Genomic DNA, 121,896 nt, shown 5'->3' with positions numbered 1-121,896 from the left:
TCCCCATTTCTTTTGTTGAATCTCCGAAAAATGCCAAAGAAGGTGATTACCAAAGACAGATAAGCTGGAAATGTGGCAAATCTCAGTATGGTGTGCATATTGAGGAAACTGGACAGGGGAAGGACAACAGAAAAAGCAACCGGCTTAAAGAACTGTTTGCAGCTGATGAACAGTATCTGAAAATCATGTCCTTGAGAAATATGGGGGGAAATGCAGCAAAGATCTGACACAGAACACCTGAGATTTATCTGGTCCTTCAGAGATGCATTTGGTCTGCTGAGCCCTCACCAGAAATGGTCTCAGTTAAAGGGTGCCTGTCAAGAAGAGAAACAGGGAGAAAGGACTCATGTATCAAGAACTAGATGTAAACTAAGTGGCAACAGGTCTGATGGAATGATTAGTGTAAATTTGACATTTTTGGTTCAAATTGTCACGAATATGTACAGAGGAGGTCAGGAGAAAGGTACAACAGTGAGTATCTACAGCCATCTGTAAAACACGCTTGAGGCTCTGTTATGGTTTGAGACTGCATTTCCGCATTTCAGTGATGTTTGGGATCTTATGGAAATTCATGGAATTATGAATCCAGAAAAGTACCACAGTGATCCCAAACACATTTCCAATGCAGTTAAAGCATTGATGGATCCTCAGGTGTCAATATTATTGAAGCAGTGAGGGATCATCTTGAAAAAGAACAGAACAAAAGGCAGCCAACATCCAAAGAAGAGCTTTGACTGTGTTTCAAGAAGCCCGAAGAACTATTCTTGAAGACTACTTAAAGAAATTACAATAAAGTTTGTGTAAAGTTTGTGTCAGGCTGTGTTAAAGAATAAAGACAATCATACCAAATGCTCCCTCCCCCAAATCATTTATTGTTACATTTATTGTTATTTATTACAATTGTTTAGTGAATTGTATTATCCTGCCCCAAAATGAGTCGTTGGTGGGTGAGTACCCGTGCCATGAACAGAAGAGTCTGTTATCTCATTTGACAGTATCTATTTTTCTTGGTATTTCCGATTATTTGATAAAGTCTATATTATGTTAAAGTACATCAAATCTAATTAAATAAATAAAAATTTGAAAGCGAAGGAGAGTTTTTTTCACACTTGGATTTAGCTAAAGCTCATTGGGTGTGCAGGTAATATCTCTGTATAAGAAACATTTTTAACGAAGTCGTGGAAGTCTTATTTTTAGGGGTTACCTGATGGAATACTGCCACCTGGGGGGATAGTTTTTTTTTGGAAGGTAGGTGTCTAACAAATCATCTTAATTAATTAATTTTAGCACATTCTGATATTAATAAAGTGTGATGGTTGATTTTTTGTTTGCTTGTTTTTTGCTGGCATTTAACTTTTTAAATATAATAAAATTTCCTATAATGTGTAGATTTTTAAGTTGAGCTTAACTATATTTCCGCCAGGGGTAGTTCTGCAGTAGTTCAACTTCTTCCACTGTTAAGTAATCGGTAGTTTGCAATGCTGCTTATGGGACTTGAGTCCGCATTGAAAACTAGGTCCTTATAAGGACCCATTACAGTGTATCCAGTTCAAACGTATTTGATTGTAAAAAATAATTTGCTGTTTCAAAAATACAAAAAACAAATACATGTATTATACGCCGAAAATTACGTGGTGTGTGATAGATTAAAACGTGTAGCCTAACATATTGTTCGAATTTATTAATGTTGTCAATAATTTTGATCAGGCTTTCTGTTCGGACAGGCGTTATGTGTATTCCTCTGGCAAGACCCCTATGGGATTAGCAAAACAGTCCAGAGATGCGGATATCTTTTGGCCACCGCTGAATGCAGTCTCCGATAACTCCTGTCATCTGCTATGTGTTGTTGCTGTTCCATACGCGTTCTGATAGTTATCACGGTCTGCTGAGAATTTTAACATCCCTGGCTTTGACTGGAGCAGGAAAACCGACGCGACTCGGTTAGCTCGTTACCTAGCGTGTCAGAAGGCTCGACGACATAATAGATTGTCCTGCTGCTGAGAACGCGGTGTGCTCTTCTTGTCAGATCAACCCAGGTGTCACCCAGTGTACTATCGCTAATTTTCAGAGAGTATCTTCGTTCCGCCGTATCGTTCACTGTTGTCTTTGTTATGTAATCGACTGCTCTCACCGTGAAATGTAGCAGCATACAGCAGCTTGGCCAGTCTTCAGTGTCTCCGCAGCGTTAGCAGAGCACTGCTCTCACTGCGCTGGCTAAAAATACCACTGTAAGGCCCCCCTGCTCGCTGCGCCTCCAAAAGTGCTGGACTTGTCCCTGTTGGACTTCTCTTTTCTGGTCACCTTGCTCGCAGTTTGCCACTCTACATGGTCACTACAGTGAATTTGAGACGACTGGTAGAGCGAGTCGGGCCCCGAGGTTGTGAGCCGAGCTGGTCTGATCTAACGTTAAATCGTACCAGCTGCTGGGCTTCAGTTTTCCAAAGGAACGGCACTCGGCTTTGGTTGCTCTGTAGCCGAGTATCATTTTGCCCCGATGGCCTTTTCCTGTTATAACTAGTAGTATAGAAAGCCTTGGTGAAGCCCGGGGTACTTTATAAAGGTCAGACAAGACACAAACGCTTCGTTTCCACTGTGTTCAGTCTGAGTTTGGGGAGGCAGACTTCATCTGTCCGGAGCACAAAACCATGTCGGAGGATAACAATGCAGACAAATTCATCAAGGTAACCTAAAATGACACTTCTTCTGCTTGGTTACTTGGTTACAAGTGATGGAAATATTATCTTTTTAAAGCTGTTGCTCAATGCATGCTACATGAAGAGCGCAGTTTTATCTTGTTTCATGAGACAGTCATAAACTCATATTTATTGACAGCAGATGAGTTTTATGTGTGATTTGCATGGCAGAAATGTTGAACATGTTTTAAAAAACATAATATTCATTTCTTAGTTTAAACCCATTTAACAATGGTCATGATCATTAACCAGCCTTACTTCCCTGCAAACTGGATCTGGGGTTTGTTCCTGGCTGGCTCCCCTCAGTGTGTCATTGCCTGGCATCTATGTCAACAGTAAAATGTGATCTGGAGTTGCCCTGGCCCCTGCTTTCATGGTTGGGCAAGAGGTACTCTAGAACTGGAGCACACGTTCGCTGAGTAGCTTTTTGCTTAACCCCGACTCTGTTTTATCAATTTCCTGGCTCATTAAATCAAATGCTGGGAAATAATCTTGCATGTTTCCTTGCTCCAGAAAAAAAAAGTATTAAAGCATTACAAATCTGCGTAGTTTTTGATCACTCGTCCTTCAAGTTGTGTGATTAAAGAACCCTGGACTCCCTCTTAAAGTGATGAGATCTGTTGACTTTGTTAGGTTGTGGGGGTTTGCTGACATCATTTGGGTCCCCTTAGAATGAAAAGTCACTGAAAATCAATAGAGTTGTTCTGTTGACTGCGTTTATCTCTTAGTGAAACCATATGGAGGGGTGTTTTTCCAGAATGACAGTGCTTCTGTCTTTTGGTTCAGTGAGTCACCAGTGATTCACTAAACCTCACATTCATCAAACATAGGGTTTGATGAGTGTGAACATCATGTGAATCATATGCTATGGCTTTCACAATCAGCAAGTCTAGTCCCAATTAAACAGCTATGGGAGATTTTGGCCGAATACTCCACCTCGACCAAATAAGAGGATATCTTTTTTTGGATTACTTTAATAGTGTCTTGACACGAAATCGCACTTTCCTGGTTGTCAAGCTGTAGTAAAACATTGTCAAGTGTTGCAACAGTTATATTTTAATCAGCCAATGTTCACATGTCCCAGAAAATTATGTTATAAGGAAAAGGGACTAATGCCAAAAATTTCTGGCCTCAAGTTTGGGGGTTTGTCAAAGAGAACTTGATTTGTTTTATTTTGATTTTTTTAGTTGATTACTGAACTTGTGTGGGTGAACTTGTCTTTAAATAATTTATTTTGGCACCAGTAGTAGCAGCATGATTTTCCAGGTGCATTTGTGTTATAGCAGCCAAGCTGTCTTTTTTCTAAATCTTTTTTCTGTCAAGGAATGGTACTATTGTGAAACTAGAGCCCATAGATGTATAGCTATTACACCACCCAGTGTTAACACAGTAGGGTTAATGTGTTTCTTTCCATTTAGTATAATGTAACTAGTATCTGCAGTAGTCTTTTGAATATATGTTATGAATATAACATACAGTATGTATTATAATAAACATCATATTCTGTGTACTGGTATAATCACTGCCTGTGTATTGGCATTGATCAAATGTTTGGGGGGGTTTAGTTTTTTTATACAGTATTTTCTTTTCTTTCTCGTGAGCTAATGATCATAAAGCATGACATACCCCGTGCTGACTGTTGTGAAAGGCACAGATGATTCATAAACTTAAGCCTAGGTCTTTTTTTTAACATTCCTGTCTACCACGGTGGTCTGCCTTTTCTTCAATGTTCTGATATACTATATGGTATTATTTTGTCTTTTTAACAGGAGACCTCTATTTTGGACGAGTACAACATAAACTGGACACAGAAACTGGGAGCTGGCATCAGTGGCCCTGTCAGGTAAGTCTTTTTAAAAAGACTTTTCTTTATTCTTGACATTTTATCTTTTCTGCTGCAGTCTGTTGGTGCCAAAATGTGGAACGGGATTATTTTTCTTGAACTATGGCCAGTGTGAGGAGTATTACACAACCAGGAAACATTATCATGATATCTGTTTGTGATTGAGAAATCACCTTTTACCTGTGCTTCTGACGTCTATGGAAATGAGTTATTGTCATTTATTAGTGCTACAGAATCCCACAGGGAGAACTCTTAACACTTCTGGGTTAAACACAACTGTGAGAACGCAGTCAGCGTTAACTGAGGTTACAGTGTAGTTTTGTTTATCCTGAAAATAGATTATTGTGATTCAGAGTATTTTTAAGTAAAGTGATTTGATTGAAGAGGGTGGCAGAGATTGTTGTGTCCCCATGCAGTGCATGATTAAATCTATGTATACATCTGAGTCTCTGAATACACCGCAGAGTCGATGTCAGAGCTGATTTAGATTTATTTGTTAGCTGAGCTATTGACTAGACAAACACGTCTGTATGCATTTCTAGCGGTTCTCTTGCATTAAATTTGCTGTTGCACAGTCTGACCTTATCCTTGGCACGTTAACACATTAAAAATTATAAAAGGACCAGGTGCTTGTCACTTGCTTTAACTGACTGGACCTACTACTCGTGTGTAAGAACATTGCAGCTGGGAGCTTAAAATGTTTGGCACAGGCACGATTTCTGTTGTTTTTGGAGGTGGCTCAGTTGGCACAAGCACAGTCTATGTAATTGCAGCATGGTGGACTTGAATCCCACCCAATGCACGTATCCCTCAAAACCTCAGTGGAAGTCAGTTAAACTGGACTCATTATGTTTTCATTTTGTTATGTTCATGTACACCATATAATAATGGATTGGATTTATATAGCGCTTTTCAAGGCACCCAAAGCGCTTTACAATGCCACTATTCATTCACTCTCACATTCACACACTGGTGGAGGCAAGCTACGGTTGTAGCCACAGCTGCCCTGGGGCAGACTGACAGAAGCCAGGCTGCCATAGCGCGCCATCGGCCCCTCTGGCCCACACCAGACTGTTACTGTTACCATATGAGAAAAAGTATTAGGCTACCTAAACATTACACCTAAAGGCGATTTTCTGACATCATATTCTATTAATATGAGGCATTAATATGAAGTTGGTCCCCATTTGTGGCTATAATAGCTTCCACAATTTTGGAAAGGATTCCTGCAAGATTTTGGGATGTGTCTGTGGGAATTTTTCACCCCACTTGTTTAAAAGAGCATTTATCAGATCAGACACTGAAGAATCCTTTGGTTACTGGTGTAACCCCAGTTCTCTGAAAACCAAGTGAGGTATCTCACTATGGGGAATGACCTCTGAATGACCATTCAGGCTCCACTACCACAACGTCAGAGCAATGACTTCAAGGACATGGGGTTTCCTGACCCCCTTTGTAACAGTCTCTAGCCCCCCACGAGAACCTGGAGTTCTTCAACTCCTAAGAGAAGCATGGAGAAGACGAGGAGGAGGATGTTATCATGGATATCATCAGAGATGATAATAATGAGAATGAGGATGATGCTATGCTGCCCTGGCATCTTGACCTGACAGCTCCATTGGCAGGGAAGCTAAGCCCTCTCCATCTCTCCTGCGAAGTCACTCTAAGTGAGATATGCAAGCATACGTCAATCAAGTTGTCCATTAGCTGGTCTATAGCTTCTAGTTTATCCCAAAGGTGTCAGGGCAGACAAGTTCTTTCATAGCAGAGTCAAACATTAAAACTCGAAAAATGGAACTAAGAGGCCCAGGTAGACCCCAGAAAAAATAGTCCCATAGCATTATTCTTCTTCCACCAAACTTAACACCTTAACAGTGCAGTCAGGTCAGTAATGTTCTCCTGGCATTCTCCAAACCTAGACTTGTCCAGAGTCCAGTAGTGGTGTGCTTTACACCACTCCATCCAACACTTGGCATTGTGCCATAATGAGGTAAGTATGTGTGCAAGTAACCTCAGTTACTCAGTTCAGTTTCAGATGTTTTTGTCTCTACTCTTGCTTCTTTATGGCGTCAATGATAATATGGTCGTTTCAGGCATGCAGCTCTGGCTGTGAGCACAGCAGCTCCACACAGCTGCTCTGGAAGACAATCTGTTAGCAAGAGGCAGCCAGTCCAAAAGAAAGTTCCTTTAACAGGACGGTGGCCCTAAGCAGAGTTTGGGAGTTCAGCATTTGTGCCCATTTGTGCAGGTTCTTTTGGCATTGCAGAATGAAAGTTTAAAAATGCGTAGACATGCTGTAAAATACACAGCAGCGTGTGGGCATGGTAGGTTTCTTTCAAGCCTGTTGCACAAGCCTGTTGCGCCCATATTGATGGGAACAGTTGAGAGGGACAAGAAACATGAAGTGCGAGAAGCGAGTGGAATACAACAAATGGTCAGACTCGCTGGGATTCAGTTCACAGACTCACTGTTAAAAGCATTACTACCCATGTGTTGTGTAAACTAACAGCTTAAAATCGTAATCCTCTTGAAGAAAGTGAGTTTATTTCCAATTCCTTGGCTTTGTTGGGTTTAGTCTAGCGGTGGATACACAAGGGATCAATTATAAAACATAGCAGTTTGCTTAAGTCGTCCATTTCCCTTCTATATTCCTCTAATTGTCTTCACACTGTAAAATGGGGAGTAATCGATCACAGGAAAGCTTATACCGCATATGAATAAGTAGCAATCACTGTTATAAATGACTCCTTTTAATATTAAAAATTAGTAAACGCTGCATTGCCCTGCTTCACTGGGATATCTGTTCACAGGAATGACTTTTAGATTCATTCTGTTTCTGCTGAACTTTACAGAGAGGCAGCAGCTCTGCCAGCAGATTTAAGTCTGTTTATGCTATACGCAGTCTTTTTAGTGCAGGTCTGTCTTGCTGATTCTAGTTAGATGCCAGTGGTAATATATCAGTGTCTGCCACTGACTTCTTCTGCTCATTCTGCACTTTGAGGCTATCATTAGTCTGGATCAAGCGAGAGCAATCTGTTATTACCCAATGTGTATATTTTTGGCCTTGAGTGATGAGAATACAGTGAAATTGACTCATCAGGCCACCATGTAAACATGCTGGTATGATTCATGCTATTTTTTTTGAGCAACTTTTACTCACCTCGTGTTTTATATTTCTAACTCGGTTTTTTGCTCGGAACTCTTATTACTTCCTTCTTACCTGCCTCCGTCTGCTAGCACATTCATGTCTTTTACTGTATCCCCCACCACCGGACTAATTCTGTCATTCATTTGGGAAGGTATTGGTTTCTAGTGAAGTGAACTTTGGCCAGAGCTGAATGTTTCTCCCAGTAATACTTTAATAGTGTAATCTGAGTTCAAAGTAAGTGTTTAAAGTGAATATTTGAGCCCCTGTAGATTAGAGGAGAGGGAAAGGGAGTTATTAGATTCTTCCAAAAATGAATTATGTATCTGCACGTTTCATATTTAATGAGTGTGCAGTTCAAAATGTGGATTGAGGAAACCCATTTCCAGGAGTTATTTACTTCATTTTATCCTTGTGACGATGAAAAATATGCATCCACAGATGACTTTTCCTTTGGTTTACTCTACATACAAAGATGCAGAGCAGATTCACCATTCCCACAACAAACTTTGATATTTACAAAATAAAGTAAATCCAGCTAGTCAGCTGATGTCTTCTCTGTGCTTCTGTTTGGCCTTATTTAATTCAACATCAGATCATATCCAGGCGGTATGTAGGAGTGTAATAGTCTAAAACACCACGTTAGCACACAGAAACTACCTTTACAACTTTAAAGTCTTTTAAATAAAATAAGAGCGCCTATGCAAATATAAATTCAAGCTTTACAGATAAAGTATTTACACATCCACAGATTATAAATATAAGTCCTAAAGTGATTAGTCTATTAACAGAAGAATATTTATTTTAAATAACATGCAAATAATTAGTTGTCTGCAGACAAAATATATATCTGAAACTAGGTCTGTGCAATATGACCAAAATCTCATATCCCGATATCAGAATTCTATCGTCCCGATACCGATATAAATCACAAAAATGTAACATTTTCTGTAAATTCTGTGGATCTCGGGCAGCTCGACTTGCGGAAAGTGTTTCCAGCTGCGCGTCATGTAGCTGGAGTCGAGTGTTTTAACAGATGCATGAAACTATACATTTCTAGACATAAGTTGTAACGGCCGCCGTTTTCTTTGTATTTATTACACGGCGTGCTGCGGGGAAAAGCCTGTTCTAACGTTTGAGTCTAAGGTTTATTTTTTAGCACCTGGCGGCTCTTTTTTTACTTCTTATCCGTAAATAATCTGTTCTTTCACGTGATTCAGTTTATTTTGTAAAGTCTCAACAGGATCTTGAGCTTTATTGTGAAAGGTTTATGTGGAACATAAACAAGCGGACACGCGATGGTTTTAACGTCGTTGTTGCTAACGACAGCCACTACAGTGACCATCAAAATAATGAAAAAGTATTACCGTAAACAGTTTATTTTGCGACACCAAGGAACAAATGATAGCGTAAAATGAAACATAGACGTTTTTATATCGTCATCCGATATATATCGTTATATGAACAGCCCTATCTGAAACTGTAGATACTGTTGAATTATGTTTTTTATCTACTTTAAAGCTTTTTGTAAGGGTGAAATGGCATCTCAAGTTAAAAGAAAAAGAAGTGTCCAGACATTGTCAGCCTACACATTGTCTCTCATTGATATCAGCTGTTTTGTTTAAGTAAAGGACACTGGACACTGTCTGGCATTTTATTTGTTGTGGATTTGGGGAATGCAGTTTTATCTGACTGGACTTGATTGTAATCTTGTTTCTTAATCAGATAGGTAGATGGGAATGCTGTAAAATGCTTGGATGGTTGTTTTATGTGACATAGTGGTTTAATGATTTCACCTGTGACCTCATGTAGAGGAGCTGGTTGCAGGTATAAGAGAGACGCCTTTTAATGATTTAGTGTGTTTATCAGGATGTTGTGAAAAGCTGGCAAGGCTTAAATCGTTTTCAGGTGAAACTGTAAATAATTAAGCCAATTTGCTATAAAGTTATGTCAATAACGTGTTAAAGAGTTTGCACAGTTTTTAGGTTTTAATCTGAATATATTAGATCACGTAATACAGATGAGTGACAAGCAGAGCAACTGATTGTTAATAGAAACACCAGAAAATTAGAAAAGTCCTGTGAGTTTAGATATATTTAATTCCTGATTGTTAGCACAGGCACACATCTGACACATCTATCATGGTGCGTGGGGTGTTTGTCGATACTTGTTTTCTTTTTTTGCAGAGTTTGTGTGAAGAAGTCAACTCAGGAACGCCTGGCCCTGAAGATCCTTATTGATCGCCCCAAGGCCAGAAATGAGGTTAGAGGAAACACTGTCATGGCTGTGATTAATACCTGCTGTTTGTTGTCTGGGGCTGTGTCAGCATGCTTTGTTCTGCCTGCCTGTTATCAGTCTGTATTAATTCCGGTTTTGTTTGTTTTTTCTTCCTTGCTTCTCTTGTACTTCAGCCTGTTTGTATGAGCGCCTTTGTCTGCAACGCTGTCTCCCTGCAGTGAACAGTTTGTCTTAGCAGCCTCTCCGTGTCATTAGCAGCCCCGTGTTTTGATCAAGCAGCTTATGCAGCAGTTAAGCAGTGCAGTCAAAACAAGCTACACAGACTTGGTGTTGGCGTACTGTCTTTGTCTGTCTTGCAATCTGCTTTTTTCTGAGTCTGACACTGTATAATTTCCGATGGTCTAATTATTTAGAAGAATTCTTGGTATTTGCAGCTGCTTAATTTGCATTTACATTTGCAGAATTTGTCAATTTTTGGCATTCATTGGTAACGAATGTGCATTAGTTGACTCATCTGCTTAATAAAACCAGTAAAGCGGTGGAAACGTGTAATAAAATGATTTCTGTGTCAGCTTTGATGTAGTTTAAACATTTGAATACTAATAGATGTCATTGATCTCACATTAAATTTCTCTTTTTGCCTGGGAAGTGCCGACACTGCACATCAGAGTGACTGTACTGATGATATGATGCTATTCTCTGTTGCAATGACTTTAACCTGGCTTAAACATGGAGAATTTAAACTTAAGAGAGTTACTCTAAATTCACTTTGCTTGTTTTCTCTCCAGGTGCGTCTCCATATGATGTGTGCCAACCACCCAAACATAGTGCAAATCCTGGAAGTTTATGCCAACAGTGTTCAATTCCCCCATGAATCCAGCCCAAGGTGAGGCGCTCAGTCTGTTTTTGTAGGATTCAGTGAATCTCTTGTCATAAAAGAAAGAATTTAACATATCTCCATCTCCTGGTTTTCACGGTTTCCTCCAATCGTTCTTCACAGAGCGAGGCTCCTGATTGTTATGGAAATGATGGAGGGTGGCGAGCTGTTCCACAGAATCAGTCAGCACAGGCACTTTACTGAAAAGATGGCCAGTCAGGTCACCAAACAGGTAGGTGAACAGACCTAACTGTGGTCCACCTTTATCTTGTGTTTTATGACATCGTCTGTCTTTTCCTTTAAAGCTGCAGTAACATGTCACACAGCCTCGCCTTGTCATTACTACCTGCTGTTTGGATTAAGTGGCACACACCAGTTCAACCCTAGGCTGTTTTTAATAAATCTATAGATGGTGTCTCAGTTTTATGTCTCCCTCCCTGTAGATCAGCCAAGCGTTGGAGCATTGTCACTCTCTAAATATTGCACATCGTGACCTGAAGCCAGAGAACCTTCTCTTCAAAGATAACTCTCTGGTAAGCTCCTGATGCTGCGTTGTTGCACACACAGATGTAAATACTGCAGTTTTGAAGTAACGTTAAAGCTGCCACAGCCAATTACTTTTAGCTAATTAATTATTTATACAAAATACAGAATGAAATGCAAAAGAGTAGAAGCTTTGCTAGACTTTTCAACACAGTGGATCAAAGGGTTTTTTTGGGGGTTTTTTTTTCTCAGACTATATCTAGCAGAGTTTGGCAAAGATAATGTAGAATTAGAAAATCTGCAATGGCTGTGACAGACTTGGAAATCAATTCTGCTCTGGCAGCAATTTCAGTAATGTCCCAAAGGTGTTCCAGCTAAGAAATCCCATCAAGTGAAACTCCGTGAAGCCCCAGAGAAAATATCTTACATGAAGTTGCTAATAAAAAGTTTTTATGCTCAAAACATATTCGTATCTCTCATTCGGTGATTCTGTCTGTTCTGCAGGATGCACCTGTGAAGCTGTGTGACTTTGGCTTTGCCAAAATCGACCAAGGAGACTTGATGACCCCTCAGTTTACTCCTTACTACGTAGCACCTCAGGTTAAAAAAAAAAAAGATGCACTTGCTTTCTCATTCCACTGACGGCTGACACATCATTAACGACTGAATGCATAATATCTTAATGATGTATTCTGGCCCTGTTTTCTGTACAGGTACTTGAGGCTCAAAGAAGGCACCAGAAGGAAAAGTCTGGAATTATACCTACCTCACCCACTCCTTACACCTATAACAAGGCAAGACTCATATCTGGGATTCCTGCTGCAGGTGCGTCAGGCCTGGTTCACTGGTGAATTATTTTTTAAAAGGTTTCTTTTCTGTCTACAGAGCTGTGACTTGTGGTCTCTCGGTGTGATTATCTACGTAATGCTGTGTGGCTACCCTCCGTTCTACTCCAAGCATCACAGTCGCACCATCCCAAAGGACATGAGGAAGAAGATTATGACCGGCAGCTTTGACTTTCCCGAAGACGAGTGGAGCCAGATCTCTGAGATGGCCAAGGACATTGTACGCAAGTAAGTCTTCTTCCTATTTCTATTCTTTGTCTACCTACAGGATTTTTTTCTATAACCTAATAGATTATCACACGTCCTTCATTATGAAACGATTTCAGACCTCAGTCACCTTTTTCTTAAATATTAAGTTTGTATGTATCAGAGTTCAGATGAGCAGCTCCAACATGAGAAATAAATGGAAAATCGGGGTGCCAATTTAGCTCTCTGAGGGCACAGGGCTGGGTTTGTCTTCATATGATCTTATTTCCAGCTTCCTGTTGTTTCTCTACTCTCCTATCACAATAAAAACTAAAAAAAAGCCTTCAAATGATCTAAAATAAATAAATGACCAAAATAAAATTAGATTAAAATAGTCATTCACGCCAATAACACTCTGCACAAGTTTTGCTTTTTGCCATGAAAACTCTTTTAAATGTCCTTCATTGTCCTTTGTGACCTTTTCTTTATAATTGAAGAAAACTGAAGAATCACATGACCCCCATCAAGCCCCCCCCCCCCCTTTTTTTTTTTTTTTTTGTGAGTAGGCACAGAGCCTAATAACAACGAGACTTTGCAATCCCTACTGTCGTAACCATTATCTCTGATTTATGGTTTAGGTTTGTCAATCCAGTTGATGCAAAGAATACCTGACTTTGTCCAGCATATTTTGTAGTACACCCCTCAGCAGACTCATTAACTCTCCTGTCATCTTGTTTACCCCATATTGCCTTCCTTTTCTCCTCTGTCTTCCTTGTGTTTATTCGTCCCATCCCTCTGTTAGTCTCACTCATTCACTCTTTTTCTGACCCACATGTATTTTCTGTTGCCTCTTTGTTTCCTCCCTGCAGGCTGCTGAAGGTGAAGCCAGAGGAGAGGCTGACAATCGAGGGAGTCTTGGCTCATCCTTGGCTTAACTGCACCGAGGCTCTTGACAACGTGCTGCCCTCGGCACAGATGATGATGGATAAGGTGAGTGCATTGCGTCAGTGATCTGACTGGCAGAGGAAACTGCTAAATGAGTATTCTTAATTATTATAATATAACAGACGTATAGCCCTCCTTAGGCAGAAATTTAGATACCAGCTTTGACTGTCCTCTTTCTGCTTCCCAGGCGGTAGTTGCAGGGATTCAGCAGGCCCACGCAGAGCAGCTGGCCAACATGAGAATTCAGGATCTGAATGTCAGCCTGAAGCCCCTAAACTCTGTCAACAACCCAATCCTCAGGAAGCGGAAACTTCTAGGGTATAGTTGCTGTTTTGTTTTTTTTTCTTTGTGTGTGTGTGTATCCAAAGTTTTTTTTATTTATTTGGAAGTCCTTGTATTTAAAAAAAAAAAAAAAGAAAAAGAAAAAAAAAAGATCTGCTCTGAAATATGTTTTTCTGTCCATGTTGCAGCCCAAAGCCCAGTGACAGTTTCTTCATTCACGACCCAGAAAACGGAGGGGAAGACTCCAACGTAGCACTGGAAAAATTACGAGATGTCATTGCACAGTGTATACTACCACAAGCTGGTCAGTAAACCCACGCCGGTATACAACTAGCATTTTAATGAAGAAGTATGAAAAGTTGTGCTGGCTTGTTGAGTTTGGTGTCTGTTTTTCACTTCAATTCAACTAAGAAGCATTTTGGCAGTCTGTGATGAAAAGTAAACATAAGAACTGCCAAAGTACAGAGGAACAGATGATCAGCTAAGCTTTTTTTTTTTTTTCCAAACCTTTAATTGGTTGTAACGTAACTTGAAAATGCAGAGAAACTCACTGATTTTTGAACATTTATGACTAATAATTGCTGGAATTCTAATCAGGCTGTATAAGGTTATAGACACTCACTGACCACTTTATTAGGTACACCTTTCTAGTATTTTGTTGGACCTTGTTTTTTCCTCCAGAACTGCTTTAATTCTTCATTAATTCTTCAGCAAGGTGCTGGAAACATTCCTCAGAGATTTTGGTGCATTTTGACATGATGGCATCAAAGAGTTGCTGCAGATTTGGCATGATGGATGTGCAGGCAGCAATCTCTTGTTCCACCTCAAAGGTGCTTTATTGGACTGAGATCTGGAGACTGTGCAGGTCCTCTGAGTATAAAGAACTCATTGTCATGTTTAAGAAATCAGTTGGGGCTTTGTGACATTAAGCTGCTGGAAGCAGCCATTGGAAGATGGGTACACTGTAGCCATAAAATCATGGATATCATGAGCAGTAACACTGCCGTAGGCTGTGTTAAACTGATGCTCACTTGGTATTAAGGGAGCTAAAGTGTGCCAATAAAATATCCCCCACATCTTTACATTGTTCAATTTTGGTGAGCCTGTGTGACTTACAGCCTCTGTTTTCTGTTCTCAGCTGATGTGATTGGCTCCAGGTTTGGTTTTCTGCTGATGTAGCTCAACTGCTTCAACATTTGACATGTTGTGTATTCAGAGATGCTCTTCTGCATACCTTGGTTGTAACGAGTGGTTATTTGAATTACTGTTGCCTTCCTGTCAGCTCAAAGCTGTCCGTCTAGCATCAACAAGGCATTTTTTAGTCTCTGTAAACGCCAGAGATGTTAGTGTGCGAAATCACTTTCCTTCCCTGTGACTAATTTTTTTGCTTCCATGTGATTGGCTGATTAGATATTTGCATTAAGGAGGAGTTGAATAGGTGTACCTAACAAAGTGGCCATGGATAGTGTACATTAAAGTCTATATGGAGTCTGCTTGTGATTTTTTTCTGTTGACAATGTTGCACATCTCTCAGAGAGGGGAAAAAAACAACAACTTCTGAAGTTAAAAAAATAATAATTTTTGTGCAGGAGAGAACGAGGATGAGAAGCTGAATGAAGTGATGTATGATGCCTGGAGGTTCAACAGAGACTGTAAGCTGCTGAGGGATGGCCTGCAGGGGCTCAGTTGGGACGGTCAGTGTTGCTTGCTCTCTCTAAAGTCATCCATGTTTTTTTTCATTCACTTTTCAGGTGTGAGCTTATGTGTGGTGAATGAATAGCTTATTGCAAAGATCAGAAAAGACTGTATAAACAATATCGCTGCACCCCTAATTATTCAAATTGACAAAAATCTACAGAAACCAGATTAATTGTCTCTGTTATTATAAGATTAGGGGGAAAAGACTAAGCATGGCTCTCATTTAGAAGTGTAATTTTATTGTTACCAGTTACCAGATCCTTAACCAGCAGATTTTCATTGCAGGACGAGCCTTCTCCGATAAAGTCGACCGCTTGAAGTTGGCTGAAATAGTGAAACAGGCCATCGAAGAGAAGACAAATCTCCAAGAATCTCATTAGCAGCTGCTGTCTTTCTATCTTCTTTTTATATTGTTTGTTATTACCCTTTTTAACTCATATCTGTAAAAAAGCTTTTTTATGTATAAATTTTTTTTTCTTTTCGTAAATTTACTTGCAAGATTTATTGTCAAACTGTTGCAAGAGCTATTGTACAGCTGTAGATATATTTCAAAGATGACTCATTGGTACTATAAAAAATTTTTTTTATGGATACTTGCAAAGAACGTGGGGAGAAAAAAACCAACAACTATATTTTCATTTTTGCAAAAAAAAAAGAAAAAAAAAAGCAAGACCAAAAAAATGAAAATCTGTGAAAGAAATTATTTTCTGGGAGGAAATTTTTATTAGCTGTTTGTCCAGCTTATTCAAGATGTCATGTGTTTTATCCCAGTTATTTCATTTTATTCTATTTTATGTTATTTTATTTTAACCTTGCTAAGGAATGTATTTATTTAAACAAAATTCCATTATTTTATACCTTACTCGTAGGTTCGAGTCCGAAAGTTGACAGAAGCACTCTACAATGTGATTTTGTTCTTCCACACACCTTTAAAATCTCACGCTAGAGAGAAATGGTCTGAAGCTTTGGGTTTTCCGTCGTCTCGTGCGTCTTTCCCTCGACCTTTGTTGTTTAGAGGTTGGGGAGAAGCAGAAATGCGGGTAAAAGAAGGCATCATAAATCAGAAAAATGGAGGCAGATTTGCTCATTTTTTTTCACAGTACCTCTCTTCCAACTAAATTTATTAGTTATTAAATCGTTTGAGCCAAAAAAATAAAATCTGAATACCTTTTTTATGAGCTTTAGTTAAGACGTTCTCAGACTTTTTCAAAGCCCCCCAAAAATCCCCCTCCCCTTTCAAAAACATTAATAAAAGTAACAATGTGTTTTTCTGATTTCTGATGGTTTGGATGAGAGTCCACTGTTTTATTTCAAGTTGTTTATCTGTGAAACTGACACAATCTCTGCTGCTTTCACGTCACAGTTGTATCTGCTGGAATTTAGACCTGCATAGTTAATATTTGAACTCTTTCCTAGCAGGAGTGGTTGTTACTTGAGCTCAAAGAAACACACACACAAAAGAAACCCCCCTGGTGATTTTGGTCCAGTGTGGTCTTAGACCAGAGCAGATCAGGGGGGAAGGACTGGATTTCAGTGTTGTAACTTGATGTTCAACTGAATGTGCAATAGGGGCTATAATGTGATCATGCCCCCCCCCCCCCCCCCCCCCCCCCCCCATGCATGTACATACTGAGACCGTACTTATCTAATGTGTCAGTATTACTGTTTATCAGAGGCCTTCCATGTTTCATGTCATTTCATTTCAGAGGTTTGAATACCCAGAAATGTCCCCACATCCTCACCCTTAAGGTGTGATTAATGTCATATTGTTAGTTGACTGGTCAGAGTGAAATCTTCACTACACTGTTTGACTCTTGTGGTCTACTCATATCTAACAATAATATCCTTTAAAAGAGGCGTTTGGAGAAAGGGTTCCTCTTAAGGTGTTTGAATGAGGCCACACTGAGTTTGCTGAACAGCTGGAAATGTTTATTTTGTGTTTTGGAAAACCTCGTCTGTCCTGAGATAATTCTTTGATGAAGTCTTTTACAGAACTTTTTCTGTGAACATAAATTCTTGTCAAGATTACTGCATTAACTATGTGATCTTCATTAAAAAGAAGTGTTTCTTCTGAGTAATTTGCAAACACTGGTGCAATATATCATCACTGTCATCGCTGCTCTCTCTGACTTTTTCTCCCCTTTTTTGGGGGGACATGGTCAGATTTTAAACTCATTGCATTATCATAAAAAAAAGCATAGTTTCAGCCTAAATGTCTGCTTTTCTTAATATTTATTTCTTTGAGGCAGGAGATGGCAATCATGTTGAAAGCTGATATTTTTCACACTGTTTAAAACTGATACGAACAAAAAAGTGCAAGTCTTCCTTTTTATGTCTGTATTCAAATTTAGGTGGCGTCGACAATTGGGTGGGATCATTTTCACTTTCTTTCAGTTCGCCTTAAAGCTTAATGATAACCACAGCTTGTGTTTAAAAAGGCCTTATTCAAGTTTCACACTCAAATGTGCCTTGTTTGAAAGGGCGGCATCTCCATCCTTTACTTAGTTGGAAATAATTGACAGGAATTAGAAGCTTCTGGCTGTAATTTGCTGGGTTTTTTTAATATGAAAATATGAAGGTTATGGATTTGACAACACAAATTAAAGTAGCACCATATTAGCAGAAAAAAAGTGTCCTTTGGAAAAAGATTTTTTTTTTCTTCTAATACCTGAAAGATTAGATTAGTTTGTAAAATGCTCCACTGGGTATGTTTACACAGCAACAAGTTCTGCCCACAGATGCCTCTAAAAGTAAAAAAATAGGTCTCGAATCTGATGTGTTTTTGAAAAAAAAAAAAAGTTTAAAAACCTAGTTTCCCCTTCACACAGGGTGCTTTATGTGTTGTAGAGTCTACAATGTAGACCATTTATGTAACCAATGGGCTCAACTGGTCGCCTGTAACGGCCTGAACCGCAGTCTGACAGAAACGTCACGGAAAATGAGGAAATGTGGTTTTTGCATTTTCAGAACAAGGGTATCAGACTCATCTTTGCTCATAAGTGACTTACAGCTCAAGTGGGCCGCCTGCATCGCTGAAGCTTCTGACTAATTGTTCCCCTTTCTTTTTGTGAAGAGCAGTTTCAGTACATTCAGGTTATTGCTAATGATCTATTTATAAAACTGATGATGCGCAAACTGAAACATCTTTAAGAAAAATGGTTGTTTTTCCACATTCAGACTAATGATGATTCAGATGGACAATAACACTTTCATCATTGTTTATTCAGAACGTTTTGCTTACCGGTGCAAAAGAAAATGACAACCTAAAATTAATGTCTTCTTTGCAAATTTCACACTTGGAAAAGTTATGCAACAAGCCTGATTGGATCCTTTGGCAGGCTGGTTCTGGCCTGTGGACCATAAGTTTGACACCCTTGCTTTAAAAAGAGAGATGAAAAGTGTGTTTTAGTAAGTCTTACAAGTACTGCTACTTTAAATCCTGCAGAATTTCTAGAGCTTCTTGAAAAGAGTGGACATGATTTGGGGTTTTTTTTTATTTGACTGTGTGAACCTGTGTAATTAATTTATAAATATATACATATATGTATGCCTCTGTGTGTGGTTCACTATGAAGAACCTTCTTTGTATCTCTGGAGGTCAATCAGAGCTTCTTTAATGGCTTCCACAGATAATGTGGAATCCACAGATAGCATCATTTGTATCTTTTGCTACCTGACAGTGAGCCGTGTATTTATTACCAGTTTTTTACTGTGAAGTCAAGGCATGCATCTTTATATTGATAGTTCTAGGAGTGAAGCGCAGTCCTGCTGAGACACCATTTACATGCTGTTTGCTGCTCGGTGTTACTAAACATCCTGCTGGGTAGATTTTTTTCAAAGAGACTACATTCTTTTACCACTCAGCTGCAGAAATATTTTATTAAATATTAGGTAAAATCTAGTTTTCATCTGCTCTTCCTTGTCTGCTGAATGAAGATAAATTAGTTTCATAATTTTATATAAGGAAAAAGGACAACATTTCTTTAAAAAAAAGCAAAAACGTTGTCCCAGCAAAGAATAATCAAGTCCTAAAAGAATACAAAAAAGAACCAACTCATTCAAAAAAAGAAGAATTTTCTTTTTCAGCTCTTGATTAAATAAAAGCAGTTGCTTCCCTTTCTTCTGCTGTATAGGAAACATGTTCAGTAACTGTTTGGTTTATTTATTTATTTTTGCATTTGGCATTGAATGGATGTAGAAAAACAAAGTTCTTACTATATCAGGAGGAAACTGAGGAAGAACACGATGTCCTGGTTCTGCTCTACCTGTCCTCTTAGTTTCTCTGGTCCTGCAGTCATGTAGCATGAATCCCTCATCAAAGACTTGCTGTATTTTTGGGTTCTTGTATTTTTTGCCTTTGTGGAATGTCATCAACATGCCGACTTTGTAATAAAGGAAATCTTTAACTTTTATGAATTTATTTATGTTGGTCTGAGGAAACTTTTTGGAACATGTTCTTTATTGGATTATTATAATTATTAGAGTTTACAACCTTATTACATGTTTTCACATGTGCATTTAGTAATGAGAGGAATTTGTTTGGATGAGAGGCTATGAGTAGTTAATTACACTCACTGCTCACTTTGAGTATGCCTTAGTACCGTACATAGTTGGACACCCTTTTGCCTTCTGAGTTGCCCTAATTCATCATGTGGTTCATAAGTTGCCAGAAACATCCCTCGGAGATTTTGGTCCATTTTCAGATGATGATATCGTACAGCTGGTGCCGCAAATCCATAACGTGAATCTCCCGTTCCACTACATACTGTGTTGAGCAACCATCAGAAGACAGGTACACATAACGTTCAACAATTTATTAATAATAATACTTAGACAGGCTGTAGTGTTTAAATGATGCTCAGTTGGTCATGGGCTAATAAATTATCCCCCACACTTTTCCGAACTGCATGATTGAGCCACATTCAAAGTTTCTTCCCCGTTGTGATGCTCAGTGTGAATGCAGACCGTGTCTACATGCAGAGTTGCTGCCGTGTGACTGAAGGATTTGATACCTGTGTTAAAGCTGAACAAGTGTACCCAATAAAGTGGTCAGTAAGTACATAATCCCACTGCACTGCTTCTGTCAAGACACATTTCTCTATTTTCTTTCAAAAATATCCATTCAGTGTACATTATAAGTTAAAAAAAAAAATCTTTATTTGAGATTGAAGAAAGAGCAGACAGAAATCCTGAACAGTCCTCTTAAGAAATTCATAACCTCTGAAGACAAACATGTTCACACTGAAGAAGAGAAAAACAACCACAAACACTCGCACGAATTTACATTTAAGGCACTTTTCCCCCTCAATCTGTTGGAAAGCAGCAATAAAACCAGAAATATGCTCACAAGATGGAAATCAAAAGCTTGAAAGAGTTCAGAGTAATGTTTAGTTTACATGAGGAATATTATTTTTAATTACAGTGAGCTGAAAGCAGGCTCTTAACAGCGGTGGAAATGTTATAAAAACACAAGCAGTATAGAGTTCAACAAGTGAGTTTACTGCTAGATGAGATGCTTACACATACTCCGGCCACATTAAGCCCATTTATGCACATCGGTTGCATGCATAATTTAAGTGTTGAGAATATATGTGGGGAAATCTATTAGGGAGGAAATGTTGGAGCTAAATACATGTTTAATAGTCTTCCTAATGTACATAAAGGTTTGTAGTTGTGGTAATGTGTTTCCAATTCCTTCTGCTCATGTTTGTAGTTCAGCAATTTAAGTGGAGCTTGAAAAACTTAAGTAGAAACACACCAGATCAATGTTTAATCTGCATTGGCACTTTAATAGGTTAAACATAAGCTGTATGTTTGGAATGTGTTTCTAAGAGTTTTGGTCCCTTTTCTGCTACTACATATACTCTGCCCTTCAGCCCACAGTGCACAATCGATCCTCCAAGACAAATCCCCCACGTGTGGAAATCCACTCGGGGTAGAAAAAGCAGGACAACTGTAAAACACACTAATTCAAAGCTCAGAGACTCGCACTGAAGTGAGGCTGAGGGCAGAGGAGTGAGGTGTTTGAACAAAATAACTGAACTAAAATGAAGTTACAGTTACACAGCAATTCCACTTTAGGTCCTGTAATAAGACTCTGCAAGGAGCACGAGCCCCAAACCCAATGGAAGACAGAGGTAATGGTTTAATGGGGCCAGCTCAGTCAGAGTCCTCATCGTCCAAATACTCTTCAGCATTGCTGTGTATGCGGGTGGTTTCTGCAACACAGGAAATGGATAGTTAATGACAAACATACACATAATATGTAAAAATAGTGCAGTAACTGCATCATCTCTGTACACTTCATGTCTTTCCTCAACTGACGAATGGGGGGGGGGAGAAATAATAATAATAATATTATATCTATCTCTATATATATATATATATATATATATATATCTATCTATCTATCTATAATACTACTCTTGGTGTGCAGTGCATGTAACTACCATTTGTGTGTGTTATATATATATATATATATATATATATATATATATATTAGGGGTGCAACGATACACAAAATTCACGGTTCGGTTCGATACTTTGGTGTCACGGTTCGATATTTTTTCGATACAAAAAAATGTTCATGCCTTTTTAATTTGTCATTTATTAAAATTATAAATATATATTTTAACTCAAAAGTACAGTTTTTAAATTTAACCCTAACCCTTGTGCGCGTTTTTTATTTTGACAGCGAATGCGCACCTGCGGACCACTTATGTGCAGCCCTGGTTATTTAGCTCGTCATATTGCAGCCACAGAAATTCTTTTGTCCATGAAACCATAAAGCTGCACTTTCTTTTTGCCTTATAGTCTCATTTGTCATAACTTCTCCGTTTTGTGGTAAGCTTTTCTTTGGCTGTCACTTCTTCACCCTGACCTGTCTTATTTGGCTCAGCAGAACTAAAATATATATACTGCTACTTTTACACACGACTCACATAAGCTCAGCGATTCTCTGCGCGATCAACCTCTCACATGTTTAAGCTTGCTGCGGGAGATTTCACTTGTCATGTTTGCATAGTAAGCTAACGATTAATAAGATGATGTCAGAGGAATTGGTGCACAAATTATCATCACTCACAGATCAGTGCTGTCATTGCAAAGTGAAAGCAAAAAAACAAGCGCAAATTCAAACGTGATTTCAATATGTCACATATTGACAGTGGCTCACCGATGCCAATGACATAATTACCCAGCTACATTTCTGAAAGAATGCAAAAGCATTGACATATATTTTTCCTACAATAGCCCGACGGGCAGGGCAGAGAGATTTTTGTAGCCCGACTGGAAAGATCGCTAGCTCCGGGACGTCGGGCTAGCGATTTTGCAAGCCCTGTATCTGATTGAGGAATCACTCATCTTTGGAAAAGAGTTTATTACAGAGAAATGTCTCTTTCCAAAATAAAAGCTATACTATCCGCTTCTTCTGGGCTATATTCTCAGCAGCATAAGGAGAATCACGTGCTAACAGCTGTCTAAATGACTCAGCTAAAGTTAGTAGCATGCTTGTTGTTTTTGTCTTTGCACTAGGATGATGTCGGCGTAAATGTGCAGTCATATTCATTGTGTTCCCACTAGTGCTTTCAGGTTAATCTCGTTGAAATGACCTTAACGCCACAACACGGCAAATCTCCGTTAACGAGCTACCGCCGATCGCCCCGTGCATGGGGCTAGACGGCCAACACGTTAACGAGCTAACTGCGCTAACACACTAGTTCACACCAATGTAATTAAGCATTGCATGGCACATCCAACATACTGTTTTACTTTAGTCCATGACTCGCTTACCTTCAGGGTCATACGCCACATGAAAACCAAAATAATTCCAAACGCCAGATCTGAATGAGGGTGGGGGAGGTCCATCTTGCAAGGAGAGCTTAACTTCTGTCTCGCTAGCTTGCCCTGCGCTCTTCCTCCTGACTATGCTGTCTGTGTTGAGCGCTCAGTGGATCTGCGCTCGACAGTGCAGCCTAGGCGGAGTAGTCGAACGCAGATTCACTGAGCGCTCAACACAGACAGCATCGTCAGAAGGAAAGTTGATAAAATAAATTACAAATGTTGTATTGTTCATACATATGCGTACCGAACCGAAAGCACTGTATCGAACGGTTCAATATCGATACGAATATCGTTGCACCCCTAAAAAAAAAAAAATATCTATCTATCTATATATCTATATATCTATATATATTTCAGTTCAGTTTTCCTGTGATCAGCTCAGTAACTACAACAAGTGACTCTTGTGGTAGGTGCTGAACTTACACTAACTGAGCAGAGAGAGTTTCTGGGACTGTGTGAATGTGAGATTGTGTGAGTGTGTGTGGGTAATGCTGTGTGGCTGCTCCGTAACAGCAGCTTTACTTACGGCCTCCCTGCCTCCTTTTGATAAGTGACGCACACTGGGCATTCGTGGCCATGTCCACAGCCAACTTGTTCTCATTATTCCTGATGTCTATTCTCGCATCTGAAACAAACATAAGTAACATAAATTTTCACCTGACATCCAGACTGGTCTGCAGCTAGAATTTTTCTTTTAACTTGAAAGCCTATCTTGCCACCCACCTTTGCTTGGATTAAAAAGACGTTATTTGTTATACAAACTGAAGAATTATGAGTATGAGTAATCCAGATCCTCGGGGTAGATTTAACAGGAAATGCAGGCTTTTTCTTCAATAATACCCTCAAGTGGCAAGATCTACTTTTTTTTTTTTTTTTTAAATCAGCCCAACAGGATGTGTAATTTTAGTTATGTTTCTATAATGTCAGTACTTTGACGGCAGTTTCCTTGTCTTAAACTACCTATGTATATTTTAATGTCTGGCAGCATTTTTTTTTTTTACGTGTAATTTGTACATAGTACATACAACAGCCAATGAAAACTGATAAAGATGAAACCTGTTTTCATGAAAAACTTTGTTTTAATGTGTGGATCACAGTCACTTATTGTCTACTCAAACTGAAGCCACACGCTCCCATCTCAGAGTTTCATAAAATATTTCAGGAGATTTCTTTCCGTCCATCCCTGCAGAGTTTCTAGCAAAACAGCAAAGATGACCCTGCTGACCAATGTATTCTTTTAAACACAAAAAAGCAACATGGATGGATACTCACTCTTGTTAAGCAGCATTTCCACTATGTCAGAGTAACCCTTCCAGGAGGCAGCGTGCAGTGGGGTATCTCCGAGTTTATTCTGAAACACAAAACATGATTGTTACTGGCAAACACCCTGACAAGGATCTACTTTCACCCAAACCACACAAGGTTTATGAAATCATGACATCATCACACTGAACTTTTTGTTGATCAATTTTTTGTCCACAACAGTTTCTTCTGTTTTTCCTAGCATGATAAACTGGGTGTTGAATAACATCAGTTTCCTTACACACGTTAAACTGTTGACACTCCTTCCAAATCTTCTGAATTCTGATTTCTGAATGTGACTTTAAACCTGCCTCACCTGCTGGTTGAGCTCCACATTGGGCTGGGTGAGCAAAAGCTCCACCACATCTGGTACAGAAATACAAGAGAAGAGATTTCATGTTAAATGTTACCTAACAGTAATGGAGAAACAATGGAGGGCAAAGAACAAGTTCCTATTTTCTTGTACTTAACTTTTCATTGGAAACAGAGCTCCCTGTGTGTGTGTGTGTGTGTGTGTGTGTGTGTGTGTGTGTGTGCGCGTCTGTCAACATTTAAGATTTCTGAAATGTAATAAGTAGCTGATCCATAATCTCTGACATCAAAAAACTACTTTACTCTTACCTTTATGTCCCCCATGGCATCCCCAGTAGAGGGCAGTGTTTCCAGCCTTATCCAGCCCGTTTATTCCAACTTTATTGTCCAAACATTCTCTCAGCCAGCTCAGATTGCCTGTTTAAATAACCAGTATGTACGCAACGAACACACAGAGTCAAATGGAGAACTTTACTAATAATGTAAACAGTGGTACAGGTTTTCAGCAGGAACAGAAACACTGTCATAACAGTCACACAGACAGACAAAAGAGAACTGTCTTAGGATTAAAAAAAACCCTCCTGTATCTAAATGCAGCCACACCTCAACCAAGAATTAAGAGCAACAAATAAAGACTAGTAGAAATATTGCCATCTACCTCGTTTGGCTGCCTCATGCATCGGATTGTCGATAGACTCTGCCTGCTCAGCCACTGAAAAACAAAACAAGGGCATCAGTGCATTATGGAAAATTAACTTAAGGGACAGAACTATCGTTTTTGTACGAGCTACACCGCATAGTACTGTACTCATTAATATATCTGCTATTTAACTGTGAAATTGAGATGTGTACTCACCATAGTTACTTGGAATTAATCCTGTTCTTCCTCTACATGTCCCTTTCCACCAGTTAGTGTCACTCTGAGTAATAGAGAAGTATTTGTTAAGAAAGAAAAGACCAAAATAAACTAATAACTAAATGAAGAAATAAATTAATCTGCTTCAATACAACACTGAAGTGGGGGGAGGTGTAAAAATGGAAAAATAATAACACAAAAGGAAGGCAAAAAATGCAGAGAAAGCAAGATTATGATTCCACAGAAAGAGGAAGAAAAACTTAAGTTAAATTAAAACTCGATGGGAAACAAAACCGTGGAATAAATGATGGCTGTTACATGATGTAGCTTCTAGGGTTTCCACTTACTGTGTCAGAGATGTACAAGATGTCTCCTTCTTCGAAATATAACTCATCTGGCTAGAAAATAAAAAGACACTGTTACAAGTTGATAACCGGTGTGTGAATGTGTGTGTGAATGGGTGAATGACTGAATGTAGTGTGAAGCCTTTGGGGTTCTTAGGGACTAAGTAAAGCTCTATACAAGTACAGGCCATTTATAACCATCTGTGACCCAGGATGTGGCATTCACACTTTTCTGACCTCAACACTAATGTCAGATTTGTGTTGTATTTTAAGCAGCCTCCCCCTTTTTTTCTGCAACCAAATCTAGACCAACACATGAAAAACATGAAAGCAACTGGTCACTGGTGCAGAGTGGTGGGATGGTACTCCCTACTGAAATGTGACTGGCCCTTCCTGATGCCCACCCACCAGAGCCACTGGTTTGAAGTACTGTTAATATTGTTTTGGCCGACAGCCTAGACAGGACCAGTGGAGGAGTGTATTGATATATTAGTATAAATAAAATCTTCTAATATTTAAGTATAATTAAGATTTTATGATCAAATATTCCGATTTTGGGACTTTGTTTTGATTCCCCTGCCTTGTCATCATCACCATCTTCTAGCTGCCTCTTACGAACTAACTGGAAACTACTCTTAACCCTACACCACAGCCTTCCACACCATTCAAAGTCATTGCAGGCTGCGTTTACTCAAAGTGTAGTACCACTTCCTGGGAGGTGCATATCAGGTTATGGCATAGGGTTAAAAGGATTCTCTGGTTATGTCGTATATTTCCAGCTGAAACACAGTTCAGGCATTACCCCATCCCTAGCATCCTAACCTTGTGAGAAACGCTAAGATTAATTGATGATCAGAATAAAGTTATGAAAGTAAAAAGAAAAAGAATTAATCTCAACAAAGAAAAAACTCTTACTGTCCGTGGGTCGAAGGTGAACAAAGCTCTGAAAACCTTGACTTGGCCTAGCGAAGACAAAAACAGACTAGATGTTAGACACAATATGTGTGCGCACTCTGTGACAAACAAAAGTGAGGTGAAACCACTCCTGGTTAAGCCCCGCAGAACACCCAGCTAGTTTCAGTCCAGTGAGTATACAGGTGAGTGCGTGCAGAAGGCAGCTTCTAATGTGGTAAACTACTCTCTTTTCTCAAGTGCACAAATCAAAGGTGAGACGTTATCTATTATGTAAACAAAAAGACATTTCAACACGTACAACAGGCACAAAAAACAGCATCAACAGTGTGAGTGGTTGTTGTGTGTAGCTGCACTCGGGGCCACTGGTAGCTCAAACTTGAGGTTGAGCTCTGCTGCTGAGTTGCTACTATGCTGTGGCTTTAGTCAACTGCTAAACTACATCAAAAGCTTGAACAGCCATGGTCAAGCTTTCAAAACGTATTTAAATACTTGATATAAACATTTTATATTTCAACTAACTGCCCGTTTCTGGGCATTAACGTAAGGTTACATATAGTCTGCTGTGTTGTTTACAACATAGACACAAAGTTTACTAAACAGACTACTGAGCTGGTTACACTCAGCCCTCAAATAGCGACCCTGTTTTGGTTAACAAAACCAGGATAAATATGCTCTCCTGCAAAGTTAAAGAATTTCCTGTGATTTGCATCGACTGGTAGATAAGCGTAATTTGGACTTCCTTTTAAAATTTTGACACACCCGTTTTTTGTTTTAAATTGGAGACAGATGTTAATAATATGCTTTAAATAATAAACCCAGTGAAAAAAATATGCGTCCGCCCCACTATTGGTGCATATCTGATATCTTCAATCATGCCTTTATTTGGTTATTTTATCAATCCTTTCAGCTTTAACTTGAAAGATTATCACAGTGTCAACTGTCTAACAGTTATATGTTAAAGGTGTTCACCACAACTAAACACAAGGTGACTGATTCACTGTCTTATGTTTAAATGCAAAGGCCAGTTAGAGTCCATCGTTCCTGATCTCTTTACTTCACAGGCCTAACCGCTGGACTCTGTAAATCCCCTCTGCCTGTGCTGTTACTCAGGATTTCTGTTTAGTGAACACACTGCCTCGGTGTCTCAGATTGATGGGGGCTGAGCTGCCGCACAAGTCCAGCTCTGTTCAAACACAGTAAGCACGTCTGCTTTGCAGACCCATACTGAGGGCCTGTGCTGGCTCAATTAAATTCTTGCTACATTTTAAACCCTGGGCACACAATAAGATAAAAAGAAATCTAATGAATAAACAAAGAAGAAAATTTGTGCCTTAACATGAGCAAAGCAATGACAGTATATGTTTCATCTATTACTGTGTGAGCTTTTTAATGAATTCCAGTTATGTGTTTTTTTTGTACATTTTACTTTATTGCAGCAGCTCTTCTGAAAAAGCATGTCTGGTCATGGTGGTTATGTGATCCCTCAGTCATGTTCAGTGCTCAGTTTAACAACGTAATCTAAACTTCTAATCTGCTAAACCAGAGTTTGCACAGGGCTGCCTCTGTTAAACTGCACATACCTTAAAAACAGAATCATAACCTTCTTGTAAAAATGTGGCTAAGTGGGTGCAAAAAACAACCAACCAAAAAAACCAAAGAAAACATGCTAGCTCTTGTTCAAGCTGAACGCATACCTCGGGGTGCTATTTGGTCACACATGGCTACAAACACTTGCCAATGTTTGTTTTTTTTTCCCTCCAAAGCCAATTCATGCACAGACACTGAGCACATCCACCGAGCACATCCACCAAAGGGAAAGTTACAGAAAACCAATCCTGAATCTGGATAAAATAGCTTTAGCAGGATGGATCATTTACTCCTGCACGAGCCCCACCGGCCTGCCACCTGTCACTGACAGGCGATCTCACCTACAGCCAGGTGAGGCATCGTGACTGATTCGTCAAGGACTGTGAGGAGCGCAAAAGATTGTGTTTCATGCGGGTAAAGAGATGTGCCTGTGTTTGCTGTGTCAGCATGTTTGTAGACATAAACACCTTTAACTTCACACACGAGGAAGGTTATTTTATGCTTCTCTCCCCATCTGTGAGATGGAGATTTTTTTTTCTCCCAAACATCTGCATTTACCTGCGTCCACATTTAATTCATAAGATGAGAATAGTGTACTAGGTGCAATTAGCCAACACTACTGCAGAAACCATTGGCTAGAACAGGGGTGCCCAATCCCGGTCCTCGAGAGCTACCGTCCTGCAGCTTTTAGATGCATCCTTGTTCCCACACACCCGAATCAAATGAATGGCTTGTTATCAGGCCTTTGCCAAACATGATGGCATGCTGAAGAGGTAATCAAACCATTTGATTCAGCTGTGTTGGAGTAGGGATGCATCTAAAAGCTGCAGGATAGTAGCTCTCGAGGACTGGGATTGGGCAGCCCTGGGCTAGAAGATGTAAAGAAATTGACTTTTTCCTTTAGAAAGCTTTGATTTGACATTGTGGACATTTAAATGTTTTTCTGTACATCCCAAAGTTTTACAAATCATAGAAACATTAATAGTCACCCAATTTCAATATGGGTAGACCAGCGCAGTAGAGTGCAGCATGGGCACGAACGAAATGCTCAAAAATGATTACAACAATAAATCAAAAGTTGTTTTTTATCACATTAAAGTACAATTTTCTGCCTCCCTCTCATCACGCTGCCTTAAAATTTCATCACAGGTGCGCACATATGCTGTACTTACAACCATGATCGATGAAATTTTACACTTTATTTAGTAAATAGAAATTCAAAAAACACTTGCCACAGCATTACAAGTTTATTGAGGGAGAAGTCACAGTTTCACTTTTAGCCTCAAACATATGCACCAGGAGATCTGTGTAATTGCTTTGAACAAAGGATACCTATTAAGCTGAATATCGCCTCTCCTTCCTACACAGGCTGCTTGTGTACACCTGTTGCACTGACACAGTGCGTAGGTAAATGCAAACGCTATGACGTGCTCTAACGTTGGTAAGTAAGGTTTGGGAAGAGGTTACCAGAATAATCCGAGCAAGGAGGAAGTAGAGCTGATGTCACTGACCACGCAGACTTATCACCTATTCACCCAAAGCCACTGACTCGCGGTGCTCTCTTTGCATGAGTGATGGAAATAGGGAAGTGACAGAGGCCTGCTGGTAAGAGCTGGATGGCCCCGTCAGTGTATTGAATGGCCAGAAAGCGCTTTCAATAACTCCAACGCGGTCCTGGCAGGGCTAGCGATAAAGCGACACGGCTTCCAATTAAAGTTTAAGACCTGTCTTTCTATTAGCCAAACAAGGTTTCACAGACAAACAACAGAAATCAACCGAGCCCGTGGAGGAGTGTTGAGCGCCCGCCCATTAACTGTTTAACGCCAACAAGGTGCGTTGTCCTCGTATAAACACGTCACAAGTTTAGGTTAAGTTTAAACAACATGTCCTCGTAGTTTTGGTCTTACCTGGCTTGGCTGGTTTGGGAGGAGGCTTCGACATTTGTGAGGCTGGCGGATAAAGCGAAAAGAAACGCGCTGTGCTGTTTCAGTCACAATCGTCGCAAGACTGTCGAGTTCTCTGCTGTTAGCACGCTCAATGAGGAAGTTCGGCTCAGTACGCGGAAAAGTTATTCAGCGCATGCGCCAACCTGTGGCTCGCTCAATCGATTGCCTTTTGGATGTAATGCAGCGTTTTTTTTCCAAGTTTTCAACATTTCACAACAAACAAATTATAGATTATATTATAGATTATAATGATAGACTATATATTAAGTATAAATATATTTACATTTTCTTAAAATTCATTTTTGTTTTTTTATTGTTATTTCATAACTGTACATGTTTAGATTTAAGTTGTAACACTTTGAAACATTTTTTTTGCAAATAAATATTTGAGTACGAACATATCAGTATAAAATGTTATAAATGATTAAAGAAGAGAAAACAACATGAATAAAAAACAAAACAAATGTTTTTTTCCCTCAATGGGCAGGTCGTGAGTGACGTGGAGGCTCCAACGGCAAATCGTAAGCGTCCAGAATAGCACGTGGGAGGACTGTTGCGTTCGCAGGACTAGCTACCTGCGTGGTGTATACATTTGCACGTGACTTCTTAATTACGTTAGTATTACAAGTTCTATAAATCGGTAGCTTTGCAGCGAACAGACGCAGACAAGTGGAATGAAGACACTAATTGTAGGAATTGGTGGGTAAGTGATTAAACACACTAATAATTTTGAACCTTTTGCAAAACACCAATTTTACAGCCTACTTCTTTTTAGGTCATTTTGGGACATTTGAGGATATTTTCCATGCTCGAGTTTTATTTATTTATTTTAATTTTTAATGTGAAATCCTTTTTGGTAATTGCTCATATGAGTAGAAAGTACAGGCAGATAAGAAAGGCAACAAAATATATTAGTTTATTAAATGTTAAATTACTCACCAGTGCTGTTTAGCATGCATGTATCACAGAGTAGCAGAGGGCACACGTGTTAGTAAGCCACTGCATATGGCAGTGATGTCAAAACACTGATAAGAGTTGTTTACTCTTTAGACATGTGAGCCCCAATCTCCCTGGGTTTTTTACTTAAATATAACTTAAATACAACAGATAATTGCATTGAGTTTAATGATGATCAATGCAAACCTTGTCTGCAAATGCTTATTTTAAATATTCCAAAAAAAGGTTTGCGAACCATGCTTTGAATATCTGCCTCCACAGTAGAAGGTGCAGTTTTAAGATAACCCTTCCTCAGAAAATGGTACATAGGCTGATGGAAGGATGAAAGAAGGGGCACTGAACTTTGCACTGCCTATTTATTACCAACAGCATGCAGGAATTCTTTACTTATCTGCATTTTAAAGTTTTCTAGTTAAACCTCAGACCACACCCAAAACTGCGGATGGGTGTAGTTTGATATGGGGCAAATGCTGGCTGTACCCCTAACTACATCTATTTTTAGGCTGATATACAAATAGCTGAGAGTGTTATAAAAACATGTCAACTGGTACTATTTTAACAACTTTTTTCAAAATAAAAAAAAAGTTCCTTAAAGAATTTAAACCATTTATTTTGCATTTGACAACACATTTTGCAGATAAATAGCCTGTATTTATATAGTGCTTTACTAGTCCCTAAGGACCCCAAAGCACTTTACACAACCAGTCATCCACCCATTCACACAAAAAATAAACAGAACCAGCTAGGGCCTAACTGATGCTGATAGCACCATAATAATCAGTTATTCTTTTTTAATTTTACAATAAATAAAAATAATGAGCAACATTTGCAATGAGGATACCTTAACCCTTTAAAGTCTTTTACCATGAAATAATTGCTAGATAATTAAAAATGTATTGTGCAATTTTTCTGACGTCTGCTACAGCAGACGGTGTAGAGTGAAGAGAGTGTGGGCCCAAAAGCACACAATGGAGACGGAGCGAGGAGTTGAACAAAAAGTGAGCCTTTTCGTGGGGGCTGAACAAAACTACAAACAAAAGGCAGGAAGGGAAGTAACAAAACCTAAACTGGGAAAGCTAACCAATACATGAAAACAAGGAACCTGGAAACACAGAGGGAGAAAAGACAAACCAGTGACAGACAGTGGAAGACAGAGGACTAAATACACAAAAGAGTAACGAGGGAATGAGGACCAGGAGGAAAATACAGCTGGGACTAATCACACCCAAGAGACCGGGAGGAAGCAAAACAGAATACACTAACACAAGATGAGGAACTATCAAAATAAAACAGGAAACATGAGACACAGACAGAGACTCGATGCTGGAACTGGGGAAGAACAGAAATGAGAACATAATTTGACGAGATGTGACACCTGGAACACATGAGGAGGCTCAGTAACAAAAGCCTAAGAACTAGAAGTCACAAATATACAACCAGAAACTAACCCAGGACCATGGCATTTATTTAGGTTTCTTGAGGGGGGAAAATCTGAATGATGTTGATGTAGAAGTCTCAAAAACTCACAAAAAACTTATGTATGAAATATAGTACACTAGGCACTAAGGGGTTAAATTTGTTTTTTTAAATATTTGTGACCATGATATATATTGATTGGTGCATATTACAACTAGGAGTGATGGGAGTTACTGCTAGTTGGACATGGCTGCCCTTTCCTTATCCTGGTTCTCCTGGAGGTTGCTTCCTGTTAAAAGGGAGTTTTTCCTTCCCGCTGTCTCCAAGTGCTTCCTCGTCTGATTGTTTTCCTCTTTATTATTGCCAGTAGTTAATGCAATGCGGTATTAAGTAACGCGTTACAGTAACTACGTTATTATTGTGGTAACGAGCACGGTAACTAGTTTCTATGCCAAGATCAGGAATGCGTTAATCGTCACTGGGATTTAGATAGAGTCGTTATTCGTTACTTTGTGTGGTGGCTATGGCGGAGCTTCCACAGATTCAGTAACATTAGCAAGTGGTGGAGGCCAGCAGGTGGATGAGGGAAAGGGGAGGCAGGAGAAGAGACCCGAGGTGGCCACCGGCCCGAGTGTCAGGTGAACTGAACTTCAGGTAAGAAGTTATGACCTGCAGTCTATCTGGGTCAGATATAAGCCAAGTTTAGGTGGAGTTTATTTTCGTTGTGCTGACTTTTTCGTACTGCGTGCTAGCTAGCATGACGGAGTTTCTACAGCTGGGTGGGTGCTAGGATGTTACTGATACTGAACTTTATTTTATTCATAAGGTTAGTTAGTAGAGTTGCCAACCGTCCAGTAAAAAACGGAATCGTCCGGTATTCAGAGAAAATATTACGCGTTTTGTATTGAGCTGAACAGGAACACAGTTTGTCCCGTACTTCAGCTAGAATGAAAAAGACACAAAGCTGGAGTTATTCTGTGTCTTTGCTGCGCAGCTGCTTCTTCTTCTCTCATTCTCTCCCCCGCCCTCTCCTGTTGCTACTTTAATCATGAAACTGATCAATGATCAGCTGATCGTCTTTTCTCTCTTGTTTGTTAATCGCTCACTTTGCGCCCGAAAGCAGAAACCAGCGAACGCGGTCGCACTAAACAACAGCAGCACGTTTAAGCTTGATCAGCTGTTGTTAGAATTTATTTAATATTACTTTCTAGTATCAGCTGATGTTTGCTGGAGCCATAGCTGTAAAGCTGCTGGTCATGATATCGGTTTGGATATGTGGTGAGAGGGAAACGTGAAGATGAAACCAGGAGATGTCCTTACTGAATCATCATAGCTGAACAGGTGATGGAGAAACAGGTTTACCTTTTAGGTGACATGAATGAGTTGAAGGGAAGTTATGAACTGTTTCTGAGAGACAAATAGCACCAGGATCCTTTGTAGCCGACAGCTGGTAACTGTGCAGGGGCGGATCTAGCAAAGTTTTTGCCTGGGGGCCAGGTAGGGCATTAACAGGGAGAGGGGGGCACAAAGAAATACTTTTCTTTCTTATTCTCATTTAAAATATCTAGCGTTTATTTAATAATTATCAGAGTCTTACAACAAACGATTGATAGATTGATGCATATATACCATCAGAACAGTGTACATCACTGTCACAACAGCGTTTTTTGTTTTTTTTTTCATTTAAAGGGTTTATGATTTTTCCTATAATGGTGGGCTAGTCAAAATGCCCAGGGCCAATTTTTTGTCTCAGTCCAGCCCTGTATGCAGTCTGGTGTTACCTACAGCTTCCTATTCGGAAGGCAGAATTTCCGAGTTCTGAGTACAATCGAAAGCAACACGATTGCAGTTTTCCTGTTGGATGTAAAAAGCGCATGTGATGCTGTGACGTAGGGCTAGAATCATGGTGGAAGTCGACGATAGTCCAGGCCTGGGATTTCTCTCCTGGAAATATGCACATTATTTTTTGATAGGTGGCACACTGCACTTGTGGCAGGATAGTGCTAACATGTAAGCAAGCTAGAAGACTGGCATCCTTGCCAGGTATCCAAGTTAGGGAAGCAACACATTAACAAGAGAATTCTGAGTAAAGCCAAAGTTACTTACCTTAGTAACTAGTTACTTTGAAAGTAACGAGTAACTTGAGATAACTGAGTTACTTTTTATAGAAGTAACTAGTAATTTACTAATTTAAAGTAACTTACCCAACACTGATTATTGCAGAGTCTTTACCTTACAATATAAATCGACTTGAGGCGACTGTTGTTATGATTTGACTATGACTATGGACAAAAACCTGCTGCCAAAGGAGTGGGCAGGTCTTGAAATGAACTTTGAGGCAAGCCTGTGAAGCAACTATCAATGAAAGAGTGGGATGCTGTTCACTGGAATGACCTGGCAGTAAATACATTACAGCGTTACCGCCAGAAAGTTGATTCTGTTCATCTGGATGTAGCATTTTAACTTTTGCTAAAACGCTACGTTATGTCCAGAGGAACAGAATCAGATTTCTGGGATTTCGTCACATGGAGCGTGCATCAGGACATTACAAGCTTTCTGCCCTTTTCTGTTTCTTTCTGTGTGGTTAAAGGTAATTTAATTAAAAGAGGCCCAAAATATGAAAAATGTCATGAGGACATTTACACCTTAAATCATAAAATAAAGCAAGAGTTGACCTATATCGAATCAAATAAACAACACTTTAAAATAAGGCTATGAAGCACAGTTACTGTAGTTTTGTCAGCATTTATGATGTGACTCTCCCATTTCACCGTGACACATAGGTACTCTATTAGATTCAGATCCAGGGACTCTGGTGGCCACTACCAGCCTGAACAGTTCATGTTGTTTTCACCAAATTCTGACCGTACCGTCTGAATATTGCAACAGAAATTGAGACTCATCAGACCCAGCAACATTTTTGCAAACTTCTGTTGTCCAATTTTGGTGAGATTGTGTGAATTGTAGCTGATGTAGCCGATGTTGGTGACACCTGTTGTGGTCTTCTGCAGCTCTAAAACCCAGAAATCCCAGTAGATTAGCAGTTTTTGAACAACCTGGCTCAACAACCATGCCACATTAAAAAAAACTTAAATCATCTTTTTCCCCCAATCAAGGTTTAATTTCAGGTCATCTTCATCATGTCTACATGCATAAATGCAATGAGTTGCTGCCATGTGCCTCTGTCAGTGCGCCCCAGGCCAGCTGTGGCTACATTGTAGCTTGCCATCACCAGTGTGTGAATGTGTGTGTGAATGGGTGAATGACTGAATGTAGTGTAAAGCGCTTTGGGGTCCTTAGGGACTAAGTAAAGCGCTATACAAATACAGGCCATTTACCATTTACCATATGATCGGCCGATTAGATATTCACAAGCAGTTAAGGAGGTGTACCTAATAAAGTGACCAGTGAGTGTATATACACACAAGGCTGATTAGACAAAGGTGAAACTAGAAAGAGGGCAGGAAAACTGTCATATGTGATGACAAGGTGCAGGTGGAAAAAAAGATAGGAAAGGCAAATAAAACAGGAAGTGGAAAAGAAATTAAGAGATAAAACAAAGGGAGAGACAAAAAGGAGCATCAGAATAATTAAAAAACGTATTCAGTTATTTATTCATGAACATATGGATGGCAAGAAACCTCTTTGTCAGTTGCAGTAATTTCGATAATGGAAGGAAACACTGGCTGAGCAGGACATTTTACAGATAAACATTTCTGTATTGACTGTAATTTCAGAGAGTTTAGTTAAATGAAAGAGGCAAACATTAAAAAAAATATCAAGGCTATTTTTGTAGATTTACTGTTAAAAGTACATGTTCATTAGTTAATGTATGTTCTTTTTCCTTTAGGATGACCAATGGAGGAAAAACTACACTTGCCTCAAGTCTGCAAGAGCAAATACCCAACAGCTGCATCATTGCACAGGATTCATATTTTAAGGTAGACTGTGAGGCTGTGTTCAAGGTATACTGCTACTTTTCCAGCCTTGGTGCAAGCATCACATATGCTTCTTTCTTCAGGATGACTCTGAGGTGCCGATGGACAGCAATGGGTTCAAGCAATATGACAGTAAGGACAATTTGCTTTACACCGTATTACAACATATTAGATAAGACTTATCTAGGACAGATTATTGGAAAAACCTGTGGTGATAAAAGCTAGAAATAGGTTGTTTTTTCTCATAGACCTCTATGCAATTAGACTTCTTTGTGCAGCAAGAAAAACCGCCCCCTACTGGTCAGTAGAAAGGTTGCAGGTTTTATGGCATTTGTCCTTCAGCTTCACATTTCAGACTTGATGGCTACATTCATCTTTGATATCCAGACTTATGATCACTACAGAATTTGTAGTTCATCTGTCCATCTAAAAATATGACCTGTGGTATTTTTTTTTAATACACGAGTTCCCAAGTTTTAGCAAACTGGAGAAGTTTTTAAAGTCTGAAAATGTTAATATGCACCACTATTAGGGTCAATAACTGTGAAAAATAGTGTTTTAAAATTGCATAAAAATGTATGTAAAATATAGAAACGTGGTTGGTTGACTACAATAACATTTCTAAGCATTTTTAAAAAGAAATACAGGGTATTGTAATGTATTGTAATGTGGGGTATCACTGATTTTCTTCTCCATTCATTGCAATCAAATTAAAATTAAATGGTAAAAATGTTTCACAGAACTCAAGGTGACACCTTAAAAATCACTTTTTGTCAATCAACAGTCTGAAAGATATAAAAAAGCCACAATGGCAGAAAATAAAGGAGAAGTATCCAAACAATGGATGTAATATTCATTCAGTTATTAAATTTTTTTCATTTAAAATGTGAAAGAAAGTCATGCTCACTGGTCTATTTAAGTCCTCGAGGCTCTGCACATGCAGATGATGATGAGGGACGTTGACTCCTGGCGAAGAGATCCCGAGTCGTTCCTCAGACAGCAAGGCCTGGAGACCCAGCTTATAGAACCATCAGTCGATAACCAGGTGTTCGTGCTCATAGTGGAAGGCTTCCTCATTTTCAACTACAGGTACACAAATGAGGATTAAATAAAAGGACATCATGTGTGTTTCAGTTATAAATTTAGCAAATGAAAGCTTAAGATTTACAGGACTTTATATTTTGGAAAGTAACTAAATACTTTGTTTATAATACTGGAATTTGCTGTTCATGTCAGTTTTTATGAAATTCTTTTTTTTAAATCACTTGGGGCAATTATTGAGCCTTACGTTAAATGTTAGGCAAAGATACAGCACTGATTAATGTGTTGTTGTTTCTAGAAAAAACTGACAGATATAAATAGAAATAATAATTTATACTGAAGAATTTGTGAATTGTGTTTATCTGATGGAGATTTCTACTGGTTTATTATGTTTTACCCTTCCAGGCCTCTGGATGAACTGTTTGACAAAAAATATTTCATGGAAATACCTTATGATGCCTGCAAGAGGAGACGAAGGTATTTATTTAATTATCGAGTATTTATATGAAGTTTTTGACATTTTTTGTGCACTTTTATTCTGTTGTATCGCTTAATGCAAAAAAAAGAAAGTAACTGTGTCTACCTTCTTTGCTGTCTTCAACAGTTTAAGAGTGTACACACCTCCTGATCCTCCTGGCTACTTTGACGGATACGTGTGGCCAATGTACCTGAAAAACCGAGAAGAGATCGAGAGCGACACATCAGAATTTGGTAAAAATGCATGTGTGATGATTAGAACAAATGATTATTAAACAAAACAAAACAAACAAACTGCACTATCACTGAATGATAAAATAAATGACACTGATGTGGGGTTTTTTAATGTGGCATTTTCCCCCCAGTATTTCTGGATGGTTTGAAGCCAAAAGAAGAGCTGCTGGCAGCTGTGTGTAAAGATCTTTGTCAGGAAATACAAAGACTCAGAGGTAAGTCTGTCTGCTTGATATTGTTTTGCTATTTTGTTTGAAATATATTATCTACTTTAAAACTAGATTACTACGTTTTATGTATACAATAAGAAAATCATCTGATCACAAAAATCTGTGTCAGGTATGCATGATTGTTCCTTATTCTGAAAAACAAGTTTTCCAGACTTTTGTAGTTAAATAATTTTAGTTTTAAATCATTTCTAAGATTAAGAATCATATGAAGTGCTTTCTGTATAAGCCAGCAAAAACACGAGGACCTAACTGTGCCAATTCATAATTTGAATAATAAATAAATATTTATTATTTGAGTTTAAGTTTGTACCATTTTGTCTATTTTCTTTTCAGAGAAAAACTGAATTGACCAGCGTATTATTTATTTGCCATTTGAAGATGAAGATCACTGCTCCCATGGATGTTAGGACCACTCTCAATTAGACTAATGTGTGACTGAAAGGACCAAATTTAGCTGTGTGAATATCCTGGAATAAAAGAGCTGTAGCATCTGAAGTTATCTGCCTGGAGACTGAAGCAAATGTCTTTACCATAAATGTACAGTATTTTGAAAAGACAAACACTGTGGGACATATAAATGTGATGTTTGAGGACTTGCAGTTTACTAATCCAATAATCGTATCGGTATGTGTAAGCTTAAGTTTGGTTTTAACTCCATTTTCTTACTCGATCCCTGCATCCTGTGAGGAAATTTTTAAAGTTTGTTTTTTTCTAATATGTTCTGTAGAATAAATTGTTAAGTGTACATCCATTAAAACAGCTTAACAGAAACACTAAACGTTATCTGATGTCTGTGTATCATTTATCATAATTCGTTGTTATCTGACGACTGAACTGAATATACTGGAGACAGATTAATCTTCCTCTTGTGTAGGGGTCAGCACAGACTTGTTTTTAGGTTTTAAAAACATAAAACGGCCTTTTAAAAATTGTATTTAAATTTAGATTTTGCTCTGCTAAAGGCAGAGGACACAAAACAGAAATATGGATGAGCCGGTTTCTGAAGAGGACAATGATATGAGGTCTTATGAGGCGGTCATGGGGACTGAAGCTGCTCTTCCTGTAACACACAAATTCAAAAGCGGTACCATCTTTTGGAGTCCAGTACCTTGTGGCTTATATGGCAGGGCAACTGCTACAAATGTCATCAAAATGACCCCTGGGATTGCAAGGTTTTCTGTGACAAGAATAAGTGACACCAAAACATGTTTTGATCTGGTTATGCCAATGTCACTAAAGAGAGTTGTCATTGGTGTGACAAATCTTGAAAAAAATGTCTATGGTGACATTTGGAATGACACTGATGAGGAATACCTGGACTATCTGTTGATGGGATACATTAACAGGGAGAAATATTTTCCAGGCAACAACGTCCCTTCAGACCTTTTGAATGATATGAAGAGTCTTCAGATCTGACAACAGATACTAGAGCAAAATCTGACAAGCTTGCTTCCATCAGGGGTGACTCGTTGACATGACTACCAAGCAACACAATATCATGTTTCACAATTTCTTTGAGGAAAGTATTGCCTTACATATATACCTTACATTTAGTAACAGTAAGATAACTTGATAAGCTTTTATTTTTTAGAAACAAAAATCTCTTGATGTTCAGTTTACCTTTTGGGGTGGGGGTTTCAGTTTTTATTTACATTTTATAGCATCCTGATTTTGTCATGGTTTACTTCTATTTATTTATTTTTTATTATTTGTTAACCTCTGTTCTTAGCCTCAGGTGGAATAGCTTGGCTAGCACCTTCCCTCTGATCCGCCCCTGGGTGGAGCCTTCTGGCTCATGTTGTCGTTCCCCCAGCTGTTTTCTATGGCGTAATCAAGAGCTTGGCTGTTGGGTGCCACAGTTCTCAGATTGTCCTGACATGGTGACCGTCAGGCCTCCTTGGTTTTGAGTAATTTCCTGCACTTACCTTGTGTAACCTGTATTTTCTGCTCCTCCTCTAGCTGCCAGGAAACCTTTGAACTCCAAGTCAACACTCCTGTGGACTGTGAGCACCTCCAGGCAGTTTTTCTTATTTACTACCTGCAAGTGGAATGACTTACAAGGTCTCCGCCTGCGTCCTTTTGACCAAGTACTCCTTTTGAACTCCCCCATGCCATCTTTTTATGTTAGACTTTTATAATCAATTACAAATACAGCAATACTCATTCCTACTTACCTGGTACTCCACTAATAGTCACTCTCCTGTCTGACAGAGCTCCCAGTAGCATGGCTGTTAACTCAGTTAAGCAACTAGTCACTTACAAGAACCTGCTTTTCCGTTTTCTAATGAAGACATGCAAACATCTGCTTGACTCTGCTCACGGAGTCCAGTTTATACCAAACTATGCCTTTTTTGGAGTTGTTGTACTTTTGCCCATTTGGAAGAAAGCTCGGGATGCAAACAATCCTCCATGAGTGGAAAGGCTGGAGTGCTCAAATGGTGCACAGTTGTTTTGGTGACTCAAATCCTTCCTAGTGATTCAGGTTAGTCCTTTAACATATGAAAGTAAAGCATTAAGTGACATTTTACATAAACATTATGTATGGCATTTAAATGCATGTTAAGCTTCGGTGGTTACAATAACATCTTGTTGTTGCATAACGTGTGTTTGCCTAAACCGAATGTTGAATTTTTCCATTTACACAAGCAGCCTTCATGTCAGTGTTTCCTTATGCCCGCAAGAATTTGGGCGGGCTGTATTAGAAACCCTTGGAGCACCAATTGCTTTTTTTTTAAAAAAATTTTTATTAACCCTCTTCCTAAACCATAAGCCATCTGTCTGCATAATTTAAGGTAGGAATGTGTGTTCATCAGTGGTTGAAGTTACAAAAAACATGTGTTACACAATCTGTGAATCAACTGTATCGGTTACAAAATCAGTTGTTTTTGCCACTTTAACATAAAGCATTAGAAAAGTTGCGACAGTCATGCATGGGGATTGTTATTTTGGTCTCTTATGAGGAACTTGTATTTAAACAACACTATTGGAAAAATACGCCTGCAACACCTTTAAACTTTAACTTTGGAACAGAAACTTGTCTGACAGCAGTTTTTATCCATGCATGAACCTGCAGCTGGCTGCTATAGTGGTCACATGTCCTCTACTATAAACCTCAGCACAAACCAATGAGGCTACGTAATTTCCAATAAACTCAATGATCAAAAATGTTGCCAAAAACTCCGCGCTGTCAGCAAAACCTTTGTTTACCTCAGCAGTCATGTTGCTTGACCGGCATGTGCGGTACAGGAGTTGTCACATGTAAATCTGGGCATTCCTCACTTCCCTGAACTGACTATATCCTGTTCTAACACGACTTATACAAGTCGGCTGCTTTCATTATCCACAGCTCTGACAGCTTTGTAAAAGAAGACTGCTCTGCTGAACTAAGCTGGTGACCAAAAACATGTTTAACACAGGTGTTTCGACCTATCTGTGCTTGTTTTTTGCCTGCTGCTTCTGCTGCAGCAGAGCTATGCCGACTAAACGCAACAACGAGGCTGTGAATGACAGATCTGTGATAGGTGAGTAAAATACACCATCAGGACTTTATATTTGGTATTTCACTCACAGAGATGCACATCTTTAGAAAGCAGAGCGAATCACTTCTGTAGCTGTGTCCCTGTTGACTGTTCAATCAGAGCTGCTGTGATTTTTGTTCCACAGGTATTTTAACTCAGGTTGTTACAGATGAAATTATGAAACCATTTGGGAGGACTTACATACCTTCCTCTTACGTGAAATACATCGAGTCTGGGGGCAGCAGAGTGATGCCTATAAGGTGGGTTGAGTCATTTAAGAGTAAAGATGAGCTTTTAAAGAAGTCTGTTCTGTTGGCTCCAATGAAAAGGAAAGAACTGGGTGTATTTAGAGCTCATTATGCCTATTAAACCTCACTCAAAACAACAGTGTCTTTAAATCTGCATATTAAAAACAGAGAGAGGGGTTTTTTTTAAGTTTTTTTTTTTTAAGGAGACTCATTTTGAGTCATTGGAGCTTGGTGACTTTGCATCAGCGTTCAACATTAGGTGAATGTTAACTCGCCTAATTTTTACGTTGTTGCTGACATTTTGTGGAAGAAGAAGTTGACCCCCCTGTGTGAGCTCACCATTGTGTAGTCTGAACAATGGAAAATAGTACAACGCTCATTGTTTTTTGTTTCCCTGCACAGATTAACTCTGACTACATCTGAATATGAGAACATTTTCATGAAGATAAACGGGTGAGCTGCTGTATATTGATTTAAATGTGTTGGCAACTGAAATTTGTGTCTAAATAGATTACATTATTTGCCATGTGATGTCGGTTCAGGTTGATTTTCATTGGGGGAAATGCAGATTTGGAGACTTCAGACTTTGCCCGGGTGGCGAAGATTTTTTACAGGCTCGCTCTGGCGGTTAGTATAGAACATCATTCTCTGTTTATTGTTTTCTGCTTCAAAGCCTGTCTCGTTTGTGCAGAAATGAACTCCTCTTAGGGGAAGATCTTGTACCTGTCCTGAAGGTTTCCAGTGCTTAATAGCAAAGAAAAATAAGAGCTTCTTCTTTAACAACATTTGAACACTTACACTTGGCATTTTGAAATTCTGCTCTACAAAATTAACGTTAACTTCAATCAATTATTAATAGTTTGAGGTTAATCTTTGCACCGAGAACATTGTTTAAGATCAAGACTAGTTTGTTAATATGACGTACACTTGCCCTACATGTGCAGGACATTTAAGCTACTGTTGATTGCAAAAGGGAAAAAAAATTTAGCAACATTTTGTATGTTAGCGTAAATTTTCGTTTTGGTTTCCTGCTGTTGGTGCAGAAAAATTACATTTCCAACTTCCTGTGACTTTCAGGCTAATGATGCCGGGGACTACTTCCCTATTTGGGGCACATGCATGGGAATGCAGCTACTCACTGTGCTGGTGGCTGGTGAAAATCTCCTGACAAAAACCCCAGCTGAGAACTTAGCATTGCCCCTCAACTTAACCACAGGTTCGTGCTTGGTTGCTGTCTTTATGTGAATCTGTGTTATTTTTTTTACTCTTTGAATTAACTGGAGGAATGTGTTTTTGTATGTATGCATGCATGCAAGCAAGCTAGCTGGAACTTTTTTTTTTCTCAGTGGTTAGAAATTTTTTGCAGAAGAGTGCCTGAACAAAACAATTGGTGTCAGTAGAGGCAAGTTACAAATCTGGGGGATTTTTGGCCCCAACTTTAAATGCTCTTTCTGCATATATGTGATGTGCTCTTTGGATGAGGTTGCTGTTGTAATTCTTTGACCCCAACTTTACTCTTACCCTAAGAACCCCCTCTTGAGCCTCTGTTCTTGCCCGGATGGTGTGGAACCTTCAACGGGTCCTTCAGTATCTGAGCTGCTCTAGAGCAGCATCTCCTGGTATAGATGTCCTGAAGGGAGGGGAGAGCAGTCCTGCAGCAGCGTTCTGCTGTACGCTCTCTGAAGAGCTTTTTTGTCCTTGACACAGCTGTTCCCATACCAGTATGTGATGTTCTGTGTGAAGATGCTCTCCACAGCGCCTGCATAGAAAGTCCTGAGGATCCCTGAGAGACCCTGAACTTCCTCAGTTGTCGTAGGTGGTGCAGGCGCTGCCTAGCCTTTTAGGACTGGACCTGAATGTGGGCAGATCATGTCAGATCTGAGGAGATGTGGACACTGAGGTACTTGAAGGACTATATCGTCTCCACTGGAGCGCCGTTGATGGTAATGGGCTTGTAGTCTCTGTGCTTACTCCTTCTGAAGTCCACCACCAGCTCCTTGGTCTTGCAGACGTTCAGCTCCACTTGGTTGTTCCGGCACCACGATGCCAGATTCTTCACTTCATCCATGTAGGCCGCCTCATTGTTATTGGAGATGGCACCCAACACCACTGTGTCGTCAGCAAACTTCATAATTGTATTGGAGCCATGGGTGGCCACACAGTCTGAAGTGCAGAGGGAGTAGAGCAGTGGAGAGAGGACACAGCCCTGTAGCGCTCCTGTGTTGATGGTGATGCTGTCGGAGATGCACCTACCCACCCTCACCACCTGAGTTCTGCCAGTGAGGAAGTCCAACACCCATGCACACAGACGGCTGTTGTGTCCTAGATAGATCCCTCAGCTTTGTGAACAGTCTGCTGGGCACTATTGTGTTAAATGCTGAACTGTAATCAGCAAACAGCAGTCTCACATAGTTACCCTGTTTTTTGTCCACGTGGCTAAGGATGGTGTGCAGAACATGGGCGATGGTGTCCTCCGTGGATCTGTTGAGTCATTAGGCGAACTGGAGCGGATCTGTGGTGTTTGGGATGGAGGATGAATCAGTGCAACTGGCCAGTAGTTATTTAGGCATGAGGGCTTGTTGTTCTTGGGCACAGGGATGATGATGATGGATCTCTTGAAGCATTAAATTGTTAAATTATTAAATTGTTCTCAAAAGCTTTGTCAGTTAGAGAACAAATAAAATAATCAAACTGAGATGCATCAAAAAATATTCAAATTTATTCCCCCCAAAAGTCTATTTTTGCCTTTCTTCAGAGTGTGAGGTTAGACATATCAGCTATGATGACTTCTGAAGATCTCTGAACAGTTAAATTGCCTAGATTGTCTTATCCTAAACTGATATATCTATTCAGATGTCAAAGGAGCTTACAAAGAAAAGCGTCTGGACTTCTTTAAGTTGCTTGAAGACGTTTCACCTCTCATCCGAGAAGCTTCTTCAGTTCTGAGGTCAAATGGTGGAGAGTCCCAGATATAAACCTAGTGGGAGTAACCCCCCACAGAGGGACCACAGGACCCCTGATGATCCTCTAATCGCCTGAGCCAAGGTGTGAAACTGGGTGTGGGTCCCAATCAGCCAGAGTTTCGGGTGCGTTCATTGTGAAACCTGGCCCCACCTTATCATGCGAATTCCTGAGGTCAGATGGCCCAGGATGTGAGTGGGCGTTAAGGCGTCAGGGAAGGGATCTCAAAACTGGATTATAGATGGCAGAGAGTTGGTGTCGTAAACCACCGCCTCTGTTCAAAGATGGTCGCTCACAGTGGACATAGATGGCTTCTTTCACTCCTCTTTCAAACCATCTATCCTCTCTGTCCAAAATGTGAACATTGGCATCCTCGAAAGAGTGTCCTTTATCCTTAAGATGCAGATGGACTGCTGAGTCTTGTCCTGTGGAGGTGGCTCTTCTGTGTTGTGCCATGCGCTTGTGAAGTGGCTGTTTGGTCTCTCCAATGTAGAGGTCTGGGCATTCCTCGCTGCACTGTACAGCATACACCACATTGTTAAGTTTGTGTTTTGGCGTTTTGTCTTTCGGGTGAACCAGTTTTTGTCTGAGCGTGTTGCTGGGTCTGAAATACACTGGGATGTCGTGCTTGGAGAAAACCCTCCTGAGTTTTTCTGATACACCGGCTACATAGGGGATGACAATGTTGTTGCGTCTGTCTTTCTTATCCTCCCTCGCTGGTGTCTGATCTTCTTTTCTGTGCCTCTTTGCTGACTTTAAGAACGCCCATTTAGGATAGCCGCACGTTTTGAGTGCTTCCTTTACATGTGTGTGTGTTCCTTCTTTTTTCCTTCAGGCTTAGAGGGAACATGTTCTGCCCGGTGGTGTAGGGTCCTAATTACTCCAAGTTTGTGTTCCAGAGGGTGATGGGAGTCAAAGAGGAGGTACTGGTCCGTGTGTGTGGGCTTCCGGTAAACTTCGATGTTGAGTTTGCCGTTCTCTTCAATGTGCACAGCGCAGTCCAGGAAAGGCAAACAGTCGTCCTTTGTGTCTTCCCTGGTGAACTTGATGTTTTTATCCACAGCGTTAATGTGCGCAGTGAAGGATTCCACTTCTTGTGTCTTGATTTTGACCCAGGTGTCGTCTATATATCTGTACCAGTGGCTGGGTACTCTTCCTTTGAAAGAGCCAAGAGCCTTCCTTTCCACTTCCTCCATGTAAAGGTTGGCTACAATAGGTGACACGGGGGAGCCCATGGCACAGCCATGTTTTTGTCTGTAAAAGCCTTCGTTGTATTTGAAATATGTAGTGGTGAGGCAGAGGTCTAACAGTGTGCAAATCTGATCGGGTGTGAAGTTGGTCCTGTCCTCCAAGGAGCTGTCTTCTTGTAGTCGTTTTCTGACAGTCTCCACGGCCTCCGTGGTGGGTATGCAAGTGAAGAGAGAGACTACATCAAAGGACACCATGGTTTCATCTGGATCCAGGGTAAGTTTCTGGACCTTGTCGGTGAAGTCGGTGGAGTTCTTGATGTGGTGTGGGGTGTTCCCCATGAGAGGCGCAAGGATGGTAGCAAGGTGTTTAGCAATGTTATAAGTGGCTGAGTTTATGCTACTGACTATGGGTCTGAGTGGGACAGCTTCCTTGTGGATTTTAGGAAGTCCGTAAATGCAGGGTATGGCATCCCCTGGGTAAAGGCGGTGATATGTAAGGCGAAACTCTGGCTGATTGGGACCCACACCCAGTTTCACACCTTGGCTCAGGCGATTAGAGGATCATCAGGGGTCCTTTTGTCCCTCTGTGGGGGGTTACTCCCACTAGGTTTATATCTGGGACTCTCCACCATTTGACCTCAGAACTGAAGAAGCTTCTCGGATGAGAGGTGAAACGTCTTCAAGTAACTTAAAGAAGTCCAGATGCTTTTCTTTGTAAGCTCCTTTGACTACGATGACCTGGATGACTGAGAACCTTCAGACATATCTATTCAGATGTTTTTTTCTTCTTTTGTGTTAAATGTGTTCAATTTTATAAGTGGACTTAATCAAATACCCTTTTGTGTTGCGTGCAGAAGTGCAGTCCAGCCGGATGTTCAATACTTTCCCAGATGAGCTCATCAATGCTTTGACCCAGGAACCTCTGACTGGCAATTTTCACAACTATGGAATTACAATAAAGGTACAGCATGAGCCTTCTTCTGACCAGTGTCGCCAAACAGAAAGTTTTACTTCCTCTGTTAGGTTTTGAATAGTTATTGTTTGGAGAAATAAAATCCCAGCCAATGATCACAGTTAGGAGCGTTCGTTTCAGCAGGGGTTTAACAGATATACTTTACAGATATATCTTTTAATCTGCATTCAGAATGAATTTGTCTGCCATGAAAAGAGTTGTCGTCATTTGAGCGGACATTAAACAAAGCATTAGTAGAAATGAAGCCCAAAAGCGAATTCTTCTAATAAATCCAAACAGTTCTGAGTATTGCATACAAGAAGGAGAGTTAAAATAATAACAAATAGAGACACTTAAATGATAACTGCTAATATGACGAATGTTCTCACAGGACTTCCAGGAAAATGAGATGCTACAGAGTTTCTTCACCATCTTGTCAACAAACATCGCTAAGAACGGAGCTCACTTTGTGTCAACTTTCGAAGGTTACAAGGTTTATTTTTTTATTTGGGAAGCTGAAGGATTTCCATGCAACAGCACTGTACCAAGAGATATATTGTTTTGTTCTGACAGGTAAAAGATATCCTTTCTACGGAGTTCAGTGGCACCCGGAGGTGAATCGTTTTCAGTGGTACAGAAAGCTGAACTTCCCTCACTCCCGTCACGCTGTGCAGTTATCGTCGCTGCTAGCTGAATTTTTTGTCAATGAAGGTAACATGACAAGCATGCATTATCAAAAAACATACACTGTCACGGTCTGGCTGGCAGACTGTGGGGATGTGGGGAAGGAGGACCCAGGCGCGGAGCTCAAAGTTCAAGCAGTGCGTTTATTTACAGAGGGTGATATCAAACAACAATAAATCCCCGTGTTTTTCCCCAGACTCCCGTGTCGTGCCCTCCAAGTGCTCTCTGCTCCCGTGTCTGCACTCCCGGTGCTCGCTGCTCCTTAAGCCTTCCACGCTCCTCCTGCGGGAAACAATAGCGGCAGCAGTCAGGACACTGAACAATGGCAGGCATACACTACACGACCAAAACCTAAACTGGGTAACTAACGTGGAGTCCCAAGCAATGATCCCGCGTCGGTGGGAGCTCCAAGACTCTCTTAAGTAGCTCCCCCGATGAGGCCTGATCAGCAGCAGGTGTGTGGCTTCGGGTGTGGCCAGTCCCCTTGCAGGGCCACACCCTCCAGGCCTGACGCCGCCTATAAACAAGTGCTCAGCCACCCACACACACACATATACACAAGCACAGAGAAGGGGAAGCAACACCAAAATACACAACAATAGCACAGGTCCATGACTGCCCAGGGGTCCTGGGTCGCCCAGTCCCAGGACCCTGACATACACTGCTCAACAAAATTAAAGGAACACTTTTTAATCAGAGTATAGTATCAACCCAATTAAACTGGGATATTAATCTAGTCAAATAAGAAGCAGAGGGAGTTGTTAATCAGTTTTCAGTTGCATTGGTGTTACATGAACTCAACAGATGCATTCAGCTAGGGTCAATGTCACTACTGGTAGCATAAGGTGATACATGGACCCTACATAGGTTTCACAGGTAGTCCAACACCTCCAGGATAACACAGCAGCGTGTACAATGACCAAAAGGAGTTGGACAGAGCTATAGAAGGTCCTAACACATCACCAGGACTGGTATCTGCTCCTTTTTGAAACGAGGAACAGGATGAGCGCTGCTGGAGTCCTACAAAATCACTTCCAGTAGGCCACTAGTATGAATGTCTCTGACCTTTGTGGTGACCGCTATTTCCTGGTGAAACCAACTTAACTAATCAGCATCACTGATGCAAACCTTATATAAAACAGCGTGCTATCTTCTCATGAACTGCTTTCAGAACTGTGGGTATATTTATCGCCCTGTTTTGATCAGTTTCACTTGCAGACGTGAAAAAACAAAAAAAAAACAACTTCACAGGACTCCATGCAGTGCTGTGTAAACTAGTAGCTTGCAGAACCACTTTTAGTGGCAATAGCTTAAGTAATCCTTTTGTGTGACTTTATCGGTCTGTCACGTCACTGTGGAGGAATTTGGGCCCTCTGTTCTTTACAGCAGTGCTTCAGTTCATTAAAGATTGCAGACAATTGTTTATGCATGGCACCTTTAGGTTCCCGTGACAGGATTTCACTATGGTTGAGGTCTGGAATTTGGGCCGTTGCAACACCTTGATTCTTTCCTTTTGATTTCTTTTTTTTTTTTAGCCATTCTGTTGCAGGTTTGCTGCTGTGCTTGGGATCGTTGTCCCAACAATTTTGGATAAAGCACGTGAAGAGTACACTATGAATTTAGACGCTTTCGATTAAATTGGCTAAGTAGAAAGGCTACACAGGCCCCACTGTGCGCTGTAACAGGAACGGGAAGTGATACTACTTACCGCAGAGCGAGCTAACACCCAGTGAGATGCAGTGATGGAGCATCACTAGTATTTGAAGTTCATGGTTAACTTGGTGACTGCAAGGCATGCAGGTCCTGTGGCTGGAAAAAGAGCACAAATAATTACCCCCCACCATTGTGCTTGGCAGCTGGTGTGAGGGGTTAGTGCTCATTTGCATTTTCTTGGTTTTCTCCAAACATCTCTACTTTGGTCTTGGCTTTCCAAAGAACTTTGTTCCAGAAATCTTGCAGTTTGTTCAGATGCATCTTTGCAAACCTAAACTGTGCTGCCATGTTCTTTTTAGGAAAAATGTCGCTTTGTCTTGGCAGCCCTTCCAAACAAGCTATATTTGTATCCATCAGTATACTCTCATGCATTGTAGCATTTAACATGGTTACTAAAGCCCGAGTATGAGATGTCTTGTTTTGGCTCTTGTTTGTTTTGTTTCTTTAAATTTCTGAGTATTGCACTTGAAGTGAATTTGCTGGGATGTCCTCTTCTGGGAAAAACTATGGCACACACCTAAACGCTCCAAACTTGCAAACTGTCAAAATTTCTGCTTGTATAGAAGGGGTCTATAAAATTGTTACTTGCTGTCGATTATTTTATCAAGTGAGTTTGATTAATTGCTATTAAAGAAGTAAACATATACTTAGTTTTTCACAGGATTTTCACATGACCGCCATTAAGCTATTTTATTCTAACGTAACCTAACCACATGTATGTCTGCTCTGCTTTGTTTAGCAAGGAGAAGTTTACATCACTTTGACAGTCCTGCAGAAGAGGAATCCTCACTGATTTACAGCTACTCACCTGTCTATGTCGCAAACATCACAGCATATGAGCAGGCCTACTTCTTCTGAGCTACTCCTGCAGCTGAATGGATCTCTGCACATGTAAATGTTTATATGCTCTAGTGTCTGTAGTACGCTCGTAAAGTCTGCTGGTTTTAATCTCAGATAATCAAAAGTGCTGTTTAAACCTTTGTGCTGATTCAGAGTATATTTGTATTTCACTAAGGAAGTATTTTTGCTGGCAATTATGGCATTACCGACCCAGAACTATTACTTTAATGGCAAAAATAACACATTAATGTGGTCGTTTATCATAGTGAAGTGTGACTGTGTTTGAAGTAAACATCAGGATAGATTTTAGGAGAACTAGGTCCACGTCTTTTGTACTTGGTTGTCATTTAATAAACAATTTTTTTAATGTGTGTGGCGTTTTTTTTTTTTAATTTTAAGGCCAAGTGAAAAATATCTTCCAGTTCTACTTAATAATTAAGCGATCAATTTCTTATGACCAACATGGGAATCATAAATGTGTTACCTACTTTGCTCTTCAGCATAGGAGGTAACACATTTATGATGTGTTTAATGCAAAAAACTGGCAATAAAAGCTCTCAAACATCTTCAGCGCACAGAAAAACAAATTAATTAGCCTTGCTGTTCCAGTACCTTTGGGGGGCACTGTGAATCTATTAAAGACGTGACATTTAGAGGTGTGTGAGTGTGTGTGCTTTAATATACAGGTTATTATGCCACACTGGTGATTGGCTCATGAGCTACAATGAACCAGACCCCTTGCTGTAAAACATACATGCATCAGTAAGCTGCAGACGTTAATGAGCTACAGGAAACACACCAGCCCGTCACATCACAGCGCGGATCAACCGGCCTCGCCATTGGTCTCCCCGGACGTCAGTCTGCCGGAGAGGGGGCGGGAGCAGGGAAATCGAGCCTGTGCTCTAGTTTCTCTTCTCACACAGATGCTGCCGCTGGGTCAGTGTCATGCCGTCTTTTAATAATAACAGAGTCAAAACAGCGACAGCGAGGAGAAGCTGGGGAAACACTCACATCAGCATTTCTGCTTTTTGAGACGAGCCAACGTGGACAATGTGACATAACCCAGCTGCAACTTCCGATACAAAAAGATTAAACGCCCTTTATCCACCTTTTTATTCGTCTTTCACGACCTCTTCAGGGCTGCTATTGTCTCACTCACCTTTGACACAGCTGGCGGGCAGTCACCGGCTCTACTTGTGCACTTCATTGCGGTCATCCATCTGCGAGGAGGCCTGCGGTTTGTTGGTAAACACGAATCGGATCCCGACGGCAAGGACTCCATCTGGTGCATTGATGCACCCGTTTCAGTGGTGTAACGGTGAGGAGTCATTTTTGTTGTTGTTTTTTGTTTTGTTTTGCTAGTCTGTGACAATAATGAACAATACGTCCTATTATTTTAGTAGGATTAAAACAGAGATTTTAGAACAAGACTGACTCAGGCCAGTGCTTTCTAAATTTAGACATCCCCAGCGAGTGCAACGACAATGTGCAGGATCTTAACAAAGAGACACAAAATGAGTTGTCCTAAGCTGTGTGCTCGGTGCTTCATTTGTTCTTAAAAGTGTCTCTAATAATGCCACAGCGATGACATATAAACACCCTATAAACGTGCTAAATGTTAAACACACGAAATCTAGTTTCGTTAAATAGACTAATGTAAGCAGACAGCTGCATAGTAGTGGTATTAGTGATAAGTGATTTCTTGTCCACAAGCAGCTCTATACTTCGTCCTGTCCAATAAGTCAAAGTCCACGGAAAAGAAAAGTATTAACAGCAAAAGTTAGAAGTGCTGAGTGAATACTAGAAAAATAGAGAAGGACTGTTAGAGCTGCAGTAATTAGAAGATTAATCCGCAGCAGTATTAATAAAAAAATCTTTTTTTGAAGCTGCAATGTGCACATCACCCAGTTCTAGCTTCTCAAACGTGAAGATTTGAATTATTAATTTGAAGCTTGGATGCATTATTTTTTGGCTGTAAGGCTTTTGCCACGACTGTCTGATATTTTATAGACGCAACAATCAAAGAAAATGACCAATAAAGAAAGTTATCATAAGCTGCAGCCCTATAGATTACAACATGTTATAAACGTTGTAATCTACCTAAATTAATACACTATCCACCAAAAGGGCGATTAGGCAATCAGAAATTTGGTCAGTTTTTGTATTGATTTGTAGGTTAAGAGTCTACCTGATCAATAAAAACCTTTATTTTGGCCTAAACTCACTCCAGAGAGTTACCCAAGACCGGTCATTGTGCTCTTTGTATAATGTTTTGTCTCTCTAGGTAATCTTGTTTGCTCTGACCCTATCTACAGTCTCTCACTTACACTCTTCACAGCTTCAGCTGATTATCTTCCAACAGGCCAAAAGTGTGAACAAAAGCAGTCACACTTAAACAAAAATAAAACCCTTCATTCCAGTGAAATTGTCTTTCAGTGTTTCTTTGTCATGGTGAGACTGGGTGAAGATGATGGATTGGGGTCTTTTTCCTCTGACTTTGCCTGTTTGAATGCACAACTACAGCAGCCTCCTCAGTGGACTGTTGGTGTTCAGACAAGAACAATTACTCCCTTTGTGCAGCAACTCGGCTGCCATTCATATTGGAAATAATACACACACACACACACACACACACACACACACACACACACACACACACACACACACACACACAGTATCAAAGAGTAACATTCTGCTGGAAAAATGAAGCAGTAACAGGCAGCCGCAACTCTGTGTGTGTGTCAGTGTTTCTGTGATCGTGCCTATTCATTCTACTGTTTATATGTGACACATGTCATGCTTTCATGCATGTGATGGGGAGATTTGTGCCCCAACCTACTTTCGTCTTGAAAACAGCAGCAGCCATGCAGGCAGGCCTGAGTGATTCCCCCCTATGTGAACTGCTGAATATTTGATGGGAAGCTCAGTCTTTAGCAAAGGCAGCAGCAGCAACAGCAGCAGAAAGCAGTTTTGTTTGAACACGACATATATAGGACAAAACCCCAGCAGGCATCTCATAGGAGCTGTCAGGGAAACTGCAATAGTCGAGGTATTTTACAGCTCGATCAAATCTCAGAGGGAATTTCCTGCCTTTTTGAAGAATAACTCGAGAAGCTCTCGGATTCTCTTTGTCCTGAAATGAGAACTTTCATTAGCTAACCTTCAGCCGCTTTCTGCATCTACTACTCCATGGCAACGGCATGCCTCATAAGATTGTTGATATATAGGTCACTGGTCATGCAAGACTTCAACCAAATCAAAAAATCACTTAATATAGCTGCTCTCCCCGCATACAAAGGTGGAGGAGGGAAATGCGACGGGATGTGACATGGTGCGCACGCACAAAGGTTTGAATGCAAATGCCCTAGATTTGGATTGTGAGTCTGCTCAGGTGATTTGTCTCATCAGCAGGGCAGTGACATGAATACAGGAGCTGACATTTACACCATTCTCTCTCACTGTGTGTGTCTCTTTGTATGCTGATGATCTTTGTGAGGCAGATTGTTTGACATGTGTAAAGAGGATGAAGTAAATTCGATCGCCTTGCATCTTTCTGTGTCCTCGGTTATATTCAGGGAATGCAGCATCAGTCTGATCCATCCACCTAATTGCAGTGTAAAAAAAATAAAACTTAATTATGAAAGAGTAAACATCTGCAATTAAAAATAAAGGGTGTGCCTTCATTTCAAAATGTGAGAAACATAGTTATCTGACATTTTATGTAGTAGAAATTTCTCTGTGTCAGATCCAAATAGAGGTGTGACAATAGTGAGTTGAAATTGTGGAACAGAAAATATTAGTAATGCATGCTTTCAGCAGGACTGTTTGAATATTTGGATTTCTCCAGTGTGTTTTATTCTGGGCAACAATATGATGGAAAAGGGAACACACTGACTTGTAGAACAACCAAAATGTACCAAAAAAAAGGACTTAATGATTTATTCAACATGATCTGAAATGAGTGACCGAGGCCTTAAACTCAAGAGGAAAGTGTTTAGTCCAGTCAGAGCCCTGTTTTTCTTTGTGAAACCCTGGTTACCATAAGAAAGACACTTCAGTGTTGGTTTCACTTTTCAGACCCGAAAGTTACACCCCTTTTTTAATCTGTTTATAATTATGAATTGTATAGATGACCAAAGAGGACAATTTGTGCACAAAAGCATTTGCAAGTAGTCACTTGTCATAAAACTTGTCAGAGGACTAGTGGAGCTGTCTATCACCATCTCTACCCCTTTTCTAGTCATACAGGAAGTAGAGAGTGTGAAAAAGACAAGCAAACTAAATTGTGACAAAGTGTGAAAGCCAGTGAGCAATCAGTATAATTACTTTGCATGTCTTTGTAAGGAGACATAGCACATAAAAGGCTATCACCGGCAAGAATATGGGAAAAATATTTGGTAGGTGATTGGACAAACCTGCTGTTCTATCAGCTGTTGCTAAACCAAAGTAACTTTGACCTTTTATGTCAGTTGTTTCTCGTAGAATGATGTTAGCTGTGATCGCACAGACCTCACAAAAATCAAGCTCTGTAGTGAAGGCCTACCTTTAATAACTGGTAGCGGGGGATGACAATGACAGTAGCTGTATAGCACATTTCATTACACGATGAGAGGGATACTTATTGTTGGGTATTTAGTACAATGGTTTCAAATAGAGCTTAATAGGCCCTTATTAGTTAATTGCACATGTGTTGCATGGGCACATTTGATGAAAAAAGTGTTGTATGTGAAAGATATTTTTTGAAAAGGAAGGAGCATTATTAAAAATATTGTGGATTTTATTTCATCTCTTACATTTTTAAATCTCTCAAAATCTTTGTCAAATCCTGTCAGCTGTGCTACAGTTTACAACCCTGATGCAAGTTCTCGCCAGTCAGTCACATGAATAATCATAAGGCTGGCTGGTTTTGTCCCGTTTAGACTCTTTTCAGGCATTTGTGGCTTTTTGGTTAAAAATCTGGCTCAAACCTTAGTGTATCTACCATTGATTGCTTCTGGCTGAGTGAAGTGGTGGAACTTGATTTTGCAGCCATCAACGATCCTTGATTAATAGACACGCTCTGCTTGTTCAGCACGAGTGGAACCAAGAGGCGGATAGTATTGATCCCCTGATACTGCTGTTTCCACTGTGAGGCGGGAGAGGCGTCAGATAGAAATGTCAGTCTATTACTTTGGCTGCGGGAGTAACTGGAAATATCCTCATTGATTAAAAAGTGGTGCTGGAAGAAAATAATACCCACGAAAATGAAACTGGTGAAGATCTTCATCTATTCTGTTCATCCATCTCTTCAGTAAGTTGACCCATTCGGCTTTTCTTGAATTTCTGTTAAATAAACATATTTTTATAATGGTGGATGCTTAAATTAAAAATGCTCAGCCTCTCAAAGGTTGTGCTCCTTGTGAGCCAAAATCTCAGGTTTCAGGTGCTCTAATGCTCAGTTTTTGGGTGCTTTTTATTTATTTATTTATTTAAATCCTGGCTCTATGTGATGTAAATGAGAGCTAATATCATCTGTTGGTACAGAAGCCCAGCTCTTCTATGGAATAAATATTTTGTTTGTTACAGGCAGAAAATAATAGGAAGGTGGAAGGGGCTGTACCAAGGACCAGTACTGAAATTTTACAGTCACACTGCTAACCACATGACACAGTTTGGTCAAGTTAAAAAAGCCCCAGTTATGGAAAAACATGTAGTACCTAATTGGCTGTCGAAAATGTCCTTGTGACAGCTTTTGTCACTTGCAGATATCTGCAGTTTCTCTTAGTTTGTATCAACTTGTCTGCAAACGCTTCCTGCAACCACTCACCAACCAGTCACCAACCAGTCTGGGAGTACACATTTCCCTTGGGACCTGCGGTTGGGTCACAACACCACTTAAGAAGCCTCTTAAAGGTAAATATCAATCATTTGGTCCTCTGAGGCATACATAGCTCCTCTCATAGAGTCTAGAAGTTAAAATTAAATTAAAATATGGTGCTGAAAATCTGTCTTTCCTATGATGATGGAGGGCTTGTCAGTCCAGCACGGGATTAGTAAACACAGACAAATAACACACGAACATCCACAGACAGAGCAGAGCAGACGGAGTGGGTGTTAAATTTGTTTCAGGCTAAGTTTGTTGCAGTTTGTTTTTACATTACATTTGTTTCCATGCGTGTGCCCTGGAAGGCCAAAAGTGTCTCTGTGAAAGAGCACACGGGCTAAGTTCACTGATTAGCGCCTTGTCTCTGGGTGAATATGCTAATCAGTGAAATCAGCTGCTGCGGTGTCTGATGAAAATGAAAACCTGCAGACTCTCTCAGCTTTCTGCCTTGTTGCTGCTCTAATCTGGACATGAGAAGCCTGAGTGCGACGAGTACTGCGTGAGCTCCACTTCACTATCACTCCCTGGGTTAGCATGACCCTGATCTCACAAAGCTCCTTCTCACATGCTGACTTCTCATTACTCACTCAGATGCACAAAACACATAGTGTGCTCTCTGCGTCTCTGTTTATCTAACTTAAAAACAGCTTGTCAGTTCATGATTGTGTGGATTTAAGGTTATTTCCTGTTTATTATTTTATTAATGTATATAAAGGTCAGACTTTAGACTGATTTAGTTATTGGGATAGCACAACTGGATAGCACCTAATTCAAATACTGGGGGGTATTATCAGTCGATTATCGGTAGTTTATTTACACAAATTGTTCATTTTGAACTTAATGTCCTGTTTTTGAGCATAAGTCACTGTTTCCTGCTGCTTTAAGAGTCAGCTCAGAATTTTCTGTCTTTTTTTTTCTTTTTTACAGAACACAGCTATGTGCTCCGTTGCATGTTATTATTGAAAACAGCTTGTCAAGCAGAGATCTGGTTACATAGCGCTCCATTTGTGGAGATTTCACCACATCTTCCTCTGCAGCTATGCCCTGGAGTCACACTACCAGGCTTCACAATTGCTAATGAGTCCTCATTTGTTTGGGGATTTTGAATTATATGATATGCAATTACGCTGGGTGGTGCTGTTGGCGATTAACCAACTGTTTAATCCTTTAGGGTAGATGCAGATGAGCAAATAAACAGTTAAATTAACCAGTTACTTACAGCTATTTCAAACATTTCAACCAAGGAGACTACAGTGGCTTTGGTATAAAAATAATAAACACCCTGATCAAATACTGAAAACCGTGTGCGGGGTGCAGCATCAAAGTAGGAAGGATAAATAAAGCATGGCACGTTGCATAGGTTACCATCTCTTCTGATTGGTTCATGCTGCAGTATTCTTCAAAAAATGTTCAGTGCTGCATTTGTGCTATATTTGCACAAGTATCAGCAGATTATATGGACACTATTGTCAAGAACAGGAAAGGTTACAGATTCACTGATTCTTGGTGTGTGAGTCTCAGAGTCTGAAAACTGCTTGTTAACAGACAAAACATTTGTTACATATATATGAAAGTACATTAAAACCATCACATGTGCACAGTGGCAGTCTAACCCACCCGCCTGTTGCGTTTAAAGGCTCGGGATGTGGATTCTGGTTGAGGTTCACAATGCAGGTCTGAGCCTCAGAAAAGAGATGAGGTTACAGGTTGCATTCAGTTTTTGTTTTGCGGTATATTCGTGTGTGTGTGTGGGTGTTAGTGTTAGTGTCAGGCTTTCAGTGTTTAGCTGTTTCATGCTATATCCTTCCTGTAAATTTGCTTTTGTTGTTGTTTTAGGGTGCTTCTGTGGTCTCGGACTCGTTTACTCCAACAAGTCGTGCACCATGCCGCCCATCACCTTCCAGGACCTACCTCTCAACATCTACATGGTGATCTTCGGGACAGGCATCTTTGTCTTCATCCTGAGCCTCATCTTCTGCTGTTATTTCATTAGGTGAGAGGCAACAGAATCGTACAGCAAGACCAAAGTCTTAATCCACTTCAAATTAGGGCAGAGTTTGTAGGAATTGTTTTCTCCTTGTTTCAAATTCTAGATGTGTTAACAGTTCACAGCAAAACAACATTATATAAATGATATATGACTCCTCTTGCATGTGGTGCTATTTATCTTTCAGAACTGTTTTGGTGAGAATTGCCCAGTTAGACATCTGCTTTCCCTTGATTAGAATTAAATAAGAGGAGTAAGGATAAAATTGTGAATTACTGAGTTATTGAACGGAGGTGGTGACACCAGCTATGAGCCAGGCAGCCTTCATTTGTCAGAGTGTGGCAGTGTCTCACCAAGAATTCACTGAATGGCTGTTGTGACCATAATGACCCACTCCTGATTCATACCTGGGGCGATCGTGGCTCAAGAGTTGGGAGTTTGCCTTGTAATCGGAAGGTTGCCGGTTCGAGCCCCGGCTCGGACAGTCTCGGTTGTTGTGTCCTTGGGCAAGACACTTCACCCATTGCCTACTGGTGGTGGTCAGAGGGCCCGGTGGCGCCAGTGTCCGGCAGCCTCGCCTCTGTCAGTGCGCCCCAGGGTGGCTGTGGCTACAATGTAGCTTGCCATCACCAGTGTGTGAATGTGTGTGTGAATGGGTGGATGACTGGATATGTAAAGTGCTTTGGGGTTCTTAGGGACTAGTAAAGCGCTATATAAATACAGGCCATTTACCATTTTATTATATGAGGTGCATGTCAGGTTATGTAGGGTTTGAAAAGGAGTCTGAATCAGGCATAAGTTGCCCATGCAAACATTGGTAAACCTCTAAAACTTGTTGTGTATTTGTGTCTGGCTAAAGAAGTCATACGCAAAGGCTGTGTTGATGAACGTGGCGCCGTGATGTTTTTAAGTGCAAAAAGAAAATTCTTAAAAATCACTGCTCTGTACTGCGAGTAATGCATGAGTAATTCTACCTTGCTTAGGACCAGACGAGTTCTGTTTTTTGTAGGAACATGCTCAACTGGATCAAATGAAGTGCAGCATCAGGTTGGGGACCGCTGATGTAAAATATACCTGACTACAAGAATTTAGCTCACATTTTCAGAAAATGCTTCATAGTTTAATCAGATTCATAGTAAATGGACTTGTTCTCATAAATTGCTTAATCACCCATTCATACAAGCACTTTCTCCTAACTAAGTGCTTTCTATTGCACACAATCACACTCCGATGAATTGGAGCGCAATTTGGGCTTCAGTATCTTGCCCAAGGACATGCATGCAGACCAGGGCAGCCAGAAATTGAACCGCCAACCTTCCGATTAGTACATGATCTGCTTTCCCTCCTGAAATACAGCCAAACAATGAATACAGCCAACTCTCAATTCGAGTAACATAAATTACCCCCCACAAACAAAGACTTCATATTCAGCTCTGCTCAGACAAACTCTAAGTTCTACTAATTCAGTTATACACTTATAAACATGCCAGAGGGATAATATTGACCCTATTAAGCAATAGGAAACAATGCAATGGGAAATATAAATGCCTGTAAATTATTTGTATACATTTATTTTAGTTGGAAAACAAATAAACACATAAAAGGTTCTCATGATAAATCATCAGGAAAAGTTAAGCATCTGTGATTGTAGGCATTGAATTCCAGCCTAAACCAAACTACGCCACCGAGACCAACATCGTAATCCCTAAATATCTCCACTGTAGAGACATTGTATGTGTGTGGAGGCAAGAAACACACTGTAGGAGGGACTGAGGTTAAAAAAAGAGGAACAGGGTGACCTATCCTGCTGTTGACTGTGAACTCCCTGATGAGTTGAGGATGGGAGGACGGGATGTGAGGCAACAGGAAGCCTCCCGTCACAATGTGTGAAGACAGCAGTGAGGAAAGGAGAAACCGTGTTCAGAATAAACACGGCATAAATAGTGCACAGTTGGAAAACATAAAGCCATCATACACGAAGGTCCACAGTGAACAAAAAGGAAACGTCAGCACCTGCTGTAGGGATTGTGTTTCATCTTGAGCTCTCTCTCTGTTTTTGGAAAATTGCTTGATGTCTCATAATGCGGTGTGCTATTGTTGGACATTTAAATGAATTTGAAATGTTGTTCAAATTTTAGTGTTATCAAAATGCCAGAGAGTTTAAGACATTTTCTGTCTGGAAGACAGGCAGGACGAATGTGCTGTTCAGGAAATAAATCACAGAAAATAACGTTAGAATAAAGACGGACGTCAGCGAGAATCTTGATTCGCATTTGTGCAGATAACATCCCGCCTCTGTTCCTCAGTCGTTTTAATTCTTATAATTAAATATAATGGAAATCTAGTGAAATAAATTTCATCACTACACACCTAAATTAATCTAAACCTAAAGTTAATTTCCTTAAGACAAAATATTGTTATCCCAAAAGGCAATTCAGCAGAGGTGGCAAAAGTACACACATTTGTCACTTAAGTGGAAGAAAAGATTGTTGTTTTATAAAATTCTCTGGTAAAAGCTGAACCACAAGTGAAAAAGTACAGGCTCTGAAATATACTCAGTGTTCTTTGAGTATTTTAAGGTGTTTGCATCCACTCTTATGTCCAAACTACGACAATGTTTTTAAAAGAGGCCAAAAAACCCAATGAAATAACTAAAAAAATCATTGCATTTAAAAGCTGCTTTCAGCATCTCCCTTTTACACAAGGAGGTCACCACAGCAGATACCTCCGCATGTTTGACTTGGTAGATTTTCTTTTTTATATACACCAGATCCTCCTTTTAACACAACCCCAATAGTGTTACTGCATCCTTCCAGAATCAAACTGGGGATCTTCTGCTTGTCAGGAAAATATGTAAACTCCTACACCACAGGAGAAGCTATTAAATGACGAAAATGTTTCTTTAAATATGTGCTCATTTGAGTTTAATGCTGGCAACCTATTCCAGAAAGTTGGGAATAAGGGCGTATTTATGTCAGATTGTATCTACAAGCGTGCATCTCATTTCCTCCTCTGCTGCCTGAAAATAGTAACAAAGAAGTCCTGTTCTTTTGGTTATGTTCAAAAGGAAGTAGATTGTGTTTGATGCCTTTATTTCATCTTAATTTTTTCTTCTTTTAAAGAGATATACACTCACCACCCCTTTATAAACGTATAAGATACACCCTTTTGCCATCAGGAATGCCTTAATTCTTTGTGGAACGTATTGAACTAGTTGCTGGAAACATTTCTCAGAGATTTTGGTCTATATTAACATGACAGCGTCACACAGTCGCTTCACATTTGTCAGCTGCACATCCATGATGTGAATCTCCTGTTTCAACACATCCTAAAGATGCTCTGCTTTATTTGAAGTCACCATCATTTTAAAGAAACGCGTTTGAGATGACTTGAACTTTGTCGCGTATTATCCTACTGGAAGCAGCCAGAAAGTGGGCATAGATCAGCGTTTTCTGAAATAATCAGCCCGGACCAACCGGCACTAACAACCAAAACCATGTTCAAAGTCACTGAAGTCAATTTTGATGCTCTGTTTGAGCTTCAGCAGGTTGTCTTGACCATATCCACATGGCTAAATGCATGTGGTTGAAGGATTCAATATTTGTGCTCAGGGGCAGTTGAACAGGTGTACCTAACAAAGTGACCTAAAATGTACGCATACATTTAAAAAAAATTATTTAAAAAAAAGAAGAACTATCATTGAGTAATTCTTTTAAACTTAGTGTTTGCACCAAAAATGGAAGTGATATCAAAATCAGTAGCAATAGTGATAATTATGAAAATAATAACACTAATGATAGGCGCGCACACACACACACACACACACACACACACACACACACACACACACACACTGTAATACTGTGGCACCACAGAACAAGAAGGAAGGCCATTATTACAAGCTGTCCTAACAATGACAAGTATAGCCGATGTTAAAAACAACAACAACTATGCACTAATGGGTAAGAAAAAACAAAAAATAAAAAACAATCATAAAGCAGCATGAAAATGATCATTCATAAACCACCATCCTCTGAACAGATTCATTACAAACACTAATGGAAAGCGTTTGAGGCGTGCATTTTCCCTCTGCGTCTCTCGCTGATGTGCTTGCTCCCTAAAGCGAACCCTAGCTCTAAATGGACTTTGTGGCGAGATTAATCTTTCACTTTTTGTATTCAAGATCTGGAAAAACTTTGAGCCTCAACCATTAAGATCAGCAGCTATAATGATAAATTGTAAGTGGTAAATATTTGTTTCAGTTTGGACTGACTCATGTTCACATGCTGAAGACACGCTTCTTTGATTGAAAATGTTTTCTGTGACCTGGCTTCACCACTAAATTGAGCATCAACTCTGTCTGAAAAAGCTCAGATCCTTCCTGTTTCTCTTAAAGCCCTTTCTGAAGGATCGTAACCAGCGACTCACTTCCTTTGGCTCCATTAACATGCTGAAGGTACTCTTGGGTGGGAGTGTGATTGTGAATTCATTTATAGACCGGGTGATTCATAACATGAATACTGAGTGATGAAAGGCGCTCTGTGTTAGGGGGCAGGTCTCCTATTATCTCTTTCAGACAGGCTCTTTTCTTAATCCTGTGTGTCATCGTGTTTGTGATGTACAGCTGTAACATTAGATTGAGACCTAAATATCTATGCCCGCCCACCACTATTAAAACTGTTCAAATTTTTAAGATGTGGTGGTTAAAGTTTGCTAAGATTTAGCTTTCTTTAGCAAATACACGCCACTTCTTGCACAGAGTCGAGATCTTCGCAGCTGTACCTGTAAAGTACAAGGCCGAAAAGACACAAGTGTTCCACACCAAGGGCACGCCAAAAATATCACAACTTTAATTACGTCCCCATCTGGTCTTACAGTGCAGTACAGGGTTTGTACTCAGCAGCACAGCAGCTAGTCAGAGAGATATTTTAAGATCCACGAGGATCAAGAAGGAGGTGGTAATGTGTTTTTGTCCAGACAATAGAATGACTGAGGAGAGATATTAAGCTGTTAAGTGAATGGCTTTCTAAAATAAACTTTAATTTGCTGGGAGAGATCTTGGAGAAAACCCCAGAAAAACAACAAGAACAGCAACAGACAGTTAATTTGAAAACATGGAAATATAAATGGTTACTCGTCTACGCCAGCCTTTTACATCCAAACTGTGCATCTAACAACAGTTTAGTCTCAAACTGAGCTTCTTAAACCTCGTCTGTCATCATTAAACTGACGTCATCTCGCTTGCATACACTCTGAAGACAGATTGAGTTTAGCAAAAATAAAAGGATGATTATATCAGAAATGCTACAGCAGCAAGAAGGGCATGCTTGAGGTCATCTACTGTGAAAACAGAGATGCAGTCAGCGGTTTTTCTAGCTGTCCTTGGTGTCAGATGATGACGCTTGCACCGGGGGATGGCGGGGTTCAGCACCACGGCTGTGCTTGCTCACATGTGGTGCAAAAGAGCCCAGATACTGGGGTAATCCAGGTTTATCACGTCTTTCAGTCGTCTCAGTCTGTCCAGGTTGATCTGTTGAGTGCCAGATGTTCAAAATAGTTGGTACTTCCTGTGCAGTAGACTTTAGGTGTAGTCAAGCAAGTTGTTGGCAGCCTCGGGGTAGTTATTTTTTAACCTCTATTGAAATGAATGGGGAGAGATCCATAACCTTTATTTCAAAGGTCTCCAGGATATAAAAAAGGTTACTTATGGAATACATGGAAATGAAAACCTCTTCAAATGGTTTCTGACTTTGCCCCAAAAATAAGAGTTAAACTTTTTTTCTCTTCTGATACGCATGCAGAAAGTTACACGATACTACTGCTTCATTAGTCGAGAGTGCTGACCTCAACCTCTCTGGCTTCACTTTACTGATAAAAAGCCATGCTAATAATGTAATGTACATTTATTTATATGCCTACTACGATAGCAAGTAGATATGCCTGCTGTGCACACGTTTCCCAGTTTGAATGTTGACTGGCAATTATTAAATTCTCCTTTCCTTTTTGAGGAATCTGCTCTCTCTCTTTCTGTCTCTCTCTCTATAGCACCTCTTTTCCCTATCAGCAGCTTGTTTTCTGGGCTTGGAAGGGTAGATGTAGGTCAGTCATGTGGTTACCATGGCTTGTCTAGCAAACGCGGTTTTTGGCCACTGTTGCTTCCATGCAGATTAGTCTTGGAAAGGATCTCAGCCCGGGGGATCTGATCTTCCCAAGAGATCATCTTTTTAAGGCACAAGATGTTGGCAGTGCTTTGTTTTTTTAAATATACCTTTTGTATGGCGTCCATGTTTGTGCCCCATCGAGCATGGCGACGACAGATTACCACAGTGTATGCACCAGTCTTGGTGCCAACTTTCGTGTATTACAAGACTGTAGTTGGAGGAGCGTGCGAAGCCAAAATGGGTGAACTTTGGTTGGAACACCATTCGTTAAGAAGGGGGAAGGAAAAGAGACTGTTTGCCTTAGGAAGCCAAAGGCAAAAAAGTATTTAGTCAGCCACCGATTGTGCAAGTTCCCCCACTTAAAATGATGACAGAGGTCAGTAATTTGCACCAGAGGTACACTTCAACTGTGAGAGACAGAATGTGAAAAAAAAATCCATGAATTCTCATGGTAGGATTTGTAAAGAATTTATTCGTAAATTAGGGTGGAAAATAAGTATTTGGTCACCTCAAACAAGGAAAATCTCTGGCTCTCACAGACCTGTAACGTCGTCTGTAAAAAGCTTTTCTGTCCCCCACTCGTTACCTGTATGAATGGCACCTGTTTGAACTCATCATCTGTATAAAAGACACCTGTCCACAGCCTCAAACAGTCAGACTCCAAACTCCGCCATGGCCAAGACTAAAGAGCTTTCGAAGGACACCAGGAAAAGTATTGTAGACCTGCACCAGACTGGGAAGAGTGAATCTACAATAGGCAAGCAGCTTGGTGTGAAAAAATCAACTGTGGGAGCAATCATCAGAAAATGGAAGACATACAAGACCACTGATAATCTCCCTCGATCTGGGGCTCCACGCAAGATCTCATCCCGTGGGGTCAAAATGATCATGAGAACGGTGAGCAAAGATCCCAGAACCACACGGGGGGACCTGGTGAATGACCTGCAGAGAGCTGGGACCAAAGTAACAAAGGTCACCATCAGTAACACACTACAACGGCAGGGAATCAAATCCCGCAGTGCCAGACGTGTTCCGCTGCTGAAGCCAGTGCATGTCCAGGCCCGTCTGAAGTTTGCCAGAGAGCACATGGATGATACAGCAGAGGATTGGGAGAATGTCATGTGGTCAGATGAAACCAAAGTAGAACTTTTTGGTATAAACTCAACTCGTCGTGTTTGGAGGAAGAAGAATACTGAGTTGCATCCCAAGAACACCATACCTACTGTGAAGCATGGGGGTGGAAACATCATGCTATGGGGCTGTTTTTCTGCCAAGGGGACAGGACGACTGATCCGTGTTGAGGACAGAATGAATGGCGCCATGTATCGTGAGATTTTGAGCCAAAACCTCCTTCCATCAGTGAGAACTTTGAAGATGAAACGAGGCTGGGTCTTCCAACATGACAATGATCCAAAACACACCGCCCGGGCAACAAAGGAGTGGCTCCGTAAGAAGCATTTGAAAGTCCTGGAGTGGCCTAGCCAGTCTCCAGACCTCAACCCCATAGAAAATCTGTGGCGGGAGTTGAAAGTCCGTGTTGCTCGGCGACAGCCCCAAAACATCACTGCTCTCGAGAAGATCTGCATGGAGGAATGGGCCAAAATACCAGCTACTGTGTGTGCAAACCTGGTAAAGACCTATAGTAAACGTTTGACCTCTGTTATTGCCAACAAAGGTTATGTTACAAAGTATTGAGTTGTATTTTTGTTATTGACCAAATACTTATTTTCCACCCTGATTTACGAATAAATTCTTTACAAATCCTACCATGTGGATTCATGGATTTTTTTTTCACATTCTGTCTCTCACAGTTGAAGTGTACCTCTGGTGCAAATTACTGACCTCTGTCATCATTTTAGGTGGGGGAACTTGCACAATCGGTGGCTGACTAAATACTTTTTTGCCCCACTGTATTTATGTTTAGGGCATGCTGTATGGACTCTTGGCTTAGTGCAGTCTTGGAGTCATGGTGGAGCTCACAGATTTGGCAGCTTCTCATTTTTGTTTGGGCCTGTAACTGTTTTCTGTCATTGTTGCACTCCAGGTATACTTCATCTTTGAGTCCATGTCGAAGTATCTTAACATCGACCAGGAAGGACTCTAAGTTTCCTGTGATGACTCTTGGTTGGTAATACTTGCTTGGTCGGGACCTTTACAATTTTAACTTTGCTCGGATTGATGTATAAGTACTGATCCTTGTGCTACTCAGTTGCTTATGGTGGTGGTCTTTTCAGCTGTGTTAGTTTGAGTTTTATGTTCGCTGATGTTCTGCGCATAAGAGGGGCTCTTCATTTTCCCCAGGTTATACTGACAAAGGACTTTATGTCACAGAAGACGGCCTGTGCTCACTCGACCTTTTAAGACTCTCATGAGTATTTTTGGTATTTTTAGCTGGGGTTTTTTGAATGAAAGATTTGTGTCCAACTCCCTTTAATGAGGAATTCCACCTGATTGGTATGGATAGTATCTTTTTTTATTTACGTAAAAGTCTCTGTGTAGTAGGGTTGGAATTATTGATTAAGTTGTTTCTGGCTAATCAATTTATTGCTCTGTTTAAATCATATCAGGGAATAGTGACAGAAGGTAACTGTCATGGAACAACATGGAACAAAGTGGAATGCCAAGGAAACTAGCCAATTTATACAAACTCATTTAAAAAAGTGTTCAAATATCCAGCCAGAATTATGTCAGAAGCTTGTTCATGACTAGCAATTTAATTAAATTTAACATTTAATCAAATATTAGTGGGGGTGTATGTATATATTTGAGCCTGAATGTATACTTTTGATTGATTGGAGAAAATCCGAAATAAATTAAAATTTGAAATTGAAATGATCAAAAGTCCAAAATTATCATGGCATTCATGCCTTTTTCACCACTGCTGTATCCTTAAAATCTGAATGATATTCAGTATTAAAGACTAAGCTAAGTAACTTTTAAATTTTTGTCAGTTAAAGTTTATGAAAATGTTTCTGATGCGATTATTTTAATACAACTGTAGCAGATTAGCAGATCAATTTATTAACTAAGTAATCGGCTTGGAATTAACTGTAAAAAGTATTTCAAACATATATTTCAAAGGTGTAGCAACGCGAGCATTTAACCGTGTTTTGTAACACTGTAACGGGTCTCATATTTGAGCACACAATAAAGCAGGACATGAGCATGAGAGGCTTTGACGTTTGTCGAGAGGAATTTTAAGTCTTGCAGATGTTGCTGCACAATGGTTAGAGGGAAACACAGAAATCTCTGTCATGGCGCCCCTTTCACCCACTTCACATCATTATTCGAGCATGGGAAACCTCAACAAGAAAAACGTGTATCCTCACATTGTTCACGTGGAAAAATGTTAGGAGTAACTGTTCTAAACACTACAACCAAATTTCATTAACAATGAAAAAATTGTCAGTTCTTTACTGTAAGCGCTGAATCACTGCTTAGGGGGATATCATCATAGATAAACATTTAATTTGTTCTCAGATGTTGTCGCTGCACGTACTTTCAGGCCCAATTTATGGACAGCGACAGACATTTGGTCCATGTTCGGTTGGTTCAAAAACAAGAGGCCAAAAATAACCTCTTGAATAGACACTGCTCGCCAAGTGATAAAGATCTCTCCATTGTTGGTTTCAGGGGTGGTGCGGAGTTTCAAAGAGGCAACATACTCATTAGCTTGTTTGTGCATGTGTGTGCGCATAAGTGTGTGTTAGCATTTTTGAATGTAGTTGCATGATTACTTAAGTGAGTGAGCAATGTGTCTGTGTGTAATTATCCATAAACACTGTCCAAACTTTTTTTTAATCTGAGACCAACAACCTGATGACAAGACGTCAGTTAAAAATCGAGTTTTATGTGTAAATATTCTATTTTTGGTCTACTCTATTTACTTTAATCAAGTGGTTGATACATTTTTTATTAAAGTTTATTAGTACTGGGAATATATGCGAGTATATGGCATGAACTGATGCCATACACCTCAGTATTTTTAGCATAAGCTACAATTTGAAATCCCTGTAAGACTGAAAAATACATAAACCACAGCTACAGATACAGAAACTGATTAGGAAACTACAGGCAGAACAAATAAAGAGCACAAACAGTAAGAATGCATCAAGAAGCACCCATTCATGGCTAATTGCCTTTTTAAAACTGTTTAATTAATTTAAAATGAATCAGCATTCACTTTGGGTTCTGCATGTAAGAAATCCCAATGTTGGATTCACCTTACAGTTCCTTTTGGACATTCAGTGTCTTTCTGAGCCTGAAACTCTTAAGTGGAACCACAAGGGACAATTATGCAATCTTGCTCTCATAACTGTGTGACTAACTGTGTCATTAAGGGCCCGCCTGTTGTAGCTACTGACTATGACAAGAAGATTACACAATAAGTTAAATATGAAGAGATTGCAGGAAGATCATTAAGCTATTTTCAGCATGAAATTGTCTCTAATAAGTCTAAGCATCAGTAAGCTTGCTTTTTCAACCTTGTCCTACATTGACATGCTTCTCAAAAACCATTTGCACATTGTCTATTTTTTCTGGTTGCATACAGAAAATATGAGCAGTCAATATGATACCATATATTTGTGCAGACAGTACTTCACTAGCCCTTTAAAGCCAAGCGTATTGTATTTGATACATGTGTTTTTGTGAGTTTTTGAGACTTCTACATCATCAGCGTGACCTTTTTTGGCCCTCAAAAACTGATATAAATTGCATGACACATTTTTAATGACTAAATTCCAAAAATATGGCTAATGTAGCAAATGTGATACAAATTAAAAGTCATACATGCAGATTCAAATCTGATATATTTTTTTTTATATTTTTTTGTCTAAAAGGTACAACAAACACTCCATTATCAAAAAATTAAGGATTTCTGGCAGTTAGTTCATGGTTATATAGATATTTATAATCTTGATTATTTTTGGAGGCTTTTTGCTGTTATTTGATCTTACAGTGAAGATTAGATAGAAAAGTGGGGAAACAGACAAAGCCTCAAGTCAGAGTTGAACCCAGGCTACTAAATTTAACCTCAAGGTATGTGGTTGCTTAGTAACATCGGGGCTAAACCAGCAACCCTAGATATTTATTGAAAAAGTTAAGGATGTTAATAAAAGTCTTATGAAGAGGGAGCTTTTATCTGTTTCCTTATTTTCTGCCATATATACATCATTACAGTGAGCACATTAAGGGGTTTATCCCATCTTGGAGCTGCATGATGTCAGAGTCACACAGAGAGAGCACAGCAGCCCACCCAACTGCTTCTTAAACCTTTTGTTTGGGAGGGGGAGCCAATCAGAAGAAAATTAGGGTCCACTTTAAAGTAAACGAAGATTATTTTGATCAATGAATCGTGCAAATCTATTTAAAAATAAAAATTTGCCTCTAAAAAAGAATTTAGATTTTCTTACAGGTGTACTTTAAGACAGAAACCAAGAAATGCATGCACACTGTGGTTAAAGGAACATTCTTTAAGGAACAAATTGCCAAAGTTTATTTATGTGTTTCTCCGCTCATCCACAGCAAACTACGACACCAAGCACAGAGTGAGCGGTTTGGATACAGAGAGGTAAGACTGGTGTTGATAATTTAAGATATTTAGGCTGTTAATTTTTTAAAAAGCATTACTTTAAAAAAATATCTTGTGTTATTCCTACAGGTAGTTTTAAAAGGAGATCCAAAAAAGTTGAGTCTTCATGGGGTAAGAATGAAATTTACATTTCTACCTGTTTGCGTTCAGCTTTAAGCTGTTGAAGCAGGATAATTTAATCTAACGACTGTCCTCTCCCGCTTCCTTCCGTCTGTCACTCACGCAGCAGACGTGCGCTGTGTGTCTGGAGGACTTCAAAGTGAAAGACGAGCTGGGAGTGTTGCCATGCCAACATGCTTTCCACAGGAAGTGAGTAGAGCACAGTGGAGTCTTTCTTCACACTCGCTTGCCAGTTTGCACCTGCTAGGGCTTGGTAAAGTGAAAATGGTCACGTCTGATGTGAAGTCCATTGATCAAAAGTTAAATGGAAATTTTTGGTGGAGTACTCGTCATCATTCATTCATGTCTTGGTTCCTGCTGAGGATCCCAGCATGCACATCAGACAGAGCTAGTCTGAAGACCTTGCAGAGGAGGCAAAGCTATATCCTTGTGCTTTCAGTTGTCTAAAATTGAAATGCTTCTTAATGTGAGAAGGTTTTTTTTAAATTTTTTTTTTACTGGGTTCTGTGAGAAGAGTTTAAAAGAAAAGAGGCCTTATCAGAGGAGCAATTTGATATTCTGGGCTAGCAGCCTTGGGCTACAGTAGTTTTGGTATAAATTGCTAAACATTCTCTACTTCATGGTTTAACTACAATCAAAGGCAGCAGGACATTATTTTGGTTTCTTAAGACTCTCTTACAGAAAGATAGAACTGAAAAAGCTCTGTGAGTCAAATATTGCAAGTAAACAACCATATGTGGGTTGCTGCTATTGCCTAAAGACATTTGTGTCAAGCATTACTGAGATGACACTTGCATTAGGAGATAGATGTTGCAGAGGTGGCGCAAACAAACTTGTCTGTGTGGGGGTTTACCTCTCATATAGGACGTGGGTTTTTGTTGTTGTTGTTGTTGTTGTTGTTTGCTTGTTTTTTGTTTTTTTTTTACTTTTCCAGTGGTTTGTTGAGGTTTAGGCACCAAAACGGCTTTGTCAGAGTTATGTCACTTTTCTAGGTTTCAAGGATACCAAGTCCATTAGAGGGGACCCAGGATCATTAATATTCTTGAACACTTCTACACTTCATGCAAGTTTCCGAATAATCGGCTTCGGTGCAGCCTTTCATTTATTCCCCTCTCTAAAATGAGCCATAGCTCCTCCCCTTTTAATTCTTCCTTTTTCTGATTGGCTCCAACTCACAAACAGAAGGTCTGAACTGCAAACACGTGGAGCTGCTGTGCTCACAGCCAGAGCTGCATGTATCTGCCGATTTTTAGGATCATCTGAAGCCTGAGCTGTTGGCAGACAGGTATTATTTGTATATACTCTGATCCCATTATTTGAAACTCTGGTCTTGTTTAATATAAGCATCCTTCATTTATTGCACACAGTTTTAGTTGGATCAATTCAGATGGCCAAAGAGATTTCTTGGTTTTAAAACATGACTCTAGGAACAGCTTGCACAAGTGACCAGTCCAGCTGTTTTCTCAGTAAGGAGAGCTTCAGTAAGATGTAGCATACTTAAAAATCTATTACCATGACCACTGGGAAAACTGTGGGGAACCTGATTCCATCCAAAGGTAACAGAACCTTCATACCAGCACCAGCAAAGCTAAAGCACATTCTGCTTGTCCATCCCGTAAACTGTAAAACCGACACATTGGGGAGACTGTGCATACGTCTATTTTCGGTCCAACTTTCTGCAGTCTTGTCATCACTGTGAGACGACCAGCACAGGCTCCAGGAATTAACGGCCCCCAGCCTAGAAATAGTTTCTGCAAATGCTGCTTACGCATGAATGGCGGCAGCATCGCATTTTGATTGCTGGTGTAAGTGAGTTCTAAAGGGCTCTCACATACTCATGCATGGGTCATAAGCTTGCCACTCTGTGAAAAAATGACTAAGCTGTTAAACATTGAAGATTTTGTTGAAGTTAGTCCAGCTTTCTTTTTCCTCATTCCTGTCCTGTCTGTGTTCCTCTATGCAGGTGTTTGGTAAAGTGGCTGGAGGTGCGCTGCGTCTGCCCCATGTGCAACAAACCCATAGCCGGCCCGCCCGAGCCACAGCATAGTATAGGAACTCTGCTGGATGAACTGGTATAACCTCTCAGCCTCAACCAGCCTGGTTGGGACGCCGACGCCCGGCCAAACTAGCTGGTGTGAGTTACAGACCATCAGGAAGAGGGAGACCGCTTTGCTGTTTAAACACGGCAAAGCACAAAAATGAACTGAAGGATGCTGTTGCCTAGCAACAATCTCCATGATAGCAACACAACACCTTGTGGTTGAGATTATCTTCAGCCGCCCACACATCACTCCAGCCCTCTCCTTTCACGATCCCGTTCTACATGCCTTTTCTCCACGTCCCTCACATCCTCTCTTGTTGGTTCGACTGAGGTTAACAACAGCACTGAACGGAGGGCAGTTTTTTCTCACTGAAGTGGACAAATGAGTGTTGATGAACAGCAGTGCTCGCAAGAAGATGCTGATCCCCCCTGAGTGTGTATCAATGCTGCCTGTCATGTGCTACCTGGGGTTAAATATTATCCATATTGGCTGAGTTATTTAAAACTCAAATGGGAAAAATTATTCCAGTACGTGGCACTCCATGAATTTTTTTCAGTTGACAAGTTTTGAGACAAAATTATAGTTTGTGTTTGACATTCCCAGCAGTAGCTCAAGGTCAGTTTTTAAGATGCAGTAGAAAAGAAGAACAAACTGCAGCCGAGGAGAAAAAATATCACTGTAGCAAAGAGGGCTTAACCCTTCTTTGGCCCTGGGACCATTTTTGGTCCCCAGGGCTCTAAAGGGATGCATTTTTAAGGGTCAGCGAAGGGTTAATAAAACTAAGAAATACTTTTTTTATGATTAAATTGAGGTCATGCTGCTTAAAATTCAAGGAAACGGTTATTCATATTGCATTTATTCAGATGAACTCAGAACAGTGGTAGAAAAAGAGCGGGACATGAAGCTGCCCTTGCTCACATGTAGCACGCAAAAGGTGATGAATTTACTAGAAATGTTCTGAAAGGCTGAGCTGAGGCGTGGTGCCTAGGTTTAATGTGCAGAAGACCCGTTTGCTGTGAATCCTCCAGACAGTTGGCTGCTCTATATATAGAAAAAAGTCCAGGACTGCCGAACGTTTGTAAAAACAGCCTTCGAGATGCAGCTCCAGCTTTCGTCCATGTGTGGTAAACGTCTGCATCAAGTCTCTTACAAACCAGTTATTTCTGATATAACGTCTAAAATCCATACTGGTGCCAACCCCTACAGTACCACAGGCTCTAGCTGTTTTCTGTTGTTGTTGTTCAAGGGGATGTTTTATTGTCCTGTTGTGTTCTCATGTTAATATAGAAGGAACACATCCTGACGTTCACGCTAACAGTTTTGTTGAAATGTGTTGAAAGGTTTTTTATTTTTAGGTTTTGCACTTTGAATTCGGACACACACACACACACACACACACACACACACACACACACACACACACACACACACACACACACACAGACACACGAGTTTCCATGCCTTTGTTCTTATAAATGTTAGACTTCGGTTTGGTTACAGCACAGCTGTGTTTTGAGGTGTGGTGAATCTTTTATAAAAGTCTGTGAAGTACCAGAGCTGGGTGATAAAGGGAGCAGCAGTGCAAGCCCTCAATGAATTCACCTGGGAAGCAACTAAATCTCACTCTCATAAACCGTGTTTTCGTGGCATTATTGCAGGTGGTTTACATTCCTCAGTCGTAACTTATTTTTGTCTATTTTGTGATTTACAGATTCTGAAAGCAAAACACTGCCTAAATTGAGCACAAAACTCACAAAGCACATTGTCCAGATACAGCAGGCAGCTGCACTGTAATTAAAATGTGCCCTGTGCCAAAAAGAAAGAAAAGAAAACAACAAACAAACAAAAAAAGAGTTGATCATGTTTCATTTTCTGCACACGAGAAAAAGAAATGTTCGCTCTGATTCTGACCACATTCCACATTTTGTAATCCAACAGATGTAAATAAGTTAAACAATAAAAAATACAGTTCTCTGGTCATGCAGGCTCTTGCTTATTTCTTGAAAATCATGGTTATGGCACCACCATCAGGTGAAATCAAGTGTATGTGATGTACATTGTTTTAAGGTTGCTTATTTACTTGTCAAACAGTTGTCAAAAGTTTTAGAGTCTTGGTGGAAACCAGACTGTTTGCACTGAATTTCAGCAGGAAAAATGTAAGATTTTCAATTAAATACACTAATTAAATACTGTTCGAGTTCCTCTTTCCAGCACTACAGCCACTATTTGTTTTTAACTTGAGAAAACTCTTGATTGTTGTTTGTTTTGTTAATACTAGACTTATATTGCAGAAACAGTTGTTGTTATAATTTATTGAGACTTTTGAGTTTAATTGTCATATAGCACAAATAACAACCAATTTATGTTTCTCACCAGCTTGCAGTGACATCTAGCCATGCAGATAGTTTTTCCTGAATCTTTTTTAGACTTTGACTCTGTCTCCGAGACTCCAAGATGTTCAAAACTCAGTACAAAGCAAATTTCAGTTAATTCTAAGCAGTATGCACTGAAGCAGGCAACATATGTTTATATGGAATGATTTGCTTGATATTCCATGAGTATGCACCCATGAGACTGCTTTACGATAAAAGACAAAAACAAAAAAAAAACCCCGAAAAAGTATGAACAAAAGTGTGTTTAACAGTTTTTTTCAAGAGTTCAAAATCCAGAAAAGTGTGACTACAGCAGGTGAAGAGGTTTTTGGATCGGGTGAATTAAAAGCAGTGAATCAGACAATGTAACAAGACTAACTAAATCCCATCTATTCTGTGCCTGAGTTTAATTTTACTTACATTACAATAATGGAAATTTCAGAAACACTATTTAAAATATTGATGAAAAAAGAGAATACTTAAATATCAAATTGAAGTAACTGCACTTAGAAAGAAAATCTATGAGCAGTAAGGAGTCTGACCTCAGGAGTTGACGGCTGAATGAAAACAAGGACCATCTGTACAGTGTCTCATTAAATGTGCAAGACCCCATCCTAATGGTGGGACCGGATGGGTACCTAGCTGCTTCCCTCACAGCAGCTTGCAGGTGGCAGAGCATCGAAGTCTGAATGGCATTCTTTACTCTGTTTGCCTTCTAAGTAGTCTTAAGGGTGGAGCGGAGCCTGGGAAGAACTGAAAGGGAATTAAGGATGAAGGCAGATGGTGTGAGATCTTGTAGGGCAAGTAGAAGTATGAAAGGTAATAAAAGGGAAAAGGCAGGAAGAGAAAAAGAGAGAAGGAGGTGCTGGAAAAAGGTGGAGACTACGAGGAAAGAGGAACGGAGAGAGGACGTCCTCAGTTCAGTTGTGAAGGCACTTCAGTCCTCTTTTTTTGATAGGGCAGGGAGATGTTTTAATGTCTCCACACATTTTTAAAGTAAAGGAGACAAGCTGTTTAGGACAATGGATGCCCTATCATAACTTCCCTTCAGCAGAAGGTGAGTGCATTTCTTTCATCTTTTTCTTTGTCTTTAATTGCAGATTTGTAGTGAAAACTTTGCTTTGAGGTCACATTTCAATGTTTTAGTTATAAATGTGATGATTTATTTACTGCCGGAAAGTGGATGAAAGCTTTATGTGAAACAGATGAAAGACTTTAATAGGAGCATTAAGAGAGAGAGATTAAAGGCATGACTGTAATACTGATTTTAAATGGAAGTGAGATAGTAAACTTTTTAACTTGCAATCACTTATATTAATTATACACAGTTTCTAAAGGTCAACATATTATGATCTCATACCTACATGTATGTTAACACATAGCGCCTGGATGGACGTGCAAACATAAGTGTCTTTCATAAAATCAGCTTCTACCTGAGTTATAAAGAGCCGACTGTGCTGTGAATAAACTGATTATGGCAGCGCGCGCGCGCACACACACACACACACACACACACACACACACACACACACACACACACACACACACACACACACACACACACAGGGTGGAGAGAAACACAGAGAAATGCTTGTTTCTGTCACTTCCCACTTTCGGGGGTTGTGGCAGTCAGGTCAGAGTATTTCTCTTTCTGTGCGTTTTACAGCAACCAAACTAAATCTAACCAGCAGTCCAACAGCAATGAAACGAGGCCACGTGCTGTGGACTAGTAACAAAAACTCGCACTGAAGATAAAAGCATCAAGGTTTTCCTTCATGATTTTATCTCAGTTTCTTTTGGTGCTTTTTCTTTTTTTTTAATTTTTTTTTTTTATCTATCGACTTGTTTTTTGTCTACTTTATCTGCTGCTGGCACAGGTTTGTCCAGAGGTACACAATCTGCGTCCTTAGATCTGTGTTTGCTTTGATGTTTTACACGTACAGATTTTCTTTATACCTCTAACCAACTCTAGGCTAGGGGTATAAAATACATCATATTTACATAAAATACATCTTATTTTATAAGACACTTCAACCTTCAACAATCCCCTTAGACGTCAAAGGTCATTAGGAGGATTGTTTTTTCCAGCATTTTCTGATGGCAACTTTGTTTGAGGATTTGTTGCTGCATGTTTCAGGCTGCCGTTGGCCTTCGTATCCAGCTGCATTAACTTTGGTGAACTTCAGCTTATCTTAAAACTAGTATTTTCCCCTTCCCTAGCATTAGTTGTACTTTATATGGTGTTACACGTCAGTCAGCATGTTGGCCTTTGAATGTTAGTTAACTCCTAGCACTGCTTCACAGAACTGTGATTGCAGCTGTAGATGAAACTTGTACATGGCCATGTTACAGTGTTGTTTGGCCTTTTTGTGGTGCTGGCCATTAAATTAAGATGATAAGATGTTTTCATGAGTTGTAGGTGCATAAAGGTAAAAGACAGGTAATTTTATCCCATGGCTAGGTGGTTGCAAGGTAATATGATGGCATCATAACATTTCATATCGTTAAGGGCCGTCAGAGGGTTAAGATGTACTTGTGTGCCAACTTTAGCTGTTCAAGTTCTGATCAAGTAGATGGGACTAGATGAGTTAATGGCCAAAGAAGCAAACACACAGACAGATTTCTGTAGGAAGATACTGGAACCTTTGTACAACCACTAATGAAGGTTCATGTACCTCTTCTTCTTTTGACTGGCCCAATCAGAGGTCATCACAGCAGGTCATCTGCCTGTATCTAACCCCGTCTATAGCATCTTCCTCTGTCACACCAGCCATCTGCACGTCCTATTTCACTACATCTATGAAACTTTTCTGTGATCTTCCTTTTTTCCTCCGACCTGGCAGCTCCGTCTTCAACATCCTTTATCCAACATATCCCCTTTTCCTCCTCTGTACATATCCAGTCCATCTCAGCTTTGCTTCTCTAACTTCGCCTCCAAAACGCTCAACCTGAGCTGATCCTCTGATATGCTCATTTGTAATCCTGTCGATTCTGATCACTCCCAGTAAAAATCCTATCATTTTCAACTTTGCCATCTCTAGGTCTACCTCCTGTTACTCTAAATAGCCTAAGTGATTGAGAACAACAACTTAAAGTGGTATATTTTTCATTGTAGTGATTTTCAGCACTTCAAGACAAACAGATTTGTTGAAAACAAATGACCATCCAAACCACATGCCAAGATGCTATCTGAGGATATGAAAGAAGGGGACATCACAAGAAAAGCGGAGGACTAAAAGCCACATGTTTTAATTTATCTTTAGGAACAATGGGTCACTTGTCTTTTCCTAGATGCATCTTTAGCCTTAAGTGTTTAGGATTTCCTTAAAAGACAATCCACCATGTTCAAACGGTGGCTGATGGCCCTGGTGGCCCGTGTTGGCCTCATTGTGCTGACCCTCTGCTGTTGCGTGCTGCTGCTGTATCTCCTGGCCTGCAAACCTGTATCTCACGGCAGCCAGCAGTCTTTGCCATGGGCTGGAAGTGCCACCAGTAAGGAGAGGTACATGGCTTTACTGCAGGAGAGGGAAGACTCTCACAGACATTATATCAACAGCCTGACAAAGCAAATAGCCCAGCTGAAGGAAGCTCTGCAGGAGAGGACGCAGCAGCTTCAGGAGTCCCTGGATAAAGCTAAAACCAAAGGGATCCTACCTCAGGGTTTGGAGAGCCTGCACAAAACCCCAACGCAGTCTGATCTGAAGGTAGGACAAGAAAATAAATACATTTTGTGTGACATTATAGCTGTAGTAGTAAATGCTACATGATGTCCTCCAGGAGTTCTTCCGCTCCCAACTGAACCAGGCAGAGGTGAACTCAGGTGTGAAGCTGCCCAGCGAATATGCACTAATTCCTTTTGACACTTTCACCCTGCAGAGGTAAGTGGGACAGCGGCGCAGTAGGAGCCCCCCAGGAGCGCTGTGTAGCACTTAAATTTTACCTTATGTTGGCTGTTAAGTGGGGTTTTGTTTTTTCATCCAGCGTGTACCAGCTGGAAACAGGGCTGACCAGGCATCCAGCGGAGAGGCCTGTGAGAAAAGACCGCAGAGATGAGCTGATAGGGACTGTGGAAACAGCTCTGCATGTCCTGAATGGACCCAAGCATCACACTGACAACATCAGGAGAAAACACACATTCTCCCCTTCAGACTTTATCCAAGGTGAAAAAGACCTCAGGTTATTCATTCATGTTGTACACACAGATTCATACACTGCATTAATTTGTTTGCAGAGAGCTAAGAAATTGTAGGAAACTAGTGGCCCAATAAAACAGAATGCATATCATGATGCTTTCTTCTCCATCGCAGGGCTGACTCGCACAGAGCGGGACAGAGGAAGCATTTACGAGCTGACGTTTAAAGGTGACAGTCCACAGGACTTCACGCAGCTTGTACTCTTCAGGCCTTTTGGCCCCGTGATGAAAGTGAAGAGCGAAATTGTGAACACGCAAAACATCATCATCAACATCATCGTACCTCTGTCCAAGAGGGTGGACACATTCAAACAATTCATCAAAAACTTCAGGTAACATTTAGAAGTAAATTAACAAACAGGCACCCAGGAAACATACTCCACATGGGGCCACAGTGGAAAGACCCCAGTACTGCTCGGAAATGTGGTGAGGAGTTGCTCCACATTTCATGCTGGCTCCAGGGCCACAGTGGGCTTGGCCATAGAAAACCTATATAAGGGCCCCAAAGGGCAAAACTGCTGTGGGGCTTGTGTTTAGACACCAACTTGGGGTCCACGTGGAATAAGTGTGGGTTTGCCCTGGCCTCACAGCCCCACAGCTACCCACAGTGGGGAGATTTTTGCTGTACATCTGATCCCAGCACAGACATCTGGAGATACATCTGGAAACCAATAAAACTCATTGCCTCTTAGTAAGGAGACAATGCACAGATTTAAAGACGGCCCTAATTTTAAAAAAGGTCATTTTCAGCTCAGTTTCATTGAAATTTTCCCACATTTGTTCATATGTCTGTTTCATTTAGAGAGGTATGCATCCAGCAGGACGGCAGGGTTCATCTCACCGTGGTCTACTTTGGTCGAGATCAGATAGACGAGGTAAAAGCTGTGCTGGACCAGACCACTAGGTATGTACAAACCATTTCATAGTTCACTCATCATCTAATTTCTAATATCTCATCTCTAATACTGATCGCTTGCAGATTAGTCCAGAGTTGTCTATAACACTTAAATTTGCAGGAGTTGGAGATTTTTGCATCAATCAGTTATAGTGAAATTGTGACGAGACTCTACAGATCTATGACTCTCATGATAATGTGCACTTGCAAGAAAAATATTAAACTCCCGTTGTCTCTTCAGTCTTAAGAAATGTGTCTGTGCTCGGGCACGAGTGTTTAACGGCTGCAGGCAAACAAAAATAAGTCCTGTGAGGCTTCTGCACCTCCAGGGATACACACATGCTGTGGCTGTGCAGGCTATTGTGGTGTTATCATCACAGCTTGTACATATATATCCGCAGGCTGCAGAAATATTAAGACTAATCAAACATCCACGAAAGTCCTCCTGTTTTCTTTTTCTGTCTTTCCCCTCAGAGAGACTCGGTTCAGGAGCTTCACGTTGATCCAGCTGAATGAGGAGTTTTCTCGCGGCCGGGGCTTAGACGTGGGTGCCAGGGCTTGGAGGCGCAGCCAGAACATTCTGCTCTTCTTCTGTGATGTTGACATTCACTTTACAGCTGATTTCTTAACTTCCTGTCGTCTCAATGCAGAACCTGGTGAGAGTCCCGACCCCCCAAGTGGTTCCTGCAATCATGAATAAAATAGCTTAATGAGAAACTACAGCTGATGGAGCAGATAAAATCAGTTCCGTGGGTGTTATTAAATATTGTGGTTGATTAGATCTCAGGCTGAAGGTGAGCGCTTTCCTTTGAGCTGGTCTGTAAAGTCATCAACATGCAATATAAACTGTTAAACATTTTCAAGGACAGAGTAGTAAGTTCTCATATAAGGTAAACCACAGGTTCTACTTACAATGGTTACACTGATTTTTATGCAAACGGGAAGACCTGTCACCCGACAGTCACCTTGAAATGCCTCGAGGCACTTATTTAGCTCCACTTAGAAAACTGCATGTATAGAATCACAAGTCAAATCTGGTAAAAGGTTTACTGACCCAATTAATATTTAAAAATGAATTTCCCCTTGAAACTTAACACTTCTTTGACTATCTTTGTGGTTTCAAAATTGCCCCACAGTTCAGTAAGGAGAGATCCCTTTGCAGAAGTGAACATGATTTACTAAGATAGAGAAATTAATTAAAGTATTTGGTGATTAGACTTAGATGACCCATCATCTAAGAATCAGGTCTCTCACATCATCTCACAGAATCCCAGCAGTGCTAGGATTTAGCACAGGTGGTGAAAATTAAGACTGAGGCTTGAATGGAGCTCTGACTGAGGTGTCTGTGAGGTGGAGATGGGGAGGAGGTGGGTTGCATGAGAGTCTGGCGGGGATGATAGCAGTGAGCAGAGATTTAAGCCACGGAGAGTAGAGGCTGATCGACTCAAAGAAGATGAACAAGAAGATGACTGGACTGGAGTAATGAGTAATGATGTCAGTATTGAGCCTGACAGTGTGGGAAAGTGGTAGTGATCTAAAGACACAGAGACACGGGGCCTAACGCCCAGGAAAGCCAGCAGATGAGTGATTACAGATCCTCCTTATTGAACTTATGCATGAGCTTCATTTTTAGTCTTACTGGGACACTTTTTGCCACTGTTAGCAAATTTCTGTTCAACTAGGTTTTTGGGTGGTCTCCAAAAAGCTTACCTGCGCCATGTGACACTTAAATAATTTGCTCTGTTGAGCAGGTAGAAAGAATATCTTGCATTTTTGGATAGAATATAGGTAGATTATTGTGGCTGAATGCAAAAAAATAAACTGCCACTGTACTGTGTCAGCCAACAACATTAAATTCAAATTTCTATCAGTATCTTTAACACCTCGTGGTGTGTGATTATTAGCTGATGGAGACTCAGTGTCACATCTGCTCTTGCTGCTATGCAACGAGCAGCACGGTCCTGGCCTCATAAATTATGGCCCAGCTCCACTGAACAGGCATCTGCCAGAGCCAGCATGCTACAGGTGTCTGCACTGTCTGTTCTGAAAAATCACATGGGCACAGCTATCAAACAAGAAGAGGCAATAAACAGGTTAAGGTAAATAGGTTTGAAATTTAAAAAAATGGTAAATGGCCTGTATTTGTATAGCGCTTTACTAGTCCCTAAGGACCCCAAAGAGCTTTACACATTCAGTCATCCACCCATTCACACACTGGTGATGGTAAGCTACAGTACATTGTAGCCACAGCCACCCTAGGGCGCACTGATAGAGGCGAGGCTACCGGACACTGGCGCCACCGGGCCCTCTGACCACCACCAGTAGGCAACGGGTGAAGTGTCTTGCCCAAGGACACAACGACCGAGAATGTCCAAGCCGGGGCTCGAACCGGCAACCTTCCGATTACAAGGCGAACTCCCAACTCTTGAGCCACGATCACCCCATATCTAAAGTTTTTTAGATAAAAAAATTTTTTGTTCATCGATTTGGCTAATAAGGACAAGATTTACAAACGTTGACCTTTGGAGATTCATAAGCTCTGCTGGCAAAATTTCATTTTTTTTATCCACCGTGTAAGTAACAGTCAGCTTATATGGGTGTTAACTTTTAGTAAATAAATGACTGATGAATAGTCATTACTGTCATTTTGGGGGGTAACAGAACTCGTGTCTGCTTTGAGAAATATGAAACTTTTTAGATTTTGTCTCAGTCTTTGTGGCATTTCTGATATTTCTGGAAGTTTGTTAGCAGTCTCTTATTATAGCACTGAAGTGTGATTCTCTGGAAATTGTGTTCTTTCATTTCTTTGTTCAGGCTTGCTGGTTATCGCTTCCCATACCAACCACACAGTTCTATTCTTTTCACTCCAATGAAACCCTCTGTTGCTGCCAGTAAAGAAAAATCCATCTCTCCCCTCACTGCCAAAGTTTTTTTTTTTACAGCAAAAAACCGAGAGTGAGAGAGACCCACCGGTCACCAAGTGTTAAAAATAGAAAATGTGCATGCTACAGCTTGAATCATTAGGTGAAATATTAAAATCATTGTTTTATTAGTGTTTTACACTTCCTGTTTTTTGTTTGTAGAAGTGTGACATGTTTGGTGATGGATGGTAAAAGGCTGCACAATCAGATTACTAAGAAATATTCTATTCTTTGTAATATTACTATTACTACTATATTACAATTATTAAAGCAGATCACATTTCGAAAAGATTGTTATATAATTAGGATTACTTAATTATCTCTTTACAGATGGTCAGTTTTAAGATTATGAGCTGCTTCAAGAAAAACCATCTTCTTGAACTTTGTTGTGGGGGTTTATTTATTTCCATACAGAGTGCAGGAAATTCATTGTTTGAGTTCAAAGTAATATTTATATGAGCTTATTTAAATTAGATTACATACTTTTGTTATACTTTATGCTATATAAAATGCACATTAAATGACTAAATGTTTTAAAATAACCTGTCACAGGATTCAGTGTGTCTGTTTAAACTGTTCTTGTAGGTAAGAGAGTGTACTACCCAGTGCTCTTCAGCCAGTACAACCCATCTATCATCTACAGAAATCAGACGCTCTTGCCTTCACTTCAGCAGCAGCTGGTAGGTTAATACAACACACAAACAGCTCAGTTACAGCAAATGTCATCCAGAGGTGATTTCTGGCTGCTCCTCTTCCCTCAGGTGATAAGGAAGGAGAGTGGATTCTGGCGTGACTTTGGGTTCGGCATGACATGCCAGTACAGGTCTGATTTCATCAACATAGGTAAAGACAGATATATTAATTTCATGTGAAGGAACACAATAAAGTTAAATGTTACTGCTCAACTAAACATAAGCCTTTAAAAAAAACCTAAAGTTCAGGGTTAACAAAACCCCTCGAATTTATTCACAAGAAACCCCTGCAAAATGTTTTTCTTTTAAATATGTTAATTGTTAATTTTTATCTTTTAGTTATTTATTTAAAAGTTAGAATTGTTTCCTTTTTACTGCCAAATGACTTTGATTTGGTAGCCTCAGGCAGTGGAGCATTACAAGATAGCAAACCAGAGATTTTTACATAGTAATATAGTAAAAATGTCAAGTTCACTTTTATAGAATGTTAGAAAAACGGGTTCAATATTTTAGGTTAGATATTTCTTATACATATAATCTGCTGAGGAGCTTAACTGCTTTTCATTTATGTTAAAATAATCAAAACTGAACTTTACCTGATTAACCAGTTAATTGACCAGTCAGCTTCAGATCTGCTTTAAATTTTGGTTGATTGGGCTGTTAAAAAACGACAGTCATGGGCAGTAGAAGTCAAATTAATAGCAACTTCTTGATTTAATCCAGCCTTGGGATTTTATCTCCTGTCAGGTGGTTTTGATCGCAGCATCAAAGGTTGGGGCCTGGAGGACGTGCACCTGTACAGGAAGTACCTTCACAGTAAGCTGATGGTGATTCGCTTTCCAACTCGCAGCCTTTTCCATTTGTGGCACGAGAAGAGCTGTGCAGATGAGCTTCCTCCAGACAAGTACAAGATGTGTATGCAGACAAAAGCCATGAGCGAAGCTTCGCACAGCCAGCTGGGGGAGCTCTTCTCCAAACAAGAGATTCAGGTTCACGCTCAGAAACAGATGAAATGAGGAACTTCATGAGAGAAGTTAGTTTATATAATAAAAACATTATAATTCACTGATAAAGAGGATGTTTTGTGATGAGATTCATGTTATGTTTTGTGTTGATAAAACTGAGACATCTTATCTGCTTGTCTCCTGTGTGTTTTTTCCTTATCTAATAAGTTTCTTTCGGCGTGGTTACTGTAAGTTTCTTCAGCAAAAGACGCGATGACAAAAAGCATCTGTTTGTTGAAAGGACATAAAGAACCTGAATCACATGTTTCATTTGAGTTTTTTAAAGCAAATATATATTTATTTTTAAATTATTATTATTACCAATAAAACACTTCTATAGACTCTCTCTTAAGATTTATTTTTGGGCTTTTCAGAATTATTTGACAGTTCAGCAGTGAAGCGTAGACAGGAGAGCGCTGGGGAAGACACACAGGATATGGGTGCTGGTCAGACCCAGCCCACTCTATGGCATACAGGCACCTGCTCAACCAGTGACCTAAACTGCTGCCTAGCACAAGCTGAACTGCCAGCATTAACTGTGTCTTTGTTTGAAATATTTCATTTTTCTCCTCATCTTTTTTTTTCCTCGATTTTTTGAGTTTGGCAAACAACTTTAAGGTGCTTTGCCACTTTCTTCTGATCTTTTTTCTGATCTTTCTTACTTAACCATCTTAAAAGGAAAGAAAAAAAAGGAAAAACAGGGTTTGTAATTAAGAGTTTTGCTAGTTAAACAGGATTAACAGATCAAAACATTTTATTTTATCCAATGTTTTGCAAAACAGGGAAACCAAAACATGAAATATATCACAAATAGTATTAAGATAAATTATAGGCAACTTAACCTGACTGAGGGAGAAAACCCCCCAAAACAAATATGAGAATCGATGAAGTCTATGAAAGAAATTCATACTGCAGACTGCTGTCATATCCAGTTATGGCCCCATTTGATTATGGTCAGATCCAAAGGCCCTGGTGCTATAACCACTGATCTCTGTGGCCTGTTCATGAAACAGATCTGCTCTCTCTCTGGTCCTCATTTGCCACACCTTATTGCCATAGCTGAACAGCATTCTATTTTGTGTGGTTGCAGGAGTATTGCTGGTCAGTGTGAACTTCACGTGATCTTAAAAGATGAACCATGGGAAAACTGTCAGACCTGTTCTGCTCTGTTTAGCTAAACTTCCCTATTTGTTGGGGGAAAGGTTTATAAACGTTTATAAGGGTTTTCTGCAGTTTCACTTACCTTTTTCACGACGCTCTGCATTTAATCAGTAACAATGAGAAACACCCTGTTTCAGAATGACACTGAAAAACTAGTTCATCCATTTATTACTTCTTGGCTGGACTACTGTAATTCATCATTATCAGGATGTCCTAAAACTCCCCAAAAAGCCTTCAGTTAATCCAAAATGCTGCAGTAAGAGTACTGACAGGGACTAGAAAGAGAGAGCATATTTCTCCTCTCTTCATTGGCTCCCCGTTAAATCCATGTTCAAATTTAAAATCCTTCTCATCACATACCAGATCTTGATTAATCAGGCTGCATCTTATCTTAATGACCACATCATCCAATTAGAGCACTTTGCTCTCACACTGCAGGCTTGCTTGTGGCTCCTAGAGTATTTAAAAGTAGAGCCTGAGGCAGAGCATTCCGCTTTCAGACCCCTCTCCCATATCCCGCTTCTAGTTTGGATTCAGGAGACAGAAATCGCCTCTACTTTTAAGTTTAGGCTTAAAACTGTCATGAATCGCTGTGCGGCAGGCAGGAGTTGGACCCAAAATGCAGGACTCAGACTCGGGGAGGTGAACTCAAAACACAGCTTTATTTGCTGGTAGAACAAACATACAAACTAGACTAAACTGGGAAACCATAAACTAAGAACTCACAGGGAGACACGGGGAGATCCACACACAGCATGAGGGACGACGTCACGCCGAACAGAGGGAGACGCAGACAGAAATACACAGAGGGTAAACGAGGAAAGTTTGAACACACGGGGAACACAGGTGACACTGATAATCATAACGAGACAGGGCGGGTGTGAGAGTCACAAAGTAAACAGGAAGTGCACAGAGGTTCAGACAGGAGGAGAGAGAGAGCACGGGGAAAACAGACATAACGGGCTGGGGAAACATGGAATAAAACATAAGGAAAGACGAGGGCTCACAGATACACAGAGGGGCACACAGGGGTAAAAGCCATGAAGGGAAAACACTTAGGGAACAACACAACAGGGCAACTCAGAAAACATGGCCTAAATAAGGAACAAAATACAAACATACAAGAAAACTAAGAACACTGGGCCAACATGGCCCAGGACCATGACAGTACCCCCCCCCTCAAGGGCTGGCTCCCGACAGCCCAAACCCGAAAAAACAAAAACCAACCCACCCAGGGCGGGAGGCGGGGGACCAGGACGGAGGGACCAGAACGGGAAACAAAAACAAACAACAGAAAACACAGGAGCACATGACTATAGTCCAAATAAGGTTCAGGGGGCCGACCCAGAGCCCACAGGCACAAGAGTTCACGGGTCACACGGTCGGGGGGCCGACCAGGTGGGTGGCACAGGTGACAGAGCTGGTCCGGAGGCCGGCCGTGCGGAAGGCAGCGGCGATGGCGAAGGGGGGGACGACGACGGAGCAGTTCAGGGGGCCGACCGCGCGGAAGGCAGCGGCGGCGGCGAAGGAGACGACGGAGCAGTTCAGGGGGCCGACCGCGCGGAAGGCAGCGGCGGCCCTCCAGTCTCAGGCGTGCTGGCCATGGCCTGGTGGGCACAGGACCAGACGAGGCAGGACCAGACGGTGGCGATGCGGGGGCCGGACCAGGCGAAGCACAGGCTGAGGCCGGACCAGACGAGGACGAAGACTCGGAGGCCGGACCAGACGAGGACGAAGACTCGGAGGCCGGCCCAGGCGAGGACGAAGACTCGGAGGCCGGCCCAGGCGAGGACGAAGACTCGGAGGCCGGCCCAGGCGTAGCAGAAGCACAGGCCGGCCCAGGCGTAGCAGAAGCACAGGCCGGCCCAGGCGTAGCAGAAGCACAGGCAGAGGCTGGCCCAGGCGTAGCAGAAGCACAGGCAGAGGCCGGCCCAGGCGTAGCAGAAGCACAGGCGGATGCAGCCGGACCAGGCGACGACGAGGCGGTCGCAGGTGGCGGCTGGACAGGCTCCTCGGGCCCTCCAGCTGATGCGGCGTGAGGCTGAACGGGCCCCTCGGGCCCTCCAGCTGATGCGGCGTGAGGCTGAACGGGCCCCTCGGACCCTCCAGCGGAGACAGGAGGCTGAACGGGCCCCTCGGACCCTCCAGCTGACGAGGCGTGAGGCTGGACGGGTCCCTCGGACCCTCCAGCGGAGACAGGAGGCTGAACGGGCCCCTCGGACCCTCCAGCGGAGACGAGGAGGTGCTGGCTGGGCTCACTGGAACCCCCAGCGGACGAGGTAGATGGCGACACGGGAGCCGCGGAGTGCTGGATGAGCTCATCCGAGCTTCCAGCAGGAGCCGATGTAGAGCCAGAGAGAATTGGGACCCCGGGCTCAACGTTAAGCTGGCTAGAAAACTGCACTGCTATGGGGAACTGGGCCAAAGGTTCAGGTGCGAGCTGAGCTGCTGGACACACGGGGACCTGAGCTGCTGGACACACGGGGACCTGAGCTGCTAACGGTGGAGAAGTAAATGACTGCACAGGGGACTGAACTGATGTCTGTAGTAACGGTGGTGGTGAGAGTGGAGTAGGTGGTGGAGTTAATGACTTCACAGGGGAATGAACTAGAGGTAGTGACGGTTGTGGTGCTGGTGGTTGAGTGGGTGACTGTGCTAAAGGAGGCTGCACTGGGGGACACTGGAGGCTGCACTGGGGGACACTGGAGGCTGCACTGGGGGACACTGGAGGCTGCACTGGGGGACACTGGAGGCTGCACTGGGGAAAGCAGAGCTGCAGGAGACTGCGCTAGAGACTGCAGTGATGGTTGTAGTGGAGGTGTGACGGGTGGAGGAGTGGCTGAAGTGGCTGCGGGTCGGGCGGCTAATGGCTCGGCTACAGAGTGCCTTAATGGCAGGGCTATGGGTTGAATGACTGACTGAGTAGCAGCCTGAATGGCTGGGTGTAGTGACGGTTGTGGTGGAAGAGAAACAGGTGGTAGTGTGGATGATGGAGCTAAGGGCGACTGAGTGGCAGACCGAACTGATGACTGAAGCGATGGTAGAGGTGAAAATGGAGCTTGTGGTGGAGTTAATGACTGTGCTAGCGGGGACACAGGAGACACAGCTTGTAGCTGGGCAGCTAAGAGAGCTTCAGGAGGCTGGGCAGCTAAGAGAGCTTCAGGAGGCTGGGCAGCTAAGAGAGCTTCAGGAGGCTGGGCAGCTAATAAACTGTTCACATTACCATCCGTAGCACAAAACACAACCCCTGAACGAATAGTCCCACGGTTCGACACAGAAAAAGAGTCCTTATTCACCACAGCCGGCGATGTAAAAGTCCGAACGTCCGGCTGTGGGGTGGCGCGCCCGCGGCGTGATCGACGTTTCTTCCCCGCAGATGGCTCCAAAGGGCCGGGAAAAACCACATCCGGCCGGTGAAACTGACGCGGCTGCTCCAGGGTGGCTGTTGTCTGTTGCTGCTGGGCCAAGTCTGATATTTCCCGAGTTCGCGCCGCCTCCCGGGCTTCATTCAAATTGGCCAATAAGTCCAAACATCCTCTGACCTGGCGGAGATGAGAATTTCCTTTGAGGATTGCTTCGATAGCATTTATCCCCACAATCTTTGCCCTTGTATTGGAAGTGTGGGTTATCCACTCGACTAGGCGTTGGACACGTATCAGATCGCTCTCCCCGGGTAAGTCTGCTGGGTCCATGTTGTGGTGACGTCGTACTGTCATGAATCGCTGTGCGGCAGGCAGGAGTTGGACCCAAAATGCAGGACTCACAGACTCGGGGAGGTGAACTCAAAACACAGCTTTATTTGCTGGTAGAACAAACATACAAACTAGACTAAACTGGGAAACCATAAACTAAGCACACACAGGGAGATCCACACACAGCATGAGGGACGACGTCACGCCGAACAGAGGGAGACGCAGACAGAAATACACAGAGGGTTAACGAGGAAAGTGGGAACACACGGGGAACACAGGTGACACTGATAATCATAACGAGACAGGGCGGGGTGAACTGAACATGACATGTACGGGCGTGAGAGTCACAAAGTAAACAGGAAGTGCACAGAGGTTCAGACAGGAGGAGAGAGAGCACGGGGAAAACACAGACATAACGGGCTGGGGAAACATGAAACAACCACAAAGGGAGACGAGGGCTCATAAATACACAGGGCACACGGGGGGGAGAGCACGGGGAGAACTTGGACATAATGGGCAGGGGAAACATGGAATAAAACATAAGGAAAGACGAGGGCTCACATATACACAGGGGTAAAAGCCATGAAGGGAACAACACAACAGGGCAACTCAGAAAACATGGCCTAAATAAGGAACAAAATACAAACATACAAGAAAACTAAGAACACTGGGCCAACATGGCCCAGGACCATGACAAAAACTGTCCTTTTTGACAAAACTTTTATTTGGGGCTGGATCGGGTGACCCTGAATCCTCCCTTAGTTATGCTGCAATAGGTCTGGGCTGCTGGGGGATTCCCATGACGCATTGAGTGTTTCATCAGGAGTCGCCTATGCTGTCTTTTTTTCCCCGCTCCTCTCGTCATTTAACAGAACAGGTCTATTTTAACTTTGCAAAGTTCCTATTTAAGAAGCAATTTTGGTTCTGGGTCCTCCCCAACTCCTGAAAGTGAGTAAGGGAAATGAAGAGGCAAAAACTATCCCTAAAGCTCCCTGCAGTTTTCCAGGAAAACCCCAAAACACTAAACAAGGCAAACAGTACAACACTGTATGTTCGAGGAAGAAGTATTTCCCATGTTTTGATCCAACAGGAAATGTGCTTTGGTTCTCTTTCAAATGCTTGCTACACATACTCAACCCGAGGAAGCTCCCTGAAGCAGCAGGGTCACCTGCTGGTTCATGAAACCATAATCTGATCAGTTTTACTCTTCTTGGAACCACAATTTAAGAAATGAACATCATGCTGTAGTAAAAAATACTTAAAACTAAGGACCGAAACGATAAATTCACCAGGAAAAGGATTTACTGAGATCGCAAATCAAGGGAGAAGTAGGGTGATTCAACTCACAGACCCTTAAACGCACAGAGGAGGAATACTAGGATAAACCCTGCTGCATCAGATCAATATGTTTGACCGATTAGGCCCACGGAAGCTCTCTCCTATTAATAGCAGTGGCGTTGAAACCTCATTACAGCTCCTGAGGGAGGAGCAGCTCTGTATCGGCCCATGACTGGCGCAGAGAGCACAGGCACGCCATAGGTCTAAGATTCCTATTACCGCTTCCACGTTGAGTGCTGCCTTCAGGCATCCTTCGGAAATTCAACAAAATGTTTCCAAGGGCAAAAAGAGATTCTAAACTCCTCATGGTGTTTTCTTAACTTAACAGGACTTTAGTCTGTTTGCGCCTGTCTGTATATTTTTACTTATTTTGATATCCTGCTAATTAAGTAAATAACCTGTCACCAGTTGGAACTGTACAGATTTGCATTAAACAACCCTAAAACCGGTTAAACAAACTTTCATCTCTATTGGTTTTTGTTGCGATTTAAGTCTCAAGCCCCTCAAAAAACTCCTAAAAACAGGAGGGGAGGAACATTATTACAAACATTATTTATGTGCTGATTAATTATCCACTTAAATTGTCGTTAAAATAGCCGAATTCGATTATTATGTATCGGTAGGCCTGAATGGCGGATCAAGCGAAATTGCATATTTTCCCAGCTGTCAGTGAAGGCATCTTTAATCACAACTGGAGAGAGGCGCTTGTGTCACAGCGTCACCGGTAATATTTCATCGGGGGCTGGAGGGTATTATGAGCAGAAGAAATCCCGCTGAGTTATGATGGTTTGTGAGCAGCTCAAAGGGTGAGAGGCTCGTCACGTGTGTGGTGGTGTTTTTAGATTAGATTTAGCCTTTAGTTAAGTGTCTTCTTCTTCTTCCTTTTTTAAAAACTCCCAGAGTATATTTTACCTCCCCGGTAGATTTAGAAGCTCTTTGGCAGTTCCAGGATAATGACCCTGGTGTGTTTTAATTTTCTGGACTGAGTAGCGAGACATGTGCAGCAGATAGACTGCATCTCGTCACTCCAAAAAGTAGCCGACGGCCGATCAGCAGCCGAGACAGTCGGGACTGTCCATTTATTCTAAAGGCAGAAACCCCCAGAGCAAGAAGGAGCAACATGTTTGAATCCACGGGAATCCCTCTCATCGCGCTGGATATCGCGTGTCTTATCCTGGGTATGTAAATCAAATTCTGTCCCAACCTGAAGACATCTTTTAAACTGTTTATTCATCGGCTACCAATATCTAACAAAAAAGTTGTTTCGTAGTATTTGTTTTTACATCAAACTGAATTTAAAGGAGTGATCTGTCAGAGAGACGTTAGATAAAGTTGTCAAAGCAAATCTATTCAAATGGTATGGATATATATTATGTAAATGCTCATGGGAAGGCTTGAGGTTTAGGTAACCTGGCAGGAAGATGGAAAAAGGGCGATAACGTCCCACCCTGTTTGTGTTTCCCGAGCAAAGCCGTATTTTTAGCCCACTGTTTGAAATGTAATCATAGCACAGAGCCTGGTGCACGTCTGCGAAAGGGATCCGACAGTGTTGAGGTAATCATGCAATAAAAGACAATGACTGGAGTTTTAGTGATAGCTGTAAAAGCCTTGAACCTTGTATCTGGGACACTCACTTCAGTTTGATAGTTGCCGTGTTTGATAAGGACAGATACAGGCAGACACTCAAGCCCTTCCCTGTGATTACAAGGAACTCCTGCTTCACTGCTTAGTCAGGGTCTTGTGGTTGACTGTGCAATGCTGAGTCGTACATCTCATTGCTTGTTTTGTTTTGGAGCTGGCACCAGTCAGACTGGAAAAACTGAGTCTCTGATTTTTACCCTGTTTTTAATTCTTAAACAGAACTTATAATTGAAAGAAATGTTGAAATCCATTTATTTACGTGAAATGAGTTTAATACCTGCATTTAAGGTGTACTGCTGTAAAAGTATCCATGCAAAACAGTAACAATACTGGATGCATCATTGTATAAGCAGCATTTGAATGCTGTGTTAAAAGTAGGACTGAACAACTCTGTGCACTGATTACAGATTTTAAAAAAATTTTTTTTTTTTTTACAGTTATCAAACAAACAGATGTACAGTGTTCATCTCTGAAATAACATATAGCGTATTATGGTCATACTTCGATAAGGTGCATGTGTATATATAGTCTTATATATCTAGACTACATGCAGGCCTGTGAAAAACTAACTACACCCTTGCTGCTTCCTAGGAATTAAGATGATAAGTAGCGGCCTTGTGCTGCTAGTGAAATGCACTTGATTAATTGCTCATCAGCAAGTGTGAGCTTTAAGTGTTTATCTTTAAAAGCAGAAGTTTTGTCATTCTGCTGCTCTGGAGCAATCAGCTGTATGTAGACACATTGCTCAAGTCTTGGAGTGAAGTGGAGCTTCTGACAAATTCACCTTTATGTCAAACTGTGAAAATTCTCCCAAAATCCAAGAGCTTAGACTCTTAGACTCTCCAGGTCCAATTTAGCATGTTAAGCTCTAAAGTTCACGATGGTGGGGATGCCAGTTTAGCTGACTGGTTGAGCAGGGGACCATATGGCCAGGGGACCATATAAATCCCTGACAAAGATTAAGATGTTTGTACTAACTAACTAAAATGAAAACAAAACAGTACACTTTTAAACTGTACTGTACTTTTGAACAGATTTCAACCTGATGTCAACAAAGAAGACAGAAAATGAACAAACTAGTTAATGAACTGGTTCCTTATTTTATTGTTTGATCTGCGTAATTAAAATTTCTGCACGATTATACCTCATATGTCCTGAATAGTAAGTTCAAGTTTATTCAGGATTTCAGAACGATTTACTTTGTGCTTCAGTGACTCTATATTTGGTCATTTAGCCTAAAAGCATTAATACCAATGATTCCTCAGTCTTCACGTTTGGAAATATACCTGTTATTGCAATACTGTTTTCAGTTTAGCCAAGAGACGGTGCAGTTTTGTAATGTCTAAAGAAGCCACAGGGGAAGGGAAGGGCACAAGTCAGAGCACGTTTCATATGTTATGGTGTTCTCTGTACAGATTAACATGATGGGTTCAGTGTTTAACGCTAAACATGTGACTTACGTGCCAATAAAAATTGTCTTCCTGCTGTATATTCACAGATTTGCCTGGTTACTTTTTGAAAAAATGTTTTTGCAGTAATTCAAGGCCTCAGGCAGTTAATTATGAAATAGTATGCCCTTTTTGGGAGGAGTACAAAGGGAAATCTCACAATGAAGAAGTGTTGAAAGTGTCTCTTTGAGAAGAAAGATTTTCTGTGTGATCCAGACAGATCATGTTTCCTGTGTCTGAATCATCACACTTTTTAAAGCATTGTATAGCAGCAGCATTGCAAATATTAATGACATAAGATGAGCTGAAACCTGAAATTGTTCCATTTGCTCCATTTTATTTTTAGTTGGGCTTCCATTTTTTATCCTTACCCCGAAACACAGCCCTTTCAAACGGGGTTTCTTCTGTAACGATGAGTCCATCAGGTACCCGCTCAAAGAGGACACCATATCCTACCAGCTGCTGGGAGGAGTCATGATCCCCTTCACACTGATTGTAGTAAGTCAGGAGTATTCTTCTACAACCAAAGCCTCTTATTTTGCCTTTGGTCAACATGTGTGACTATTTTTTCCCCCCACTTTGGATCTTTTTCCTCAGATCGTATGTGGAGAGTGCCTTTCTGTTTACCTGTCACGCGTCAGGAACCAGTCTTTGGGGACCAAGTATATTTCATGTCTTTACAAAGCTGTGGGGAGCTACGTGTTTGGAGCTGCTGCCAGCCAGTCTCTGACGGACATAGCCAAATACTCCATTGGTCGTTTGAGGCCAAACTTCCTGGCTGTATGCAACCCAGTGTGGGATCGTATCAACTGCAAAGCTGGTGGATACATCGTGAACTTCACCTGCAGCGGGGATGAATTTCTGGTGGATGAAGCCAGGTAAAGATCCTGAGCACAAACCAAATGAAACCTATTTGATTTAATGTGGTGTGATTGTTGCAGTGCATTTGCCCTATAATTTTTTGTACTGTTTAGCATTTGCTGTTTACAAGTGAGATATGAAATACACCCACATTAATAATAATTACTGTGTACAACAGCCTCTCCGTGAATCGCTACCGAGGGGTTTGTGTGTCCCAGGGATCCCAGGGGCTATGTTGTCTGGGGGCTTTTGCCCCCTGGTAGGGTCTCCCATGGCAAATTGGTCCTGGGTGAGGGACCAGACAAAGAGCGATTCAGACGACCCTTATGAGAAAAACATCGAGGGAACAGTTTACCCTGCCCAGGTAAACCCTGCCCAGGAGCGGAGGCCCTGGCGGACTGAAAGGCCCGGGGAGGGTGCCCGAGGGCGAGCGTCTGGTGGCCGGAGACTTTCAGATTAAAAACAGGCAATAAGTGGGCTAAAACCAGATTGAGAGTGTGGCCACACTGTTGCGTGGGTGCAGACACACATCGAACTAAATTAAAAGAATCGGTAAGATTCAAAAAGTCTTTAACCATAGGCTTATCTGGACAGCACACATGAATATTAAAATCCCCAACAATAAGAAAGGAGTCATATATAGGGGGATCACACTCCTCAGCCTCCCCGGGAAAGTCTATGCCAGGGTGCTGGAAAGGACAGTTCGTCCGCTAGTTGAACCTCAGATACAGGAGGAACAATGCAGTTTTCGTCCTGGTCGCGGAACACTGGACCAGCTCTTTATCCTCTCAAGGGTACTTGAGGGTGCATGGGAGTTTGCCCAACCAGTCTACATGTATTTTGTGGACTTGGAGAAGGCATTCGACCGTGTCCCTCGGGGTGTCCTGTGGGAGGTGCTGCGGGAGTATGGGGTGTCTGGCCCATTGCTACGGGCCATTCGATCCCTGTACAACCGTTGCAAGAGCTTGGTTCACATTGCCGGCAATAAGTCGGACTCGTTCCCGGTGGGTGATGGGCTCCGCCAGGGCTGCCCTTTGTCACCGATTCTGTTCATAATTTTTATGGACAGGATTTCTAGGCGCAGCCAAGTAGTGGAGGGCTTTCACTTCGGTGGCCTCAGAATCTCATCTCTGCTCTTTGCGGATGATGTGGTTCTGTTGGCTTCATCGGGTGAGGGCCTCCAGCTCGCACTGGAACGGTTTGCAGCCGAGTCTGAAGCAGCGGGAATGAGGATCAGCACATCCAAATCTGAGGCCATGGTTCTCAGCCGGAAAAGGGTGGAGTGCCCACTCCGGGTCGGGGATGAGTTCCTGCCCCAAGTGGAGGAGTTCAAGTATCTCGGGGTCTTGTTTGCGAGTGATGGGAGAAGGGAGCTGGAGATCGACAGACTGATTGGTGCTGCGGCCGCAGTAATGCAGACGCTACACCGGTCCGTCATGGTGAAGAGGGAGCTGAGTGTAAAAGCAAAGTTCTCAATTTACCGGTCGATCTACGTCCATACCCTCACCTATGGCCACGAGCTGTATGTTGTGACCGAAAGAACGAGATCGCGGATACAAGCGGCGGAAATGAGCTTCCTCCGAAGGGTGGCTGGCCTCTCCCTTAGAGATGGGGTGAGAAGCTCAGCCATCCGGGAGGGGCTCAGAGTAGAGCCGCTGCTCCTCCACATCGAAAGGAGCCAGCTGAGGTGGTTCGGGCATCTGACAAGGATGCCTCCTGTGTGAGGTGTTCCGGGCATGTCCCACCGGGAGGAGGCCCTGGGACAGACCCAGGACACGCTGGAGAGATTATCTCTCGGCTGGCCTTGGTGTTCCCCCGGATAAGATGGAGGAGGTGCCTGGGGAGAGGGAGGTCTGGGCTTCTCTGCTTAGGCTGCTGCCCCCGCGACCCGGCCCCGGATAAAGCGGAAGAAGATGGATGGATGGTGTACAACAGGACAGTTTTAGACACTGATTATGACAGAAGGACTTAAACATAAAAGGCTGATTTTTTTTTTTTTTTTTCTTTTTCTTCTTCTAAATTTCAATTTCTCGTTTATTTATTGTAGACTGTCCTTCTACTCTGGTCATTCATCCTTCTCTATGTACTGCATGCTGTTCCTTGTTGTAAGTATATATTGTCTTTAATACAAACTGATTTGTTGCTTTGTTAAAGAGGAGATACTAAAATCTTTGGTATTTGCTCTCTTGCTACTGTAGCTATACATTCAAGCCCGGCTGAGGTCACAATGGGCGAGGCTTTTGCGTCCCACCATTCAGTTTTTCCTGATTGCTACTGCAGTGTATGTGGGTCTATCTCGGGTGTCCGATTACAAACATCACTGGAGTGATGTGCTCGCTGGCCTTCTGCAGGGCGGTATAGTGGCTGTTCTAACAGTAAGTTTCATGTTATTATTCTTTTTTTAAATACAGTTCTAGTACAGTTACAATACTAGAGTACTAACTTTCTCACGTTTCCTGCAGGTTTTCTGTGTCGCAAACTTCTTTTCACAACCAGTGGAGCCAGTGGTGACACAGGAGGAAGAAGCCTCACATGCCAGTTTACAGGACAACCCTTCCAATGGGAACCACTATGGCAGCACTGAGTGAACATGAGGCCCAACAGACAATACAGTGTGGGGACCTCTATCCTTTAAATCCATGGAACTGAAGAATTTATTTTAAATTGTTGTCCGTTTTTTGTGTGCATGTCTTGAACACGTTTTGCCACCATGCAGTAGCCATTGCAACAGCCTGCAGGCTTTAGCTGCTACCTAGTGTAGCCATGAAACTTTGGTCACAGGAAGAAAATGCACTACAGAGGATGAGACTTGCATCGCAAAAGAAGCATGACTTCCTGGCGAGTTTTAGTTAAATCCAACATAATGCTGTTTATTATGCAGCCGTAAAACAAAACACAGCATGTTGAGTTTAAGTTATTTTTATGTTTTAATTTACAGTGTGAGCTTCTGGAAATGTGGTTACTCTTGCGTATTGGTTTAATGCATCATGAATGAATGGAATTCCTTTTGCCCAGAATATAAAGAGTGTCTGTGTGTGCACTGCAAGCAGGCGTTTAGCGGCCTGAAACCTGTGAATAAGAAAACCAAGACTGCCCTTAAAATAGAGTGAACTGAGAAATCTTGTGCTCATCTTATGTTTATTTTTGCCTTAGAGTTTTGCTGCTACCTGCTGTTAAGTAATTTCCCCGATATAATTTAATCTATGTAAAATACAGTTTATTGACTTTTTTTGGTTTCTTTTATAGATTGTATAAATTGCTATGTTTCTGTCCACATTTAAGCTTTTAAAAGTACCGTTTCCAATACTGGGAAGAAATGAGACAAATAATAAAGAAAATGTCATTTTGCTACTTTGAATCAAAGAAAATAAGCTAATCCTTTTATGCCTTATCTATTCAAAAATACAGAGTAGATATAATGCAAGTAACTAGTGACTTGGGAATTTATTTATTTATTTTACAAAACTAGACTAATTTGCTGCTGCAGAGTAGCTAATTTAATGTCGTGGGAAAATAAAAGGACTGAAAAAGAGGGAAGGAATAGAGTGATGATGATTTGGAAAATTTGAATCTGCACTAAAACCTAAAAGTTATTAATACAAAACACTGGCTTGGCTTGTCATTTAGTTTAGGTGACCTTTTAAACCGCAAGTATGCAAATGTAGAGGATTTTATCAAAGGATACTTGTTTTCCAAGTGATGTTATGGATATGTGGATATATATAGGGTAAGCACCAGTAAGCATGCTAACAGGCAGACTATCACTACACATTTGTCACCCGTGGTTGCAAATGACTGAGGTAAGAATGTTCTTTAGAGTTGAAATCCCATCAACCTGATTTAATTACCTGCATGCTAGCTAGTTCTTTAGCACTCAGTAATAGCAGTAGAACACACAAAAATCAGCTCAGATGTACTAAAGTTGTTTAATTTTGGTTTGTGATCCTAAATAGGGTAAATCACCTCATTTATGCACTTGCTAATAGTTAAAGAAATAGTTAAAGTATTATCTTAATCTCAATGCAAAAGCAGCTACAGTATGTTTGCATCATAAGGACATTTGTGATTCTTTGTGGTGAACTAAAAACATTTCTAAATGAAGATGAAAGCAGGAGAGGTCTCTGCTGGAAGTAAGGTCAAAGTGGACAACAAATTAAAATGTGCTTCCACCCGTCCATTAGTTATAGACTAGACTAGTAAATTATTAGTTAATTATCAAATTACACAAAAGAGTTGTGGCTAACTGGAGTTTTAACGTATTAACACACTCTGTGTGGTGGTTAACACATTTACCTTACATGCAAAAGAGACTTAGAGCCTTTTATTGTCATTGTGCAGTTTCTTGCACAGCGAAATTGGGTAGCAGGACCACAAAGGTGCAAAAGTAAGAATTAGAGAAACCAATATACAACAAGGGGAAAAAAATAAGTAAAATAAAATAAAAAGCAATGTATATGTATACATTTATGTGAGTGAAACTATATACATGGTGTATGTGTAAGAAACATTGAAACAGAAACATTGTGGGTCTGTATACAAGGGCAGTTATATAATATAATAAATAAATAAATAAGGGTGGAGGGGCTATGGTCATTTAGGGTGGAGATGGTAGTTCTACTGGGACCAAAATATTGCACATACCAAGGATATTGCACTTGAGCCAAAAATATTGCACAGAGCATGGAAAGAACTCCAGTTCAAGACCCGTTGGACACACAAACCCACCCTCAGGTGGACACGAGCTGGTGTGACTCTAATACCAGTCCCAAGCCCATGGCAGGGCTGTGTCAGGAAAGAGTTGTGACATAAAATCTGTGCCAAATCAAACATGTGGATCCATTTCCTGTGGTGCTCTGTTAGGGAAACAAGAAGGCAGCCAAAAGTAACTGAGTAGCTTTGCAGGATTCACAGTTCAAACTGATCTTTATTCCTTGCCCTGTGTTTACCCCCTGTCTAAAAGAGCCATTTTAGCATCTCTACCTTATAGACAGCTTTGTTTTCCTCACTTGCTTCCCCTCTCAAACAGAAGGTTTGAGATGCATTAGCCCCCCAGCGCAACCAAGCAGCTTAGTTATCTGAAAATATAAATTCTATGACTACAAATTATCACAAAAAGTTTAAATAAAAAAAACAAACCTGCTGCTAATGGTCCAATAAAGTAATTTGAACAAAGCTCTGTCAACTTGTTTAATCTCTAAGTGGTGGATCCAGCACACCAAAGGTCACTCACACCAAAGTTTCTCTAAAAGGATCACTGATAGTGTCTCTGGTTATATAGTAACTACCATGGAACTCTACCAGCCAGGGTTATGGAATAACCACTGCTGGTTGGAGAAGTCTATATTAGCTTTCATTTCCAAGTATGACAGAATGGGTAGATGACATAAACAAACCTACATACTAACCTGACCTCAAATCAGTCTCATAGGCTGTTAATGCAGTCTAATAACTATATTTTGTACAAAGATCAGTCTCTAACTTCCACTTAGAGACAAACTTCCTCCTTCCTGAATGTCTAAAATCACCTCACGTGCAAATGTACAGTTTCAATTCCTGTTAAAGACTCGGTAATTCCCACATAATTTTGGATATTCATAAACAGTAACATACACATGGTGGCAGTTTTGAGGAATGTGATGATATGAAAAATTCAGAGACAGCTGACTATTGTTGCTCGTTTGACTAAACTCCTAACCCCACAGAGCAAATTTGATTTAGGGGCACACTGCTCCTTTGTGCACACTGGAGACACACTTTGCTTTCTAGGTGGACTATGATTTGGTGTTTCACAGTTTTGGCATGTAGGACTGCTAAAGGATAATAAGTAGTAATAGTAGTAATACTATTATATATAGATAGTTCAAGTGTATCTGGTGATTAAAAGCTTCACATTTGACCAATTAGGTTGCCTAAAATTTATTTTAAGATGACCATGTTTATTTGGGACAGAACTGCATTTTTATTTTCCCAGTGCATGTGGAGGGAAAGCTTGTTATTATAATCAAATTAAGGTTAGCCTGTCTAATGCTATGCCAATCAGGGAAGTTACCAAAAAGACACAAGCTTTGCAGATTATGGTGAATATGACGGAAACTATGACACATAAAAGGATGCAGCAGTATGTAGTAATGATAAAATATGTGTGTGTCATATTCGGCTAAAACTTGCTACAATTGTTAGATATAGCTCAAAAAAGGTATGCCAAGCAATGGATGTATCCCTACTGAAACCCAAAGACTGTCACTAGAGATAGACTATTGCATGAGACCAAACTTCAGCTTCCTATTGTTCTTATTATATTTCCTTTACAATGGTAATGGAAAAGTTGCATTCAAATAAAATATACTTGTCTACCGCCCAGCATTGTTGACATGTCCCACTTTGTCTCAGACAAACACTGGATTTGTCCTACATTTAGTTTGTTGAGATCTGGTCACCCTAATCTCTCTTGTCACACTGACATCAACAATAGCGCTTATTGAAAGCATCTCCATTCACTCTCTGTCACATGTCTCACTATATCTTGCCAGGCAGTGATGCTGTTGGAGGAACAAGTGACTCAGAGCACAATGTGAAATGGCAACTTTTTAAGAGCGGTCAGTGAAAAAAAGATGATGTTATGTAAGTTAAAAAATTCAGGAGAATTTATTTATGTGGATAAGAAAAAAAACAAGCTAAGAAAAAAAAACTACAGAAAATGAAGGAATAATGAGAGCCAACGTTGTGATAAACTTTGGTTCTTGATGTGGTAACCAAAAGAGAACAAAGTTCTTAATTGCAAAAAATGTACTTTTTGTCCAATGTTGTTCCTGTTTAATAAGAAGAGACAAACAGAGAAGTGTGGAAGAGAAACACAGCCGCTCAGGAGAGGAAGAGAAAAAGGCAGCTTATCAGCAGTAGATTTGCAGTGGTATGTCAGGAAAGACATCTATGAATGAGAAATGGTATGCGGTAGTTTGTATTCACGTTAGCACTTTTTAACTTTCCGATCAGCTGCAAAATTTAACTCACTTCCAGAAATGGTGGCACGCTGTATAAAATGTAAATAAAAAACAGAATGCAATGATTTTCGAGGATCATAAACCCATATTTTATTTGCAATAGAACCTAGAAAAATGTTTAAACTGAGAAAATGTAACATTTTAAAGGAAAAATAAGGCCACTTTGAATTTGATGGCAGCAACATGTCTCAAAAAAGTTGCGACAGGACTGTGTTTACCCTTCATAGCATCACCTCTTCTTTTAACAACAGTCCAGAAATGTCTGGAAACTTAGAAGACCAGCTGCTGGACTTTTGGGAGAGGAAAGCTGTCCCATTCCTGTGTGACACAGGATTCTAGCTGCTCAACAGTCCTGGGTTCTTTGTCATATTTTTGTTTCATGCTGCATCACATGTTGTCAACTGATAACATACTGGGACTGCAGGCAGACCAGTTTAGCCTGTTAAGCCTGCCTACAGTTCTACAGTGAAGCCCTGCTGCTAGAGTATGCAGTTTAGCATTGTCTTGGTAAAAGATGCAAATAAAACAACATCATCTGGATGGGTCCATATATTGCTCTACCTGTACATAGTTTTCAGCATCGATTGGGGAAAGCACTAATTGTGTGGGACAGTGCTGAGAGTTGTCCATATCTAACTTAACAATTAAAACGGCATATCTTACTGAATTGTTTTTTAACACATAAATAGGGATATCTGGTCACTCTGATACCATCAGAGATGCAGGTTTTTTGGAAAGTTGATAAGCTGGATGGTGACTCGTTGCTTCAGTTTAGATGTGGTGTCCATGTTTTCCAAAATGAATTTTATTTTATTTTTTTCCACCTGATCAGTTTTCCAGTTTGCCTCAGTCCATTTTAAATAGGCTTTGGCCCAGAAAAAATGGTGGTGTTCTGGATGTTCAAATATGGGTACTTCTTTGTACAGAAGACCTTTAACCTGCATTTGTGGATGGCATGGAGAACTGTGTTCAAAAACACTGAGTTCTTGAAGGATTCCTGAGCCCATGCAGTGATTTCCATGACAGAATCATGGCTTTTTAATGCAGTTCTGTCTGAGCACCTGAAGGTCACAGACATCCAACACTGATTTTTGAACTTGTCCATTGCCTACATAGATTTCTCCATATTCTCAGAGCCCTTTGATGATATTAAATGATGTAATTGTAAATGATGAGATAGTAAAAGTCTTCACTCTTCCTCTCTAAGATGCTTTTTTTAAAATACCCAATAATACTGGGTATTACACTAGGTAGTACTGACCTGCTAACAGTTAACCTAATTAGCTGTGAAATGTTCCTTCTACTTCACTTACTTTTTCAGCCTTGTGTCCCAACTTTCTTCAGATGTGTTAGTAATGTGTTAGTTTAAACACTTGTTTCATATTTTACAGTGAATAAAATTTGGTTTATGAGATACACGAATCATTGCATTTGTTTTAATTTACATCATAAACAATGATCTTGTAATTTCTAACAATTCTTTTGTACTCCAGGTCAACAATGCCAACAGCTAAGATCTAGTGGTAAACCACCTCTTAGCCTCATTAGCAGCAGTATTTAAGATTTTATGGCCACCTGCTGGACATGAAGAGAAACCTATGTAGATTTACCACTTTTCATTTCTCCCACTGACATAGCTTGTTAAGAAAAAGCATAGCTAGAAGGCACTGCCTTTTGTGAGGAACTTTCATTTCAAAGAATAAGTCAATACACAATGAGACATTTTGTTGTTGCAGCTCCTTTAAGTAGTCATTTGTTGAGATTTAAAAACTGCATAAATACACGTTGAGCTGTAAAAAATGCAGTATTGATTTAAGCCAGGCAGACAAACATTGTCTCTTCAATCTCTCAACATAAGACAGTACTCAGGGATCTGATTCATGACAGCGTCACTGAATTTATTTAAGCATTTTCCCCCTACAGTTGAGAAACTGGGCTTACATTTCCCTCCAAGTTCTGAAACCAGCAGAGAAAATCATTTAAGTCAATCTATACTCATTTATCAGCCCCTTTTAATATGATGCTCCTATTAAGAACGACTTACAGTAAACAGCATTCATGAATTCATTATGTGCAGTATCACCCTCTCCATTTCGATATATTTAAATAGATCTATTCAAAACATGTTTGCTTTTGTTCTCGTCAAACTGAAAACTGTTTAGAGGGAACCAACTTGAACTCCAAACTGACCAAACAATCAGAAGAGTTTTACACCACCGCAGGGTTGTAAAATTTTATTTGGACAAATCTGTACATGGAGGTTTTGGCCTTCAGTGTGTTCACATATATAAGCAGAATGGGGACACAGACAGTTAGCTCACTGAAGATCAATCGAAGTGCTATTACTCAAAACTGGACAGGAAGTTCAGTACAATCTGCTTCAGTTTAGCATCTGATGCTTCTGAGATCTTGCCATCAGCCCTGAAACGAAAAACGGATGAGATCAGATTGAACAATTTTGGTTTTTAAAGGCTCAAACATACAGATTTGTTTTTCTTCTTACTTGATGTTGGAAAGCAGGTCCTGGTGCTGGCTCAAAATGTGTTGCAAGAAAGCCTTCTCGAATTTTGTGATCTTGCTTGGCTCCATCTTGTCCAGGTGACCCCTGACACCAGCATAGATGACTGCTACCTGCTCCTCAATGGCCATGGGAGCTGGAAGAACCATTAAAGACAGTTAGTTGCACTGTACAATACCCTGAGGATTTCTAGAGAAATAAAAATAATAATAGTAACTCACAGTACTGGCCCTGCTTCAGCAGTTCAGTGAGTCTGACACCCCTGTTAAGGAGCTGCTGGGTGGCAGCATCCAAGTCAGAGCCGAACTGGGCGAAGGCAGCCACCTCACGGTACTGGGCCAACTCCAGCTTCATGGTACCAGCCACCTATAAAGTTAGGAAAATATGAAATGAGAGAGAACCTAAGATTTTAGCCCTGCGGCTGAATTATATGCAATTCTTATTCTTGAATACATTTAAAAAGGAGGTCAGCCAGATGTTACCTGCTTCATGGCTCTAGTCTGGGCAGCAGAGCCTACTCTGGACACAGACAGACCCACATTGATAGCTGGGCGGATACCCTTGTAGAACAGCTCAGTCTCCAGGAAGATCTAAAGGGGGGGGGGGGACGACATGGAGAAGTCAGAGGTGCAATACAAAACATGAACAGATAAACATCAGCTCCGAACACTTTTCAAACAAACCTGTCCGTCTGTGATGGAAATGACGTTGGTGGGGATGTAGGCGGACACGTCACCGGCCTGAGTCTCAATGACAGGCAGGGCGGTGAGGGAGCCACCACCGAAATTGTCGTTCATCTTGGCAGCTCTCTCCAGCAGACGGGAGTGCAGGTAGAACACGTCACCTGGGTAGGCCTCACGACCAGGGGGACGGCGGAGCAGCAGGGACATCTGACGGTAGGCAACAGCCTGTGGGAGAAAGAAAATTATTCAATTTGAGAATAATAGTGACATTTGCACAACATGCTAAACTTTAGTGATGAATAAAGTTTGCAGATTCATCTGCAAATCCTCACCTGTTTGGACAGATCATCATAGATGATCAGGGCATGCTTGCCGTTGTCTCTGAAGTACTCTCCCATGGAGCAGCCAGAGTATGGAGCCAGGTACTGCAGCGGAGCAGCATCAGAGGCAGTGGCAGAGACCACGATTGTGTACTTCATGGCATCGGCATCAGTCAGCCTCTTCACCAGCTGAGCCACAGTAGACCTCTTCTGTCCAATGGCAACATAGATGCAGTACAGCTTCTTCTTCTCATCAGTTCCGTCATTGAAGCGTTTCTGGTTGATGATTGTGTCGATGGCAATGGCAGTTTTGCTGGAATGTGGAATATTGAACTTAAAAAAAATATTCCACTCATCTACAGCTCTCCTATCAAGACCAAACCACTGTTAAAAACCATCTGTGAATTTTGATAATTACCCAGTCTGTCTGTCACCAATGATCAGCTCACGCTGGCCTCTGCCAATGGGCACCAGACTGTCCACAGCCTTGATTCCAGTCTGCATGGGCTCCCTCACAGAGATACGGGGGATGATACCTGGGGCCTTCAGACCCACACGCCTACGGACCTTGGAGCCCAAAGGACCCTGAGAGAGTGAGAGAGAATGTCAATTTAAGGCAAACTTCAACATCAAAATGGTTGCAAGTACTATAATGGTGGGAAATAAAAGTCATGTTGCGATGACTGCCATTTAATTACTGAACTAGTCATGAATAGGTAGAAAAACAAAAAGAACCAAACAAACCCCCCCCCCCCCCCAAAAAAAAAAAACAGGCAAGATTTCGTCACTGGTCCAAATAACTCGTGGATGCTTGCTAATGAGAGACAAGGTCATTTATGAAAACTTAAACTGGCAATTTTGCTGATTAATAGGTAATCTAGCTGCTCTACAAGATAATGTCTGGTGATGAGTTCTTTAAAAAGGCCCTAGTTAATCAACTTGAATGTCACAATCCAAAACAAAAAATTATTTTTTAAAGGTTTTTAAATTACCTTCCCATCGATGGCATTTCCCAGAGCATCCACTACACGGCCAAGCAGCTCCTCTCCCACAGGAACATCCACAATGGCACCGGTCCTCTTCACGATGTCGCCCTCCTTGATCAGCTTGTCATTACCGAACACCACAACACCAACGTTGTCAGGCTCCAAGTTCAGAGACATGCCCTGGAGGATAATAAATATGGTTTCTTGAAAAAACATAACATCACTGAATTGAAACTGTTAGCATTTTTTAGTTTCACAATTTTGTTCAACAAGACAAACCCACGGTGCGCTCCTCTTTAACCATTTTTATATATAAAAGATATGCAGGTTGGAGAGAAACCTTGTGCCTTTGGACTTACTTTCAGGCCAGAGGAAAATTCCACCATCTCTTCTGCCTGGACATTCCTCAGTCCATACACTCTGGCAATACCGTCACCAATAGACAGCACACGCCCTGTCTCCTCCAGGTCTGCAGAGGTGTCAGCTCCCAGGATCTTCTCCTCCAGGATGGAGGACACCTCGGCTGTGCCTGTGAAAGACAAAATGTCAAAAAATAAATACAACTGGATGTTAAAATGACTGGAAAAGCTTTCCCCAATAATCTATTGAAACACTTAGAAGTAGAGGAACAGTTGAGAAACAGTTGTGAAACCTTCATGGTTTTATGCTGCAAAAAGGATTAATTTTGTTACCTCAATGTGCTTTTACCAAAAAAACAAACAAAAACAAAACCAAAGAATGAAAATATGCATGGTTTAAATTTCTAAATGACATAATTAGAATGAAGAGTTATGTGGGTCTCAAACACCAAACACTGATGATGCCTTTTCTAAGATAAGGTGTTCTTAGACGTACACACAGGGATTACACAGCAGTTTCACCGGCATAGCAGAACCAATTATTTTAATAAGTCGCCTTTATGAGATGCCCTGCATTGTACAGGATGAAGTTTCTGGTCTGTTGTTTTTGACTTTCTCACCTGTCTTCTGCAGCCATGGTCTGTGTGTGTGGAGGTGGTTGACCCCAACGCAGGCGGCCGGAATAGTCTTTGACACCTGGATTCAATAACAAGCACTTAATTAAAAGTTGAGCGCAAATGAAAGTTAAGAGACATTTAAATAAGGATTACAACTGCGCTTCTTGCAGTGAGGCAAATGTAAGTTTGTGCAGCGGAGAGGAGTTGCGCTGTCAGGCTTTCTGACCTTCAAAGCGTGGCTGAATGAGCTGTTAGCTGACAGCTAGCATTAGCTTGAGTGCTACATTTAGTGCTACAGGACGAAATCAGTCACTTCACAAGGGCAACATTAAAAAAAAACACGATTAAACATCCAATTTCAAGACTTTTAGCATCGATTATTAACTAGGACTTATTAGAAGGGTATTCGTAAGCCGGTGACAGGTTAGCTAGCGGCCTGCGGCATTAACGTTACCCTTCACGCCCATAAATGCTCGCACGGATATTAAATAAACTTACTGCAATATTCTTAATAAATGCAACTTGCTTGGTTAAAGTACTTACGAATCCAGCCCTTCTAGGCAGGGTTCTGGCCAAAGCTGCTGCAACTCTAACGGATAGCATTTTCTCGGGTTGCTAATGACCTGTCCTCAACTGTTAGCAGCTCCGACCTGCCTGTGAGTGAATGTAATGGCTGAATGAACTCTTCTTCTATTAATGCGACTCTGGTCCTGGTTCCCACTTTAATACTCATCGGTGCCCCCTACTGACGCGGAAATTATACGTTACACAAAATAAAAACGTTATTTTGTGCAAACCAACTTAACTTAAATGAAAATGGCAAAAAGAAAAAAAAAGATGTACAACTGTGGGTGCTTTGCACCAACTGTGCCAACATAAAATATAAATAGTAGACAGCAGGAATAAATAGTAAACAGGAGAAATATAAACAAGTAAGAGGGACGTATAAAAAACAAGAGAAATATAAAGCATAACAGCAAGGCACAACTAACAAAACAGACTGGGATTTGGTACATTGCTGTTCTGAATTTAGTGCATTTATATGCATATATATTTTCGATGCATGTGAAGATAATCCTCTCTTTTAATTTAATGCCTTTAAACAACCAGTCAAAAGCAGTTCCCAGTATAATAGTAGATAATGCTTTACTTTAGTTGATCTTTGGTTCTACCACATCCCAAAAGTGTTCTAGTGGAGTTAGATCTGGTGAATGTGGAGACCATTTGAGTACAATGAAAGCTCCTGTTGATAACAGCCATCAGAAGAACTTCTATTCTCCAAGTTTGGTTCTAAAAGAGGTTATGTGAGTTACTGTTGCCTTCCTATAATCTCAAAGCAGCCAGAACATAGTCCCCTGGCCTCTAAAATCAACAAGGCATCCCATAACGTCTGCAGTTTGTAAAATGCTCATACCAACTCATCTGGTACCAGCAACCACGCCGCTTTCACAGTCACTTATATTCGCTTTCTCCCCCATTCTGATGCTCTATTTGAACTTCAGCAGGTCAGTGCCTTGAGCTGGTGCCATGTGATTGGCTGATTATTTACATTAACAGGGAACTAAACAAAACCAAACAAATCGGCCAGTGAGTATATTGAAGTGCACGCGATAACATTCTTATACGTACTTATTTATCTTATCTATTAACTTGCTTTTCCGAGTTGAGGGTACCTTAGTGTGATTTTTTTTTTTTGCTAACAGGGAAATCATATTTTTGATTATTTCCTACTCTCTGCGAATGCTTAAGAAAAGAGCAATTGCGTTGAATCATGGGAAATGTAGGCCTTAGCGCATCTAGCCAGGACATCTTTGCCTCTAATGCGTTTATTTTTATATGTATATTCTACCATTTCTTTCAAATGGGTTTCCAGTGAGTCTGCTAATGTTGCGGACATACATTAATAAACAACAGTGGTCCTTAAGTGAAGATTTCATTATTTAAAGTCAAGACTACAAGTTACTTCAATGTGCCGTTTGCGTTTTTAAGCCTGTTAATGTGTTTACATTGTTTCTATAAAGATTAACTTTGCAAGGTCGGATAGGTTAACCCAGAGATAGCTGCAGCTTTGGCATGTAGCGCTGCAACATCGCCCTCTTTTGCTCCGTAGAACAAATGACATGTCTGCTTTTGTCAACGACAACCAGGCGAGTCAGACAGTCATTTGGTTTGGTTCGCCTGTAGTGTTTAGCCAAGCCAGCCAGCCAGCAACAACCAGCCGCCTGAATGTAGATCCGCATGGGCTACTACCACTGTATATCTCCAAATAACCCAGCGGAATCATAAAATAAGGATCCCAGGATGGTGTTAGTGCATGTCGGATATCTGGTTCTTCCTGTATTCGGCTCAGTAAGAAACAGAGGTACGGTATTAATATTCATATCGATCCAAAACATGTGCCCTGTTTATCTTAATATTCACTGCAGCTGTTGGGCTAGCTAGCTCGAGCTCCGCCGTTGGGTTAGCTCCCGTTAGCTAGCATGAAATTAATGGTCAAATTGCTTGCCGACGCGATAACGCTTTATATTCGCATCCGTCGCAGATTAATATAAGGCACCGAATTATAAGGTTTGCTAGGTGCAAATACAGCGAATTAAAAATTAACTTCGTTGCTACAGATAAGCTAACTGGCTTCTTGGGCTCAGACTATTTCTTGAAACATTTCTCACAAAGGCTTGCACATGCACGCGACATGCGGCCAAAATGCCTCATGTAAAAAAAAGAAAAAGAAACACATTCCTACATAAAAAGACGTCTTTATTAACGTGCGGTGCATTTTTATTTGTGAGGTTTTAAGAAAAATATTCAACGTTTCCTCGAAACTACCGTGTTTGTGCTGTAAAGAAAAATACCGCAAAATAGACGTAGCCTGTCCAGCCAGTCAGCTTATCTGTGCACGGATGATGTCATTTGAAGATCATCTGCTTCTGCTAACGCTCGCCGTTTTTTCCACCGTGATTCCAGTAGTTATTACAATTATTACCCCTCTCAATTGGCCAGTGTGCTAATCGATAAGTGGCCAGTCGACCGGGAGCCTTTAATTCCGGGCTATCAGTGTATCCGTCGCCCTTTTCTCTCATTTGCTAATTGGCAATTCAGCAGCTGTTTGTTTGAAGCTGCCGAATTGCAAAAAGAAAAAGAATCGAGTGTGGGGTATCAGTTAAACAATGATAAAGCTACAGTGCAACATTAATTTCACAACAGTGGCATCAGTGATTTTCATTGTGCTTTTATTTCTGTTCTTATTTCCCTGTTTCATAGTATGGAGGCTGGCTCTACATTCTGCATTTATCAGATCTTTGTCGTCCCCCCCCATTGTGTAGCTAATGATCATCTGCTGCTGTGTGGTGTGGCGTGGCCTCTGCCTGTTCTCTGCATTTAGCTGTATTGTGAATCCCTTCTTCATTTCCTCTTTCCATCAGAAGACGACATTGGTATTAAAAAAAGCACCCCCCCCTTTCCCAAGATGTACTCAGCCATAGACTTTCCATGTTAAACAGACTAAAACAATATCTAACACCTAGGACAGAGCACCTTTTTTTTGGTCTTTTTTTCTGTCAAATTGCTGTAGCACTGAGTAAACATTTTTAGCTCTTTTCTAGATCAGTTGAATGTCATTGTGTACCTCCCATCCAGTCTTGATAGACAACATGCTGTAAATTCCTGTAAAGTGGATACATTTTGCATGATCTCAAATACTGCACTGCATTGTTGAACACCAGAATTTGGCTCATCTTTTTCTTCTCTTCACACAAGGTGCAATGTACATGATTAAAGTGACCTGCGATTGAAAAAACAACAACAAATAAATAAATTAAAGCATGCAAATTGGGACCACGCGCATGCCATTTTTTACTGTTAAAAACGTAACATTTAAATCAGTGGCGATGTCACTTGAAATGACTGAAGGTACACTGCACCTCCACACAACAACCTGCCATAACTGTCTCCATTTTTTTTGTGTAATCCTTTTGTTCCCTTTTTGCAAATTTCAAGCTTTGAATCACACTGAATTGTCAGGGCCTGTTTTGCCCTTTTACAGGCATCTGAAACTCTAAACGTTTAAGTAGGAAAACATGCTCACTGGTGGTTCATCACTTCTCAATTTACCCCACTAACATAAGACCAAAATGCTATCCATTTCACAGGGATGCCTATTTTTCCTGCACTGCTAAAGAGATCCTCTATTAGTAATAACGTCTTTATTGTTTGGTTGTGGTTTCTCTTTACCTTTTGTTCTGGTAATAGTACTTTCAATGCATGGTCACATTTATGATTCATAATTTTTTGTTTATGTTTTTTCTACATTTGACTAGTGAAAAATCCAATGTAATCTTTCTGTAGAAAAGATGTACCCTGCTGTACTGAAATCATGTGCTGTAGCCAACACGTCTGCTCATTGGATGCCGCTTTTGTTCTTTTTAACCCTATATGGAGCATGGTGGGCCTTGCCTTCAGTGTATGTTGTTTATTTTTGTTGCATGGAGTTATACTATTATTACAAACAAACAAGAAAGAAAACACAAATTCCACAAATACTAATATTTTTCAATAAAGAATATAGTGTTTTTCCTAACCTTCAGTGTGCTTCTTGCTGATTTCCATTTATTGTCCTCCCTCTCCCTTGTCCCCTATCTGCTCCCCCCCTCCTTCCCCTCCCTCCACCCCTGTCCCCACCAACCCACCTACCCACCTCCTCTCCTGCTGTGACAAAGATAGACGATTTCCACGCTTACTTCATCGCAGGGCCCTGAATGAGTCTATCTGCTGTCATTCATGGTGATCGTTCTCACTGAGACGCTTGAAAACGCAGTGTGCTACTTGCAGTCTAGACTCTGAGCCTTTGACCCACGGCAGCAAGGTCATATCTTGTTTGCTCGGCTACGCTGACAAACTGTCAAGCTGAAATGCGAAATCTGGAAAGCTACACTGCTTGTCTTTCCTGTATTTAAAATTCAAACTGCAATTTTCAAGCGTGCTCCGAGTAAATGCAATGTAGACTTTGCCTTTTTCTTCATAAATTATTATTTATTTATTTTTTTGGAGAAATCAAGTGTTTACGAGCAAAGTAGTCTTGTCTTTTGCACTTCTATAAGAAACTGTTTAAAAGTCAGACATGGCAGAGCATAACTGTGGTTCCCTCTGGCAGAGATCCCCTCCCCCCAAAATCTGATCAAAGCTAAATTTAATTATTCTCAGTCCCACTATGATACAAAAAGGTCTCCTTAAGCTTAACCAGGGTATTAAAACCATATTGCAACACAGCACAAGCTAGCCTATGTCTTTATTTTCCACTCCTTGTCAAGTCTCGACAGCAGTCTGTTCGCTGCAGTTGCCAAATAGCTGTGGTTGGAGAGAGTTAAAAAAAGCATTCAAGCTATTTCCTGTCAACTCCTGAATGTTCATATGGGAGAAGAATAGCAGAGCTTTACTGGAAGTGTATAACACAGAGAGACAGCTGATTTCAGTAGAGCACATTTATAATGTGAATTTAATGTCTAGTTTAATTTTTTTATATGGAACAGGTTGTTCTTTACAGTTGTGTAGATAGAGACTTGGCAGAGAAACAGTTTAATGTATTTCTTACAGGCAGTGAGGTAATAATGGTTTACTTCTGAGTGCACTGACCTGCTGTCAGCTGCAGAATTTACAAGAACTGAGCTACGTCGATATCTGTATAGGGGTACGGTTCTTCTGTTCTGATCCAGTTCCTTTGTCTGTGAAGACGAGGAGTCGATCCAGGGGCTGGAAATGCATTTAAAGAAATGAACGCTTGCGCTTTGTGTGGAGCACCAAAAATGGTTTTCATTCTCATGGTACTTGTGGTAACCATCATTTTCCCACCCCCACAGAAGTATTTTTCACCCTAGGTAAGAGGTAGGGCTTCATTAACATGCTATATCTCACACACAGTGACACCACATTTCACCTACTATTAATTCCATCTAATTTCCCCCCTCAGGTACCTGACAACTTCTCCTTATACTCCACAGGATCCCATTTCAACCGGCAACAGCAACAACAGCAGCAGCAGCACAGCCATGCTACCTCTTGCCGGCACTTCCAGTTAGGTCCTCAGGCCCCGCTGCCCATGGACTTCCCCATGCCCCACCCAGGGCAGCCACAGTCAGGCATTAACCCCCACCTGGCCCCGCCCAGCCACCAACACGGCCCTCCGCTCCACTCGCCCCTCAACCCTTTGCCCGCTCCCCAGTTCCAGGACATCCCTGCCCCTCCCTTCCTACCTCAGGCATTACACCAGCAATACCTCCTCCAGCAGCAGATCCTCGAGGCCCAGCACCGACACATCCTGCCACCCTCCAGGTATCCACACAGCTTTATGGTACAAAAAAAAAAATAGAGAGGAAAAGGCAAAATATTTAGTTTAAGCACCTCGTTGGTAACTACTGGAGTTGTGCAGTGACATTTTAAATTTAAATGATAAACTCTTATTTTCCAGGATGTTTTCAAATGCTTAGTTATTTGTCTTAGTAGACGGACCCCAGAGAGAGTTCCTCACCAACCCCACAGGCTGCGACCCGGCTATGAGTTTGCTCCCCCCCTCCATGTCCCTCCGCAGCCTGTGGTTCAGCAGCCCCGCTACCTGGCTGAGGGCACAGACTGGTAAGCAGTGCATCTCTCTCAACGACACATGCAGCGCCACAGATGCAAAAAGCTATTTTTTTTTAGAGGAAACATCAACAGACACCTTATTTCGTAATGTGAAAGCATTTTTTACCAGCTCATCTTTAGACCATTTAAGATAAATGTCAGTTACAGACACATTTTAGATTTGAATGAATGAGTTCAAGATGAAGAGTTGAAAGCAAATAAATTGCTGTTGTAGCACTCTTGTCAATGGGAGTCTTGAGTGAAATCACAGAGTACAAATTATAAAGACCAAAAAAACAAACACAAAATAATGACCCAAAAAATCAAGAAGTTCCCAAACTTCTTCATAATGTATTTATTTAAGTAGCTCATCGCTTAATTTTAGCTATGTGTGCTACAGCCATTTGTCCACTTACCTTCTGCTGGTCCATGTGTATTGATTACTTTTATAATATCAACTCTCACACATTTGCTTGCATGATAACCAATTTTCATGTAATCAAATTTGCTGTATCTGACCTGGTATGGGGATATATATATATTTTTAAAAATCATATTACAATCTCACCGTTTAAAAGATTTACCCATTGAGCAGCTACAGAAGTACACAAGTCTGCTGTTATCGAAGCTCAGTGTTCCAGAGACCTCGCAGTGTTCCACTGGCTGATTTGTTTTTTCCGTTTCTGTCCAGGGATCTAAGTGTGGACGCTGGGCTTCCCCCCCACCAGTATCACATCCACCCGCTGCCGCAGCACTATCAGCACTACTTGACCTCTCCTAGGATGCACCACTTCCCTAGAAACAATGCCTCAACGCAAGTGGTGAGCTCCCCTCTGCCTCCATACGATCAATCATGTTCATCTCGATGAACTCACGGCGACTCTTCTCCTGGTTTCTGAGATTAATCTCAACACCCAGCAACCGGGGATGACCCGTGTCCCTATTGTTCTTTCTGATTTCTGCTGCAAAGCTGACGCTAGCTTCTTTTATCTGTCATCTCCTAGGTTGTCCATGAGATCAGAAACTACCCATATCCCCAGTTGCACTTGCTGGCTCTGCAGAGTCTCAACCCCTCCCGCCACGCATCTGCAGTTAGAGAGAGCTATGAGGTTTGTGCGCCTATTTCCTCGCTCTCCTCAGCAGACGCACCAGTCTACACTAATTTATCATTGTTTTCTCTGTGACCAATCTCTGGATAGGCTTGAGTGGTAGCTGATTTTCTTATTTCCAATTACCCAGGGCTCCAGATGCTTTAAATGGTCCAGCTGCCTTTAATCTCATGTCATTTGTTTTCATTTCAAGCAAGGTGTCCTGTTCCTTAAGGCACCGATTTGATTACATTACACACTTTAATATCTTTTTATTGTGCATATTTATTTCTGTTATTTTAGTGGCAAAATACAGAAAGGTCCTTCCTTTAAAGGCAACTGGGATTTTTTTTCATAGGAGCTTCTGCAGCTGGAGGACAGACTGGGCAGCGTAAACCGTGGAGCGGTCCAAACCACCATTGAGAGATTCACTTTCCCCCACAAGTACAAAAAGGTAGGGCTGGAGACTCTTTAGCTCCTTGCTGGATTAAATATACCTTTTTGATGTGGTACGGTAAAGGGGAAGAACTGAAGATGCGAAAGAAAGGGATAGCGAAAGGCAGCAGCAGGTTGAAAGGATCAAAGAGCAAAGACGAGAGTGGAATGAAGGTCACGTCTGTCACTGTAGTTCAAAGGTCAAACTAATTTCCGTTGCCAGATTAGTGAGACAGGGCTGCAGTGTTCACAGTTCAAGGCGCTGGATGACTCATCTAGCTGTCTGCAGATATGTATGTGGAATGAATTTAAAGAAACGTCTATGCCAAATATGACCCAAATACTCAGAATGCAAGATTATTTGGTACATTTTGAGTGAGCAGGAGTAATTGAGTCATTTCCATCTTGATGTCTATTTTTTTCTGGGAAGTATAATTCAAAGACTTTTTTTTATTCTGCCTGAGCTGACTCAGAGACCCCTGTGGCATAAACACTGCACACTTCAGTAATTAAAGTGTGTTTGCTCTTGTGTGGTTTTCTGTGCAGAGAATACCACAGGACCTGAAGATGTGTCTGGATGATGAGGAGCTTGACACCGATGAAAAATGCACCATATGTCTGTCGATGCTGGAGGATGGCGAGGATGTCAGGTACTGCTTTTTCTTTGGTTGGTTATGCAGATGTTGATGTAGGCTGCGCATAAAAGCGCTTTTTTTCCTAGAAGGATGTATTTGTTTCTCACATCCTGAAATAGTATCGCATTATCAGTCTGTTTGTCATTCAGTGAATGTACCACTGTGGTTCAGTTAGATGATTAGTGCCTGTAACAGCAGGTTGAGGTTGATTTGTGGATTTGGATGCATTGCATTGAATTTCAATTTACACATTCATGTCCCCCTCAGGAGGAATCTGAATTACTTTGCTCATCTCCTAACTAAACTTAAATGTGTCCCTTAACTTGGGTTCATGACTATATTAATACCTACAAAACTAATTGCATTACCCTCACAGACAACTGGGTTTAGTTACCCCTCTAAAAAACAATTTCTCCCAAAGCCTGTCAGGGTAAATGCTTTTCAGGATGATTAGTCCTCAGAGGTTAATTTACTAATTTATCCTTAACCACATTTCTTTCCCATAAACTGGATATAAAGACACAGGATCTAAGCATTTCTAAACCCTAAACTGGTTCTGCCACCTAAGTTAAAAAGCTTCATGTCTTAAAATCCCATCACTGGATTTCTCCCAGCACCTCATCTTAAAAACCCTCCCCGCGGGCAGCATTAGCTTCTCGCAAAATCTTTTGATGTGTGTCCGGTGTTGTGATGTGTTCAGAAGTGACAGAGCATATTATTTTACCCACTGAATAGGCGGAAAAGAGGCAAGAATAAACAGAATCTTCTGCATTTAAGGGAGGGATGGAGCTGTGATATGGTAGTAGACTTTAATTCTATTCAAATAAAGCGTACACCCAACATCTCAGCTTGATTGTGTTACGTTTGCTCTGGTTTATGTTGAAAATCCTCCATTATTTATGACACAAGCAAATCTTGGCACGTGTGGTCCTAAAATACATATCGGGTGATTTGATATGAGGGAACACCTACAGTAAATATATCATTATTGTACCTCAAACACAGAATTCCTCCTTATGACGTACAACGTTCATTTTAAGCTTATTCCCCCCACATATGAAAGTCAAATGTGAGCTGCTTTCAGATGTCAAACGTGAATCATAGTCCAATGGCTGGATTTATTCTGGATACAAATGGATTCCTGGGTATGACAGACCTATGAATCATACGCATGTGGAAGCCTTAAAGACCGTGAAGTTTGTGTAACAAAGCAGAGCAACAACAGTTGTTTTATCCAGCTGTTAGTTGAGCTGAAGGATGAAGCTTGTTGTCACTTCTGGGTTCACATCAAGCAGGAAACCACCTTTAAATGTTTAATATTAAATATTATTCAACCTAAGAGTGTAAAAAAAGGTGTAAAGAGGAAAAAAAATCATACAAATGTCCATTTATAGTTTTGTTTTTGTTATTTGAGAAAATGGTGTGCTTGTATTGTCAAAAAGCTTTAGTTACTTTCACTCATTGGTGAAGAAAAACAGCAAATTCTCACCTTGACGAAGCAGCAGCTCTGTGTTTTTTGGTATTTTTTCTTTAACAATTAGTGAAATATCAAATTTAACTTTAACAGCTGTTGTAGACAGATGAAAAAAAAACAACTTCATTCAGCTGCATAAGTAAATGCATTAGAAAACATTAGGAAATTCAGATTTTGTATGTAAATAATCTTGCAGTGTAATCACTTACTTTAAAAGCAAGTAATTGGCACACTGTGAAAAAACTTTCACTGCAATTGCTCTTTAACATCTTCTCAAGACGTGCTGATTATGTTGTGGTTGTAAAATAGAAAGCAGTGGTGTGCAATCAACATTTCTGTGAATGTTCTTTTTTCCAGGAAAAATGACTTTTGTCTAGATTTGGTGATCAATCAGCCACTTATACCGTAAACCTCTGGGATTATTACACAGCTTGACATTTTGGAAGGACGCTTTTACGCTTGTTTTAAATTCCTGACCTTGTCTCTCCTGTCTCCTCAGGAGATTACCCTGCATGCATCTCTTCCACCAGGCGTGTGTGGACCAGTGGTTGGCCACCAGCAGGAAATGCCCCATCTGCAGAGTGGACATTGAGACTCAGCTGACCCCCGACAGTTGATAGCTCCTGTTGACTTCTGCAGCTATGGATCTTGGTCTTGTTAATTTTCCATTGCCCTCCCTCCAGGGGGAGAGGCTCTGCCAAACACCCCTCTTCCCCTCTGCATCACTCAACGAGCCTGCCTTCTGAGACAGCTGTGACAGAGGGATCAACAAAGCACACTCACCTACAACGCAACGAGGGACGGGGGGGTTGATGCACAGATAGGCGCCTGGACTGAGGTTCGGTTTAATGGACTTGGCTGGATGTTAAAGGTAGGAGTGGACGTGTATGGACAGATGTGCTGAGGCTTCACACAGTTCTGTCAGATTGTGTACATTTCTCCATACAGCCGCCAAGAGAAAGGGTACTCTGACGACCAACCTCCCCAGCTCAGTGTGGTGTATCAAGGCCATTTCTCTGCCACTATAACCAAACCCTTTGCCCCATCCCTCTCCCCAGGCCTGTGAAAAATCCTTGAAGCTGCACTCTGCCCAAGCCCTCAGCACATCTGTACAGAACATTATCAAATGATTAGCATGAGGTTGTTTGGTGTGAACTCTTGTAGCTGAACGCTTGTGGTGTAATGGAGTATAGTACTGAATAAGTATTTACAGAGTAACAGTGTTGTGTAGCAAGCAAAAGCCTTTTGAGAAATATGTTTGTGAAAAATAAAACCTACAGAGAGGGTGAATACAGCTCTAACAGTAAGAATATTCAGTGTGTTTAATCGTAGGCAACCAGAGAAAGAGCTAGTCATGTAAAAAGGCCAAAAATCCCTCTTTCTTGTCTAACATGGTTTTGGATTTACAGTTAGTAGATGCCATCAGAGTTGATGCTAAAAACGCTAACTGCAGGCATGGCTTCCAGTGATCTGTGTAGTGTCGTAGTCGGGCCTCTATAATCTAGAGCAGAGGCCTCTGATGTGCATGCTGTATGGCAGGCTTGGGCTGTGTCGTTAATATTGTGGAGCAGTAGAAACAGGGACTGTGTCTGTGCATGTGAACCGTATATTATGACTCTGATGATCCCACTCATTCATAGAGGAGGACAAGAATGCACCTGATACCCCCTTCCCCACTCCTTCCCCCGCACCCTTCCCCACTCATCCCGAGTAGACCAAAGTTGCCGTTAGACACTGATCACCGACCAGCTAAGCATTGCGCTCCTAACAGGACTCAAAGAGCTGCCGGTGGATCCGTGTCTAACAGCAACTCCTCTCTGTGGCCTCGCTCATGGTCATGGTCACGCTCGTGATCATGAGAGGCCGGCATGGGCTTGAGGATGCAGTGCCTGAGTCTTGCCATCAGAGTACCTGACATTTGTATTACCTATCACCAGAACCTTATTGCCTATCGAACAAGCACACGTGATTTCTATATCCAGTGAATGGCCTCTGTTGTGTATCGGCTCCTTTCATTTCAATCTGAGTTGCTCCCACTGTTTGATTTAAAAACAAAAAAAGAAGAAAAAAAAGACTGTTTCTGGTGTTACAGGGACAATACAAACTAGTTTGCCTGTGATATGTGCTAGAATGTGTATGACTGTCCCCACCCCCTCTCCCCCCATGGTCGTAGTGTATGGTATTGCTAGAACAACTGTGATACGTTCAGTGATAGAAGCTGTTTTTCTATATCATGCATGAACCATGTTGGCGTAGTTCACTTGAAGGAGGGTGAAAGGGAGAAAAAGCCATCCATTTGAAAAATACCAAACAATTGTTCTTAACATTAATTTTGTTTTAATTGTCTTTTTTTCCCTGCCATTTCGTTCTTTCTTTTTTATTACCTGTACACTTTTCTTTCTTCCTTCTTTTTCTTTTTGTTTTGCTCACATGCCAATCTGGACATGGTACTAATATGCCGAGTCCTTGTCCACTTTAACCATAGTGAAGAAAAAGCTGCAATGCTGCAAAAACATATTTATTGTTGTTCTAATGTAGCTTGTGTTTTGTAAATGCACTATAATATGGAGTTGCCTGGTTTTTTTTTCTTTTTTTGTTTTGGTGGTGTGGGTTCTTCTTGTCCTAGAGTTTGTGTTCCAGTTCAGTTAAATATTTTCATGCTTCCTTGTGTATTATTGGAGGGTAACTTGACTGTTTGTGTTGCGTTTGTTTTTTTCGTTTGTTTTTTTTTTTTTCCTTTCTTTTCGTATGAAACCTCCATCCAAAAAACTACAGATGGATGAAAATGGAGGTTTGCTAGTTCACATAGAATGCTGTGATTAAAGATGCCTTAAGTATTTAACAATCATTATTTATTACTAACTGTAGCTAGCTAGCTATCGTGGTGGAATATTTAATGTCTCTATCTCATAACTTTGCAATTTAATCAATATATTTATTTAAAATAACACAAAATATTAAAAAAAGAATACCTCATTATGCATTGGTCGGTGGGGATGCTTTTGCATGCCGTCTGTGTTTTCTTTTTTCGGAGGCGAGATAAAAAAAAAAAGAAACTTGTTGAAAAATCGACTGGGGTTGTTTCCCCCGACACATTTTTTCTAGCCAGCATGGTGCTGTTGATCTGGATTACATTCCATTCATATCATCTCTCGATTTTTCTTTTTTAATAAATGTTTTACTTTCTAGACATCATCCCTGCTTTGATGCAAAGCAGATGTCAGGGTGCAGCCCTTTTTTTTTTTTTTTTTGTCTTAGCTCGCTTCTGTTGTCATAATCAGTCACATTTATTTTCGTTTTTCCACGTTTTAAGTTGACCACAATATAAATCATATCTGGGTCTCAATTTAGTGCTTCTCTTTACGACCCACATTACAAGCTGTATTATTTGTTGCTGGCAGTTGCTTTGTGTGGGATTATGGAACGTATATCTAACATGCTAACTTGAGCCATTGATCTTATTGAGCAAACTTCTGGTGTACTGTGGTTATACAATATAGATGTTTTACACCTGGGTATAATAAGCTAACTACGTTTTCGGTGTGCATTTCTTATTAATACTCTACTAATCCTGCAAATTATTATAACATATATTGGATTGGAATGAAGCTGGCTGGTCTTACTATTATGATTTCATTTCGTGCTCTCACTGGCCTTACCCCGTGCCCTCCACAGTGTACCCCATAACTCCAGAGCGAACTGGACAGTAGCCATAGTATTAACTCAAGCTGATGAACCGGAATGAACAGTAGAACTTAAAGCACAAGCTTTTTAATGCATGTCCTTCTCAGGTTTTCCTATGTGTATGTGGGAGTAGCTCTGTAGATGTGTTTAATATGATGCTGTACCTTCTTGAATATTTCAGATGTTTCTTTGCTGCTGAAAAAATGTTGATTATTAACCTGCCAGTGAAAAAGGGAAGTGGCCATCTTTGTACAACACACTGCTGTTTTGCTGTAACCGCGCAATGTTTTATGATCTTGAGTATTTTATAGAAAAGTAGAAGTATGTATCAATAATATGAAAGCAATAGCTAAATCATAATGAAGAATAACATGATCAGTGAATATTGTGGAAAATCTTTAGATTCACTCTGGGTGGATTTTGTACTGTATTTATTACTAATGATGATGCAAAAAGTTGCATAGCTTAACCCAAACTGTTCTGTCTCTTTTTTATTTATTGTCTTGTATATGATCTTTTTGTATGTGTTTTTCAAATAAACTGCCTAAAATGCTGAGAACTAATCTGATCCGTGTGTCATTTGGAGTCATTTTAATTTAGAAAAAACATTTCATTTATGGAACTGTAAGCTATCTGAATTACACGTGTTGGACAACATATCACAGACAGATCTGTAACAGCATACAGTGGGTCCACACATTTTGGAAAACGGCACAATCTTTCCAAACTTGCCTCTGTACACCACTGTATTGGATTTTAAATTA

At 40.9% G+C, this 121,896-nt stretch overlaps 9 protein-coding genes and 1 long non-coding RNA gene across 38 annotated transcripts; 7 read left to right on the top strand and 3 right to left on the bottom strand.

Moving 5' to 3' along the window:
- Positions 1 to 1,722: 1,722 nt before the first annotated feature.
- mapkapk5 (MAPK activated protein kinase 5) lies at positions 1,723 to 19,654 on the top strand. The gene is made up of 14 exons (XM_026188109.2): positions 1,723 to 2,681; positions 4,463 to 4,536; positions 9,868 to 9,943; positions 10,708 to 10,805; positions 10,920 to 11,028; positions 11,240 to 11,329; positions 11,784 to 11,879; positions 11,993 to 12,073; positions 12,165 to 12,352; positions 13,180 to 13,300; positions 13,443 to 13,573; positions 13,726 to 13,841; positions 15,127 to 15,231; positions 15,521 to 19,654. The coding sequence occupies exons 1-14, from the start codon at positions 2,646 to 2,648 to the stop codon at positions 15,613 to 15,615; spliced, it is 1,416 nt and encodes a 471-aa protein (XP_026043894.2). The 5' UTR covers positions 1,723 to 2,645; the 3' UTR covers positions 15,616 to 19,654.
- Positions 19,655 to 20,369: 715 nt separating this feature from the next.
- On the bottom strand, positions 20,370 to 30,475 carry ostf1 (osteoclast stimulating factor 1). Its single transcript, XM_026188110.2, has 10 exons — positions 30,300 to 30,475; positions 26,806 to 26,852; positions 25,894 to 25,944; positions 25,547 to 25,610; positions 25,349 to 25,402; positions 25,000 to 25,107; positions 24,695 to 24,744; positions 24,349 to 24,427; positions 23,603 to 23,701; positions 20,370 to 21,452 (listed from the first exon to the last, which is right to left on the bottom strand). The coding sequence occupies exons 1-10, from the start codon at positions 30,331 to 30,333 to the stop codon at positions 21,394 to 21,396; spliced, it is 645 nt and encodes a 214-aa protein (XP_026043895.1). The 5' UTR covers positions 30,334 to 30,475; the 3' UTR covers positions 20,370 to 21,393.
- Positions 30,476 to 30,844: 369 nt separating this feature from the next.
- Positions 30,845 to 39,409, top strand: nmrk1 (nicotinamide riboside kinase 1). 17 transcript variants are annotated; one of them, XM_080309317.1, is made up of 9 exons: positions 30,899 to 31,041; positions 32,221 to 32,293; positions 36,562 to 36,652; positions 36,733 to 36,781; positions 37,593 to 37,738; positions 38,096 to 38,167; positions 38,295 to 38,401; positions 38,533 to 38,616; positions 38,965 to 39,409. In XM_080309317.1, exons 3-9 carry the CDS (start codon positions 36,570 to 36,572, stop codon positions 38,973 to 38,975), a joined length of 552 nt encoding a protein of 183 aa, XP_080165443.1. In that variant the 5' UTR covers positions 30,899 to 31,041; positions 32,221 to 32,293; positions 36,562 to 36,569; the 3' UTR covers positions 38,976 to 39,409. The 17 variants fall into 17 exon arrangements, with proteins under 17 accessions (XP_026043898.1, XP_080165439.1, XP_080165443.1 ...); XM_080309315.1 differs by having other exon boundaries at positions 32,221 to 32,766; XM_080309314.1 differs by having other exon boundaries at positions 32,221 to 33,365.
- Positions 39,410 to 40,253: 844 nt separating this feature from the next.
- On the top strand, positions 40,254 to 51,108 carry LOC113033411 (gamma-glutamyl hydrolase). Of its 10 annotated transcripts, none has more exons than XM_080309299.1 (12): positions 40,257 to 40,511; positions 40,591 to 41,113; positions 41,955 to 42,152; positions 42,295 to 42,409; positions 42,800 to 42,850; positions 42,940 to 43,024; positions 43,475 to 43,613; positions 47,403 to 47,509; positions 47,892 to 47,985; positions 48,074 to 48,211; positions 48,381 to 48,509; positions 50,637 to 51,108. In XM_080309299.1, exons 3-12 carry the CDS (start codon positions 42,035 to 42,037, stop codon positions 50,753 to 50,755), a joined length of 1,095 nt encoding a protein of 364 aa, XP_080165425.1. In that variant the 5' UTR covers positions 40,257 to 40,511; positions 40,591 to 41,113; positions 41,955 to 42,034; the 3' UTR covers positions 50,756 to 51,108. The 10 variants fall into 10 exon arrangements, with proteins under 10 accessions (XP_080165429.1, XP_080165431.1, XP_080165425.1 ...); XM_080309302.1 differs by having other exon boundaries at positions 40,257 to 40,718; positions 40,843 to 41,113; XM_080309300.1 differs by having other exon boundaries at positions 40,257 to 40,754; positions 40,843 to 41,113.
- Positions 48,308 to 48,765, bottom strand: LOC145432423 (uncharacterized). Its single transcript, XR_013912716.1, has 2 exons — positions 48,554 to 48,765; positions 48,308 to 48,466 (listed from the first exon to the last, which is right to left on the bottom strand). It is a non-coding gene; the product is annotated as an uncharacterized LOC145432423 (long non-coding RNA).
- A 244-nt stretch (positions 51,109 to 51,352) lies between the features above and the next one.
- rnf122 (ring finger protein 122) lies at positions 51,353 to 74,483 on the top strand. Of its 2 annotated transcripts, none has more exons than XM_080309321.1 (6): positions 51,353 to 52,055; positions 58,437 to 58,593; positions 70,275 to 70,320; positions 70,411 to 70,452; positions 70,571 to 70,650; positions 72,425 to 74,483. In XM_080309321.1, the coding sequence occupies exons 1-6, from the start codon at positions 52,031 to 52,033 to the stop codon at positions 72,537 to 72,539; spliced, it is 465 nt and encodes a 154-aa protein (XP_080165447.1). In that variant the 5' UTR covers positions 51,353 to 52,030; the 3' UTR covers positions 72,540 to 74,483. The 2 variants fall into 2 exon arrangements, with proteins under 2 accessions (XP_080165447.1, XP_026042960.1); XM_026187175.2 differs by having other exon boundaries at positions 70,568 to 70,650.
- Positions 74,484 to 75,336: 853 nt separating this feature from the next.
- Positions 75,337 to 84,708, top strand: csgalnact1b (chondroitin sulfate N-acetylgalactosaminyltransferase 1b). The gene is made up of 10 exons (XM_026188665.2): positions 75,337 to 75,932; positions 77,991 to 78,579; positions 78,653 to 78,753; positions 78,857 to 79,035; positions 79,183 to 79,399; positions 79,870 to 79,971; positions 80,437 to 80,618; positions 83,469 to 83,563; positions 83,645 to 83,726; positions 84,323 to 84,708. Exons 2-10 carry the CDS (start codon positions 78,217 to 78,219, stop codon positions 84,589 to 84,591), a joined length of 1,590 nt encoding a protein of 529 aa, XP_026044450.2. The 5' UTR covers positions 75,337 to 75,932; positions 77,991 to 78,216; the 3' UTR covers positions 84,592 to 84,708.
- A 6,739-nt stretch (positions 84,709 to 91,447) lies between these two features.
- On the top strand, positions 91,448 to 98,088 carry plpp1b (phospholipid phosphatase 1b). Its single transcript, XM_026188513.2, has 7 exons — positions 91,448 to 91,576; positions 91,761 to 91,948; positions 94,206 to 94,357; positions 94,457 to 94,737; positions 96,768 to 96,825; positions 96,919 to 97,095; positions 97,183 to 98,088. Exons 1-7 carry the CDS (start codon positions 91,551 to 91,553, stop codon positions 97,306 to 97,308), a joined length of 1,008 nt encoding a protein of 335 aa, XP_026044298.2. The 5' UTR covers positions 91,448 to 91,550; the 3' UTR covers positions 97,309 to 98,088.
- A 5,852-nt stretch (positions 98,089 to 103,940) lies between these two features.
- LOC113033154 (ATP synthase F(1) complex subunit alpha, mitochondrial-like) lies at positions 103,941 to 107,905 on the bottom strand. Its single transcript, XM_026186594.2, has 11 exons — positions 107,748 to 107,905; positions 107,208 to 107,283; positions 106,588 to 106,757; positions 106,235 to 106,408; positions 105,661 to 105,827; positions 105,255 to 105,555; positions 104,923 to 105,147; positions 104,722 to 104,829; positions 104,461 to 104,605; positions 104,225 to 104,375; positions 103,941 to 104,142 (listed from the first exon to the last, which is right to left on the bottom strand). Exons 1-11 carry the CDS (start codon positions 107,805 to 107,807, stop codon positions 104,064 to 104,066), a joined length of 1,656 nt encoding a protein of 551 aa, XP_026042379.1. The 5' UTR covers positions 107,808 to 107,905; the 3' UTR covers positions 103,941 to 104,063.
- Positions 107,906 to 109,351: 1,446 nt separating this feature from the next.
- Positions 109,352 to 118,509, top strand: ark2cb (arkadia (RNF111) C-terminal like ring finger ubiquitin ligase 2Cb). 3 transcript variants are annotated; one of them, XM_026186598.2, is made up of 8 exons: positions 109,352 to 109,566; positions 113,198 to 113,528; positions 113,700 to 113,828; positions 114,508 to 114,637; positions 114,821 to 114,925; positions 115,263 to 115,358; positions 115,886 to 115,989; positions 117,948 to 118,509. In XM_026186598.2, the coding sequence occupies exons 1-8, from the start codon at positions 109,506 to 109,508 to the stop codon at positions 118,063 to 118,065; spliced, it is 1,074 nt and encodes a 357-aa protein (XP_026042383.1). In that variant the 5' UTR covers positions 109,352 to 109,505; the 3' UTR covers positions 118,066 to 118,509. The 3 variants fall into 3 exon arrangements, with proteins under 3 accessions (XP_026042383.1, XP_026042382.1, XP_026042384.1); XM_026186597.2 differs by having other exon boundaries at positions 113,697 to 113,828; XM_026186599.2 differs by lacking the exon at positions 109,352 to 109,566 and adding an exon at positions 112,936 to 113,074 and having other exon boundaries at positions 113,697 to 113,828.
- The last annotated feature ends 3,387 nt before the right edge of the window (positions 118,510 to 121,896 follow it).

This window comes from Astatotilapia calliptera, chromosome 12 (genome assembly GCF_964374335.1).
Source record: "Astatotilapia calliptera chromosome 12, fAstCal68.1, whole genome shotgun sequence".
Taxonomy (NCBI): Eukaryota; Metazoa; Chordata; class Actinopteri; order Cichliformes; family Cichlidae; genus Astatotilapia; species Astatotilapia calliptera.
This window is presented reverse-complemented; position numbering and strand designations above follow the sequence as displayed.

What these genes read in the sequence shown, in the direction of transcription:
- mapkapk5 (XM_026188109.2), top strand. Translation starts at nt 2,646, where the DNA reads ATGTCGGAGGATAACAATGCAGACAAATTCATCAAG. An exon ending in GTGTATACTACCACAAGCTG is followed by an intron (nt 13,842 to 15,126) that starts GTCAGTAAACCC and finishes ATTTTTGTGCAG; the next exon opens with GAGAGAACGAGGATGAGAAG. An exon ending in GCAGGGGCTCAGTTGGGACG is followed by an intron (nt 15,232 to 15,520) that starts GTCAGTGTTGCT and finishes TTTTCATTGCAG; the next exon opens with GACGAGCCTTCTCCGATAAA.
- ostf1 (XM_026188110.2), bottom strand. Translation starts at nt 30,333, where the DNA reads ATGTCGAAGCCTCCTCCCAAACCAGCCAAGCCAG. An exon ending in TCACCTTCGACCCACGGACA is followed by an intron (nt 25,945 to 26,805) that starts GTAAGAGTTTTT and finishes TTTATTTTCTAG; the next exon opens with CCAGATGAGTTATATTTCGA. An exon ending in ATGTGGAGCTCAACCAGCAG is followed by an intron (nt 24,428 to 24,694) that starts GTGAGGCAGGTT and finishes TTTGTGTTTCAG; the next exon opens with AATAAACTCGGAGATACCCC.
- nmrk1 (XM_080309307.1), top strand. Translation starts at nt 33,292, where the DNA reads ATGAGGGAAAGGGGAGGCAGGAGAAGAGACCCGAGGTGGCCACCGGCC. An exon ending in CACAGGATTCATATTTTAAG is followed by an intron (nt 36,653 to 36,732) that starts GTAGACTGTGAG and finishes TTCTTTCTTCAG; the next exon opens with GATGACTCTGAGGTGCCGAT. An exon ending in TTCCTCATTTTCAACTACAG is followed by an intron (nt 37,739 to 38,095) that starts GTACACAAATGA and finishes TTACCCTTCCAG; the next exon opens with GCCTCTGGATGAACTGTTTG.
- LOC113033411 (XM_080309299.1), top strand. Translation starts at nt 42,035, where the DNA reads ATGTTTAACACAGGTGTTTCGACCTATCTGTGCTTGTTTTTTGCCTGC. An exon ending in CTTTGTGTCAACTTTCGAAG is followed by an intron (nt 47,986 to 48,073) that starts GTTACAAGGTTT and finishes TTGTTCTGACAG; the next exon opens with GTAAAAGATATCCTTTCTAC. An exon ending in TGAATTTTTTGTCAATGAAG is followed by an intron (nt 48,212 to 48,380) that starts GTAACATGACAA and finishes GTTTTTCCCCAG; the next exon opens with ACTCCCGTGTCGTGCCCTCC.
- rnf122 (XM_026187175.2), top strand. Translation starts at nt 52,031, where the DNA reads ATGCACCCGTTTCAGTGGTGTAACG. An exon ending in AGCGGTTTGGATACAGAGAG is followed by an intron (nt 70,321 to 70,410) that starts GTAAGACTGGTG and finishes TTATTCCTACAG; the next exon opens with GTAGTTTTAAAAGGAGATCC. An exon ending in CAACATGCTTTCCACAGGAA is followed by an intron (nt 70,651 to 72,424) that starts GTGAGTAGAGCA and finishes TCCTCTATGCAG; the next exon opens with GTGTTTGGTAAAGTGGCTGG.
- csgalnact1b (XM_026188665.2), top strand. Translation starts at nt 78,217, where the DNA reads ATGTTCAAACGGTGGCTGATGGCCCTGGTGGCCCGTGTTGGCCTCATT. An exon ending in CAACGCAGTCTGATCTGAAG is followed by an intron (nt 78,580 to 78,652) that starts GTAGGACAAGAA and finishes GATGTCCTCCAG; the next exon opens with GAGTTCTTCCGCTCCCAACT. An exon ending in CTTCACTTCAGCAGCAGCTG is followed by an intron (nt 83,564 to 83,644) that starts GTAGGTTAATAC and finishes CTCTTCCCTCAG; the next exon opens with GTGATAAGGAAGGAGAGTGG.
- plpp1b (XM_026188513.2), top strand. Translation starts at nt 91,551, where the DNA reads ATGATGGTTTGTGAGCAGCTCAAAGG. An exon ending in GTTTGTGAGCAGCTCAAAGG is followed by an intron (nt 91,577 to 91,760) that starts GTGAGAGGCTCG and finishes TGGACTGAGTAG; the next exon opens with CGAGACATGTGCAGCAGATA. An exon ending in TATCGCGTGTCTTATCCTGG is followed by an intron (nt 91,949 to 94,205) that starts GTATGTAAATCA and finishes TTTTATTTTTAG; the next exon opens with TTGGGCTTCCATTTTTTATC.
- LOC113033154 (XM_026186594.2), bottom strand. Translation starts at nt 107,807, where the DNA reads ATGCTATCCGTTAGAGTTGCAGCAGCTTTGGCCAGAACCCTGCCTAGA. An exon ending in AATTTTCCTCTGGCCTGAAA is followed by an intron (nt 106,409 to 106,587) that starts GTAAGTCCAAAG and finishes ATTATCCTCCAG; the next exon opens with GGCATGTCTCTGAACTTGGA. An exon ending in GAAATGCCATCGATGGGAAG is followed by an intron (nt 105,828 to 106,234) that starts GTAATTTAAAAA and finishes TCACTCTCTCAG; the next exon opens with GGTCCTTTGGGCTCCAAGGT.
- ark2cb (XM_026186597.2), top strand. Translation starts at nt 109,506, where the DNA reads ATGGTGTTAGTGCATGTCGGATATCTGGTTCTTCCTGTATTCGGCTCA. An exon ending in CTGGCTGAGGGCACAGACTG is followed by an intron (nt 113,829 to 114,507) that starts GTAAGCAGTGCA and finishes GTTTCTGTCCAG; the next exon opens with GGATCTAAGTGTGGACGCTG. An exon ending in TCCCCCACAAGTACAAAAAG is followed by an intron (nt 115,359 to 115,885) that starts GTAGGGCTGGAG and finishes TTTTCTGTGCAG; the next exon opens with AGAATACCACAGGACCTGAA.